This window comes from Oncorhynchus kisutch, linkage group LG23 (assembly GCF_002021735.2).
Source record: "Oncorhynchus kisutch isolate 150728-3 linkage group LG23, Okis_V2, whole genome shotgun sequence".
NCBI classification, from domain to species: Eukaryota; Metazoa; Chordata; class Actinopteri; order Salmoniformes; family Salmonidae; genus Oncorhynchus; species Oncorhynchus kisutch.
Window position 1 is genome coordinate 6,105,509 of NC_034196.2, and position 113,798 is coordinate 6,219,306.

General features: G+C 42.0%; 3 protein-coding genes and 1 pseudogene across 35 annotated transcripts in view; 2 read left to right on the plus strand and 2 right to left on the minus strand.

Moving 5' to 3' along the window:
* LOC109877861 (alpha-synuclein) overlaps positions 1-7,742 on the plus strand; it is a 13,966-nt gene extending 6,224 nt beyond the window's left edge. Inside the window, exons 5-6 of one of the 2 annotated variants that reach the window (XM_020470096.2) lie at positions 4,971-5,048; positions 7,178-7,737. In XM_020470096.2, the coding sequence (XP_020325685.1) occupies positions 4,971-5,048; positions 7,178-7,198 (99 nt within the window). In that variant the 3' untranslated portion in view covers positions 7,199-7,737. Of the gene's footprint in view, positions 1-4,970; positions 5,049-7,177 lie in introns of both variants that reach the window. The other variant, XM_020470095.2, reaches the window with a different exon arrangement.
* Positions 7,743-22,362: 14,620 nt separating this feature from the next.
* LOC109877829 (vimentin pseudogene) lies at positions 22,363-24,304 on the plus strand (annotated as a pseudogene).
* Positions 24,305-26,456: 2,152 nt separating this feature from the next.
* Positions 26,457-53,498, minus strand: nop14 (NOP14 nucleolar protein homolog (yeast)). 3 transcript variants are annotated; one of them, XM_020470066.2, is made up of 19 exons: positions 53,298-53,498; positions 52,951-53,133; positions 50,275-50,409; positions 49,486-49,627; positions 49,088-49,230; positions 48,642-48,779; positions 48,243-48,365; positions 47,885-48,016; positions 46,504-46,798; positions 46,100-46,230; positions 45,895-45,980; positions 45,655-45,790; positions 43,930-44,031; positions 40,998-41,151; positions 38,302-38,461; positions 34,043-34,190; positions 27,522-27,640; positions 26,911-27,066; positions 26,457-26,651 (listed from the first exon to the last, which is right to left on the minus strand). In XM_020470066.2, exons 2-19 carry the CDS (start codon positions 53,131-53,133, stop codon positions 26,549-26,551), a joined length of 2,586 nt encoding a protein of 861 aa, XP_020325655.1. In that variant the 5' UTR covers positions 53,298-53,498; the 3' UTR covers positions 26,457-26,548. The 3 variants fall into 3 exon arrangements, with proteins under 3 accessions (XP_020325655.1, XP_020325654.1, XP_020325657.1); XM_020470065.2 differs by having other exon boundaries at positions 52,951-53,150; XM_020470068.2 differs by having other exon boundaries at positions 26,458-26,651; positions 52,951-53,150; positions 53,382-53,399.
* Positions 53,499-57,664: 4,166 nt separating this feature from the next.
* On the minus strand, positions 57,665-106,728 carry LOC109877836 (alpha-adducin). Of its 30 annotated transcripts, none has more exons than XM_031802575.1 (19): positions 106,456-106,728; positions 87,318-87,530; positions 85,997-86,159; positions 84,366-84,398; positions 83,787-83,938; positions 82,105-82,185; positions 81,282-81,431; positions 80,882-81,025; positions 75,293-75,391; positions 74,860-75,027; positions 74,232-74,579; positions 71,616-71,711; positions 71,225-71,317; positions 70,057-70,140; positions 65,281-65,437; positions 64,571-64,960; positions 63,599-63,682; positions 62,346-62,383; positions 57,665-59,824 (listed from the first exon to the last, which is right to left on the minus strand). In XM_031802575.1, the coding sequence occupies exons 2-18, from the start codon at positions 87,510-87,512 to the stop codon at positions 62,349-62,351; spliced, it is 2,472 nt and encodes an 823-aa protein (XP_031658435.1). In that variant the 5' UTR covers positions 87,513-87,530; positions 106,456-106,728; the 3' UTR covers positions 57,665-59,824; positions 62,346-62,348. The 30 variants fall into 30 exon arrangements, with proteins under 30 accessions (XP_031658435.1, XP_031658430.1, XP_031658433.1 ...); XM_031802577.1 differs by having other exon boundaries at positions 59,711-59,824; positions 62,350-62,383; XM_031802570.1 differs by lacking the exon at positions 62,346-62,383.
* Between the last annotated feature and the right edge of the window lie 7,070 nt (positions 106,729-113,798).

Genomic DNA, 113,798 nt, shown 5'->3' on the forward strand with positions numbered 1-113,798 from the left:
CTGAGCTCAATTTCTATTTGCTCATAGCAAAGGGTCAGAATATTTATATAAATAAGTGTTTTTGCTTTGTCATTGTGGTGTATTGTGTGTAGATTGATGAGGGAAAAATAATAATTTGATCAATTTTAGAATAAGGCTGTAAAGTTACAAAATGTGCAAAAAGTCAAGGGGTCTGAATACTTTCCGAATGCACTGTAAGAGAGAAAACAGACGCAACCTTTGCTATTCATTTTAGTCTTGATACCGACATTTCATCAGAACCTATTGCCATCTGAATGCTGTCCTTTCCTTTCAGCACAGCATTTTTCAACCATTTTAAATGTGACAGCTAATTCACTTCTCTTTCCCCTCTGTCAAATGAAGCCTGACCTTGAGTCCTCTGGCTTGTTGCTTTTTCCTTTCTTATCCTCTTCCTCCGGCATTCTTAGTTCTCTGTCATAAAAAGCAGGATGGATTCTCACTTGTCTGTCTGAAGGTCTGTTTATATAAAGGCTGAGAAAGATCCAGACAGACAGACAATTTGCAGCCCTGATGGTCTCTGAAGATGAAAAATGGATTTTCTCTCTTTCAAAACAAAACTAAACAGAATCGTGGACATATTAAAGTAAAGCTTGCCTGCAATGCTGGCCTTGTAGTAGTAGTGATGATTCATCTTCAAACCAACAGCAAAGCAACACGGTTTCTTCAGTCTGCCCTTCCATGTTCTTCCAATTAATGGGACAATCTGCAATATGTACAGCTGTTCAAATGGTCAATTCAATGAATGACAAAACACCCATTGATTCTTGAGGGAAAAAAAACTTGCCTCAAGAGTTTAGTAGAACTGAACTCAATCTATGCATTTGAGAATGGTTGCATTTCTCCAGCCCCATCCCTCAGCTTTAAAGCAAAAGAAGTGGAGGGGCTGCCATTTGTATGAAAAACAAATGACAGATTGTTGCTTTAACAGTGTTAATCTGCCAAGTGAATTAGCCACCCCAAAGCACCCTGCTGACGTCACAGGTACTCAGCAATCATTGCATTCATTATCTGTATAGTGTCCTTACACACACACACACACACACACACACACACACACACACTGGCATTATTATTAGAAAAAAATCAACAACATCAATCAGAGAGAAAACCTCACTAATTAGGACAATAACTTCAGCTGCCTTCCTCCTTTGCCTGTGTTCGTTTATGACTAGATTAATAAATGGTTACATGACACACACACATCCGCACACACAGAGGTTAATAAAGTGTTAAATGGGACATAATTCTAGAGGGATTATACAATTAGGCTATGGTTATGCTACTGAGAGGAAGTTATAAACAAATAGAATCTCCCTGGGCAGAGAAGAGAACAGTGTACTGCTCAATTGAAGGTCTGTTGAGGAGCTCCTACTGTATGTAGATTTTAGAAGAGGACTGGCCACCCCTCATAGCCTTGTTCCTCTCTAGGTTTCTTCCTAGGTTTTGGCCTTTCTAGGGAGTTTTTCCTAGCCACTGTGCTTCTACACCTGCATTGCTTGCTGTTTGGGGTTTTAGGCTGGGTTATTGTACAGCACTTTGAGATATCAGCTGATGTACGAAGGGCTATATAAATACGTTTGATTTGATTTAGGATTTAGAATTTAATGACTGACTGTTAACGTAAATGTTAAACAAATTGAGTAGCTGGCCAGTGTTCACACAAGATTTGGTTCTGGGTTCCAAGATCAAGAACTTCAGAACAATAATTACCGACACACACCCAGAATTGCTACTGATGAATAAGATAAAAGTAGTGGAATTTTTTGCTGCTAAAGGAATAAATATTTTGGTCTGGACAGGAGGCAATGCCTTGGAACCACTCTGGTAATCCGAGTAATGTCTTCAGCATTATCTTTCAGCCAATTACAATATTTGTTTTTCTCTGTTAATCGCCTGTGTGTCGACACAATCCCCTGTCCATTTGATTTGTTTTTAAAGACGTTTGATTGTGGCATTTCCTGTGGCCATTGATTGGCTACCTAGCGGTTTATCTCCAAACCCTGTCTAATGCCTAATCGCATCCTCTGTGTAACACCTTAACGTGTCCTCCGAGTTTGACAGAAGAAACACAGAAATACAGAAACTACGTCCCAAATGGCACCCTAATTCCCTACATGGGTGCTGTTCAAAAGTAGTGCACTACATATGTAAGGAATAGGGTGCCATTCGGAACGAAGCCAGAGATGGTGCACAGAATTGGATTGATCTCATTTAGACAGAGCCTTAGTGCCTGTCTGTCCCTGCTTGAGTTCTGAGCCCCAGTCATTACAGTGTCATTGATATCGACCAAATTAAAAAGGAGCCCATCAAAGGAGCATCTCTGCCTAGGGGGCTCCGACCCAGGCGCAATCTCTCTTTACCTTTATCCCTCTATCCATACCTCCTTTCTAAAGCAAGCATGGAACAGCAGGTTAGGGAGCAGAGCGATCAATCTACTTTCATCTGGTTGTCCACAGCAGCCAGCCAACTCTCATCAGTTAGTTAGACAGTGTGAGAGATGGGGTGTCTGATGACGAGGGAGGAAGAGCGAGGCTGCTGCCTTTTTGTTTGTTTAATGGAACACCCACCCATCCACCCACACACAAACAACTAGCAGCGCTAGCAGCGATGCTCCGGCTGGTAAATGAATTTGGGCTGGTAAGACAGAACAGAGAACACACCTCACCAGCTCCCGTAGACCGACTCATTGCACTCATGTCACAGATGCTGTTCTGTTGTATGTTCGGTTGTTGAGCCACAAGACAAGAGGAACACAATCAAAATCTTGTTAATGTTTCATATGGGAAAGGCTCAATTAAAAGTGAAAGAATGTATGTATTACATAGTTACAAGTTAATACTTACCTGGATAAGATATTCCAGTTTTTATTTATAATTTGAAATACCTATAACATGGGGCTTCATGGGTTTGGGTTTATTAAAATTATTAGCAGAATAGAAAATAGCACAGTAGAGACAGTATTTATTGGCCACGGTGGGTGTTGAGAGACGCTGTGTGGTGTGCTTCTTTCTATGTGTGTGTGTGTGTGTGTGTGTGTGTGTGTGTGTGTGTGTGTGTGTGTGTGTGTGTGTGTGTGTGTTTCTGGCTGTGCTGCGTGAACAGATGGAGACGCAGTGGGCGGTGTTAAATGGAATGGCAGGAGGAGAGGGCACAAACACACACCTCCACATACAAGAGAAGAGGGCACAAAAACACACCTACACACACACACATACAGGAGGAGAGGGCACGGTAATTGCTCTAAGGTTGTGTCAGCTGGTAGCCATGTCACACACACACACTAGGAGATGAGTGGAGCTGTATGTGTCACCGGCCTGTGTCTTATTAAAGGTCACAACAATGACAAGCACCAATAAATGCCTTGTATTGTAGCACAGAACATGCACATGAGATCAAGAAGCAATTTAATGTAATAGGTTTGTTTCCCACAGCCTGCAATTGTTAGCACGCTTGTCTTGGAATACACTGAGTGTACAAAACATTAGGAACACCTTCCACCATCAGAACAGCCTCCGTTCGTCGAGGCATGGACACTACAAGGTATCGAAAGCTTTCCACAGGGATCCTGGTCCATGTTGAATCCAATGCTTCCCACAGTTATGTCAAGTTGGCTAAATGGCCATTGGGTGGTGGACCGTTCTTGATACACATGGGAAACTGTCCGTGAAAAACCCAGTAGCGATGCAGTTCTTGACACACTAAAACCGGTGAGTTTGATACCTACTACCATACCCCATTCAAAGGTACTTAAATATGTTGTCTTGCCCATTCACCCTCTGAATGGCACACATACACAATCCATGTCTCAACTGTCTCAAGGCTTAAAAAGCCTTCTTTAACCTCTACAGGATTTCCCAGGACATAGACATGTCTTATATGGGCAGAAAGCTTACATTCCTGTTAATCAACTGCAGTGTCCAATTTACAGAATCTATTACAGTTAAAAAATACCATGCTATTGTTTGAGGAGAGTACACAACAACAAATGGCAACTGGTTTGATACATTCACCTCTGAAGGTAAATAATGTACTTACATTCAGTAATCTTGCTCTGATTTGTCATCCTGAGGGTCCCAGAAAGAAAATGTAGCACAGTTTTGTTTAATAAAATCATTTTTTATATTCAAATGTAGGAACTGGGTTCTACAGTTTCGACCCCTGCTGTCTCTGACTCCACACCCACCCGCCCAGCCATCTAGATGTGTGAAAGTTAGTGTGTAAGCTACTGATCCATCATGTATGACATTCCTAGGAGTGTGTAAACTTACATTTTGCATTACCATATCATTGTTCTTTCTCTATAATTATTTACTTGAAAATGTATCAATTGACCAATTCGGTCATTTGGGCAGACTTCATACAAAATATTGTCCAGTATTGAAATGTGGCTCAATCTGAAATGTTGCACACACACTGCTCCCATCTAGTGGCCAAAGTCTAAATTGCACCTAAACTGCAATAATACACTATGGTCTTTGTCTTGATGGAACAAAAAGATGATGGAACAATTTTTTGGGGGAATTGTTTGTATTATCTTTTACCAGATCTAATGTGTCATATTCTCCTACATTAATTCCACATTTCCTCAAACTTCAGTGTTTCCTTTCAAATGGTATCAAGAATATGCATATCCTTGCTTCAGGTCCTGAGCTACAGGCAGATAAATTTGGGTATGTCATTTTAGGCAGGGAAAAAAAAGAAGAAAAAAAAAAGGTTCTGATCCTCACTTTCATCTACACTGACTGAAGTGGATTTAACAGGTGACATCAATAAGGGATACTAGCTTTCACCTGGATTCATCTGGTCAGTCTATGTCATGGAAAGAGCAGGTGTTTCTAATGTTTTGTGTATACAGCAACCAACTAACAAAAGTGGTCATTGTCTGCTGTGGATATTTCCAACACTTCCCCACTGTTGACCTGGTCAGTGAATGTGTGTTATTATTGCAGGATGAAGATGCTATGTCTAAAGACTCACCTATCAAGGAGTCACCAGTGGACCCAGAGGGTGGTGATACTGCTGCAGAGGTAGGATATTTACCTACTACTTACAACCTCTTCTAGAGCAGTCGTGGGTGAACAGGGAGTACAGGAGAGGGCTCAGAACGCACCCTTGTGGGGCCCCAGTGTTGAGGATCAGCGGGGTGGAGATGTTGTTGCCTACCCTCACCACCTGGGGGGCGGCCCGTCAGGAAGTCCAGTACCCAGTTGCACAGGGCAGGGTCGAGACCCAGGATCTCGAGCTTGATGACGAGCTTGGAGGGCACTATGGTGTTAAATGCCGAGCTGTAGTCGATGAACAGCATTCTCACATAGGTATTCCTCTTGTCCAGATGGGTTAGGGCAGTGTGCAGTGTGGTTGAGATTGCATCGTCTGTGGACCTAGCGAAAACAAACACTGATCCAATTATATTCATTTGGGGAGAGGTCAAAAAGCATTAAACGTTTATGGCAATTTAGCTAACTAGCTTACTGTTTCTAGCTAATTTGTCCTGGTGTACAAACATTGGGTTGCTCTTTTTACCTGAAATGCACAAGGTCCTCTACTCTGACAATTAATCCACAGATAAAACGGTTTATAAAATTGTAATGGCATTTCATGTTTCTGTCAGAACTGTCGTGACATTTTCACGAGTCAGGAAATTCATCCATATGAAATGGTTGGATTGAAGCATGGTTAGTGCATCAGCCGTTAATGGTTTACTCCTCATTATCCTGTAACGGCTCTCGTTGGTAGGAGACCAAGGCACAGCGTGGTAGGCGTACATCGTATCTTTATTGATGACACCAAACAAAATAACAAAGTCAAAAAATGAAAGCGCACAGTTCTGTCAGGATAAGACACTAAACAGAAAACAAGATCCCACAACCTAATGGTGGGAAAAAGGGCTGCCTAAGTATGATCCCCAATCAGAGACAACGATAGACAGCTGCCTCTGATTGGGAACCACACTCGGCCAAAAATAAAGAAACAGAAGACATAGAATTTCCCACCCGAGTCACACCCTGACCTAACCAAACATAGAGAATAATAAGGATCTCTAAGGTTAGGGCGTGACACATCCTCCCCTTTTTAGATAGTCATCCTTTTCCATGTTTCATTCATCAGATTGTTTTACATGGGTTTTTGTGTTAAATTGTGAGGTTCCCATTTCCTCACAAGAAGTCCTTTGGGGTTCCATCCACCATCATCATGATCCATCAGCACTATGTATGTATATGATATGATTTGTTAATTAATCTTATTTTTAACATTATGTACAAATAGGGTAATACTTTACCTTAAGTTACCCTAATACCTATGTAACTACACATTAGGTGACCCTTGTATTTCATTTTTGCATTGTCTCTATGCACACTCACAGGACTCTAAACACTCACGCACACTGACACTCACACGTTGTTTCCTGACTCTACAAACACGTACTGACATACAATCAAAATGGTCCACCACCCAAAGGACATCCAGCCAACTTGACACAACTGTGGGAAGTACTGGAGTCAACATGGGCTAGAATCCCTGTAAAGTGCTTGCGATACCTTGTAGAGGCCGTCATAGTAAATAAGAATTTGTTCTTAACTGACTTGCCTAGTTAAATAAAGGTTACTTTTTAAAAAAGAAATAGAGTCCATGCCCCGACACCTTGAGGCTGTTCTGAGGGCAAAAGGAAGTGCAACTCAATATTAATGTTTTTTACACTAATGTTTTGTACGCTGCTGTTGATCATATATCCTGATACCTAGTCACCTTACACCTATACATGTCTACCTCTATCACTTCAGTATTCCTGCACATTGTAAATATGGTATTGGAACTGACCCTGCATATAGCTTCTTACTTTCTGGTGCTCTTCTTATTTCTTATTTTTATTTCTAGTGTGTTTTTGTTCTACCTTGTGTTATTTTTAGTGCTACATTGATATTGATTACTGCATTGTTGTGTTTGGAGCTTGCAAGAAAGGCACTTCACTGTACTTGTGCACATGACATTAAAACTTGAAACGTGAAATATCTGTAGTGACATTGTATTAACATGTACTTACATAGTAACTGCTTTCTACATGGTAATAGAGTTTAGTGTTATCAGTTGTTACACAAGTGGGAAAATAATTTCATAATAATTCTAAAAGTAACCTCTCCCCCATCTGTACTTGCAGGAGGATTCCGATGGCTATTAGAAGTACAGCACTGTCAAGTGCCTCATCTCAGAACAATCCAGAACTACTGTAACAATCCAGAATCAACTATCAAAACATTCCATGTCACCCTGCCAAGTCCGGTTGTGCCTCGTTGTGTTCCTTAATGGAGTCTGTACCATGTGTGTGTGTATGACTCTGTGTGTGTGTGTAACGTGTGTCTTAATGCTTAGTGGGTGTACGCCAGTGTGTGTGTAACGTGTGTATGGGTGTGTCTTAATGCTTAGTGGGTGTACGCCAGTGTGTGGGTCAGTGTGTGTCCTGGAGTCTCCGCCAGTCAGTCCTGAGTGGGGTCTATACGCCCATCTTCAGTAACTCCCTCCCACTAAGGCAGCCACCTGGACACAGAAGGGACTACCTTTATGTTCTGTCTATCTGTCTGTGGACTTTGAAGTAAATACAAATACTGTATACAGGACGGTGTCCACCCACTCTGCTCCGAGGGTGGGAAAACGCATGCTTTTTTGGTGATGACATGTCACTTCCTTATGTTATAAAATAAATTAAACCAAGACAAATATGATTATTCATGTTTTGAATTGTTCAGTGGAGCCTTCCTCTAACATATCACTAATGATATCTGTCGTGGAAATGTCCTCTATTTACCAAATCATGAGAGCAAACCACACACAAATCAGAGTTAGTTATCACAAAGTCCATCTTTAATTATATGAGCTCTATCACAACCCTGTGACTCTCAGATCAATTCAGTGTCTATCAATGAATTCTCTGAGAGTCCCCTCCACATTTCAACTGAGATCCTTTATAGCAAAGACACACACAGGATAAGACAGCATCGGCATAATTCATCGTTCAGCTTTGTCTCCTAAACTATGTTCTTTTCTCAAACTCAGAACCATAAACAAATCCTCCATATCAACAGGCATATATCAAATCCATCCTATCTTGACAAGATCACAGAGACACACTGACTGGCACACAGACATTGTGGAGCCAAGAGATACACGCTTGACCTCTCTCCTCTCTCCGGCCCAAGCAACTTAGTCTTGACATAGAACAGATACTGCAACCCCGCCACAGTATTATACAAAAATAACATTCTGATGAGAAGTAACTTACAAACATATGATGAATATAAAACATCTTACCTATGTTACCAACTAATTCTGATTATTCCCCAACATTCCCCTCTCAAGGGACATTGTCCCTTCTAAAGAATCAGAATATTAATTACATACTCAATATTTAAAAATTAAATGTCAAATACCTTAGCTTATATGTAAGCTTTCTCCCTTCTGAAACTAAGTTTACAACCTTTATTCTACAAGACAAACTTGCACATGTTTAATAACACAGAATAATCCATTTGAGGAAAATAAAAACATAACATATTTAGAAATGCTCCCTAAGTTACATGAGAATCGGTGTCTAAACACAGGCCTCCTCACAACATATAGGACAGACATCCCTCTAAGTCCTCATGCTCAGAAATATACTCAGGAATAGAGAATAGGGCAGTGAAATCATTCATATTCCAAATCATAAGTAACAACCCAACTATTTATCCAACCAATATTTAGAATAGCATTCCTCAGTGATTCAAATTTGTCTTATCACTCAAAGTAAAAACCTCAATTTAACACACATCAATATTAGCAGATTTACTTACATTCAGTATAATTATCCCATAATTCTACTATTAATTTTTTAAATCATGATTATAATACAGATCAGTATCTCAATGCATTCTTAATCTAAATGACTACAATTTACATGGTGTAGACCTCTTCAATCAACCTGATACCACAAAAGTATAAACAATTTAATGGCACAGTTGACCAACCCCCCCCCCCCCCCCTCTCAGGCACTGCATCTTCTGGCGTCTCTTTCGTTTTTCTTCAGATAGCTTTACAGTTCAAAGTGGACGGCCCATGATAATGTCCCAATTTCAATGTCTCATCTTTACCACTCATGTCTTGTCCATTCGTCAACCAATATACCAGCATCATAAGAAAATGTTAGAACAATCTTTCTCCATGATCACTCCAAGTGGACTATCACAGTATGAGAGAAACATGAAAGAAAAGCAGTTGATAGCTTAGATCTGATACTGTACACCAATTTCTGGCTTGGTTCTTTTCTCTCGGTAGAAGTGGTTCGGAAAGCCTTCAACGCCTTTGTCACTCTTCTTCAGCCAGTTAGAGGGGGTTTTGAGGTACACACACCATTCGGTCCAATTATCTCTTCCATGCATTAAGATACCGTCTGTCACTTTTCATGATAACCTCGAAAGAACAGATCAGAACAACAGTTTAGTTCAGTTCATTAACTACATGATAAATGATTACTTTGACCAACTATTCTTAATACACATATCTAAACATATTTCACAGAGAATATCAAAACATTCTATTGAAACTATTCTTTCAAATTGGTTTATACTCCCCATCTCACTGTCAACTCCATCGTAGAGCCAAGGATCAAAAAGTTAGACCTATACCTCTCGGGAATAGAACAAAACAAACACAACAAATACAATACACTCAACAATACAATACACTCCTTCACATATCACTTAAGTTGTATAACTTAAATTCAAACCCTCAAAAAACGGAATCCTCCCCCATGTTTTACACACATCTCTCCGTATGAGAGTAATGTAAAACAAAACTGAAAAGAAATGTAAAACAAATTAAAATCACTAAACTGAAAAAAAAACTCCACAAAGAAAAATGATTTAACCCCTATGGTCATAGGAAAATAGACTTAAAGCAGCATATCCTTAGTTAAAAGCAATGCCCTCTCACTCTTCACAGTGATCCAAATTACAAATATGGCTAAGAAACATAATAACCAATTACACAAATTATTTTGAAAGCAGTGTTACAAATTACCATAAACTCATTATCCAAATGGCTTTCCAATGCGGGTGATCAAGCCACAACGGAAAGTCATCAGAAGGTCATAGGTCATCCAAAACCCTTCAAAGCAGTGTTTTTCACTATATTAAACAAATTGCAAACAATAATCAACTAGTTCCAACATTTTTGTATTTCCATGTTCCTAGAACATTCCTTTATCAAAAGAATTTGCGTGTGTAAAACAAAAAACTTCCAGGCCCCCTCCAATGTGGTAGTTTATGGCCTCAATTTCACTCACTCTCCCCAAGAGTATAGTCCCTGGAAACATTCCAGAGAGAGACAGTGAAATATCAATTTTCCCAGAGAAAACACAAAAACACTTAGTTAGTATTCATTACACTACATCGATTCAGAAACTCAAACGTGAACTATAAACCAAACCTAATGATAATTCCACTGTACCTCAAATCATTAATCATAAGTTTTAATCAACATCAATGTATATGTATGATGCAATGTTTAATTAAGTTAAATCAACTCCTAAAACAAACCTTAAGCAAATTAAAAAAACGTTAATCAGCAATCTAATAATTTCAACCTGTTGATATAAATTTAGTAAAAACGATCCTGATTTTTGTTTTTATTCGGCCCCCTTGAACTTTGTGAACTTTTGCCACATTTCAGGCTTCAAACATAAAGATATAAAACTGTATTTTTTTGTGAAGATTCAACAACAAGTGGGACACAATCATGAAGTGGAACGACATTTATTGGATATTTCAAACTTTTTTAAACAAATCAAAAACTGAAAAATTGGGCGTGCAAAATTATTCAGCCCCCTTAAGTTAATACTTTGTAGCGCCACCTTTTGCTGCGATTACAGCTGTAAGTCGCTTGGGGTATGTCTCTATCAGTTTTGCACATCGAGAGACTGAAATCTTTTCCCATTCCTCCTTGCAAAACAGCTTGAGCTCAGTGAGGTTGGATGGAGAGCATTTGTGAACAGCAGTTTTCAGTTCTTTCCACAGATTCTCGATTGGATTCAGGTCTGGACTTTGACTTGGCCATTCTAACACCTGGATATGTTTATTTTTTAACCATTCCATTGTAGATTTTGCTTTATGTTTTGGATCATTGTCTTGTTGGAAGACAAATCTCCGTCCCAGTCTCAGGTCTTTTGCAGACTCCATCAGGTTTTCTTCCAGAATGGTCCTGTATTTGGCTCCTTCCATCTTCCCATCAATTTTAACCATCTTCCCTGTCCCTGCTGAAGAAAAGCAGGCCCAAACCATGATGCTGCCACCACCATGTTTGACAGTGGGGATGGTGTGTTCAGGGTGATGAGCTGTGTTGCTTTTACGCCAAACATAACGTTTTGCATTGTTGCCAAAAAGTTCAATTTTGGTTTCATCTGACCAGAGCACCTTCTTCCACATGTTTGGTGTGTCTCCCAGGTGGCTTGTGGCAAACTTTAAACAACACTTTTTATGGATATCTTTAAGAAATGGCTTTCTTCTTGCCACTCTTCCATAAAGGCCAGATTTGTGCAATATACGACTGATTGTTGTCCTATGGACAGAGTCTCCCACCTCAGCTGTAGATCTCTGCAGTTCATCCAGAGTGATCATGGGCCTCTTGGCTGATCAGTCTTCTCCTTGTATGAGCTGAAAGTTTAGAGGGATGGCCAGGTCTTGGTAGATTTGCAGTGGTCTGATACTTCTTCCATTTCAATATTATCGCTTGCACAGTGCTCCTTGGGATGTTTAAAGTTTGGGAAATCTTTTTGTATCCAAATCCAGCTTTAAACTTCTTCACAACAGTATCTCGGACCTGCCTGGTGTGTTCCTTGTTCTTCATGATGCTCTCTGCGCTTTTAACGGACCTCTGAGACTATCACAGTGCAGGTGCATTTATACGGAGACTTGATTACACACAGGTGGATTGTATTTATCATCATTAGTCATTTAGTTCAACATTGGATCATTCAGAGATCCTCATTGAACTTCTGGAGAGAGTTTGCTGCACTGAAAGTAAAGGGGCTGAATAATTTGGCACGCCCAATTTTTCAGTTTTTGATTTGTTAAAAAGGTTTGAAATATCCAATAAATGTCGTTCCACTTCATGATTGTGTCCCACTTGTTGTTGATTCTTCACAAAAAAATACAGTTTTATATCTTTATGTTTGAAGCCTGAAATGTGGCAAAAGGTCGCAAAGTTCAAGGGGGCCGAATACTTTCGCAAGGCACTGTATATCAAATCCATCCTATCTTGACAAGATCGCAGAGACACACTGACTGGCACACAGACATTGTGGAGCTAAGAGATACACGCTTGACCTCTCCCCTCTCTCCGGCCCAAGCAACTTAGTCTTGACATAGAACAGATACTGCAACCCCGCCACAGTATTATACAAAAATAACATTCTGATGAGAAGTAACTTACAAACATATGATGAATATAAAACATCTTACCTATGTTACCAACTAATTCTGATTATTCCCCAACATATCCAAGAAGTCGGATTTCCTAACCTAATACAGCCAATAATAAGCACCGCACTCTGTTGACATAGCAAGTTTCTCGTAACAACTTGAGGATTTTACATTTTTTTGGTGGTCGTCCTAAAACTTGTTTTTTCTCAGGTTACAAAAAGCGAAATTAGCATGGCAAGCTGAATTAAACGTAAAAGGCTTTGAAAATAAAAAGCTTGGTATACGCTCAGTGCTCTGTTGACATTTCACAGATGTACATTTGTTTTTGTGGGAAATCCCCAAAAATTATAAAAGGAATTTTGAGTTAATATGAAGCGTACACTAAAATATGAAAACATGTCTCAAAATCAATATCCATCTTACCTTGATTGTTTTAAGTCCTGCGGATTCGAGAAGAATGACGACGAGTTCAACGGAAAAGTGAGCCTGTCAGCTAGCCAGTAGCCTTAATTCTTACACAAAATTCAACCTAGCTGATTTTGATGAAGTTTTCCCGATTTTCCCCGATTTTCTTTTTACCCCTTTTTTCTCTGGCCTCCACTGATTTAGTCACCTTAATTCTAGCCATCCTAGAAGGGTAATAACTCCAATAACTTTTGAACGGAGTATAATTGAGACATTTGGACCATCCTTCTATCTACACAATTAACATTATTTTTACCCATTGGTCAAAAGATGGGTTTTTGATTGGACACCCGAGATATAAACTCAGCAAAAAAAGAAACGTCCTCTCACTGTCAACTGCGTTTATTTTCAACAAACTTAACATGTGTAAATATTTGTATGAACATAAGATTCAACAACTGAGACATAAACTGAACAAGTTCCACAGACATGTTGTCACGATCGTCGTATTGAGTAGACCAAAGCGCAGCGTGAATGCATGATTTAATAAAAAGATGGAAAAAACACAAAGTACACTAAAACAAACAAACTAACAAGACGAACGTGACTGCTAAAGAAACACACTGCTAACAAGCAACAATAACCCACAAACTCAAACTGGAAAATGGCAACCTAAATAGGTTCCCCAATCAGAGACAACGATAAACAGATGCCTCTGATTGGGAACCAATCCAGGCCACCATAGACATACAATATGCCTAGACTAGACACACACCTAGACATACAAAACCCTAGATGAGACAAAAACACACATACCACCCTCGTCACACCCTGACCTAACCAAAATATATAAAGAAAACAAAGAATACTCAGGTCAGGGCGTGACACATGTGACTAACAGAAATTGAATAATGTGTCCCTGAACAAAGGGGGGGTCAAAATCAAAAGTAACAGTCAGGATCTGGTGTTGCCACCAGCTGCATTAAGTACTGCAGTGCATCTCCTCCTCATGGACTCTACCAGATTTGCCAGTTCTTGCTGTGATATGTTACCCCACTCTTCCAGAAAGGCACCTGCAAGTTCCCGGACATTTCTGGGGGGAATTGGCCCTATCCCTCACCCTCCGATTCAAGAGGTCCCAGACGTGCTCAATGGGATTGAGATCCGGGCTCTTTACTGGCCATGGCAGAACACTGACATTTCTGTCTTGCAAGAAATCATGCACAGAACGAGCAGTATGGCTGGTGGCATTGTCATGCTGGAGGGTCATGTCAGGATGAGCCTGCAGGAAGGGTACCACAGGAGGATGTCTCCCCTGTAACGCACAGCAGAGGATGTCTTCCCTGCAATGACAACAAGCTCAGTCCAATGATGCTGTGACTCAACGCCCCAGACCATGACGGACGCTCCACCTCCAAATCGATCCCGCTCCAGAGTACAGGCCTCTGTGTAACGCCATTCCTTTGACGATAAACGCGAATCCAACCATCACCCCATGTGAGACAAAACCACGACTCGTCAGTGAAGAACACTATTTGCCAGTCCTGTCTGGTCCAGAGACGGTGGGTTTGTGCCCATAGGCGCCGTTGTTGCCGGTGATGTCTGGTGAGGACCTGCCTTCCAACAGGTCTATAAGCCCTCAGTCCAGCCTTTCTCAGCCTATTGCGGAGAGTCTGAGCACTGATGGAGGGATTGTGCGTTCCTGGTGTAACTCGGGCAGTTGTTGTTGCCATCCTGTACCTGTCCCGCAGGTGTGATGTTCAGATTTACCGATCCTGTGCAGGTGTTGTTACACGTGGTCTGCCACTGTGAGGACAATCAGCTGTCCGTCCTGTCTCCCTGTAGCTCTGTCTTAGGCATCTCACAGTACGGACATTGCATTTATTGTCCTGGCCACATCTGCAGTCCTCATGCCTCCTTGAGCAGGGACCCTGCAACCTTTCTTTTGGTGTTTTTCAGAGTCAGTAGAAAGGCCTCTTTAGTGTCCTAACTTTTCAGAACTGTGACCTTATTTGCCTACTGTCTGTAAGCTGTTAGTGTCTTAACAACCGTTCCACAGGTGCATGTTCATTAATTGGAAACAGTCCATTACAAAAGATAGGGTCCTGAAAAAGGGACGTTTCTTTTTTTGCTGAGTTTAGTATACTGTGATAAACCTCTGACAGTCCTGCACAGATGCGATCACTATATGCGGAGTACACTGTATTACAATTTATAAAAAAGCACATAAGTGTCTATAACAATTAACTCTATGAATTTGTAAGGAAGTATACTTTATTTTTGTGTGTTCTTGCGCTGGACTACTGCTGTGCTATATGCGGCATTTGTGAATTTATAAACTTGTATTTTTATGTTCTCACTCTGCAGATTAGTAAAATACCAGGTGGTTTGAAACATACCAGCATGGAACCAAAACATTCAACTAACTGTGACAAGGAGTTTAGTTACATGTGTTAAATGTTGAATAAGGTATAAAATGTCTTTATTTCTTAGTTTGTCTTATTACATCTATTCACAACAGGTGTGTTTGCCTCAGAAATAGAATGCCTAGAAAGTAGTTAAATCCTCTCCACAAGGCTATGTGACTGGGAAATTCATGAGTACACTCAATATGGCTGATCTGTATTGAGGAATGCCATTCTAGGGATTCTATTGCTATGTTTTGCCTGCTTGCTCATTGTAAAAGTACAGTATTAGTATGTAACAGGAGAGCCAACTTCAGTTTTTTCCAACACCGACTCCACCCGACTGTCTCAGCAGGATTTTAAAAGAAAATTCCAAAACGCATCACAAGCATCATACTGTGACACTTTCTGTATTTTGAAAGTTCTATATCTTGAAAACTTGATTGCTGACATCCAAAACATTTTGGGACTGCATCAACAGTGGACTAATGAAGCAAACACCAAAATTACATTTTTGAGTGGTATTTTTCTTTAAAAATCAAATGCAGCTGTTTTTATCTCTATCAAAGCATTTCTCTGTAACAATTAAGTACCTTACTGTGATTGCTTTCAATTAAAATGGTCAACAATAAACCAAAATAGCTTCTTAGCAAAGAGAAATTTCCCAAGCAAGAATGTTGCTAGGACTTTTCTAGGAGTGGTCTTAAGTGGGGAGGAGAAAACTCGCTATTAATGGCATTGGTTTGGAACACTTATTGGTCTATTAACTAATTTATCACCTGGTGATGTCACCAGGCAGTCCAAAACTCCATCCCACCAAAACAGGCTGAAGTCTCAGGTGGTCTTTTCAAACAGCTGTAACACTAAAAGGGCATTAACACAATTTCACAGTTTTATTCCAACGATTGTAGAAATATACACTCAGTCTTGGGATGGTGATTTAGAAAAATATAAATACAACATGCAAAATGCAAGCAGAAATAAAAACATGGTCATAATAAAATAACACATTTATCAGTAATAAGGTTCTCAATCTGCTTTCTGAATTGCCCTAGAGCAGTTATTCCCAAACTGGGGTAACCCCGACAGGATTGCGCGTACTCCCAGGGGTATGCGAAATGCCGTCGGGGGTACGCCAAATAAAAATTGGTTTCACATTTAAATACATATATTCTTTTTTAAATTCTTAAAAAATAAATAAAAATAATAATAATTTCCCTTCACATTTTCAAACAGTCCATTTATATTTTCCAACAGGGCTATAAGTGTGGGTGAGGTGTTTTTCTTGCCTTAGTAGCCTCGTGTCACTGCCAAAAATAAAATGGAATAATCTAGTGTTCAGCAAAATAACAACACAATGTCAAATACAGGTAGCATAGTCAAATAATTAACATCCAATCACACTAACTGTTACTCTCTCGCGGGAATTCTAGCCAAACGTAGCTGCTGCTCATGTTTGTATCTGTACTGATGGCGCAAAAGCCATGACAGGGAGACATAGTGGAGTGGTAATGCACGCGTGTGCAAGCAGTTGCTACCGACGCCACTTGGGTACACAGCAGCATCCACCTAGAGGCTCTTGCTGCCAAGGGAATGCCTGACAGCTTGAAAGATGTTTTGGACATTACAGTGAAAATGGTTAACTTTGTTAAAGCAAGGCCCCTGAACTCTCGTGTATTTTCTGCATTATGCAATGACATAGGCGGCAACCATGCAATGCTTTTACAACATGCAGAAGTGCGTTGGTTATCAAGTATTGACACTTATGTGTTTTACATTGAGAGAAGAGCTTAAAGTTTACTGACCATAATTTTCACTTGTCTGACCGCTTGCATGATGACAAGTTGGGACATGATGTACGGGACAAAATTGAGGCTATGATTAAGAAGTTGGAGCTCTTTTCTGTCTGCATTAACAAGGACAACACACAAGTCTTTCCATCTAGAGTTAGCCATCCCCGAGACTGGGTGTGGTAACTAATATGTCTACAGTTTAGTAAAGATGCAGAGACCCACCTGTTTTGAGCCACAACATTTTTCAATTGGTTGGGGTTGCCTGTTTAACATGTTATTTTGGCATTAATACTTGTCACATATCAGTTTAAAAACAATGTAAAACAATTAAAATAAAAAAAGCTCTAATAAAAAATCATTGAGTTGCTGAAAAGAGCCCGTTGCTAAAAATCCGAGGGTGGATTGCACTTGGATTTGCACCTGAATGACACGTTTTAGCCTTTTTAAGATAGGTGTTAAATCCTCACAATAATCCTGTAAGAGTGGTTTTAGGAAAAGACATGACAAAACAATATGTACTTTCTGCCTGGGCCACTCAAGGACATTCAGAGACTTGTCCAGAAGCCACTCCTGAATTGTCTTGGCTGCTTGGCTGTGTGCTTAGGGTTGTTGTCCTGTTGGAAGGTGAACTTTCGTCCCAGTCTGAGGTCCTGATCGCCCTGGAGCAGGTTTTCATCAGGGTTCTCTCTGTACTTTGTTTCGTTCATCTTTCTCCCGATCCTGACGAGTCTCCCAGTCCCTGCTGCTGAAAAACATCCTCACAGCATGATGCTTCCACCACCATGCTTCACCGTAGGGATGGTGCCAAGTTTCCTTCAGACGTGACGCTTGGCATTCAGGCTAAAGAGTTCAATCTTGGTTTAATCAGAACAGAGAATCTTGTTTCTCATGGTCTGAGTCTTTAAGGTGCTTTTTTGGCAAACCCCAAGTGGGCTGTCATGTGCCTTTTACTGAGGGGGAGCTTCCGTCTGGCCATTCTACCATAAAGGCCCGTTTAGTGGAGTGCTCCAGAGATGGTTGTCCTTTTGGAAGGTTCTCCCAGAGGAACTCTGGAGCTCTGTCAGAGTGACCATCAGGTTCTTGGTCACCTCCCTGACCAAGACGCTTCTCCCCCTCTTGCTCAGTTTTGGGAAGAGTCTTGGTGGTTCCAAACTTCTTCCATTTAAGAATGATGGAGGTCACTGTGTTCTTGGGGACCTTCATTGCTGCAAAAATGTTTTGGTACCCTTCCCCAGATCTGTGCCTCGTCACAATCCTTTCTCTGAGCTCCATGGACAATTCCGCCGACCATATGGCTTGGTTTTTGCTCTGACATGCACTGTCAACTGTGGGACATTATGTAGATGGTTATGTGCCTTATCAAATCATGTCCAATCAATTGAATTTACCACAGGTGTACTCCAATCAAGTTGTAGAAACACCTCGAGGATGATGAATGGAAACAGGATGCACCTGAGCGCAACTTGGAGTCTCATAGCAAAGGGTCGGAATGCGTATGTAAATATGGTATGTTTTCTATTTTGAATAAATTTGCAAAATTGTCTCAAAAACCTGTTTTCGCTTTGTCATGATGAGATTTTGTGTGTAGATTGATGAGACATTTTTTTATTTAATAATAAGGCTGTAATGTAACAAAATTTAGACAAAGTCAAGGGGTAAGAATACTTTCCGAATGCACTGTATGTGATGTGCAAAAGACGCTGCTGAATGTGTTGGCCAGGTGGAACAACTCCTTCATTCTGCAGAACAGCAATGTTGGCCTTTACGCCTACAGGAGTGAGCTGTTGAGGATAGTGGCTTATTGGTGATTTTTGTCTACTCATTTGACATAGGTTATATTTGCCATTGCTAAAGCAACTTTAATTGTCCTAATGCTCCTCTCTGTGAAGTTATATATTTTTTTATTTGTACTGGTCAAGCGACAACTGAGCAAGCCAAATAAAAACCTTCAGGTTATACTCCATCTCTGACACTAACACCTCTATTCCAGTCTCGTAAAAGTTATTTTTCTTCGCTTTTATTGGTTGCGCCGTTGTAAGTAGAGCGTTGAAGATTCCCCAAGAGCTTTAAAGGGATGGTTTTGACCATATGAGCACTGAGGCTGAGTACAATTGGTATTTATCAATGGTTATCGCCTACCAGTGTGTGTATGATGCTTGTGTGATTGATTTATCCAACACACTTTTCTATGCGTACACCATTCTAAATTCCATTTGTAAGTACTATTATTGAATAGTTTCTATGCAATATTGATAAATGAGGCCCCTGGGATTTTCACACGACAGAGTCTAGGGATTACCGGTAATGGTGCGACAAAGGAGAATGGCAAGAATTGAGCAAGCTAACAGGCAGTCCACAAACAGGAAAATGACGGCACAGTACAACAGTGGTGTGCAGAACGACATCTTAGAATGAACAACTCGATTATCCTTGTCATGGATGGGCCAACCAGACAGGGTTCCACTCCTATCAGCTAAAAAGAAGAATAAGCGGCTCCAGTGAGAATGCGATCATCAACACTGGCCAATTGAGGAGGGGAAAAACATCCCCTGATCCGACGAATCCCGGTTCCTGTTGCGTCATGCTGAATGCTGTCAGGATTTGGAGTAAGCATCATGAGTCCATGGCCCCATTCTGCCTGATGTCAACAGCACAGGCTGGTGGGGGTGGTTTAATGGTGTGTGGAATGTTTTCCTGGCACACATTAGGTACCTTGATACCAATTGAGCAACCTTTCCATGCCTTGTGCCTAGTTAAATAAAGGTTAAATAAAATTAATTAATTAAATGTCCTGAAGAATTCAGGCTGTTCTGGAGCAAAAGGTGGGAGGGGGTCGACCCAGTACTAGATGGGTGTACATAATAAACTGGCCACTGAATTTATATAAAACACAGGAAAATCTAGTTTTTGACTTATCTGGGTCTTTAAGGCAACAAGTTATTTTCATTATATCAGATCCTCAGCGAGACAGGTGACATGGTCGTGGCTGAGAGATGGAAATAGGACTGAAGGCATTGATAGTCCCCATAGACACTACCTGTGGGTGTGTGTTAGCTGTGCGTGTAGTCATATCAGCTCTCTGTCGATGAGTGCCAAAGGCATCTTAAATCAGCAGTCACGGGCATGATAAATAAGGTTAGACAAGATGCTTTTTCTAGATTTTTTTATCTAGGAGAAACTCACACAAAGAAAAATGAACATGACTTGCTTGTCCACATAGTTTTTTTATTGACAAATATATAAAAATCATTACTAGGTCAAAGTAGTTTCCCTAAAATGTCAGTCTTATTGTGACCACAGATAGCAATGCACTGTTGTCACTGCATATTATCATATTGACACAGATTGCCATATCTAGAGACAAATGTTTTTTTCCACACCCTTCTGCCACTGTCACTTAAACCTGGAGTCAAAAGGGAAACAGAGCACTTCAACCACCTCTAAAAAAACACCCTCTAAAGTCACAGAAAACACAGTCAGACAATTATCAGTTTCCAGTGGAGGTTAGACCACAAACTTCCGTGACTTATTGTAAATCTGCAATGCGTTAAGTAGGCACACAATGTATCAGTAACCGCAAGGTGGTATTACCTGAACTCATCACTCCGCATGCCGTTTATGCTCATTTTGTTTTTTTAAAAATGTTCTCCTCCTCCCTACTTCATCATGACCCTGGACTCCATGCAGTATACTCTAGAGAAACCAAAAAGTGAACACTGTTGCTGGACATCCTAGTGCCACTCCCATATAGACTTTCGGCGGGGAGGAGTCAGTCGTCTGCATCCCAAATGGCACTCTATTCTCTTTATAGTGCACTTTTGTCCAGGGCCCGCAATGGGAAACCCATGGGTCTCTGGTCAAAAGTAGTGTACTACATATTGAATAGTATGTAGTAGTGCACACCACATAGGGAATAGTATGAAAGTGTTTGCACTCACTACTGTAAGTCGCTCTGGATAAGAGTGTCTGCTAAATTACTAAAAATGTCTCCATGACTCGTGTCACAGCAGAGGCCCAAGCCAATTAACAAGCACCCTAGAGATTGAACCTGCTCAACGCCAATGCCCACACAGGGGAACGAGGCTGACTGGGGCTGGAGGCATTAAAACAGATATTGTACAGAGATAGACCCACACACACAGCACACCAATGTTAGCAGCTAGCTAATCATGAATCCCTATTAAATATGTGGTACATTAAGGCATTACTTAAATCTTATATCCATGAATGTAGAGGCCTTAGCAGGGGAATGAGTCTGACCTGGGCCGGAGGAGTACAAATAGATACACCCACACAAAGCTAGATAGCAGTGATGATTGGCTATCTACTGAACATGCGGTATTTATTCACCCTCTCTCTGGTCAAGAGAAGACCAAAGATTGAGGCCTTCACAATGGAATGAGTATGGGGCTATAGGCATGGAGGCAGCATACAGATACACCCACATCACACTAATGCCAGCAGCAAGCTAATCCTGACTCACTACAAAACATGTGGTATATCAATGTATTAATTCCTAATTTGGTGAAGACATGTCATCTTATATCCATGACTGTAGAGCCCTCACAGGGGACTGACATCTTGGGCCGGAGGAATCACAGACACAGATAACACCCACAGACACAGCACACATCTAGCTATGTAGCTAATGTTAGCTAATACAAGAGTATTACTTCACCATTTGGCCAACTAAAGTAATCTCATGTCCATGAATGAAGAGATGAGTGAAAATGGCATGACAGGAGGGGTTGTAAAAGGGATTGCAATGTGATTTGAGTGTGCGAGCGAACTGTAAAAACTAAAGAAACCAAATTGTCTCATGAAATGCAGATTTCTATTTTTGACAGTTCAGATTACGACTTTTAAACATCTCCAAACATTTCAATAGTGCTCAGTTGCATGTGCTTTAGACCACTTTACTGACAAATAGTGGTTGTCCATAGTTCTAATATAAGTTTTTCTTAATGTGCACAGAGGCAACTGAATCTAAAATATCAAGGAATAGATTTACTATCATTATAACCCTATTTGTCATAACACATTATCCTGAGACTACATGGAGACTCAAATGAAGCATTACCCTAATGCTCTCCTTAACACCGTTCCCAGCATTAGGAAGACTCTTGTTATACTTGGAGAGGGTTAATTGTTCAAAGAATGTCTCCACTGCAATGGTGTCTGACATCTTGATTGTATGAGGGAGGCTACCGTGAAGCTATGTCGGAAAGTCTTACAGGAAAATCTGTTGCCAAAGCACAGTCACTTCGTCAGTGTTTCCCAATGTGCTAGATGGCGTCCATACCCTCCCGAGTCCCTAGTGGTGCCCTAAGTAAGAGTGAAAAATAGCGGGCATACATCCTCATATCACTATTTCACACGGAGGCGTGAGCCGCACAAACTCCACCCGTCACCGCTACTAACAACGCAATGCTAGCTAGCTAATGAAGACTGTTGTGCTGCAGGTCTTTGGAAGAGAGTGATGATCCACATTTAAAACATGTCAAAACCCTGCAAGAGTTTCAAGGGAGTCCGAGACATTCTTTGTGACCCTATAAAAGACACGGGTCGATCTGAGAGACTGTCAGTACAGTAATAAGGTGGGCCAGCCAGCAAAGAAAGAGAACACAAGAGGCCTTCAAATCCTTTTGGTGGAACTGGAACTATACTCAAGAAACAAAATCTGATTCTAGAACACATTTTGTAACACACTGAGAAGCAAACATGAGAGGAGCTTCCTATTCCCAGAAATCCCAGTCACTGCAGGTGAGCGGCTCTCGTAGCAGTATGCGGGTCCAGAGCCCCTCTCCCTCCCGGTGTCGCGGTTCCTCGTACAACAACAGTGGACGGTCCGGGTACCAGGGCGGCAATTTGTCATCCGCCGTGGAAATCGGCACAGAGATACACCAGCAGCATGCCAACGAGAAGGAGGAGATGCAGGAGCTGAACGTGAGGTTCGCCGGCTACATCGAGAAGGTTCAGGCCCTTGAACAGAGGAACGCCCAGCTGACTGCAGAGCTCGCCGCCCTACAGGGCCGCTTCAAGGGAGGCCCCACCGGCATCGGAGAAGAGTATGAACTCAAGTTCAAGGAGATGAGGGAGCTGATTGAAGCTTTGACCAATGAGAAGGGAGCTGCTGATATCGAGAGGGGATACATTGAGGAGGAGGTGGAGGTGTGGAGGCTGAAACTGGAAGAGGAGCTGGCACTGAAAGGTATGATACCAGTCCCACACTGATCACTGGCTGGGGAGATCTACTGATCTCGATCGTCTTCCATATTGACATTATTGTATGATGATATAAACCAAATTTCCATGAAGAACGCAGGATTTCTAGCTATAATTTTATTCCTTGAATAATCAAAACGCCAAATTTGACGACACAATGTTTCTAGACATACCATTGGTTGATTGAGATTGCTTGTACTCGTAGGGATGTATGATCAGCCAATGTTTTGTCTACATACACCAAGTGAACCTGATCGCAATACTATAATATCATTGTTGTTGTAATGTTTTAAAACATCTACTCACCTCCCCCATTTATCCATCTCCAGAGGAGGCAGAGATGATCCTGAGGGAGTTCCGTCAAGACGTAGACAATGCCACCCTGCAGAAGGCGGAGCTTGAAAAGCGTGTCGAACAGCTGGTGGCCGAGATCGAGTTCCTCAAGAAGCTTCACGACGAGGAAGTCGCCGACCTCATGAAGCAGATCGAGGACTCCAAGGTGACTGCGGAAATTGACGGTGACCGCCCAGACCTGGCCGCATATCTGCGCAACATGCGTGCCGAGATCGAGGCTGTGGCGGCCAAAAACGTACAGGAAGCCGAGAAGTGGTACAAGGGCAAGTTCGAAACCCTCAAAGAGGTTGCCGGCAAGAAAGAAGAGCAGATGAAGTCAATTAAAGAAGAGATCACCACTTTCCACAACCAGGTGACAGACCTCCAGAACCAGATTGATGGGCTGAGGGCACGCAACATGGCCCTGGAGCAGCAGCTGGAGGACATGGAGATGACCCACATGGATAAGGTCGGAGGCCTGGAGGGCATCATTGCCCAGCTGGAAAACCAACTCTGCGAGACCAAGCTGGAGATGGGCAAGTACCTGGCTGACTACCAGGAGCTGCTGCATATCAAGCTGAAGCTGGATGCTGAGATAGCCGTCTACAGGAAGCTGCTGGAGGGAGAAGAGAGCAGACTGGGGATCTCGGCAAGGAAAGAGCCAGAAGTTTAAGGTGGGTTGATCACCGATGGCTGGGTAACTGTAGTGTCCTCAAAGTCTAAGTGGTGCTTTGATGTAGAGAAAGAGTTACAGTGAAAGTTGTGTGACTGACTGGATGGCTTTATGGCTCATTGTGATGCTAAGGCTTAAAGGAAAATGTGTTGACATCAGAAAATGATTTGAATATTTACTTGCAACACTAAAGCACTCTTCACACTTTCAATACTGCATAACTGAAACATTTATTATATTTGTAGGTGTCCAAATATCATTCGAGACAGAGAACTTCAAATAAAAAAAGGTACCCACCTTATTTATAATTTCCACAGTCACTTTCAATTGTGCTGTGTACCACTCAGCCTACGTACACTGTTTACCACTCAGGCTATGTACCCTGATTCAATCCTCCATATTAAACCTACTTCTCCATGCAGGAGCGGTCAGAGAGAGGACCACCTCAGTGTGGAGACCCACACAGCTGCCAGAATGTCTGCCTGAGCACCCTACCGTATCTCCCACCCGTCAGCCCTCCCAGACTTAATTGTCCGTCAACTTATCCCTCCACTACCCCAGCTCTTCCTGTCCAACCCTTTCAACACTCAGACCCTCAGCACCCTACCTTCTCCCCAAATCCTACCCACCACAGCTTCCGCTCCGCTCCCCTGACCAGCCCTCGTCATCGGTCGCTCCCATTCCTGCCTGACCCTGTCAACCTCTCTCGAACATTGGAGCACCCTTCTCATGCCCTGCTACTGTATGGTTAACTCCTCAAACAAAAACATTCCCTTTATTTTAATTCAAACCTTGTGACTCACCCATTTTATGTAAGATAACTAAAGCTGTTTACATAAATGTATACCCACTACTACGTAATAAATAAAGCTTAACTTGAGTGCATACAACTGCTGTGTTTTGTTTCTGGTAATCATTTTTAATCTCCTAATAGTTTCCATCTAAAATTATGTCTGGGTTTGTCAGAGATGTAAGAGCTCCCAAACACTTTCTATTAGAATAACCAAAACCTGACTAGAAATTGTTACTGCACACTCTGAAATGTGGGGAAATACCAAAACCTTTCCACTCACACGAAATGAAAGCAACATAAATAAAGATGTTAATTACTTTGAACAAAAGCATATCTTTTTTTAAATGTACATGGTAAGATTAAAGTCAACCAGGATGGTCTGTCAGAACAGGAATTAAGAGTTAGAATACTCTTACTGCATCAAATGCTTGTTTTATGCAACAGAATATTTTTTTTTTTTAAAGAACACTCATCTGTGTTTGGACTGAAAGTGGGCCTCTGGGAGATTTAACACAGACAGAATATTTACATGGTCTTTGGGTGAAAAGCCTAACAAGACCGCATTCCATAGCATGAGTTCATGTTTCTGTACTGGGTACCAAGGGGAGAAAGCCAGAACCTGGTCTCTACATGATAAGTTTTTAAAGCCGATACGGTCTGCGGAGAATTATTAGTATCTTTCATATGAATCCTAACCTTGTGACACATTCCATACATCTGCTGTTTGTCATGAACTTCGCTATAAAACGCTCAAATCCGCATGTTGGGCTCTCAACGAATTACCTACAGGGGGGGGGGGGGGGGGGGGGGCTCGTTGACAAGCTCCATTTACTGCAGGAAATAAATAATAAAGTTGTTTTGAAATTTAAGTCTCTCCTTTTGATTAAAATAATTCCACGACAGGTCTCAGACTTAGACATAACATAGTAAACATATATCCGGGAAACTCAAATTATTTTTTAAATGTTACATTTGGTATAGTTGCACATAAGACAGAAGTTTACATAAAGCAACAAACTAAAAGTAGGGTGGTTGGTTGGGTGGGTGTATAACGCAAACATCTAGCTCCCCAAAGGTTGCATGTTTGAATCTAACCACAGACAACTTTAGCATTTTGCCAACTTTCAACTACTTTGCATGTTAGCTAACCCTTCCCCTTAACCTTACTCCAAACATTAACTCCAAGCCTAGCAAACATTAGCCACAACAAATGGGAATTTGTGACATGTTTTGTAAATTAACATATTGTACGTTTTGCAAATTTGAAACATTGTACATTTAGAAAATGACATATTGTACAAATAGTAATTCATAACATATGAAATGGATGATGATATCCACAAAGTAATACAAATCATGCACGTTGTTCTCAGCAATTTTATTTTGCAATGTTTAAAACAAAAGTATAATAGAAAGTTTGCAACTGACAATAAAAAGCCGTTTTGAATAGGTCAGTGTCTGCTGTTCTTCCTTCTCTTCAGAGCCTTCCACTCCCCCTCCTGGGTGGCCAGACTGCCAAACAGCTCCTTCACCTTCCTCTTCCTCTCCGCATCCCTACACACAGGAGGGAAGAAAAAAAACATCAGGTCATCTGCACATGAAAAAAGTCCATATATTTTCAAGTATTTAAAAAAAATTAAACAAAGATTAAGAGGGGGGTAGTACAAAGGTGAAGGGTACAGAAGAGAAAGTGGCCAAGGCGGGGCTCAAATACCCGTCACCAAGGGGTATGTAGTCAGGAGTTGGCAGCGCTACCACTAGACCAGACTCTGGCATGTGTTATAGTGATAAGTGTACGTAATGTCATACAGACCTGCCCATGACCTCGTTGAGTTTCTCTCGGGCCAGGAAGCGGGTGTCTTTACGGATCTCTCTCAGAGCTCCCTTGAACTCTTTCTTATACTTGTGGTTCAACCTTTCCTTCTCCCTCTCCTCCTTTGTGTTCCCTCGCTTTTTCCCATAGTCCAGCCTGGAATTGAGAGGTTTACAAAATGGAAGGTGAAACTAAAGGGGAACAGTTATTTTGTACTCCAATTTTCATAGGCATTTGTTATACATAAATTAATTTAGTCTCACACAATCTTTCTACAATATTTGATGGAAGCCAAATGGGTGCATGTGACACTACAAGGGAATACAATCCATCGCCATCTTAATCAGGGGTGGCAGGAAGCCTAGTGGTTAGAGCATTGGGCCAGTACCCGAAAGGTTGCTGGATTGAATCCCCGAGTTGACAAGGTGAAAATCTGTCATTCGGCCCCTGAACAAGGCAGTTAAACCCACTGTTCCCTGGTAGGCCATTGTTGTAAATAAGAATTTGTTCCTTAACTAACTTGCCTAGTTAAATAAAGGTTCAATAAAAAAATGACATCTTCAGCGGGGTAATGCTACGCAAATAACTGAATTAAGATGAGTCTCACTCACACTTCCACAATCTTTGGTGTGAACAGTTTGAGGGGAATGGGTTTCTTCTTCTGAAACACCAGGAGAGGACGTGACGTCAGTGAACCGGATATGGTCGCAAGGATTTCCCCATGAAGGTCCTGGGACAAGAAGATAAAAGTGCACAATATTAGAAAACCGGTCTAGTTACCCGGCCTAGAAGACTCATTTCAATAAGTCAAAATGTCAATAGTAAAAAACGCTCCTTTACAAAAACACCACGTGGTAGACAACTTGCAAGTAAACAAATCCTACATCAATTGGTAGGACAACTTGCAAGTAAACAAATCCTACATCAATTGGTAGGACAACTTGCAAGTAAACAAATCCTACATCAATTGGTAGGACAACTTGCAAGTAAACAAATCCTACATCAATTGGTAGGACAACTTGCAAGTAAACAAATCCTACATCAATTGGTAGGACAACTTGCAAGTAAACAAATCCTACATCAATTGGTAGGACAACTTGCAAGTAAACAAATCCTACATCAATTGGTAGGACAACTTGCAAGTAAACAAATCCTACATCAATTGGTAGGACAACTTGCAAGTAAACAAATCCTACATCAATTGGTAGGACAACTTGCAAGTAAACAAATCCTACATCAATTGCAACTAGTGGTGAAATAGTGAGCATTTCTATGAGGGTGAGCAGCTGAACTGTGACAATGCTCCATTGTAATAAGCATATTGCTAGCCTGTGTGAAGGTAAATGTATATACTGCTTTACCACTATTCCCATTCCAAGATGGATAAAACAAGGACTCACTATAATGAGGGGTAGTCCAAGTTGGGGGTCAATTCCATTTACAGTCAGTCAATTCAGGAAGTAAACTGAAATTCAAATTCTCCTTATGTACACTGTTATAGTTACTAGTTCACAGTTCAAAATTGTTAAATCAGTTAATCAGGTAATCTGATTACTTTGATCATTTTAGATAAAGGTAAAGTTAAGAGGCATTAGAACAGAGGTAATTTTGCCCTGGGGCCGCATTCGGTCTTTGAGTCCCAAAATAATAGTGAAGACATCAAAACTATGAAATAACACATATGGAATCATGTAGTAACCAAAAAAGTGTTATTTTATATTTGAGATTCTTCAAAGCAGCCACCCTTTGCCTTAATGGCAGCTTTGCACAAGCTTGGCATTCTCTCAACCAGCTTCATGAGGTGGTCACCTGGAACGCATTTCAATTAACAGGTGTGCCTTGTTAAAAGTTAATTTGTGGAATTTCTTTCCTTCTTTCCTATGGTTGGGTATACAGAAGACATATCAAATAGGGCTAAGACCAAGTCCATATTATGGCAAGAACAGCTAAGAAAAGGAGAAATGACAGTCCATTACTTGAAGACATGAGGGTCAGTCAATGCGGAACATCAAGAACTTTGAAAGTTTCTTCAAATGCAGTCGCAAACACCATCAAGCGCTATGACGAAATTGGCTCTGAGGACCGCCACAGGAAAGAAAGACCCAGAGTTACATCTGCTGCAGATGATAAGTTCATTAGATCAAACTGCACCTCAGATTGCAGCCCAAATAAATGCTTCAGAGTTCAAGTAACAGACACATCTCAACATCAACTGTTCAGAGGAGACTGTGTAAAATCAGGCCTTCATGGTGGAATTGCTGCAAAGAAACCACTACTAAAGGACACCAATAATAAGAAGAGACTTACTTGGGCCAAGAAACATGAGCAATGGACATTAGACCGGTGGAAATCTGTCATTTGGTCTGATGAGTCCAAATTTGAGATTTTTGGTTCCAACTGCCGTGTCTTTGTGAGACGCATAGTAGATGAACGGATGATCTCCGAATGGGTGGTTCCCACCGTGAAGCACGGAAGTGGTGGTGCTTTGCTGGTGACAGTCGGTGATTTATTTAGAATTCAAGGCAGACTGAACCAGCATGGCTACCACAGCATTCTGAAGCAATACACCAATCCATCTTGTTTGTGCTTATTGGGACTATCATTTATTTTTCAACAGGACAACGACCCAGCACACCTACCTCCAGGCTGTGTACGGGCTATTTGACCAAGGAGAGTGATGGAGTGCTGCACCAGATGACCTGGCCTCCACAATCACCAGACCTCAACCCAATTGTGATGGTTTGGGATGAGTTGGACCGCAGAGTGAAGGAAAAGCAGCCAACAAATGCTCAGCATGTGGGAACTAGTTATGCACCGGTATTACATTTTTGCACTATACGATATCCAATATTTTCCTTGCCAAAAAAACGATACTGGTAACAGATAGTCAAACTTTTAGCGGCCGTTTAAGCATTCTAGTACAGTTAAAAGGTTCACACACACAGCGGTCTAAGGCACTGCATCTCAGTGCAAGAGGTGTCACTACAGTCCCCGGTTCGAATCAAGGCTGTATCACGTCCGGCTGTGATTGGGAGTCGAATAGGGTGGCGCACAATTGGCCCAGCGTTGTCCGGGCCGTCATTGTAAAAAATTAATTCTAAACTGACTTGCCTAGTTAAATAAAAAAAAAAGGTTACACTTACACCAAAAAGTTATTTTGTTGGCATTTACACATGTCCCCGCTACCAGTAAGACATAATCAAAACCTATTTATTTCGCTGACTTGCGGTGCTGTTTCTTTGTTAATTTGTTCAGCTGTTTCATTCTCGACCAAAGATGCACGTGTTGTGAAGCTAGCCACAATAAGGATTAGGCATATTAGTGGAATTTGCAGTTCACCTTCAAAATAAGTCTAGCATAATTCTACTATTTTTGTTCATTTGCATCACTGTCAATATCATATCTTTATTTTGAAGGCAAACCGCAAATTCCATTATTGTGTGTAATCCTTATTGTGGCTAGCTTCACAACACATAACCAGGTCCGGTCGAGCCTCACTAGCCAGATGAAGTTAGGTGGCTGCTTATAACGTTAGCTTTGGGCAACAGTGTTAAGTAGCTGGTTGGCTATTTATTTTCATGATGTTCAATTTCAATAGGCGAACAACAATACTAACAAGGATTCCTAAATCATTGCTAAGAATAATGAAAATGACTGTAGTTTCTACTGGTCATTGTTTTCAGGCTGGTTGTGTTGGTGCTAGCTAGGTACCAAGCTAAAGCTAGCTACCACAGAAGATGCTTTATTACCAACGCGGTATTGTAAACACATTGTTCGTGGACGGTGTTTGCAAACTTTTTGGTACAGCTTTGACAGTGCTACTGTATCTTTGACACTCAAAAGACCCAAACAGCATTCCATAGTATGCATGTAGTGCAGCTAATAGCATTAATGTGTAACTCCGGTAGGGGAACATCTGAAAAATAGCACACTTGGTAGTGTGTACCGGTGCTCGACCAGTTGGTGAAAGCCAACATCGTCCATGACAGAGAACGGTTGATTGTCAAGGGCAATGAATTCCATTATCTTGACTTTAAATGGATTTCGCCTTTGAGTTGCTTTGCTGAAATGTTCTTGCTCTTTCAAATGACTGCTCGACTTCATGATCCACACACACACACACACATTGTGGGCTAGGTTAGGAATGCCATGTTGTACGTGTAGCGCCATTACGTCCTGAACCTACGTTATATAGGTACGCACGGTAGCTTTGACATCGGTTTTTAACATCGCCGTTAAACTAGACATTGGGCCGATACCAATGTCGGCATTTTTTAGCTTATTTCGTCCAATTCCGACATATCGTGCATACCTAGTGGGAACACCTTGTTGGAAAAGCATTCCAGGTGAAGCTGGTTGAGAGAATGCCAAGAGTGTGCAAAGCTGTCAAGGCAAAGGGTGGCTACTTTGAAGATTTGATTTGTTTAACACTTTTTTGGTTACTACATGATTTCATGTGTTATTTCATTCTACAATGTAGAAAATAGTTCTTTTTTTAAATTAAGAAAACCCCTGGAATGAGTAGGTGTCCCCAAACTTAACTGGTAGTTAAGTGTGTGTGTGTGTGTGTGTGTGTGTAGCATCTTTTCTGCATCTCACGAATGTTCTTTGTGATCCGAACTCCTCAAACTTAAGATTCGTCTGTCCATAACCCCCCCCCCCCCAATCTTCCTCTGTTCAGTCAGTGTCTGTTCTTTTGCACACCTTTTCTTTTTATTGGCCAGTCTGAGATATGGCTTTTTCTTTGCAACTCTGCCAAAATGGCCAGTATCCCAGATTCGCCTCTTCACTGTTGACATTCAGACTGGTGTTTTGCAGGTACTATTTAATGAAGCTGCCAGTTGAGGCGTCTGTTTCTCAAACTAGGCACTAATGTACTTGTTCTCTTGTTCAGTTGTGCACTGGGGCATCCCACTCTTTCTATTCTGGTTAGGGCCAGTTTGCTCTGTTCTGTAAAGTGAGTAGTACACAGCGTTGTACAAGATCTTCAGTTACTTGGCAATTTCTCACATGGAATAGCCTTCATTTCTCAGAAAAAGAATAGACTGACGAGTTTCAGAAGGAAGTTGTTTCTGGCCATTTTGAGCCTGCAATCGAACCCACAAATGCTGATGCTCCAGATACTCAACAGTATAAAGAAGGCCAGTTTAATTGCTTCTTTAATCAGAACAGTTTTCAGCTGTGCTAACATAATTGATAAAGAGTTTTCTAATGATCAATTAGCCTTTTAAAACGCTAAACTTTGATTAGCTAACACAATGTGCCATTGGTTGCTGATAATGGGCTTGTACACCTATGTAGACATTCCATAACAAATCTGCAGTTTCCGGCTACAAGTCATTTACAACATTAACTTCTCTAGGGTAGGGGGCAGCACGATCATTACACATATGCACCTTGTGCTGGGGGAACAATAATAGGCTACTCTAAAATTTGCAGTTGTGTCCCACAACACAATTCCACAGATGTCAAGTTGAGGGAGCGTGCAATTGGCATGCTGACTGCAGAAAAGTCCACTAGAGCTGTTGCCGGAGAATTTATTGTTAATTTCCATTACCATAAAGTTGTTTTAGAGAATTTGGCAGTATGTCCAACCGGTCTCACAACCGCAGAGCACGTGTAAGCACACCAGCCCAGGACCTCCACATCCAGCTTATTCACCTGCAGGATCGTCAGACCAGCCATCTGGACAGTTGATGAAACTGTCTCAGGGAAGCTCATCTGCATGCTCGTCGTCCTCACCAGGGTTTTGACCCGACGACAGTTCTGCTCAACTTCGATGGCCATTGGCACGGTGGAGAAGTGTCCTCTTTACGGATTAATCCTGTTTTCAACTGTACCAGGCAGATGGTAGAAAGTGTAAGGCGTTGTGTGGGCGAGCAGTTTGCTGTTGTCAACGTTGTGAACAGAGTGCTCCATGGTGGCAGTGGGGTTATGATATGGGCAGGTATGAGCTATGAAAATCCACAATTGCATTTGAACTATGGCAATGTTAATGCAGAGATACAGGGACGAGATCCTGAGGGCCATTGTCGTGACCTCCATCCGCCGCCATGCCCTCACGTTTCAGCATGATAATGCATGGACCCATGTGGCAAGGATCTGTAGACAATTCCTGGAAGCTGAAAATGTCCCAGTTCTTCCAAGGCCTGCATACACACCAGATATGTCAACCACGGAGCATGTTTGGGATGCTCTGGATCGACGTGTATGACTTTATTATTTCATTTTTTCTACTCAAACCACCCGCTGGCCAGATTGGACCCCCTGCATTATAATTAGACAAGGAGGATCCATCAAACATGGTCAGACTCGCTTAGGTGGAACAAACTTAAATTTGCAACTATTGGGCCGCCTGGGTGGCACAGTGGTCTCGGGCACTGCATCGCAGTGCTAGCTTTGCCACCAGAGACTCTGGGTTCGTGCCCAGGCTGTCTCGGCCGGGCCGCGACCGGGAGGTCCATGGGGCAACGCACAATTGGCCTAGCGTCGTCCGGGTTAGGGAGGGTTCGGCTGGTGGGGATATCCTTGTCTCATCGCGCACTAGCAACTCCTGTGGCGGGCCGGGAGCAGTGTACGCTAACCAGGTCGGCAGGTGCATGGTGTTTCCTCCGACACATTGGCTTCCGGATTGGATGCGCGCTGTGCTAAGAAGCAGTGTGGCTTGGTTGGGTTGTATTTTGGAGCTTTTGACCTACGGGAGTTGTAGCGATGAAACAAGATAGTAACTACTAACAATTGGATACCACGAAATTGGGGAGAAAAGGGGGTAAAACATTTTTTTTTTTAAGTGCAACTACTGATAAAACAAAAGGCTGGCAATGTTTTTTTTGCAAACACCCTGTCTGAATTTGAAAGTTACCCAAGAACTAATCTAGTTTTCAAAAGTATTCATATTTTTTCTGCTAACAACTGATTTGTTTTTTTTGGGGGGTAATCAATGTAAAAACATGCTCAACTATCCTCTTGGGGAAAAAAATGAATTAAAACAGTGCTTGATTGACTAATTTAACTAATCCCTGATTTGTAAACCACAACACTTTGTCATGGTCTTCAAATGTTTTACTGCAGCAACATTTGCCCAGGGCAGCCTAACTAAGTTGTCTTTGGATGACACTACAGTTCCACTCACCTGTAATGCTGCAGGATACGTTTTGATTGGAAGATGTTTGGAGAGCAGGGTTGTGATTGGCTGAAAGATGTGCGAGTAGGAAGTGAGTTCTCTGTAGAGTGAAGAGCAGTGTTTCAGCAGGTCCATACAGGTGGCCACAGCAGACAGTCTGGGGGGGGGGGGGGGGGGGGGGGGGGCATCATTAAGACAGAAGACACTGGTTAAATGACCACACTCATACCCACAGACACACATGCAAAAGCACACATGGACACACACTGACTGTTTATTATCTATGAAGTCATTTAAATAACTATACCTGCATGTAAATATTACCTCAATTAACCTGTGCCCAAAACCATCGACTCGGTACCCCCAGTATATAACCTCGCTACTGTTATTTTACTGCTGCTCTTTAATTATTTGGTATTTACATTTTTTACTTATCTATTTTTTACCTAACACTTACTTTTCTTAACTATTGTTAGTTAAGGGCTTGTAAGTAAGCATTTCACTGTAAGGTCTACACCTGTATTCAGCAAAGTGACATAACATTATATTTGACACAGCCACATACAATGACCCACTCATAGGGAATGTTGAGATTTCAGACACACACACCTATTCACTACCCAACATAAGGTTTCTATCTAGTCTCCATGCATGAAGCTGACACAGCGTTCTTACCTACCTTACCATGGCACCGAGACACTTTTCTCACACACACACCTGTCTTTGTAAGCCCCACAAGAATGTCTTCCTGTGAAGACCAGAAAGCTTTCTCAGCAATGACTTCATATGGGCAGTGGCTATGATGGGTGTAGATAGTTTGTGGTAGGGGTGGTATGTGTGTGTTATAAAGGAAACAAATCAACTGATTTAAAAACAGGGAGGTGGGTGCCAGTCTAATTACTGCTCAAATAAACTAACTAAACTTGAGCATCTCTGGAAAGACCTGAAAATAGCTGTGCAGCGACGCTCCCCAAGAATGGGAGAAACTCCCCAAATAGAGTTGTGCAAAGCTTGTACCGTCATATCCAAGAAGACTCAAGGTTGTAATCGCTGCCAAAGGTGCTTCAACAAAGTACTAGGTAAAGGGTCTGAATATTTGGGTAAGTGTGTTATTTCTTCTTGCAAAATAAATAAATAAACTGTTTATGCGTTGTCATTGTGTGTAGATTGATGAGGAAAAAAAAAAAAAAAAAGGCTGTGATGTAACAAAACGTGGAAAAAGTGAAGGGGTCTGAATACTTTCCGAATGCACTGTACAGCCTATTGGCGCACCTGATAACGCACGTCCAACTAGGACAGGAGAGGTGCTACTGAACTTGAAGCAGCGAATGATGTGTGAATAGTGCGACAGAGGTGCTTTTAATACAGTTGTTTGGCTAACGCATAGCCTACAAAACAGAAAGACGACCGTTTCCAAGTTGCCTAATAATGTTTTATCCCAAAGTTGCCTGTCTGCGCGTGCTAGTGATGCACGGATCTGCTGTTTGTTCACCCACACCCACAATTTCTAATTACCCATTCGCAACTGCCTGACGATATGTGATAGTGAAAATCTGAGCTCTGCACAGACCCTAAACTGCAAATATAGTAAATGTGTTGTACAGTCAGAGATGGCAGAACAATTTATAGTCTTTTTAGTTACGCCTGTTTTCGCTTATCATTTCCGACATTTAGGTAGGCAATTTGTTAGTCCACTTGTCTAGAATTAGATAGAAGAGAAGCAGCATATAGGCTGTCATTAATTGTTGCCCTAGAAGACAAAGCAATTGCTCACCAGAATGTCATAAATTGACTGAATAAATGCTGCAATCTAGTTGACATTGGTAAGGTTAGTTGTTTCTTTCATCTCTGCTTCTCTCGCCCAGCATTGACATTGAGAAAATGCTACAAAAACAAACAAAAAGAAAACGATTTCGCCAACATTTTGTAATGACATCAGCTTGACCAGTTAAGGATATTAAACTGTTAAAACAACCCAACATGTTTTTGATTTCAGTTTGGCTTGGATGCATATTTTGTGGTTGAAATACTATCAGCTTCTATGATGCTGATAAAGATAGCTCCTTTACAAACACACTCATTCTTTTAAGATGCAGAAATAATTTCTCCAGAGTAAAAATATACATTTGGTGTATGATTTTATTGTAAGAAAAATGCTTTATTCTGCAGGGGTTAATATTATATTAGGGTGTTATAGACCTATAGCCAGTGTCCAAAATGTCAGTTAACCTACTCAATTTAACCCATCTGAACAATATAGTTCCCTTGACATGCCATTCTGAAGTCCCCCATCGTGTAACTGTTGAATTTGTATAGCGGCTCAAACATATTTTTACCACGTCATCAAATCTTTCCCAAACAGACTACTGTTCTGGCCCTCCTACTTATTTTCAACTCTCCGTTTCGCAGCTTTTGTGTCTTATTGAATTAAACTCAGACATTGTCCTTTTTGCCTCAGTGGATCGAAGTTAACTCTTTCTGCCCAAGCTCCCAAAAACCATTTGGCAATTGGTGGGTATTTGGCACACGGCAGTTTGGCCCTAAAGCTTAGGCTACGCACACGGCACACGGCAGTTTGGCCCTAAAGCTTAGGCTACGCACTAACTTCAAATAAAAATAATGAAAGATATGAATTGCACAACAATTATACATTTAATGATTTTTTTATGAATCGTTCTCTTTATTCAACCCACAGCTACCTACCGGCCCTTCATCCACACAATACTTCATGACCCTAAACCCACTGTCCTGTGGAAATAAGTGCAGGGACTGTAGTGGAATGTGCTTTGTGGTTCCCGAACAGGCAAGTGAAATGTTGTCCCTTGTGTTCCATTTGTACATGTGCAACAAAAAAGAAAGCAAGCTTCAAATAGTTCTTCTCCCTAAATTCCCTTTCCCCTCCATGTCTCACTCAATTGCGTTCGACCACTCCCTCTACACACGTGTGCGCACACAAACTCCTGTAGGTCTACAGAAATACAATTCTATAAAAACCTTAGGTGTTAAACACGCTTACATTCCTTGCTTTTTATTTTACCCCCCTATTATGTGATATCCAATCGCGATCTTGTCTCATCGCTGCAACTCCCCAACGTGCTCGGGAGAGGCGAACGTCGAGTAATGCATTACTCCACGAGACATGAAGCGCCAAACCGCGCTCCTTATCACCCACCCCCTTAACCCGGAAGACAGCCACACCCATATGTTGGAGGAAACACCGCTCGTCTGACGATTGAAGCCAGCCTGCAGGCACCCGGCTTGCCACAAGGAGTCGCTAGAGCATAATGAGCCAAGTAAAGCCCAACTGGCCAAACCCTCCCCTAACCCAGACAAAGCTGGGCCAATTGTGCGCCGCCCTATGGGACAACCCGGTCACGGCTGGTTGTGACAGCCTGGGATTGAACCCGGGTCTTGTTGAAACAGTCCGGTTCCACATTGAAAATATGCAAAAACCTTTTGACAAAGGGATATTTTCATTACAATCATTAAGCCTCGGCCTATTCGACAAACAGATGTCGTGGTCATAATTCTTCACCGTAGTATTGTTAATCACTTTTAAAAAATTCTAAAGAACAGGCGGAATAAACTAAATCGAGCATATGTATCTAAAAAGATGAACAGAATTTGATTTTGTAACCCCTGAAGAAATTGTCTTTCAACTCACCAAATTGAGCCCGGTTTCAAATGATTACTGAGAATAAGTGACCAAGACACGAGATACACATCACTTCACACTGGCAACTTTTTTCATTAAGAAAAATATTCTGTTCTACTTTATATTCAGGGCCTGGATCTGTCTCAGGGTACAGAAATTAAAACACAAACATTGTTCAAGGAACAGAATCAGAAGCGGGAACAAAAGTGATCTATACTGTTCCAGAACAGAACCCTTTATTTTAAAAGCATGGGAATTGGTTAATTACTTTCTTTTACGTTCCAGGCATTTTTCCCAGCCCCACAAAAAAAAGGAGAGCAAAAAAGCACCTGCCAGCTGAATCTTTGCCAGTGTGTGTGTGTGCGTGTAGGGTACCTGACCCTTCTCAGCATAACTGTAGCCTACTGATGTTACAAGCATGATTCTGCATAAACAAGCTTGTTAGCTAGCTAGACAACTGTAGTTTCAAGACATTCTAAGTTCTTGCATAGAAGCTGCCCCTCTGTATGTATAATTCTGTGGGCTTAAATCAGATAATGCAAGTCATCACAAGACACCAAGCGCTTCAAGCCAAGCCTCCTCCTCTGTTTAAATTGGTGCTCTGCTATCTTACCTGTAGTGGTCTGTGTCCAGGTCAGTGGTCAGTGTGAGTGTCTGGGTGGCAGACAGAGGTAGGGTCTTCTTGCTCCATGTCTGGCTGGACTCTGGGTCTGACAGCACCAGCAGGTCACTAACCTTACCGTTCTGCCTGAAGGGTGGCACCACTGAGTAACCTGGCAGGAACACAACACATCAGCCAGTCATGATAGGGCCCTAGGTGTCACACTGTCTACATCAGTGGAGTCTGCTGAACAGCTCTTAGTAATGGCTGGAACGGAGCGAATGGAATGGCATTAAACACATGGAAACCACGTTTGATGTATTTGATACCATTCCACTAATTTGGCTACAGTTATTACCACGAGCCCATCCTCCCCAATTATGGAGCAACCAACCTCCTGTGGTCTACATTTACAATAAATACAGACAGGGCTCCAATCTTTTACATGACAAATAAACCCACTAGAACAACGAAGTGGAACAAGGCAAACAAAATATGCGTAACACTATGTGTGTAACAGCATGATTTATTTAAAATCCACTAAATCAAATCAGCATCAACGGGAGTTGAGATCTTGACACCTAGCAGAGGTTAGCTTTCATTCTGCCGATGACTTGGCATGGCGTTGAAACTATTTCACAGGGCGCCACTACTGGCATGGTGCCCTGAATGCACTCTACAGCACTGTGCAGTATCATACTGTAGCTGGCAGACACACCGAGGCAATCACAAACAGGTAGGTAGGCAGGCAAACGTTTTTGGTTATTTAGAAGTGTTCGGACCTCTGCCCACGTTTATTTGAATATCCGAACTGATATTAGTATTTAACATCAAATCAACATTTATTGGTTGTGTACACAGTTTAGAATATGTTAGCCCCTAACAATGCAGTGAAAATAATATATGTATATTATTATGTCAGAACAAATCCAATGAATAACCCAAATAGGACTGTAGCAAAGTATTTCAAACGCAATCTACACAAATATATACTGGATGAATTCACACAAGATATTCTTAGTATATGTACAGCAGTAGATATTAGAACGAGCTATGTCAAGAATCCAATATATAAATAAATGTGGTGAGTGTAAAATTTAACTAAAATCTACATTAAGTGGTAGAATGAACTCAGTTGAGAATACAGTATTTAAATACACAGTACAAAACCCCCATGGCAAAATTTATAAAATTGCAGGAAATTAGCATCCGGACCAGAGTCCGCAGCTCAGGTGGCTAAGGCCCTTGATCTTTCTGGCCTTCCTGTTACTCTGGGTAATGCAGATGTACTGGAGGGCAGGCAGTGTGCCCCCGATGATACTTTGGGCTGACCTCACCATCCTCTGGCGAGACCTGTGGTTGCTAGGAGTGGAATTTCTGTAACAGGCAGTAATACAGGATGCTCTCGATGGTGCATTTGTATTAGTTTGTGAGGGTCTTCGGGGGAACGCAAAATTTCTTCAGCCTCCTGAGTTTGAAGAGGCACCGTTGCACCTTCACCACACACAGGTCCTCTGGAACTTGAAGCTTTTGACTCTCTCCACTGCGGCCCTGTTGATGTGGATGGGGGCGTGCTCCCTCTGCTGTCTCCTAGAGTCCACGATCATATCCTTTTGTTGACGTTGAGGGAGAAGTTATTCTCCTGGCACCACTCTGCCAGGGCTTTCACCTCCTCTCTGTAAGTTGTCTCGTTGTTGTTGGTAATAGGGCTTACCACTGTTGTGTAGTCAGCAAACTTGATGATTGAGTTGGAGGTATGCATGGTCATATAGTCATGTGTGAACTCCAAGTGCAGGATGGGGCTGAGCACACATCCCTGCAAGGCCCACATGTTGAGGATTAGCGTAGCAGAGGTGTGTTGTGTTGCCTACCATCACCAGGTCAGCCCGTCAGGAAGTCTAGGACCCAGTTGCACAGGGAGGGGCTCAGACCCAGATCTTTGTAATAAGCTTTGATTACTTATTGAATATTCATTTTTGAGAAAGAAATGATATGCCTATTTTAACAATGAAAAGGCATTGCCTAAATTAAATGATCCATGTTACATACATAACTCATTTGCTTCCAGGGCCGAAACACATCTGGTTTATTTTTCTACCTGGTAGTTAATTGCACTCACCTGGTGTCCCGGGTCTAAATTAGTCCCAAAAAGAAGGAGAGGATGAAATCCAGAACGGTTTCAGCCCACCAAGCCCGGAATTGGGCAGCCCTGCTCTATACTGTAGTGGACGGGCAGGAAGTATGCCCACGGGTTTATTGGGATCAGGATCACTGGTCACTCGCTGACCAGTGATCCTCTCTCTCGCTTCGTCTCACCTGCAGTGGTTGCGGAGCGCAGTGGTTGCGGAGCGCAGTGGTTGCAGAGCGCAGTGGTTGCAGAGCGCAGTCGCTCCCTCGCGCAGCAAGTGCTCAGGTTAAAAACATAGCCAAATAATATTTGAACATATTTCGAACAGCCCCCCAAAAATCCTGACATTGGGTGTGGCTGCTTATGGTACTGTGCTGAATACCGTGAGAAGGCAGGGACTGAGCTGTATTGGGGTAAATTTCTTTTCAATTCAGGAAGTAGCCTCTAATTCCAATTATCCTCATAAGAACTGACTGAATTAAAATGGAAACAACCCCAACCCTAATGGAGAAAACTAATAACCAGTTAGGCCTAGTTGATGAGGAGATATGACAGTAGCCCATTAACAGAAAGGCCGTACCTGTAGAGGTCTTATCTTGCACGGCCAGGTGTAGTACTCCCAACAGGAAATTGATGAGCTCAGGACAGAACCTCTTGGAGAAGGAGACGTACTCCACCGCCAGACAGCACAGCACCAGGCCCGATGTCACATCCTCTAATGACATCACAGGACACTGATGACATCACACAAACACAGGGAAAATAGGTCAAATTTAGGCAGAAATCACCGCCTCAAAACTACTTTGCCTACAAAACATAGTACACATGCATTTACACACACTAAAAATATTGAGATGGGGACAATAATGTGCTTTCAATCCTTTTTCCTTCTCTATGACCTTGTGACACTTCTGTGCAGCCTCCGCTTTTTCAGAAACAAAGCCATTAGCTTCATCTAGCTAGCCAGTCTGCTTTCTTTTTCTAGTGTGTGTGTGTGTGTGTAAATGCATGTCTGCGCGCAAATCACATTGAGAAAGTAACTCAGAGGTTCTCTAGCCTGTTTTCACCATTCACAGAGCAACAAACTCATTGTTGGCGTGTAGATGTTACATAAGAATACAACTTCATATTTTCTCCTGGCAAGGTTTGCTTTGACATCACCACCATATTCAACACTAAGAAAGGACATGACTCCACAGGTCAAAAGCTTAGTGAAAATGCAGGCATGTAGCAACAGAAACAGTGTGTGTGTATGCATGAATGTTCCTTTCCATTGAGGAAAATCTGGAGCTGAGCTATCTACATAAACACCATGATTAAACAAAGGGTTGGTGGCAGGAAGGAAGGATAAAGCCCTCTTCTGCAGACCTGGGTTCAACTACTACTTGACATTTTTCAAATAGTTTGGAGCATTTGCTCTAACCTGCCTGGAGTGCCAGATGGGCAGGGTTAGCAGCTTTGGGAATATTCTAATGATCCGTTAAGACAGCCAAGCTGTCGGGATGAGTTGAACCGCAGAGTGAAGGAAAAGCAACCAACAAGTGCTCAGCATATGCGGGACCTCCATCGAGACTGTTGGAAAAGCATTCCAGGTGAATGCTGGTTGAGAGAATGCCAAGAGTGTGCAAAGCCATCAAGGCAAAGGGTGGCTATTTGTTATAAAATATATTCTGACTTGTTTAAAGCTTTTTTGGTTAAAACATGATTCCATGTGTGTTATTTCATAGTTTTGATGTCTTCACTATTCTACAACGTAGAAAATAGTCAAATAAAGAAAAACCCTTGAATGAGTGGATGTTATAAAACTTTTGACCGGTAGTGAGTGAGTACACACACACACAGCATTTAGAAAGTATTCAGATCAGATTCAGATTCCTTGACTTTTCCACATTGTTATTCTAAAATTGATTTCCCCCCTCTCAATCTACACACACTACCACATAATGACAAAAAATTGTTTGCAAATGTATTAAATATGAAAACCTGAAATACCACATTTAGATAAGAATTCAGATCCATTACTCAGCACTTGTCGAAGCACCTTTGGCAGTGATTAGACTCTAGTCTTATTACATGTATTTGGGAACTTTCTCTCATTCTTCTCTGCAGATCCTCTCAAGCTCTGGCAGGTTAGATGGGGAGCATCGCTGCACAGCTATTTTCAGATCTCTCCAGAGATCAATCGGGTTCAAGTCTGGGGTCTGGCTCAAGGACATTCAGAGACTACACTGTCTTGCCTGTGTGCTTAGGGTCATTGTCCTGTTGGATGGTGAACTTTTGCTTAAGTCTGAGGTCCTAAGCACTCTGGAGCAGGTGTTCATCAAGGATCTCAGTACTTTGCTCCGTTCATCTTTCCCTCGATACGGACTAGTTTCCCAGTTCCTGCCGCTGAAAAACATCCTCACAGCACGAGTCTGCCACCACCATGCTTCACCGTAGGGATGGTGCCAGGTTTCCTCCAGACGTGACGCTTGGCATTCAGGGCAAAGAGTTCAATCTTGGTTTCATCATACCAGAGAATCTTGCTTCTCCTGGTCAGTCCTTTAGGTTCCTTTTGGCAAACTCAAAGTGGCTGTCATGTGCCTTTTACTGAGGAGTGGCTTGCGTCTGGTCACTACCATAAAGGCCTGATTGGTGGAGTGCTGCAGAGATGGTTCTCCCATATCCACAGAGGATCTCTGGAGCTCTGTCTGAGTGACCTTTGGGTTCTCGGTCACCACCCTGACCAAGGCCCTTCTCCGATTGCTCAGTTTGGCCTGGCAGCCAGCTCCAGGAAAAGTCTTGGTGGATCCAAACTTCTTCCATTTAAGAATGATGTAGGCCATCATTAAGTTCTTGGGGACCTTTAATGCTGCAGACAATTTTAGCTACCCTTCCCCAGATCTGTGCTGACACAATCTCGTCTCGGAGCTCTATGGACAATTCCGTCGAGCTCGTGGCTTGGTTTTTGCTCTGAAATGCACTGTCGACTGTGGGACCTTATCTAGACAGGTGTGTGCCTTTCCAAATAATGTCCAATCAATTGAACTTACCACAGGTGGACTCCAATCAAGTTGTAGAAACATCTCAAGAATGATCAATGGAAACAGGATGCACCTGAGCTCAATTTTGAGTCTCATAGCAAAGGGTCTGAATACTTATGTAAATAAGGTATCCATTTTTTATTTTGAATACATTTACAAAAATGTCTAAAACCTGTTTTCGCTTCGTCATTATGGGGTATTGTGTGCAGATTGAGGAGGAAACATTTTTATTTAATCCATTTTAGAATACGGTTGTTACGTAACAAAATGTGGAAAAAGTCAAGGGGTCTTAATACTTTCCGAATGCACTATTTATTAACTGCCAGACTAAAACAATCTACCAAACAATCAACCAGTCGACTAATTACGGTCAGTCCCATTGTGAGGGAAGACCATTTTTATCCAGACAACTTGACACAAGCTCTTCACACACACACAATCTGTCAGTCATACACAGACACAGGCTCAAACACACGGTGGGATAATTACCTTGGTGAGGGCCTGGCTTATGTACAGTAGGGCTGGGGTGGTGACAGGGTGGCGGAAGTCTGAGGTGGGGAACAGCAATGCTGTTATCTTCAGGTAAATGAGCTGAGAAAAAAAAAGTTGAGAGATGGCGAGAGAGAGACGTCATCAACACGTCAACTTGACAGAACACTGTCATAGAAATCAATTTACGGACAAGCTTGGTGCTCACTGTTAGGGCTAGTAATTGCCAGGGACCTCACGATACGAAATTAGCCCGATACAATATGTATTGCAATTCTCACTCAATATGTCTGCTGCAGAGAGACGAGAGCGTGAGAAAATTTGCATTGATCAGTCATGGAAATAAAAGTGCTGAAAAAATGTTGGCTCACTATTTACAAAGAAGATTGAGAACAAGCTATAGGATGAAACATACCAGAGATTTTGCGCAGGTACAGCGGACTAGCACTAGCTACGGCTGACTAGGAATTAATTTAAGAAAAATTGGGAGTCAAGTATCGATATAATATCGTCAAAACTAAATTTGCAATATGTAATTGTATCGATTCTCCCCCCATCACTTCTTTGTATTAAAATGCTTTATTTCACCTTTCTTTAACCAGGTAGGATGGTTGAGAACAAGTTCTCATTCACAACTGTGACCTGGCCAAGATAAAGTAAAGCAGTGTGACAAACAGAGTTACACATGGAATAAACAAAACGTACAGCCAATAACACAATAGAATGGGCTATATACAGTGTGTGCAAATGAAAGAAGATTAGGGAGCCAAGGCATTAAATAGACCATAATGGCGAAATAATTACAATTTAGCATTAGTGGAGTGATAGATGAGCAGAAGATGAATGTGCAAGTAGAGATACTGGTGTTCAAAGGAGCAAAAAAAATGAATAACAATATGGGGATGAGGTAGTTGGGTGGGCTATTTACAGATGGGCTGTGTATAGGTGCTCAGACAGCTAATGCTTAAAGTTAGTGAGGGAGATATAGGTGTCCAGCTTCAGTGATTTTTGCAATTTGTTCCAGTCATTGGATGCAGAGAACTGGAAGGAAAGGTGGCCAAAAGAGGAGTTGCTTTGGGGATGACCAGTGACATATTCCTGCTGGAGCGCGTGCTGTCTATCACAGTGCCATCTGTTTTGTCACCAAAGCCTCATATACTACCCACTACTGCGACATGTATGCTCTCGTTGAGCATACATGGTGCTGCTATGGTGACCAGTGAGCTGAGATAAGGTGGGGCTTTACCTAGCAGACTTATAGATGACCTGGAGCCAGTCGTTTTGGCGTGAATATGAAGTGAGGGCCAGTCAACGAGAGCATACATGTCGCAGTAGTGGGTAGTATATGAGGCTTTGGTGACAAAACAGATGGCACTGTGATAGACTACATTCAGTTTACTGAATAGTGTTCGATGCTATTTTGTAAATGACATCGCCGAAGTCAAGGATCGGATAGTCAGTTTTACGAGGGTATATTTGGGGGCATGAGTAAAGGAGGCTTTGTTGCGAAATAGGATGCCGATTCTAGATATAATTTTGGATTGGACTTCTCACTGTCAGAGAACAAATGGAACAGGATCAACAGATGTCAGAAGGGTATTTCCCTGGCTTTTTCGTGACTTGACATGTAGAGCAGTGTTTCACGCAGAAAAAGATAACAGTCCATGGCAATAACGTAACAGAGAAGTGGGAAGCAAAACCATTTGAGAGGAAAGTCAAAAGTACCATGTCTAGTTGTGGGAAGGCTGCCCGACCCTTGACCTCTAGTACGTCCTCCATCCTGTGTGCGCTGTCAACCAGAGTCGTCTGCATCGCCTTGGAAGCAGCTTCAGGGAACAACTGGCATAGACCATACAGCTGCCTGGAGAGCAGCAGGGAGAGACAGAACAAACCAGCACTATCACAATCAATACACCTGGCACAGTCAAATCCTAAAGCATATCAAAACTAGAGAGCGTTACTCACGTTATCATTTTGTCTATTGTGGAAAGTTCCGGTGGACTCCTGGAAGCCAACTCGCCCACATACTCCAGCAAAAAGCCAAATAATTTCTGAAAGAGGAAGTGAGAAATCCACAGCAGTTGAATCAAATAACTATTTTGATCCCTAGCAAAACATCTGCATATCAGTTAACAATTCCATCTTGTGATTCAGGCTGAACACTACTGACTTGTAGTTTGAGTTTATTCCCCACAGCCAGACTGGGATGGTTACACTTCTGTGTCCTGGCAAGGATGATACACTGGTGGTCAGCAGGATGACCCTGCAGTAGGCCCTTCAGGTCACTGTAGCTCTCTGGAGCTGGGAGGGGCAAGGGGGAGAGAAGGACATTGGACATGGGTAGAGAAGGCAGACAAGACAATGATGGTGTTGTGTCAGGGCATGACCACCAGGGAGAGTCATGTTTTGTTTTGCTGGATGACTGGAGAGCAGTCAATGTTAGCTTTCAATTGAAACATAATAAATCATTTTAGATCAATCCATCAATTATTTTTCCTATATACCAATATATTCCAAAAACTATCACCTACTGAAAATGATGTCCAGTTAGATCATATAAAACAGGGGTCTTACCTTTGAAAGTGTATGGTAGTTCTGCTTTAGCTGCCTCTGCTTGGGCCTTCCTCTCCTCCTCACTCAGCTGAGATTTGGTTGCAGGCACTTCATCCTTCTCCCCCTCTTCCTCTTCCTCCTCCTCTCCTCCCTCACTCTCCTGCTCAGAGTCCAGGTCTGAGTGGCTATCCTCGCCACTGCCCTCCTCTTCCTCCTCTCCACCAGATTCCTCCTCACCACTCTCTCCTTCACCACCCTCCTCGTCGTCATCCCCCTCTATCTTTGCTCCTTCCTCATTTATGTTCCATTTCCCATCCTATAGAGAGAGAACGAGAAAAAAGAATTTTGTTATGTGCTCTTCTTTCAGTGAATGCTGAAAGAAACACTTGATTGTGTCACACACTCCCCTATGTATTTATTTGGACAGTGAAGCTTAAATATTTATTTTGGCTATATACTCTAGCATTTTGGATTTGAGATCAAATGTTCCATATGAGGGGAGAGTACAGAATGGCACCTTTTATTTGAGGATATTTTCATACATATCAGTTGGGCACAACAAAAACAAACTGCAAATGCAGTCATTGGAATATCGGATCAAATACACGTTTTACAAAAAATTATAGAATTTGTCCAAACACCTATGACACCTTCAAATGGGTGAACTAGATACATGGCACTTTTATTTCTAAACGGTAAAACAGATATGTCTGAAAATACCCTCAAATAAAAGGTGACGTAGGTAAGCATTTCACAGGAAGGTCTACACCTGCTGTATTTGGCGCTTGTGACAAATACAATTTTATTTGATTTAGATTTTAGACTGTCGCCTAATATGAAACATTTGATCTCAAATAAAAATTGAATATTAGAGCCAAATTAAACGTTTTAGCGTCACTGTCCAAATAAATGTGTGTGACCCTTCCTACTACTCCCTTCCCCGAGACAAGGCAGAGCCTGCTTGGTCCCTTCCCCGAGACAAGGCAGAGCCTGCTTGGTCCCTTCCCCGAGACAAGGCAGAGCCTGCTTGGTCCCTTCCCCGAGACAAGGCAGAGCCTGCTTGGTCCCTTCCCCGAGACAAGGCAGAGCCTGCTTGGTCCCTTCCCCGAGACAAGGCAGAGCCTGCTTGGTCCCTTCCCCGAGACAAGGCAGAGCCTGCTTGGTCCCTTCCCCGAGACAAGGCAGAGCCTGCTTGGTCCCTTCCCCGAGACAAGGCAGAGCCTGCTTGGTCCCTTCCCCGAGACAAGGCAGAGCCTGCTTGGTCCCTTCCCCGAGACAAGGCAGAGCCTGCTTGGTCCCTTCCCCGAGACAAGGCAGAGCCTGCTTGGTCCCTTCCCCGAGACAAGGCAGAGCCTGCTTGGTCCCTTCCCCGAGACAAGGCAGAGCCTGCTTGGTCCCTTACCTGATAGGCCAGAGTCGGTTTTTCGTCACCGTCTAGGATGAAGCCGTCGTTGAGGTCGTCAGCTGACATGTGAGCCTGGGTCTTGGTGCAGTCTTCTACTACATCTCCCATCATCCTCCTCAGCCTGTCAGCCTGGGGCAAGGGTCAAACCACAATAAGGAAACAGCCTCAGTACAGTAGACAAGTCAAACCACAGAGGGACAAACTGTGTCAGTGTATCAATAGTTAACATCCTTCCCTTGCTCAAGTCCTTTTCGCTATGATCACTGTCTGACAGGTCAGGTGAAAGCAGACCCATTAGCCATCAATGGTCATAAAGAAAAAATGACAAGTAAATGCTGTTGAGACACATCCATACCTCTAGTTTCTGCAGGCGTTCCCTTTCCTCCCTGGCCACTTCCTCTGGAGTCTTCATCTTTTCAGATGGTTGAGCCTTCATCTCAAAGCCCAGCTCTCGCACCATCATGTCATACTCATCCAGCTGGAACATACAAGGGAAGAGACAAAGATGAATATGTGTTTGTGACCAATAAAATTTGATTTGAGATGAGACAAAGGGTTTTTTCCTTGGGCACAATCATTTTACTTATCCGGGTTCATCTCACTGAGATAAGGTCTCCTGGAAACCTTTTAATTTAACTTTGATGTATACAGGTTAGACTCAATAAGATACTAATTATATTTTGTATGAGGGACATGTTTGACTTAGTGGAAAATCAACTCAAAGTTCCATTGGAAGCATGTCCTGTTCTTTTACCTTGGGTTTGTCTTCCTCCTCCAGTCTGTCAGCCTTGGGGGCATTCTTGTGAGCCAGCAGCCCCTGAATGCTTTTCCAGTCCTGGTCCAGCTTCTCTGTCAGCACCTGGGACTCCTCCTTCTGGTTCTGCCTCTCCCTCTGAGGACAACCAACAGACCTGTCAGGCATCTGATCTCACCTCAAGACACCCGTAGCGCTATTGCTAGTACTGGAAAAGTTCATCAAATATCTGGTGGACCACACTACACAACCAAGTCAAGACGAAGGGTATTAAACCCCTCCTAAAAAGGAAGAAAATGCAGCACACTGATTACCTTGGGATGCTCCCCAAACAATTGAATGGACCTCCCACCAGCGTTTCAGGGAATAAACATTGATACCATTCCTAATGTGTCTTAAGACGTTAAGGCACATGCTAGAATGAGACTAGAGGGATTGACACTCACCTTCTCTTGTTTCGACTTGAGGATGAGCTCCTCTATGAGTTCCTGTCTGGACTTGGCTCTCTGGTTCCCCCCGTTATCCTTCTCCCCTTGGGTCTTCCTCCTCAGCAGACCGCCTCCCCCGAAGTGGGATGCAGTCAGCTCAGCTGGAGGAAAGATGGATGAGAAAATATTGTCCTTGTTATGGTCACTACTTCAACAGGTGTCACCAATAGTGACGCCTTATTTCTTTTACAGACAAATACTTAGCCAATGTACATCTTTATGTTCTCTCGCCACCACCTGCTGGCTTTCCCTCCTCCCCTTTATCTTTCTCTCACTTCCCCCCCCACCCCTTCTCTCCCTCTCCCCAGTCTACAGCTCCCCCGGATTCTGTGAAGACTGGGGCCGTTGTGTCTCACCTGAGAGCACTCCTTTCTCATCTGCATCATCGTCGCTGTCCACCATGTCGTTGAGCTTCTCCATCTCAGACAGAGACTGGCCATAGTGGGTCAACTCCTCCTCCTCATTCAGGTTATACATGTCCTTCTTGTCTTGGGTACGCTGAAGGGGGAAAACATCAAGAGAGGACCATGTTAAGTTATGGACTACGGTACATCTTTATACAATACACATGTATTTGTCCAAATGTTACATTGGAAATGAGTCTTCTCCTCTGGTCTCAACCCCCCCCACATAACACAGATTTGAGAGGAGCACAGGGCCAGGCAAAGTGCAGCTCCCCAGCCTCTAGTTTAATGAATAATTTTATATTGGACATGCTGTAAATCGACAATGGTAGGGCTGGGGTGGGCAAACGTCTTGGCTCAAAGGCCACGTCTGGATTTCGAAAATCAACAAAGGGACGCACAGATTTGTTAAAAAAATATGTCCAATTTGCGTATAATATAATATATAAATCCATTATAATTACAACATTTGGGGGGGGGGGGGGTTACTTTTAAAATTAACAGTGTGTCCCATTGAGACCAAGGTTTCTTTTGCAAGGGAGCCCTGCTCCCTATACATTCTATCTCATTTTAGAAATTCAAGTGTGGCCTGGAGTGTTTAACAACCCAAATAATCACATTAAAAAAAGAAGAAGAAGATGCCGGCCACAGACCTTAGTTTGCCCACTCCCGTAGAAGGTGTTTCATGCAGTGACAGTGGGGTGAAGAGAGATACTGTATGTCTGTCCGTATTGATCTCACCTGTCTTTCCATCGAAAACCTCTGAAGGATTTTCTCCTCTGGGTCCATCTTGGTGTCATATTCACCAAAACGTTTGTCTATGAACTTATTGGCCTTGTCCTTTGTCTTATATTCCTTCAGCAGGGTCTCTTTTCGCTGGGGGAAGAAAGGAATATTTTATAAGCATACGATCCACACTGGCACAATAATAAATAGAATCAGAGAAACATGGTAACACACGTTGCAAACCACTAGCTGTGATTTGAGATATTGTAAAGCTTACCGTATGCTTCCCAGTCAACACAGTTCACACATACATTACTACATTTAGTTGATATAGGCTGCTAACAGGAATGACTTTCAGCTAAAAAAAAACTGGTGTAAAATGCTGTTAATTTCTGTATCATGCATTTTGAAAATGCATCACTGTTTATGGCTGTAATGGCAGGCTACACTTGCACAGCGATTGTGCACGTGCATTCTCCCTGGTATGTGCATGCGCAGGGGGTGTAAGCTTGGAACCACTCCTTTTTGGATCTGCCATTCTGCCCCTGAACAGGCAGTTAACCCACTGTTCCTAGGCCGTCATTGAAAATAGGAATTTGTTCTTAACTGACTTGCCTAGTTAAAAAAAATGTAAAATTAAAAACCACTGGTAACTGAAGAAAACGAGCTTGGACAGGTAAAAATTGATATGTCATCCACCTGGGGAACTCGGGCCTCTTTCAAGAGCTTTAACTTTCCGACCTGAAGATCACTTTCGTCATAATTTTTCAGAGTTCCCAGTTGTTTTGAACGCGGCATTATAATGTACGACTTGGACATGACTCGAGACCGATCGATTAATCGGAATGGCCGATTAATTAGGGGCGATTTCCGAGTATTAAAAAAAATAATGTTTATACCTTTTATTTAACTAGGCAAGTCAGTTAACAACACATTCTTATTTTCAATGACTGCCTAGGAACTGTGGGTTAACTGCCTTGTTCAGGGGCAGAACGACAGATTTTCACCTTGTCAGCTCAGGGGTTCCAATCTTGCAACCGCACAGTTAACTAGTCCAACGCTCTAACCATTGCACTCCACGAGTATCCTGCCTGTTACGCGAATGTAGTAGAAGCTAAGGTAAATTGCTAGCTAGCATTAAACTTATCTTATAAAAAACAATCAATCATAATCACTAGTTATAACTACTGATCCAGTTTAGCAGGCAATATTAATAACTAGGTGAATTTGTGTCATTTCTCTTGCGTTCATTGCACGCAGAGTCAGGGTATATGCAACAGTTTGGGCTGCCTGGCTCATTGCGAACTAATTTGCCAGACTTTTACGTAATTATGACATACATTGAAGGTTGTGAAAATGTAACAAGAATATTTACACTTAGGGATGCCACCCGTTAGATAAAACACAGAACGGTTCCGTATTTCACAGAAATAATAAACTTTTTGTTTTCAAAATGATAGTTTCCGGATTTGATCATATTAATGACCAAAGGCTCGTATTTCTGTGTGTTATGTTATAATTAAGTCTGATTTGATAGAGCAGTCTGACTGAGCAGCAGCAGGCCCGTAATCATTCATTCAAACAGCACTTTTGTGCGTTTTGCCAGCAGCTCTTCGCAAGCACAGCGCTGTTTATGACTTCAAGCCTATCAGCCTAATGGCTGGTGTAACCAATGTGAAATGGCTAGCTAGTTAGCTGGGTGGGCGCTGTTACTGTTTCAAATGTCACTCCCTTTTAGATTTGCAGTAGTTATTCCCCTTGCTCTGCAAGGGCCGCGGCTTTTGTAGAGCGATGGGTAACGATGCTTCGAGTGTGGCTGTTGTCAATGTGTTCCTGGTTCGAGCCCAGGTAGGGGTCAAGGAGGGGGACAGAATCTATACTGTTACACTGGCAATACTATAGTGCCTATAAGAACATCCAATAGTCAAAGGTATATGAAATTCAAATGGTATAGAGAGAAATAGTCCTATAATACTATATTAACTACAACCTAAAACCTCTTACCTTGGAATATTTAAGTCGCATGTTAAAAGGAACCACCAACTTTCATATGTTCTCCTGTTCTGAGCAAGGAACTTAAATGTTAGCTTTTTTATTACTTTCTTCTCCAACACTTTGTTTTTGCATTATTTAAACCAAAGTGAACATGTTTCATTATTTATTTGAGGCTAAATTGATTTTATTGATGCTATATATTAAGTTAAAATAAGTGTTAATTCAGTATTGTTGTAATTGTCATTACAAAAAAAAAAAAAGCCGATTAGTCGGGATCGATTTTTTTGGTCTTCCAATAATCGGTATCAGCGTTGGAAAATCATAATGGTCGACCTCTACTCTAGACGTTCTACTTGGGACTCGGACCTTCGAATAATAGTGACTTTTTGGTCAATTTCAATGAAAAAATGTTGCAGCAACTATTGCTGGCAATCAGTTCCCTTCGCCAAGACGAGTTTTTGCTTGGAGCAAACGTTAGTTAGTCTACTACGGGCGTCTTTAGGATCCATCTAGCCTGGTCCCAGATCTTTTTACGCTGTCTTGTTAACTCCTATGGTCAATTTATATGGACAACGACCATAGGAAGTTGGTAAGAGAGTACAAATCTGAAGCCAGGCTAGATACTTTACATCCATCTCAGCATATGTTATCTTCAAAGCCCCATGTGTACATAAACACTTCATTACAACCACCTACCTTGTTGATGGCTTTAGATCTGGATACACCTGGCAGACCGACGTCGTGCTTGCTTTTTCGCCCGAGGATGTCAAACTTTTTCCGGTTGATTTTCACCTCGAATGGGTTGTTTTTGATCTCGGTGGAAGTTTTGGTCTTGCGAACCTTATCAGCAAGGTTCTTCTTTTTTGGCGGTTTCCCCATCTAGACAAAATAGGTAGCTAGGTGAAGGAAATATGGATGAGAACCTCCTTGCTAATATAACAACCATGTAAAGAAAGTATTGAAATCCATTAGCTAGTGTGATAACTGGCTAGCTAACGTTGGACACGTTCTCAAGGCAAACATCATAAATTGTAATGGCATACCTTATAGATTGGATATGGTTAACGCGTTCAAGTAAAACACCTCATATGTATTTTCAAGTTAAAATATAACGTTAAATCATCTACTTTGCATTATCCACGTTGTTCCACAGCAGAAAATCCGCGTGCCAGCACGAGGTCAAAGTTCATCATGAGGCGACTCCTCGTCAGTTAACATGGTAAGTAATATTCTGCAGCGTCGCCATCTGGTAAACACTCAGCATTGCACTTAAAGGAAAGCGAAAAAGGATGAGATGTGAAATAGGTGCTCGTCAGGGCCCCACCTGTTAGCTTTTTTGTGTGTGCATGTTGTGCATGTTATTTTGGCATTACTATGTGACACATATCAGTTATGTAAAAAATATGGTGGTGAAGCAGCCAGCGTAGGGGTGCCAATGTTCTCTAGTTGCGTCGTGATTGGCTCAGTGTTCTGTCACTCATGGGGACAAAGTCTACGAGGTGCTTGAAAAATCATGCCCCTCGGGTGCTGCCATAGTTACATTATAAGTGCCCATCCAAGAAGGCTCAAGGTCATTGGCCACAGATACAATGTTTTCAAATCGTGTTATATCTACTGTAGCGTTGAATGGACTGATCATGTCAACATTATACTTTCAATATCGTAGCTAACAAACTAGCAGTCATCATCATGAATCAAGTCGACAATCTACTGGAAAATCGTTTTTAATCCTTGTCATATGAAGAGAGATTAGAGATAAAAACGTAGGTGCTCATCGGCCATAAACATTACGAAAATACAACGAGTGGTTTGGAAGGAATCAGTGGCTAACTGTAAGCATTGCAAAGCAATCACCAGCTGCTATTCAGTGGACTGGGTGTGTGGTCCAGGTCTGGGTTTAAGGGTCTCTATTCCAAGTTTAAAAGGATAAACATTCAACATTCGCCATGCTGTCAATCCAGCGTAATTTCTACCGCGTTCAAAACAACTGGAAACTCAGAACTGGGAAATCTCAAATTTCAGTGAGTTCAAGACAACTGGGAACTCTGAAAAATATGTTTTGAACGGTCATCCAACCCGGAAATCCAAGTCGGGAACTCAGGCCACATTCTGAGCTCCAACCTGAAGATCACTGACGTCATGAATCAACCTTGTTTTTTCCAGAGTTCCCAGTTGTCTTGAAGTACCATAAATGTGTCAGAGGAAGGCCCTAAAAATTGTCAAAGATTCCAGCCACCCTAGTCATAGACTGTTCTCTCTACTACCGCACAGCAAGCGGTACCGGAGCGCCAAGTCTAGGTCCAAGAGGCTCGTAAATAGCTTCTACCCCCAAGCCATAAGACTCCTGAACAGCTAATCACATGGCTACCCAGACTGCTGCTACTCTATGTTATATCTATGCATAGTCACTTTAATAACTCTACCTACATGTACATATTACCTCAATTACCTTGACACCGGTGACCTCGCACATTGACTCTGTACCGGTACCCCCTGTGTATAGCCTTGCTATTGTTATTTACTGCTGCTCTTTAATCATTTGTTATTCTTATCTCATACTTTTTAAAGGTATTTTCTTAAAACTGCATTGTTGGTTAAGGGCTTGTAAGTAAGCATTTCACTGTTGTATTTGGCGCATGTGACAAATACAGTGGGGCAAAAAAGTATTTAGTCAGCCACCAATTGTGCAAGTTCTCCCACTTAAAAAGATGAGAGAGGCCTGTAATTTCATTTCATCTGACCATATGACATTCTCCCAATCTTCTTCTGGATCATCCAAATGCTCTCTAGCAAACTTCAGACGGGCCTGGACATGTACTGGCTTAAGCAGGGGGACACGTCTGGCACTGCAGGATTTGAGTCCCTGGTGGCGTAGTGTGTTACTGATGGTAGGCTTTGTTACTTTGGTCCCAGCTCTCTGCAGGTCATTCACTAGGTCCCCCCGTGTGGTTCTGGGATTTTTGCTCACAGCTCTTTGGTCTTGGCCATAGTGGAGTTTGGAGTGTGACTGTTGGAGGTTGTGGACAGGTGTCTTTTATACTGATAACAAGTTCAAACAGGTGCCATTAATACAAGTAACGAGTGGAGGACAGAGGAGCCTCTTAAAGAAGAAGTTACAGGTCTGTGAGAGCCAGAAATCTTGCTTGTTTGTAGGTGACCAAATACTTATTTTCCACCATCATTTGCAAATAAATTCATTAAAAATCCTACAATGTGATTTTTCTGATTTTTTTTTCTCATTTTGTCTGTCATAGTTGAAGTGTACCTATGATGAAAATTATAGGCCTCTCTCATCTTTTTAAGTGGGAGAACTTGCACAATTGGTGGCTGACTAAATACTTTTTTTCCCCACTGTACATTTTTATTTGATTTTAATTGAAATTCAGAGAATGCCAGACTTTAATGACAAAGTTTGATGACAAAGTTTACCCACGAAGGACCGCCATGCTACCTTCCTGTTCAAGTGAGCACAACAAGGTGAGTCCAAAAATGTATGCTGCTGCATAAATTATGTAATATGCCAGGGAGATATGTATACGATAGCTAAGAAAGTAATACTAAGTGAATGTTGTATAGTAAGCTGTTAGTAGGCCATGTGCCTCACCCTAATAATTTGGTCCCTTTTCCCCTCATACCTTAGCCTACTGTTTTAACTTGGTGGTGCAGTTAGCCTATAGCCTGTTTTAGTGAAATGTCATCATCGAATATGGTAAGAGCTTTCATTGTCTGCTTATATACCATCTTTATTTATCCTACGGTTCTGACTTGGTGTACAGGGAAAATACTGTAAGAATGGCCCATGTTCTGAATTCTGTTGCGGTACATTTCAAAGTGCTGAATAAATAGTTGACTACGTCCATCTGTCCTAATTCACTCATTAATGTCTTAATCGAAGTTAGACTGCCTCTTAGCCACTCGTCGTCCCCTTATGCCAGAGGTTGTACATCTCAATTGTCCGTAGAAACCACATATGTTTAAGTAAATCAGCCATATCAGCAATGTTTTTTAAAAAGGCAGTAAATGAATTTACTGTTTTGCTGCCAGAAAAGGCTCCGCTGATAGCCAGGTGTAGCAGTGGTAAGGTGTTAGGACTGCTGTTGGGACTCTGCTTTTGGGACAGCTTTATGTAGGCCCTAACAGTTCATGGGCACCGTTATAGTGCAATTAATGTATTGTTTAGTGTTGTGGCATTGCTGGCATGCATCAAAAAGTTACAGTTCATATAAGGAAATCAGTCAATTGAAATACATTCATTAAGCCCTAATCTATGGATTTCACATGACTGGGAATACAGATATGCATCTGTTGGTCACAGATACCGTAAAAAATAGGTAGGTGCGGGGATCAGAAAACAAGTCAGTATCTGATGTGACCACCATTTGCCTCATGCAGCGCGACACATCTCCTTCGGATAGAGTTGGTCAGGCTGTTGATTGTGGCCTGTGGAATGTTGTCCCATACCTCTTCAATGGTTGTGCGAAGTTGCTGGATATTGGCAGGAACTGGAACAAGCTGTTGTATACGTCGATCCACAATATCCCAATCATTCTCAATGGGTGACATGTCTGGTGAGTATGCAGGCCATGGAAGAACTGGACACTTTTAGCTTCCAGGAATTGTGTACAGATCCTTGCGACATGGGGCTGTGCGTTATCATGCTGAAACATGAGATGTGGCGGCAGATGAATGGTTCAACAATGGGCCTCAGGATCTCGTCACAGTATCTCTGTGCATTCAAATTGCCATCGACAAAATGCAATTGTGTTCGTTTTCAGTAGCTTATGCCTGCCCATACCACCCCCACCATGGTGCACACTGTTCACAACGTTGACATCAGAAAACCGCTCGCCCACATAACGCCATACATGTGGTCTGCAGTTGTGAGGCCGGATGGACATACTGCCAAATTCTCTAAAACGACGTTGGAGGTGGCTTATGGTAGGCAAATTAACATTCTATTCTCTGCAGTCTCTGCACACATTCCTGCAGTCAGCATGCCAATTGCACGCTCCCTCCAAACTTGAGACATCTGTGGCATTGTTGTGACAAAACCACACATTTTAGTGGCCGGGTGTCCCCAGCACAAGGTGCACCTGTGTAATCACCACACTGTTTAATCAGCTTCTTGATATGCCACACCTGTCCGTTGATGGATTATCTTGGCAATTGAGAAATGCTCACTAACAGGTATGTAAACAAATGTGTACAAAATTCAAGAGAAATAAGCTTTTTTTTTGTGCATAGGTTACATTTCTGGGTTATTTTTTCAGCTCATGAAACACTTAACATGTTGCGGTTCTATTTTTGTTCAGTGTAGTACTAATATCAGCGAGTAATACCATAAGTATTGTTCTGCTGATGAAACGTCAACTCAAGATTTACAAGTCTTGGCAAAAATGATCATTTGGAATTGTTTGAAGGAAGGATTTTTATTAATGATTGAACAAAAATAAACAGTACAGTGAAAAAGATGGTAGTCTATAAATGGTATAATTACACATTTGTGTAATGGGGGAACAGCTTAGCTGCAAGTTTAAAACAATTCTAAGTGACTTAAAGTGAAGAAATGACTAAGGACTTTGCTATTATTGTGCTAATAATACTAACAATAAGTAAAAGGGAGTTATTAACAATAAGTAAAAGGGAGTTACAGTCATAATGTAGAGACAACAAACAATACAAGGCCTTAGTTTAATGCCATGCGGTTCTTCAGGGAACAGGCTAATGTCCTCAGCTTGCATCAATCATGTAATATACCAGGTTAATAGTAGCCTGGTCATAGATCCATTTGTGCCATCTTGCCAACACCTATGGTCCTTTATGCCATTGGTAAAGACAGCACTAACAGAATTGGGACCAGGCTAGGTTTTGATAGTGGTCTAAAACCAAGCTTCACAGGCAAGTGGGATTCATTCATGACATTGGTCCGGTATCAATGCCCCTCTGCCCGACAACTTTTTTTAAAAAAGCCAAGGTGTAAGATCGCTAGCCTTGTCCCAGATGTGTCATTTCGTCCATTCCTATTGCCATTGTTTGGTGTGACAGCACAAATAGATCTGGGACCAGGCTGTAAGATCACACCAACAGATAGATTACATGAACTCCAGTATCTTGAATGCAACTTGAAAGCGAGATGTTTTCTTGAGACAGTTATTTCATTTCAGAGGGGGTTCAGAGAGTAGTCCATTGCAGTGTGGTCACTGATCATGCATGCAGTGTTAAAATGGTGCGATGTGGCTTCAAAACAACTGTATTCCAACATTCCCTATATACTTATCGGTAGCCTGAATCCAGACTGAATTGTTCTTTTTGACTTTCAGTTTGGATCCAGGCTGACCTACTGTTTCCTCTAAAAGCAACGGTTATAAAAACAGCAGTCCAGGCTGTGGTGCTTCAGTTCACAGTGCTCTCACAGCAAGTGAAAATGGCTAAATGAAGATTTTTTTTTGAATAACAAAATATATTGACTATAGCTATATCATTAACTATATAAAATACATTTGTATTCTCTGTCTAGTACTGTATCTGTCCTCTTAGGTCCCGTTTGTTTGTCTCTTTGTGATTGGAGCAGCAGTCCTCCCTCTCACCAGGTGCCACTAAACCCTGGTTGATGGAAGAGGTACGGGAATGACAGAATGTCAAATTCAGATTAAGAGTTGTTATGCTATTCTTGACATGATTTGAGTTCTTGGCCAAGAGAAACCTAACTTGGACCCCATGTTTGAGTGAACAGATTTCACGCTAATGTTAGAAATCAGAAATTAGCACCATGCAGTTCATTTGTAGTTATACATTTTGAATCGGTTACCACCAGTTAAATGACAGAGTAAAAGCTTATTTTCATATTTTTTTTGGGGGGGGGGGACTTTGATACAATCCCAAAACATTGTAGTGGTTAATCGAGTTTCAGTAAGTATTAAAAAATAAGAATAATTTGAAAATAAAAATGCACTGCTCACTCCAAGTAGTGGGCCTAAATAGACAGCATGCGTAACAAGCCACACTGAACCAGACTTAATGCACAGTCATTCACCAATGAAAGCGACTTATTAAAACTTCGTAAGTGATTTTGACCCTTTTTTTATAGAAAATTAGCACACACTTGGAGGTGCCCACAAAGTTGTAATGCCAGACAAACAAATTATAAAAAGCATCAACATCAAATGATGTGGGTTGTGGCTCGCTCAAGGGGAAGCAAAGGGTTACAAAGCGTGAGAGGGGTGTGCAGGCGGAGGTCTCATCTAGGGTTCCTTTGCTTTTTGTTCCTTTTCTTCCATCTTCTTTTTGTTTTTCTTGAGGAAGGAGGGAGTGCGGAACGTCTTCTTCTTCTTGGAAGGTGATTTGCTGGGATATTCGTCACCGTCCTGTTCACAGTCTTGGTTGCCGGCGGCGGAAGCGTCAGCAGGCCCCTCTCCCTCAGTGGTGGCGGGAGGGACAGGAGTGGGGTCTTTGGCGGGGAGGGTGGGGGCTGGGGTGGCGGAGGGTTCGTCGTCTTGGGTCAGGTCAGGGAGGGTCTGTCTCAGTGGAGCCTGGTCACTCTCATACTTATAGGTGTGCTCCGGCTGGGGCTCTGTGGGGGAGGGAGGGCGGAGAAGATCTAATTAGATAGGAGGAAACGGTTCATTTACAGGACCTGCAAAGCAGCTGCAATACAGATGAGACCACGTGTCAAGGCAGATATGAGATCAGCTTTTAAAATCTGCTATTCAACTATTTACATGAGCCATTTCCCATTACTCTCACTTGGGCTACAGATTAACCCACAACAGCGATATATCCAATTTTCTTCTGCCATCATTCAGTCTTTATTCTGTCGCCCAGCTAGTCGCGAACACATATCTATATCAACCATGAAAACAGTCTACGCCTGCAGAGCAGAATCTTCAGGCATCAATAAGACATGCTCCTCAGCTGCGGAATAACACCATCAGCTCAACTGGCCATCACCACCGCCTAGCTAGACATTGAAGACTCGGACCACAAAAGCTTTACATTGAAGACTCAGAGAAGAACGCTGACCATTTCACAAAGCAAAGCTCAACAGCTCTTTTACTTCTGCTTAAAATAACATCCAGGTAAGGGTAAGGCCCTTACAGCTTTTATACAGTAGATGCGATTTAATAGTTTTTCCCCCAACATCAATCTACACACAATACCCCATAATGACAAAGCAAAAACAGGTTTTTAGAAATGTTTGCAAATCTATTAAAAAACAACAACTGAAATATCACATTTACATATTCAGACCCTTTACTCAGTACTTTGTTGAAGCACAGTTGGCAGGGACGACAGCCTCAAATCTTCTTGTATAACGCTACAAGCTTGGTACACCTGTATTTGGGGAGTTTCTCCCATTCTTCTCTGCAGATCCTCTCAACCTCTGTCAGGTTGGATGGGCAGCTATTTTCAGGTCTCTCCAGAGATGTTGGATCGAGTTTAAGTACAGGCTCTGGCTGGGCTACTCAATGACATTCAGAGACTTGTCCCGAAGCCGCTCCTGCGTTGTCTTGGCTGTGTGCTTAGGGTCGTTGTCCTGTTTGGCAAACTCCAAGCGGGCTGTCATGTGCCTTTTACTGAAGAGTGGCTTTCGTCTGGCCACTAACATAAAGGCCTGATTGGTTGAGTACTGCAGAGATGGCAGAACCTTCCAGAAGGACAACCATCTCCACAGAGGAACTCTGGAGCTCTGTCAGAGTGACCATTGGGTTCTTGGTCACCTCCCTGACTAAGGCCCTTCTCCCCTGATTGCTCAGTCTGGCCGGGTGGCCAGCTCTAGAAAGAGTCTTGGTGGAGCCAAACTTCTTCCATTTAAAGAATGGAGACACAATCCCATCTCTGAGCTCTACGGACTATTCCTTCGACCTCGTGGCCTGGTTTTTGCTCTGGGATGCACTGTCAACTGTGGGACCTTACAAAGACAGGCGTGTGCATTTCCAAATAATGTCCAATCAATTGAATTTACCACAGATGGTCTCCAATCAAGTTGTAGAAACATCTCAAGGATGATCAATGGAAACAGGATGCGAGTCAATATATTTGCAAAAATGTCTAAACTTGTTTTTTCGCTGTGTCATTGCGGGATATTGTGTGTAGATTGATGAGGAAAACAAAATGTGGAAAAAGTCAAAGGGTCTGAATACTTTCTGAATGCACTGTATATCAAATGCATGTGCATATAAACTATACAGTGCAGTGGGATTAAGTACAGTTCATCTTTATGCTTCTGTATAAACTGTGCAGTCAATGTAGCACAAGACAGCCACTGTCCGCTGTTTGTCCGAGTTCCTCACCATGCATACAATATACTGTATTTCTAACTCATATTACTAGCAGGTACACACAACAGACTGATTATCCATTTAACCCCTGAAGATCCTCTGAATATTGATGAGGGGTAAACACAGCACTAACATAAACAAATAATTGATATAGGAAGCCGTTCATGTTACTGCTAAGCCAACAGAAAACAAGGCTCACACTTAGCGAAATGAAAAAAAGCATGTATTCTACTACAGCCACACTAAAAAACAGGAGAGCTGTATTTTCCAGAGGTTGGTCTCATCTGGAACAAAAACATTCAATACATTAGAATAGCAATATACATGACCTGTTTCATGTATTTTATTAATGGAAATTCTAATGCAGGTACTTGTGACTTCATATAGTTTTAAAATAAGATGTTCCCTTGTAAGACTCAAAAAGGTTAAGTTCACAATAGGTCAACTCCGGGAAGGAAGAGATTACCTAAAAAAAGAGATTTGTTGCTGGGTCTATCTCAGATCTCTCCACTGTCGCTGGCTAGGAACATAGACTGTATAGGAAGTGGTGTTAACATCAATCTCATCATTTAAGAGATACTGTCATTTCAGACAGGGAGGACCTCTGAAATAGCACCTGGCAACAAAAGGAAATAAGAGGGAAAGAACAGGAAATCAAGGACCAAAGTGAGGAGGAATAGATACTCAACCCCAGCGGGCCACAGAGACAGAGAGAACGAGGAAGAGTCGGATGAGTGAATCCATGCAAAGAACGGTGGGGTTAATAGTTTGAACACAAGCCATGGGTCGGTGGTGAGTTGGAACAATACGTACTTACTATGGCAACAGGTACTCTCTAGCATTTCCATCTCCTGATAGTAACGCAGCCACAAAGAAGAAGCACAGGTAGAAACAAATGTCTATAGATGCAAGTCAATCACAGCCACCACAGTGTTAAAATTATAACAGAAAAATCCAAATGAAATTAGGAGAAACACCAGGAGAAATTAAATAAAATAACAAACAAACAAAAATCCATATTCTTAACAAGACTCCAAAAGAAGGAGAATGGAGAAGTGAATGGGTATTGTAAGATATTTAACCATCTTTGATTAGATTACACCTGTGATTGGTCTAGTAGACAATCACCTTCTACTTCCCTTCTATACATCCTACAGAACACACACTTGTTATGGTTTATACTGGGAGATGCTAGAAGAAGCACAGTAATTGGCTTCAGAAAATCAGAGGAAGGATAACTATGTCCCTCGCAGGCCTCCATAGATCTTGATGCATTAATTCTTTATTATTGTATAATCCATGGCAAAGAAGTGTCTGGGAAATAATGTACTTTATGGTTTTTACAACCAGTAGTGTCATTATACTGTAGTGGGCATTCTCCTGCTGACTTTAAAATATGTAATCCAACAGTAATAAAGACCAAGAGGTAGAATAAAACAAAATACTTTCTTAAAATGATCAGAATGCACTTCAATCTTAATCTCATGTAACAAAAATTCACTCCGCTCTAAAAGTCATGGCTATCTTTGGTACATTACCCATTTGTAGCGCTCTGTTGATCTTGAGGAATCATAATCTAAGAGGATATTCCTTGGACAAAAATGTCAACCCTGAATTACACTGAACTTTCCACTACATGAGGGTTATACTACAAATCAGGATCCATAATTTAGCCAGTTAACTTTGATGAACAACCAGAAATAACAATAGATGTTCTGTTTCATTAAGAAAGATAAACATAGATATGTGTTTTTGTTGTTGAGTTAATGTGATGTTCATTTCAAGTGCATCTGAAATGTAATGTTATTGCAGAACATTTAGCCAAGATAGCTACTTTGTAGTATACCCCTCTGATCTTACAGTTTGTTTCCCATATAACTCAATTAGTCTCAAACCTCTTGGCCTGTTATTACACATTAAACATCACATTCAAAAGCAACTACAGTTATGTTAAAGACCCCATCAAAGAAAAACAGACAGGAACCCTTGAATTCCTTGTTTTTGACACTTAACCATGGTGCCTCACACCCAGTAGTAGCCCAGGAGAAGCCCCTAGGCCAACTAACCTTCCTCTGCTCTGACAGGGGTGCTGGGGGGCGTACAGGTCTGACTCTGACCCTTCACCTCTTCCTCAGGCTCCAGTAACGCATCTAGGGAGGAAATCGAATCAAACTTAATTTAAAGTCCACTTCACAAACAAAAAGACGAAGGTTGTCAATTGGTCAGATTAGAGCAATGCATTCATTGATTTTGATTGAGGATTGTCAGTTACAGGGTTCATTCAAAACAACACACAACAAACCCAGAGAAATTGGTGTAATACATTACTACCCTTACACCACCACATACAGTATATAAAAACAGCACACAGAACATAGGAGAAAAGGACACAGGCATTGATTATTATTATAGGATATTGCACACGACACTGCATAAGTAATAAAGCCCACAATGGCAACAAGACCCATGTAAGTCCACCTTCACCCCAGATAAGGAACCTCTTCCATTGGAGACGCCAATCAGATGATTAGTAGTAAACCTTTACAAACCCCAAAAGGAAAACAGGTCCATGTTAGGAGGAGGAGGAAGAGTCTCTTGCCCAGGACTGATGAAAGAGATCATTCATGTTCATTTGGGGAAGGCTTCCTCAGACAGCAAACAATCAGCAATTGGATTCCATTGGTTAAACAGAGATGAGTCAGATCAGATGGTAGGAGGAGGGTTGCAAAATTCTGGAAACTTTCCCCAAATTCCAAGGTTTTCCAGAAATCCTGGTGGGATGTTTCCCAGTTCAAGGATTTCCTCCCTGCTGATTCCTGGAATCCTCCAACCTGGATTTATGGAAAACCTGGACATTTTGCAACCTTCATCATGAAGAAGTGGGCATAGGCAGAGGACAGACAAGGTTTGAGGATTGGAGGGGGCTAAGTAGTGGGTAGGACGGGAACATGATCAATCCCGGAGAGACAGAAAAGGGACTCCAGTGTCAGAATACAGAACAGAGGGCAGGCCAGAATCACTCTGCAGTCAGTCAGTACCTGGAGCCTCAAGGAGGGTGAGGGCAGCCAGTTCTGTGTTGGTGGTTCTGAGAGCCTTCAGCACGGCACAGTGAAAATCCTTGTGAGGAGACTCCGGGCGGGAATCTCCCCCGTAGGCCCTGGGCCCCGACCCTGTGGACGTCCCAGGGCTCTCCTGACCATCCCCCGACTGTGTCAGGGTGTCTCGGCTGGGGAAAGAGGTGGTGGTGGTAGGGGTGGCCGTGGAGGCTGTGGGGGGGGTCTCTGAAACATCCAGTCCCTTCTCTGGGACACAGCAGGGCTTTGGCTTCAGTGCAGGCTTCTGTGGGGAGGTAGAGGGGGACAGGCCTCCCTCCCCAGGCCCAGGTGAAGGGAGCTCTGTCCTGGCTGTGGAGGACCCTTCGCCCTGTACTGGATGAATGATGCAACAACAATTTGGATCTCTGTGATGGGTTGTGGGCTCCAGGAGCTTTTTGAAGAACTACCTCATACCCCACATATTGTGATTCTGTATCTTTCTGCCACTGTCATTTCTTTCTTAAAACTGTATATTGCAAACCAATTTCCCGTCTGGAACTGCTGCTACTGCTCCTACTACTACTACTGCTGCTGCTACTACTACTAGAAGTTAATGGAGAAAAGAGGGTTTAATGATGAATAAACAGTGCAGTTTGTTCTTCTCTGAGTTGGTATAACGTGACCCAAGAGGTGATCTAGGAGACAGGTCTTACCATCGGGTCCTTTCTGTTTGAGTTCCACCTCCTTGCGGTATTCCTCCAGCTCCTGGTCGAACTGCTTGTTGAAGGGGTTGGGGCCTTTCTGGTTGATGATGACTCTGGGCTGGTACTCCTTCTCTATGATGGCCTTAGACGCTGTCACCAGCTCTCCCTAGTGGTTCAGACAGGAAGGGACACATTGTTGCTAAAAAACAGGCCTGTTGTGCGTCACAAAATTAATATTGTCAGACAATTTTTTTAAATCAATGCCAACACTGAGAATTTCTAAGTATGTTAATACTAGTATTTGGCAGGTCAAACCTGTTTAGGTGATTTCTGGTATATCATCAAAATAAATCAATTGCACCACATTTGACTTTTTTACCTGGTTAAGTACAATAACATTGGAAATTAATGTTGAAAGATCAAATTTATATTCCTAAAACTTAAGTTGAAAATGATGTGGTCGCTGCTTCCCCCTTTTTTTGTGGCCCCTATCTTGACAGCGGACAGAAAAACATACTTTTGAAGTACATTTTCTGCAGTTCTATGCATTCGGCATTGGGGAAGAGACAATTTTTCAATTTTATAACAAATGTCATTCAATTCTACTAATTTTGCCATGGGGCAGAGATTTTTTTTGCAGTTTTAAAGCTAATTTCCTACAATTCTACACATTTTGCCATGTTAATGATCTGAGTGAGAGTGAGTAACAAAATCAATGGGGGACCCCTGGATGTCCGGGCCCCTGGGAACGTGCCCAACAAGTTTAGGTATCTGGCTAGACTAATTTACAAAATCAAAAAATTGTTAGCTGATGCTGCTAACTGAGTGACTGTCAATGACTGACAAAACAAGAGAAAAGCTACTGATGCACAACCAAATCTCGAACTTGCACTTTGTGTATTCTACTTAAAAAAAAAAAAAAGATTTTACCTTAATTTAACCAGGTAGGCTAGTTGAGGATAAGTTCTCATTTACAACTGCGACCTGGCCAGTCTAGCCAGACACCTAGGTATTTGTAGTTGTCCACATATTCTAAGTCAGAACCATCCAGAGAAGTGATGCTGGTCGGGCGGGCGGGCGGCCGCGGGCACCGAACGGTTGAAAAGCATGCATTTGGTTTTACTAGCGTTTAAGAGCAGTTGGAAGCCATGGAAGGAGTGTTGTATGGCATTGAAGCTCTTTTGGAGATTAGTTAACAGTGTCCAAAGAAGGGCCAGATGTATACAGAATGGTGTCGTCTGTGTAGAGGTGGATCAGGGAATTACCTGCAGCAAGAGCGACATCATTGATATATACAGAGAAAAAAGTCGGTCCGAGAATCGTACCCTGTGGTACCCAAAAAGACTGCCAGAGGTCCAGACAATAGGCCCTCCGATTTGACACGCTGAACTCTATCTGAGAAGTAGTTGGTGAACCAGGCGAGGCAGTCATTTGAGATGTTGAGTCTGCCGATAAGAATGAGTCGTTTGACAGTGTCGAAAGCCTTGGCCAGGTCGATGAAGACAGCTGCATAGTACTGTCTTTTATCAATGGCGGTTAAGATATAATTTAGTACCTTGAGCGTGGCTGAGATGCACCCATGACCAGCTCAGAAACCGGATAGCACAGCAGAGAAGGTGGTCAGTGATATGTTTATTAACTTAGCTTTCGAAGAATTTAGAAAGGCAGGGCAGGATGGATATAGGTCTATAACAGTTTGGGTCTAGAGTGTCCCCCCTTTGAAGAGGGGATGACCGCAGCAGCTTTCCAAACTTTAGGGATCTCGATACGAAAGAGAGGTTGGACAGACTGGTAATAGGGGTTGCAACAATGGCAGCGGATAATTTTAGAAAGAATAGTAATCATATACTTGTATACGAGAACCATATAAACTGCACACGCACCAACAAACGTTTTGAAAAGTGCCAATAAAATCACTCATACCAATTAGGGGGGAATATCAGGTTGTATGCGCTGTTGAAACTAACACAACGACAAAAAACGCATGAAAACTGGAGATATTTTTTACATCACTGATTAGAGAACAACCTGCAGTAGACAGTCTGCTTGCATTTCGGAGTGATGCATTTTTATTTGAAAGTCGCCAAAACGGAAAGAGAAACGCGACGCTTAATCTCATATCGGTATCACGTTGAAATCATTTGCGCGAGAGGGAGAGATTGCACGTCCTGTTCAAACTAACAGCTCAAAAAAAATCATACGGAATCTGGGAATGTGTACATCACTGGTTAGAGGACATTTTAAGTGTTGCACTTTGATTTTGGAATGGCGGTTGTTGATTTCGGGAGGCTGCCATCACGGAAAAAGGAACAGACCACTTTTTCTGTTAGTTAACGTAAATGAATCACGACGCAGCATAGGATATCAACAATGACAATGGTTAGCTGCTATTTAAGTGATAGTTTGACTGTCAAATCCATGCATTGGTGTGGCCAGCGACCTCAACTCTGCATTGCATGTCCTGCTCAACCCAGCCCATGACAAAATCAACAGTACAAAACCAATGATATTGATCGGTTTTAAGCAATACATTTCGTCATTGTGATGACTATAAACTTTTATATTAACATCACCAATCGGAGGTAAAAAAGGATGTGTAATGTGAAGGATGTGAAAATGCAAGCTTGTGTAAGGTAGTAATAAACTGTCCACATTGTATATTGCGCTAATATCCCTAATCACTATAAATAGGTGCAATATGCAGAAATTGGTCCGCCATGTCCTGGTTTCTGAAATATTAATAGTTAGCCTAATTTCAGTTTGTGACAAAACAAGCAAGTTTTGAGTGTGTGGAGAATCAGTTTACCATCCAAACTGCTGTGAAATATATTTTCCATAACCCAAAATGTTTTATTTTCAGCTGGTGTACAAAGCCGAAAGTAAGATGCAAAAACTAAATTTAAGAACGGGATGCATAGAACTAATACGGCTTTTTAAGCTTGCTTTCAATAAGAATGACAGATCTATAACTAATTTCTATGTGAATTTGATCAGATCGCCCAAAAAGTTACACATTGGCGCTTTAATATGGCAAAATAATTAAACATGTCAATTTAAGAGGATATACAGTTGAAGTCGTAAGTTTACATACACTTAGGTTGGAGTCATTAAAACTAGTTTTTCAACCACTCCACAAATGTCTTGTTAACAAACTATAGTTTTGCAAGTCGGTAAGGACATCTACTTTGTGCATGACACAAGTAATTTTTCCAACAATTGTTTACAGACAGATTATTTAACTTATAATTCACTGTATCACAATTCCAGTGGGTAAGAAGTTTACATACACTAAGTTGACTTTGCCCTTAAACAGCTTGGAAAATTCCAGAAAATTATGTCATGGCTTTAGGAAACTTCTGATAGACCAATTGACATCATTTGAGTCAATTGGAGGTGTACCTGTGGATGTATTTTAAGGCCTACCTTCAAACTCAATGCCTCTTTGCTTGACATCATGGGAAAATCTAAAGAAGACCTCATAAAAAATTTGTACAGGTACAAAAGTATCTATATCCATAGTAAAACAAGTCCTATATCGACATAACCTGAAAGGCTGCTCAGCAAGGAAGAAGCCACTGCTCCAAAACCGCCATAAAAAAGCTAGACTATGGTTTGCAACTGCACATGGGGACAAAGATCATACTTTTTGGAGAAATGTCCTCTGGTCTGATGAAACAAAAATAGAACTGTTTGTCCACAATGACCATCGTTATGTTTGGAGGAAAAAGGGGGAGGCTTGCAAGCTGAAGAACACCCTCCCAACCGTGAAGCATGGGGGTGGCAGCATCATGAGGTGGGGGTGCTTTGCTGCAGGAGGGACTGGTGCACTTCACAAAATAGATGGCATCATGAGGATTGAAAATTACGTGGCTATATTGAAGCAACATCTCAAGGCATCAGTCAGGAAGAGTGAAGCTTGGTCGCAAATTAGTCTTCCAAATGGACAATGACACCAAGCGTACTTCCAAAGTGGTGGCAAAATGGCTAAAGGACAACAAAGTCAAGGTATTGGAGTGGCCATCACAAAGTCCAGACCTCAATCCTTTAGAAAATTTATGGGCAGAACTGAAAAGCTTGACCCAAGTTGAACAATTTAAAGGCAATTCTACCAAATACTAATTGAGTGTATGTAAACTTCTGACCGACTGGGAATGTGATGAAAGAAATAAAAGCTTAAATAAATCATTCTCTCTACTATTATTCTGACATTTCACATTCTTAAAATGAAGTGGTGTTCCTAACTGACCTAAGACAGGGAACTTTTACGAGGATTAAATGTCAGGAATTGTGAAAAACTGAGTTTAAGTTTATTTGGCTGAGGTGTATGTAAACCTCTGACTTCAACTGTACATACATTGCCCACACAAACTATTGCAACCATGACATTATCTCACTCATTTAACCAAATCTAGTTTAAAAAAATGTTCCAAAACACAATTTAACGGGGCGCCTGAACGTTTGACGTCACTACTAGTATGGAGCATTTCAAAGCAGTCTGGAAAATAGGGCCTATTCAATTTGTCTTAAATGTTTGTACCGCACCTTGGAGTCCTATATATGGGGCGATGAACAGGGCCGCATTCAACAGGGTACAACATTGTGGAACATTGAGATAGAAATATATAAATAATGTTGAATAAATTGGCTTTCTCTGACATGTGACTTGAAGGAATCACATCAACTCTATTTCTAGCTGCAATGTTCCACAACGGTTGCCTAACATGCTCCAGATATCACACAGAAAAACAGAAGAGAGGTGAGAGGTCATGGAAGGTCAGGAAGTACCTTTCTAAAAGACTTAGCAGGACTATTGGCCTCTGACAGATCGAGGCTGGCAATAGTGTCCGTACAGTCAGACAGAGGGGCGTCCTGCAATAGTAAACTGAGTGAGGGGGGCAGAACCCAGTCCGAGAACACACATTTGTTACAATACGCATAGTCACACACACACACGCAGCGTTTGTTTCAGGGAGGTGAATTGGGCAGTCTCGAGCATGATCATGATTAAAACAAATGGCTATGGATCATGCATTGCAACACACCACAGGAGTGTGTGCAAGTCAAACTACAGAGACAAACACCCAATACAATGCATAAGGCTAGATTTAACGCTATCAAATTACGCAAAACCAAAACGTTACAACTAACAGTGAAGAAAGGTTAAGAGAAAACCAACAGCTCTTTCTCAATTCAGTACTTCTAAAGACCTTCAATAGTAAAATCTGATCACATAATGCACATTACATTGGTCAGCAGACAAACACTTCAACAATGGCCTCAGCAGTCCTCCCAAAAATCAGTCAAATGAAACTAGCAAAACCTCAATAACAAATTATGAATGGGATCTGCCAGAGGTCAAAGGAAGGCAAACCAACAACATGCAAACTCAACTCTGAAGTCATATGAAAGCATTCCGACAGACTTGAAGGCCACCAGTGCTGAAGGCCACCAGTGCTGAAGGCCACCAGTGCTGAAGGCCACCAGTGCTGAAGGCTACCAGTGCTGAAGGCCACCAGTGCTGAAGGCTAACAGCATGTTGGGGTTAGTCATCAAAAGGAGGAAAATCTAACATCAACCAAAGGGGATGGACACAACCCGTCCTGAGACGCAGCAGGAAGTTTACAGAACTTCTGTGATTAAATAATAACCAAGTTAACTTAAAATGTCAGGGGGGGGGGGGGGGGGGGGGGGGGTGATCAAATCAGACCTGGGTTCAAATACTAGAAATTGGAAATCATTCAAATATTTCTAGCCTTTGCTTTGAGCGCAGGGTTTGCAGTTCTGCAACTATTATATTTGTTCCATTGCTCCAGGCAAACTCAATAAAACCAAGCTTAAGAATTTGAAATGTGGTCCGGCTCGGGGTTAAGCATTTAGGGCAGCACACATATCGCTATTTTTGCAGGGTTTGTCTGGCGGCTGTGAGGTGGGGCAGGGCACAGGAGGGACTCACCTGGACAAAGGAGCGGTCCACTATGCTTCCAGCACACAGCACCTGGGACTCAGGCCCTGCAGTCTTGATGTCCTTAAGGTTCTGCTCTCGGATCTAGAGGGTGGTAGCAGACAGAAAGAGGGCTTGGATACGGAGGCACAGACATGCATTGAATAACACAAAGACAGAAATCCTGATTCTCTACCATTCTTACGAAGTGTGCACTACCACTCATGGATTACATTTTTTTTTTTTGAAAAATCGCTCCAGCCAACACTTACACCAACCTAATGCTTTAAATCCATGATGAACAGTGTATAAGTACACACTACAGGAGTAGGGCAGAGAGTTGGGACCCAAATCAACCCATGTTGAAATAATCGACAGAGTCCATGTTAAAATGATATCCTACCTTGTTCCTCATCTCCAGCACCTCCTTGGGGTTTGTGTTGAGCGGGACAAACTGATTGGCTACTGCAGCCTGTCGCATTCCTTCCTCATTCGTCCACTGTAATTACCAAAGCAACAATTCAAATAAACTGCCTAAAACGATACAGCCAAAATAACATGAAAAAACAGCCGCAAAAGATTTAAATATACAGACTACGCAGGCTTTTTCAGGACAATAATAATAGGTCATGCTTTTCAAACTGAAAAAATTGAGAAGGTATGACTAACGGAATTTTAAAAAAATAACAAACACCTGGAAGCAGTAAACCAATGATCATACATATTTTGGCAGGATGGCTCTGTAATTCATAGTTCGAGAAAGTACACACTGAACAGTCCTTTTCAGTATTAAGGTATTTTTATGTAATTATCTAACCCCCTAACAGGCATCGGTTATTGAATGTTTCCTCAAAAGATGCACTATCATCATCCTCATCATTGATACTCTGGCTGTTACTCGTAGACTTCAAAAACTGAGAAAAGTAAAAAAACACAAAAAAAGAGCAACTGAAGACATCACAAGAAGATGAGACCGTGGAAGGGGAGGGGGTGAGGACGTGGAAGGGTGAGGCGATGATGGCGCTGGCTTACAGTACAGTAGAAGCTATGTACTGCATGTCGACCAGCGAGCTAGCAGCAATGTGTTGAGGCGTGAGAGAGTGGGCATCACCAAGTCATTTCCCAGGCTAACATACAGTACAGTAACAGAACAACAGGGATAAAGAGAAAAACACACCGACAGACGAGACACTCGTCCACCATTCACTGACTGACAGAATAACTCATTGGAAAAAAACGCCAACTTAGTGTTACCCCCAAGAATTTAATTTTATACAAGTTAAATGGTCCTTAGTTTACGTTTAGTTAAAAGGGGCTGCCATTATGCAATGGTATTTTGATCTACTACTGAACAACTTTCTTATGACAGCTGTGGAGAAAAAAACCTCTGGAGCTGTCATGAAGGTAATGGAGTGTTCTGGGAGTTCTTGACAGAGGTGTTTAAACAGAAACGATGGGAAAGCTCAGGCCAGGATGGAAAGAAAAAGATTGAGCTTTTCATTTGATTTTTTATAGATGTGATTAAATGAGCAGCCGCTGAATCTACTTTTAGCCTTCATGCAAATATTAATATTTTTTCCACCTTTTTTGATGCACTTAGTGGAAAGCATGTTACTATGCAATTTGCCGTGGAGTAGCATAAGCTATGGGTTCTTTTCTGTTTAAGAGATGTTTCAGCTGGGCTGTTAAAGCTGTTAGGTGCCAAACCAAAAACTAGATGAGGAAGAGGCAAAGGGCATCTGGGATGTAGTTAGGAAACATGGGATGGACATGTAAACATGATATACTCACTGATTATGTACCGAGTCTCACAACACAACACTTTCTCCTACTTCCCAGAGGAGGTCATTGTTTCAAAAGTAAAAAACGGGTTAAATGTCTTGTTTAAAAATTTAAATGTTACTAAACATATTCGCTCATGCAGGGGAACACAAATTAAATGTCATATTATCAGCCCTGGAGAGTTGGGAGGTGGTTCGGGATTCAATAGAGGGGGCAGAGTCACAAAAAAAGCAGGCTATGACTCATGATATTCTGATTCCAATTCCGTATCAAAAGCAGGACTGTTCACTCTTGTCTGTGGATTTAACTGTGACGTAATTGGCTGTCTGGCTGAAGGACCAGCTACAAGAGATAGAGGTAACTTCCTCAGTTTCAAAGGTCAAACAGTGCTCAAAATAAAGAGAGACATGCTAGCTTTGAAGTGCATCTACAAAAGGGGGACACTGTCTATCTATAATTTAGTGTATGGTTCTATTACATTAGCTAGTAATTAGTAATACATTGTCACTGTCATATCAACTGTGGTACAAAATTGTGTGCAACACCGTAGAAAGGTATGAGGGTTTGCTTTAGTAAAATGCATCTTACGTTTTGCTTGAGTTTAATACTGCACTAACTTCCCTGGGTGTACAGTTATAAAAGCTACAGACCAGACACACAACACCAGACAGAAAGGAACGAGAATACATCTGTAAAGCAACAGTAGTGGTTGGTTAGCAACATCATCGAGCCACGCCCACTCTGGGCTCATGCAACACCCCTGTCGCCCCTCCTCCCGGAGAGCACCTACAATGCATCTGACTACTCATGCAACCAGCATGCACTGGGCTGCTGGGGTGGCACCCTAAAGCCTGAGGGAACAAAGGAAGGAAAGGGGAGGGACTAAGATGAGGAATAGAGGGAGGGACCAACCGCTTAAGAGAGTGGTTCGTAGGGAAAACAACTTCTTTAGAACAAAGAAGTGCATTTAAGGAAACTGCTCTTAAGCGGTTATTAAAAGTCTGGTCTTTGGACTGGCTAGAGAGAGGAAAATATAGCAAAACTACCACAATGGGAATTAGTTAAATACTGGTCAGAGAGGGTGGTTAGATACATCCAAACACTGGAGCTGTCTGGAGAAGTAGCTATATCACAGGGTCTAAATAGATCACATGATCCATTTCACCCCAACCTTAGAGTGCCAACCAGCTGCCCTGTCATCAACTATGTAACTATGAGCAATAAGGTAGGCACAGACCAAGCAGTTGGTAATACAGCTTGGCACGCAGACACCGGACGAGAGAGACTGCAGCAAGGGTTTGACGTGATCGTGTGTAATGTTCGTCCACACCTTAGTCTTCGACTTGGGGCTGCCACCGTCGGGCCCTTCCTCGTAGGCCTCTTCCGGCCGGCCCGAGTTGGGCCAGCGGGTCTTGTCACGCTGCTGCCTCTGAAAGCTGTGCTTGAGAGGGGAGCGAGCGCCCGAATCACTGTCCTCGGCATAGGAATAGCCCGTGGCCGAGGGAGCGATCTCTATGTCGCTGCTGAACTTTTTAGCTTTGTCTCGCAGGGCAGGGCACCTGTAAGGGTAGCCTGTCCTGTAACCCTAGAGAAAGAGTTTTTTTTTATGAAAGGGGATAAAGCAAGGCATATCAAATATTGTTGATAGTAGTCTACAGTATTAATAATTATATTTCACATGAAAACCTGTCAACTGTAAGAAAATGTTATCCTGGTAGTCTCATATCTGTTTGTACTGTCTTACCAACTCCTACGGTCAAACAACATTTGGCAATGACCATAGGAGTTGGCAAGACAACAAACAGATCTGGGACCAGTCGATGAAAAGGTATCATTACTCTCAAGACTAATAGATGAATTCCTACCAGGTTATCCAGCATCCTCATGTAAGCCTCAAACTCCTGCTCCCCGACCAGCCACTTCGGGTGTGTGGAGCCCTCGACATGCACAGAGCACCGTGGCCGGGATTTGTACTTAGCAGGGTCCAGCATCACCAGGTTACCAGGTCCTCCAGCACTGGCTAGGGTGCGCACCTGGACACACACACACACACACAAACATAGTCCCACACAAAGTAATTCAGTCACAATCATGTCACATGCAGAAGGAAGTATTGTGTTTGGTATATGTTGTGCTTAGATTTCAAATGCTCAAAGAGTTGGCATCTTGCCTGAGAGTAACAATATAACCTCCTCTTTGTAATAATACAATATGATGTATTGATCAAGACCGGCCGCAGAGAAGAGGCCCTGGAGAAGATTCTCACAGAAATCAAGTTTGGTCTGAAAACTGTCCTACCTGGATCTCACATGCAGTGACCAGGTTGTGGATATAGTAGAAGGCTTCCTCCACAGTCTCCCCAACAGACACCAAACCATGGTTTCTCAGGATCAGAACCTAGAGGACAAATAACATCCAAACAACTCAGTGTACCCACAAACGCTGTCCACTCACACAGACATGCCGGGCCAGTTTCCAGACAGATTAAGCCATGTTGTGACTGCCCTGAATTTGTCTGAACCGTCCCAGTGCTTCTCCTGCCGATGGGGTGCTTCCGCTTTAATTCCCTATTAAATAGCCAGCATCAGCCGTGCAAAAGTGGGTTGGTGATATTGGGCGAGAGAGGAAGTGTTCAACACTCAGCTTGGAAAGTCGTTTGTTTTGTTGTATTTCAAAGTTTGTACTGTAGCTGTGTCGCAAGATCAACCAGTATCGGATCTACTTCTGTCCATTGTTGGACTACCAATCTACGTTGGTCTCGGCTGTTCTCCTTGACCTTTGACCCATTTGTTTTGGGGTGATTTATACCGTGTTGGTTTATGTATTCAGTTGAAGACTGCTGAGATTTGATACTCTTTATTATGTGTGAAACTGGAGTTTATTGCAATCTGATTGTATGAAGGAGATGGGTTTCACGCATCATTTTATGGAAGGACAATTGTGTGACTGAGGTCACTCGGGTTCACTGCACTCCTTTACCTGGGCTGGACTTTTTAAAATGTATGCCCGAGGTAATGGACATTTACCAGTGAACCAAGGTTGTTATTGTTTTGTGACTTAAATTGACTGTGATCATTTACTTTGGTAATACAACCAACGCAAAGGAACAGTTGTTTTGAAGTTATGACTAAACTAAATAAAAATAAACCATACTATGAAACAAAAATATATATAAAGAATGATAGTATAAAGCTTTGGGGCACCTTAAATGAAATTTTGGGTGAAAAAGCCAACTCGGCTCCATCATTCATTGAATCAGATGGCTCATTCATCAAAGGCAACTGATATTGCCAACTACTTAATGACTTGTTCCATTGGCGAGATAAGCAAACTTAGGGACGACATGCCAGCAGCAAACGCTGACACTACACATCCAAGTATATTGGACCAAATTATGAGACAAGAATTGTACTTTTGAATTCCGTAAAGTCAGTGTGGAGGAGGTGAAACTAATAATTGTTGTCTATCAACAATGACAAGCCACCAGGGTCTGACAATCTGGATGGAAAAATACTGTTTTTTCCACATCTTCAATTTAAGCCAACTAGAAAGTGTGTGATCTCAGGCCTGTAGGAAAGCTAGTCATTCCCATACCCAAGAATAGTAAAGTCCCATTTACTGGCTCCAATAGCCAACCAATCAGCCCGTTACCAACCCTTAGTAAACTTCTGGAAGAAATTGTGTTTGACCAGATTCACAGTAAACAAATTAACACCAGAATATCAGCATACTTATAGGGAAGGACACTCAACAAGCACAGCACTTACACAAATGACTGATGATTGGCTGAGAGAAATTGATGATACAATTATTGTGGGGGCTGTCTTGTTAGACTTCAGTGCAGTTTTTGACATTATCGATCATAGTCTGCTGCTGGAAAAACTTGTGTGTTATAGCTTTACACCCACTGCTATAATGTGGATAAAGAGTTACCTGTCTAACAGAACACAAAGGGTGTTCTTTAATGGAAGCCTCTCAAATGTAATCCAGGTAGAAGCAGGAATTCCCCAGGGTAGCTGTTTATTTTTTACTAACAACATGCCGCTGACTTTGAGCAAAATCAGAGTGTATTCGGATGACTCAACACTATACACGTCAGCTACTGCAGCAACTGAAATGACTGCAACACTTAAAGAGCTGCAGTTAGAGAGAGTGTTTCAGAGTGGGTGGCAAGGAATAAGTTAGCCCTAAATATTTCTAAAACTAAAAGCATTGTATTTGGAACAAAAAAAACTCACTGCACACCAAACATCAACTAAATATTGTAATAATTAATGTGGAAATTGAGCAAGTTGAGATGACTAAACTGCATGGAGTACCCTAGAATGTAAATGGTCATGATCAAAAAACATATTGATAAAATAGTAGCTAAGATGGGGAGAAGTATAGTTGAAGTCAGAGGTTTACATACACCTTAGCCAAATACATTTAAACTCAGTTTTTTTTTTTTACAATTCCTGACATTAGATCCGTGTAAAAAATTCCCTGTCTTAGGTCAGTTAGGATCTCCACTTTATTTTAAGAATGTGAAATGTCAGAATAATAGCAGAGAGAAGGATTTATTTCAGCTTTTATTTCTTTTATCACATTCCCACTGGTTCAGAAGTTTACCTAACCTCAATTAATAGTTGGTAGCATTGCCCTTAAATTGTTTAACTTGGGTCAAACGTTTTGGGTAGCCTTCAACAAGCTTCCCACAATAAGTTGATAGAGCTGGTGTAACCGAGTCAGGTTTGTAGGCCTCCTTGCTTGCACACGCTTTTTCAGTTCTGCCCACACTTTTCTATGGGATTGAGGTCAGGGCTTTGTGATGGCCACTCCAATACCTGGACTTTGTTGTCCTTAAGCCATTTTGCCACAACTTTGGAAGTATTCTTGGGGTCATTGACCATTTGGAAGACCCATTTGCAACCAAGCTTTAACTTCCTGACTGATGTCTTGAGATGTTGCTTCAATATATCCACATAATTTTCCTGCCTCGTGATGCCATCTATTTTGTGAAGTGCAGCAGTCCCTCCTACAGCAAAGCACCCCCACAACATGATGCTGCCACCCCCGTGCTTCACGGTTGGGATGGTGTTCTTCGGCTTGCAAGCATCCCCCTTTTTCCTCAGAACAAAACGATGGTCATAATGGCCAAACAGTTCTATTTTTGTTTCATCAGACCAGAGGACATTTCTCCAAAAAGTACAATCTTTGTTCCCATGTGCAGTTGCAAACCATAGTCTGGCTTTTTTATGGCGGTTTTGGAGCAGTGGCTTCTTCCTTGCTGAGTGGCCTTTCAGGTTGTCGATATAGGACTCGCTTTACTGTGGATATAGATACTTTTGTACCGGTTTCCTCCAGCATCTTCACAAGGTCCTTTGCTGTTGTTCTGCGATTGTTTTGCACTTTTCACACCAAAGTATGTTCATCTCTAGGAGACAGAACACGTCTCCTTCCTGAAAAGGTATGACGGCTGCATGGTCCAATGGTGTTTATACTTGCGTACTGTTTGTCCAGATGAACGTGGTAGCTTCAGACTAGAGGTCGACCGATTATGATTTTAACGCCGATACCGATAATTGGAGGACCAAAAAAGCCACGAGCAATTAAATCAGACAATTTTTATTTATTTGTAATAATGACAATTACAACAATACTGAATGAACACTTATTTTAACATAATATAATACATACAAATCAATTTAGCCTTAAATAAATGAAACATGTTCAATTTGGTTTAAATAATGCAAAAACAGAGTTTTTTTCCCCGAAATGGCAAGGACTATATAGGATGGTGTAGCAAATGGGTCCTCTGAACTACTGAGAGCTGAAAGAGGACATGTCTCACGCCTTACGGCCAGTTTCCCCTCTGCTGAGGAATTGGAGGAGATTGATGGCTACAAGGTCCTGGATATGGCTGTGATTAAACTTTCTCAGACGAAGAAGTCTCATGCCTTAACTTCTTGGCGCACCCATCCCGTTAACAGGATCATTTTCGTCAACATCTGCTGAATTGCAGAGCGCCAAATTCAAATTCCTAAAAATATTTCATATTCATGAAATCACAAGTGCAATATAGCAAAACACAGCTTAGCTTGTTGTTAATCCACCTGGCGTGTCAGATTTAAAAAAAGCTTGACAGCAAAAGCTATCCAAGCGTTTGTTAGGACATCTCTCTCAGCAGACAAAACATTACAAACAACTAGCAGCAAAGTAAATTGGTCACGAAAGTCAGAAAAGCAATAAAATGAATCGCTTACCTTTGATCTTCGGATGTTTGCAGTCACGAGACTCCCAGTTACACAATGAATGTTCCTTTTGTTTGATAAAGATTATTTTTATATCCAAAAACCTCCATTTGGTTGGCGTGTTATGTTCAGAAATCCACAGGCTCGAGCGGTCACAACATCGCAGACAAAAATTGCAAATGCAAAATAAGTTATTTCCACATTTTTAAGGATTTATGAAAAGTGTATTTCCATACGGACTTTTACATGAGTCCTTTGTACTGGTGTCGACTTGACAGACCGGACTCATTCCCTCACAAACAAAATGGAGAAATCAATATTTTCTCTGGTAGGCACAACCTACCTGGCACCCTGAACAAACAATAACCTCAAGTCAAAACCATTAATGTGCGCACACACGCACACTTGCAAACAACATCTCCACTCCGCTGATCCTCAACACTGGGCCCCACATGTTCTGAGCCCTCTCCTGTACTCCCTTTTCACCCACGACTGCGTGGCCATGCACGCCTCCAACTCAATAATCAAGTTTGCGGACGACACTACAGTGGTAGGTTTGAATACCAACAACGATGAGACGGCCTATAGGGAGGAGGTGAGGGCCCTCGGAGTGTGGTGTCAGGAAAATAACCTCACACTCAACGTCAACAAAACAAAGGAGATGATTGTGGACTTCAGGAAACAGCAGAGGGAGCACCCCCCTATCCACATCGATGGGACAGTAGTGGAGAGGGTAGTAAGTTTTAAGCTCCTCGGCGTACACATAACGGATAAACTGAATTGGTCCACCCACACAGACAGCGTTGTGAAGAAGGCGCTGCTCAGGAGGCTGAAGAAATTTGGCTTGTCACCAAAAGCACTCAAACACTTCTACAGATACACGATCGAGAGCATCCTGTCGGGCTGTATCACCGCCTGGTACGGAAACTGCTCTGCCCACAACCATAAGGCTCTCCAGAGGGTAGTGAGGTGTGCACAACGCATCACCGGGGGCAAACTACCTGCCCTCCAGGACACCTACACCACCCGATGTCACAGGAAGGCCATAAAGATCATCAAGGACAACAACCACTCGAGCCACTGCCTGTTCACCCCGCTATCATCCAGAAGGCGAGGTCAGTACTGGTGCATCAAAGCTGGGACCGAGAGACTGAAAAACAGCTTCTATCTCACGGCCATCAGACTGTTAAACAGCCACCACTAACATTGAGTGGCTGCTGCCAACATACTGACTCAACTCTAGCCACTTTAATAATGGAAATTGATGTGAAAATGTATCACTAGCCACTTTAAACAATGCCACTTAATATAATGTTTACATACCCTACATTACACATCTCATATGTATATACTGTACTCGATACCATCTACTGCATCTTGCCTATGCCGTTCTGTACCATCACTCATTCATATATCTTTATGTACATATTCTTTATCCCCTTACACTTGTGTGTGTATAAGGTAGTAGTTGTGGAATTGTTAGGTTACTCGTTGGTTATTACTGCATTGTCGGAACTAGAAGCACAAGCATTTTGCTACACTCGCATTAACATCTGCTAACCATGTGTATGTGACAAATACAATTTTATTTGAAAATGTATTCTCAAACCCTCCCTAGCCTGGCCCCCATACTTTTGAACCCTTCTTCTGGTACCTTGCTGGTTGGCCCCAGGTTCTTCTGTATGAGGACGTTCTCCTCTTTGTCTATGATGATGCCGTGATAGTCATGGTAAGCCACCTCCCCCAGGGTCAGGGCCTCTGGAGAGATGGGTAACAGGCCACACTTCATGGCCGACACCTGAAATACAACACAAGTTATTTACCAATAGGGACAGGGCCTCTGGAGAGATGGGCAGCAGATATAATTTCATGGCCGACACCTGAAACACAACACACAGAGACTGTAATTACACCACAACAGCTGACTTGGTAGCAGCAGTATTTCACAATTTTTCACATTCGCTTCATGTACCGGGTGGGCAGAATTTTCACCAATGGAATGATGAGCTAAAATAGATGTACCTAATACTTTAAAGGGGGGGCTTATTTCTTACTGCAGCTCCTGCCGGTGTGTGGACGTGCACAATGCACTTAACGTCTGGCCGGGCTGCATAGATGGCTGAGTGGAGAGTGAAGCCAGCCTGGTTGACCCCTAGATTGGTGCTCCCCCGGTCCACAATCTCCCCTTGCATATTAATCTTCACCTAGGACGGGACACAGAATTAAATAGACAGGATATATTATTACATAGCTCTATGGGATAGGACCAGACAGGCAGCGGTGAGTCAATGCCTTATGACTGAAAGCCTATAGAAATGAACAATCTAAAAGTTAACTAAAAATACATCTGGGATCATTCAGTTAAACAAGTGAGTCGATGCCCTTATCTTACGATGCTAGCCTGAGTCCCAGATCTATTTGTTCGGTCTTGCAAACTCTAGCCAAACTTGATTTAAGAGTTGGCAAGACAGCACAAATGGCACTCAGGCTACAGTGACACTGCCTGTCAGTGAAATTAACAATGTAAAAAGATGAAACAGGCAGAGGGAAAAGGTTTGGCGGCAGCTTCGGCCTTGAAGGATCTATGAGTCATTATATAACAAAACAAGTGTTATACTCCAGATTACAGTATACACTAGCCAGAGATGGAACAACCTTAATGTCTCTAATACGATTGGAAGATGATAAACGTAATGCATTCAGAATCCCAAAGCCAGATATTATATTAAAATAGGCAGGTAAAATGACAAATCACTTATTTAAAATGCATGTAATACAACATAAGATGTAAAAAAAAAATATATTAGTTCACAGCGTTATTATACATTATGCAGGCAGCTCGGTTAAGAGTGAGAGGCACTGGGGGAAGAACCTTACCAGACTGGAGGCGGAGACTTCACTGTACAGAAGCCCAAAAGGGACAATAATGAACCTCTCCTGATCTGAATTCACCCTGACCTGGAAGAGTACAGATGGTGGTCTTAACAAGTTATTCAGTACAAAACAAACAAGCCTAAGGAATTACCCCAAATGGCTCACACACATACAGGGGATGTCAGAATTTACATACACTTAGGTTGGAGTCATTAAAACTCGTTTGTCAACCATTCCACACATTTCTTGTTAACAAACTATAGTTTTGGCAAGTCGGTTAGGACATCTACTTTGTGCATGACACAAGTCATTTCTCCAACAATTGTTTACAGACAGATTATTTCACTGTATCACAATTCCAGTGGGTCAGAAGTTTACATACACTAAGTTGACTGTGCCTTTAACAGCTTGGAAAATTCCAGAAAATGGATGTCATGGCTGTAGAAGCTTCTGATAGGCTAATTGACATAATTTGAGTCAATTGGAGGTGTACCTGTGGATGTTTTTCAAGGTCTACCTTCAAACTCAGAAAATATAAACAAATATAAACACCATGGGACCATGCAGAGACCACGCAGATGTCACAACGCTCAGGAAGGAGAAGCGTTCTGTCTCCTAGAGATGAACATACTTTGGTGCGAAAAGTGCAAAATCAATCCCAGAACAGCAGCAAAAGGACCTTGTGAAGATGCTGGAGGAGACAGGTACAAAAGTTTCCACAGTAAAACGAGTCCTATATCGACATAACCTGAAAGGCCGCTCAGCAAGGAAGAAGCCACTGCTCCAAAACCGCCATAAAAAAAGCCAGACTACGGTTTGCAACTACACATGCGGACAAAGATGGTACTTTTTGGAGAAATGTCCTCTGGTCTGATGAAACAAAAATAGAACTGTTTGGCCATAATGACCATTGTTTTGTTTGGAGCAAAAGGGGGGAGGCTTCCAAGCCGAAGAACACTATCCCAACCGTGAAGCACGGGGGTGGCAGCATCATGTTATGGGTGTGCTTTGCTGCAGGAAGGACTGGTGCACTTCACAAAATACATGGCATCACGAGGCAGGAAAATGATGTGGATATATTGAAGCAACATCTCCGGACATCAGTCAGGAAGTTAAAGCTTGGTCGCAAATGGGTCTTCCAAATGGACAATGACCCTAAGCATACTTCCAAAGTTGTGGCAAAATGGCTTAACAAAGTCAAGGTACTGGAGTACCCATCACAAAGCCCTGACCTCAATCCAATAGAACATTTGTGGGCAGAACTGAAAAAGCTTGTGCGAGCAAGGAGACCTACAAACCTGACTCAGTTAAACCAGCTCTGTCAGGAGGAATGGGCCAAAATTCATCTAACTTATTCTGGAAAGCTTGTTGAAGGCTACCTGAAGCATTTGACCCAGGTTAAACAATTTAAAGGCAATGCTACCAAACACTCAATTAGTATATGTCAACTTCTGACTCACTGGGAATGTGATGAAAGAAATAAAAAGCGGAAATAAATCCTTCGCTCTACTATTATTCTGACATTTCACATGTGCTAAGCAAGCACTACATTATACTGCAGTGGGGGAAAAAAAGATCCTGTCCTTATATACCACTTCAGGTGTTTCCTACTGACTACAAAACAGCTTCAGTGATATACAGTATTACTAGAGGGGTAAGATGCCTACAGTATAAGGTTCTCTTACGGTTAAGTGGTTGTAGATGAGCTGGGACCAGCCAAAGAGGTCTGTCAGGCGGTAGAAGGCAGCTAGCTTACAACGAAGCAGTTTCTCTCCTTTCTCATAGGAGATAGAGTCAGATCCACGCAGGTCATTCACTGGAGTTACCATACCCAGACCTAGAGAGGGAGAGAGGGAGACACTTTGGCAATATGTACATTGTTACATCATTCCAATAAAACAAATTGAATTGAGAAAGAGACAGAGGAACAATTTCACTAACAAAGAATAATGTGTTTATTTGGCATAAACAAAGTGTTTGTAATTACCAAAGCTTCTATAATTACAAAGCCTGAAGTTTCCCTCTACTACAACACTACTACCAACCTCTGATCTCAGTGGAGGCCATCTTGGACTGAGGGGACCTACTAATCTGGTCACATGACTATCAGTGGAAGTGCTAGACAACATATGCGTAAGGTTTAAACACATCTACACAGCATGTAAGTTGAGGGTAACAGACAATGGATGGGGTATACAGTATGTAACAGACCAGTGCACTGCTAGCTAACTAGTGATTCTACATATGTTAGCTACATTACTTACTCATGTTGAGGGCAGTCATGGCTCCCTGGGGTGCTGCAAGGTACATGCATCACATATAGCGCCATATAAACTCAGTAAAAAAAAATAAACTGCCAACTGAGCTTATTTTCAGCAAACTTAACATGTATAAATATTTGTATGAACATAAGATTCAACAACAGACATAAACTGAACAAGTTCCACAGAAATGTGACAAACAGAAATTGAATAATGTGTCTCTGAAAAAAGGAGGTGGGGGGGATCAAAATCTAAAGTAACAGCCAGTATCTGGTGTGGCCACCAGCTGCATTAAGTGCTGCAGTGCATCTCCTCCTCATGGACTGCACCAGATATGCCAGTTCTTGCTGTGAGATGTTACCCCACTCTTCCACCAAGGCACCTGCAAATTCCCAGACATTTATGTGGGAATGGCCCTAGCGCTCACCCTCCGATCCAACAAGTCCAAGACATGCACAATGGGATTGAGATCCGGGTTCTTCGCTGGCCATGGCAGAACACTGACATTCCTGTCTTGCAGGAAATCACGCACAGAACGAGCAGTATGGCTGGTGGCATTGTCATGCCGGAGGGTCATGTCAGGATGAGCCTGCAGGAAGGGTACCACGAGGCAGGAGGATGTCTTCCCTGTAACACACAGCGTTGAGATAGCCTGCAATGACAACAAGCTCAGTCTGATGATGCTGTGACACACCGCCCCAGACCATGACGGACACTCCACCTCCAAATCGATGTAACGGTCATTCCTTCGACGATAAACACGACTCGTCAGTGAAGAGCACTTTTTGCCAGTCCTGTCCGGTCCAGCGATGGTGGGTTTGTGCAACGTTGTTGCCGGTGATGTAAGGCAAGTCCTCACCAGACAACAGGCCTACAAGCCCTCAGTCCAGCCTCTCTCAGCCTATTGCAGACAGTCTGAGCACTGATGCAGGGATTGTGCATTCCTGGTGTAACTCGGGCAGTTGCTGTTGCCATCCTGTACCTGTCCCGCAGGTGTGATGTTCGGATGTACCAATCCTGTGCAGGTGTTGTTACACATGGTCTGCCACTGTGAGGATGATCAGCTCTCCATCCTGTCTCCCTGTAGCGCTGCCTTAGGCGTCTCACAGTTCAGACATCGCAATTTAGTACCCTGGCCACATCTGCAGTCCTCATGCCTCCTTGCAGCATGCCTAAGGCACGTTCACGCACATGAGCAGGGACCCTGGGAACTTTCTTTTGGTGTTTTTCAGAGTCAGTAGAATGGCCTTTTTAGTGGCCTAAGTTTTCATAACTGTGACCTTAATTGCCTACAGTCTGTAAGCTTTTTGTGTCTTAACGACCGTTCCGCAGGTGCATGTTCAATAATTGTTTATGGTTCATTGAACAAGCATGGGAAACAGTGTTTAAACCCTTTACAATGAAGATTTGTGAAGTTATTTGTATTTTTACGAATGATCTTTGATAGACAGGGTCCCGAAAAAGGGCTGTTTCTTTTTTTGTAGTTTTTTGCTGAGTTTACATTCGATTAAAAAGTATCCCAAACCTCTCCTCGAGTACCCCCAGACAGTCTACTTACTTCAAAAGTATTTAAAAAGGAATCATTGTGGTAAGAACTGAAGACACAGGACAGGATTCTACTCTATATTACTCACTCATGTTGAGTGCAGCCATGCCTCCCTGTGGCGCTGCAGGGTACATGGTGGGGATAGTGGTGGTCATGAAATCAGCTATCTGCTGCAGGGCCAACAGGCTGGTGGGGGTCTTTCCCCTCTTCAGCTGGTCATGGATCATTGTATCCAGCTCATCACAAAACGCCTGGGGAGTAAAGTAGACAGTAACACAGTCAGTAACAGACAGAAAGACAGAGACAGACACACAGTCAGAGAGCCACATAGTCGGAGACAGACATTGAAGGGTCAGGACGCGTCACTACACACATATGGGCCAATACACTACAACCGTCGCAGAGTTGACATTCACACAGACAGATGAAGGGTCAGGGCAGGACAGAACGCGCCAATACACTGTCGCATTCGCTGATGCATTCTAATACTGTCACTGGATGGCTATTGTTAGTTTATCTATTACAGGATCCATGGTTACTCTTAAATCAAGAGTGATCTGAATTAAAAAAGGGCCTCTACATTATGTCTGCCCGTGTCCTCTCACTGTCGATGCTTGACAATGTCACAAGTAAGTCTGAAGTGCCTGTTGACTGCCGCATTGCAAAGAGGAGACAGAGAGGCTCCAAACTGAAACAATGTTCGTAGGAATAGCGTAGTATATTACAGAAGCGCTGACTAGCAATTACTGTACTAAACATTCCCCCTGTCCCAACAGCAGCTATGAGAGAACTAAAAAAATGATCTGCTCCTCACACTGGTCCTGTATATTTCATACTGTCCCTGACATGACGAGAACCCAGGGGAGAATTTCATGAACTCTACCCTTGTGTTACCCTCTCAGCTGCTGTCGGTGTGTGCACACTTTGTGCATGTGTGTATGTGCGTGTGTCATTGCTGCCCTGAAAGAGCTCATCTCCTCTCTGACCCATATAAACTCATTCGGACTAGAGTAAGGAGGCCTTATGGCTCTCCGCCTATCCCTAGACCCTGATCCATCCACACTGCACTGTCTTTTTTCCAGCTCTATAAGGGCTGATGTATAAATATTTCGTTTTTATACGTATATACTGGGCTTAAACTGAGCGTTGAGGGAACAGTAGTGTGTTCGAGAGAGACAGATGAACTGTTGATCAATGTTAAGTGGTTATACCATGTGATAGTGGAGAGGGTGATACAGCCCTACACAAAAAGGCTATTCAATTTGAAGTAACAAAAGGTGTTCTTATATTCTTATGTTGGTGACATTACATTAAGACATAAGATAGAAAAGGAGTAGCACTTCCTACTGAGTGTGTGTGGGTTTGTGAGAATGTGCATTTGCATGCGTGTGTATGATAGCCAGTCCTACCGGGCTCTGCAGGATCATGGAGACCCTCTTCCTCTGCTCCATCATGTTGAAATCCTGTCTGAGGTCTGGAGCCATGTTTCTCTCACGCCGGTACTCTAGGCTGCTTTCATCCACACGGTCAAAGTAGCGCTCCTTGTGGGGGGCGGTGGTGGGCGGGAGGGCAGTCACCACCCCAGCACCTGAGTCACCGTTCATCACCAGGTCTGTTGGCTCCTGAAGATGCCAGGGAGAAAAGGTCAGATGTTACAACATGGGTCATGTTCAGGGGCGACCCGTCATTCAGGGCAGGCGGGGATGTTATTTGGGCATTAGTAAGTGTCACATCAGTTTGCAAACAATGTAAAAAATATATATATATATGAGTTAATAAAGCCGCATGCATACAAAACATGGTCACTTTTTTTTGCTTTCTTGAGTAAGGCAGCGCCAAATGCAGGTGTTTCGGCCCAGTTCAGTGATTTCTGTGGTGGTGGGGTAGCCAGCGGAAAATATGGAGCGTAGGGGGTTTGTAATGTTCTCTAGTTGCGTCATGATTGGCTCAGTGTTCTGTCACTCATGGGGACACTACGACAAAATGTATCAGTGATCGGCCACTGGACAAACATTACACAACAAGTTGGAAATCGCAAATTCAACAATGAGTGGTTTGAGGGAATCAGTGGCTAACTGCAAGCATTGCAAAGCAATTACTAGCCTGCTATTCAGTGGACTGGGTGTGTGGTCCAAGTCTGGGTTTAAGGGTCTCTTTTCCAAGCTTAAAAGGATAAACATTCAACATTGGCCATGCTGTCAATCCAGCATGACTTCTGCCACGCTCAAAACAACTTCCGGTTCAAGTGAACACAGCAAGGTGAGTCCAAAAATGTATACCAACGAGATATGTATACTGTAGCTGAGAAAGTAATACTAAGTGTATGTCAGCTGTTAGTAGCCCATATGCCTCACCCTAATCTTTTGGTCCCCTTTCCCCTCATAATTCAGCCTACTGCTGACTTGGTGGTGCACATGTAGCCTATAGCCTGTTTTAGAGAAATGTAATCATTGACTATTGTAAGAGTTTTCATTGTCTGCTTATACACCACTTTCTCCCTTGGTGTACAGGGATAATACTGTAAGAATGGCAACAGAATAGGTCTGTTGCTGTACATTTCAAAAGTGCTGAACAAATAGTTATTGACTACGTCCGTCCTAGCTCTCTCATTAATGTCTTAATGTAAATTACAGATTGCCTCTTATCTTTTTGTAGGCCCTAACAGGTTTGTGGGCACTGTTTGTCACTGTTACAGTGCAATTCATGTATTGTTAAGTGTTGTGGCTTTGCTGGCATCGATTTTTATTTTATTTTACCTTTATTTAACTAGGCAAGTCAGTTATAAGAACAAATTCTTATTTTCAATGACGGCCTAGGAACAGTGGGTTAACTGCCTGTTCAGGGGCAGAACGACAGATTTGTACCTTGTCAGCTCGGGGGTTTGAACTTGCAACCTTCCTGTTACTAGTCCAACGCTCTAACCACTGCCGCCTACCCTGCTGATCTAAAACATGTACTTCTTTAGTTTGCCCCACCAAGATTTACATGCTAAAATCTCCACTGGTCATGTTTATTAAGGTACGCTTGTAGAAAAACATTTTCAAATGTAAGATGAAAATGAGCATTTCTTATTAGACAAGTCCAAGGTAGTAGTCTCTCCCTGTCAGTTCTTACATTTGGTACCTAATGAACACACTCCTGGTTTCATCGAAGTAATCCGTTTAGTATCACAGTCACACCAGACTACTGGGTGTATGCCACTGCCTCAGAATTTAAAATGTGCACGTCACACTTGCTGTCCCAAACATTCAGTCACGTTGCATGGCTTTATGCCATCACCTATGCTGCTTCCTGTTTGGTCATGTGACTACACACCCCATGGCTTATTGATTTCCTGTCCACTTTCCCTGGCTCAGTCATTCAAAACAAAACCCAATAATAAAATAGCAAGTCCCTTGCGATTGTTATTATTGGGTTTTGTTTTGAATGACTGAGCCAGGGAAAAATGGACAGGAAATCAATATTTTACCCAACACTAGCATGCCAAATACAGGCAATCATTGTGTTTGATGGCTACACAGTGAGTACAGGAAGGAGGGACCACAGTATTGCTTGCACCGCCACCTCCAATTTAGACAGAACATCATTGACGATCAGAGAGAGATGGGTGCAATTCCATTTTAACGGGGTTTTCCATGCGTGTATTTATTTACTGTGTAAATTGTTAAAAAAGTAGTCATTGCATAGAGTTGTATGGTTTGTTAAGCGTTGAAAACAATGTTTTTTTTGGCAGCGAGTCTTTCAAGTCTTTAAAGCGAGTCTCAGCATAATTGTGTTGCCTTGGAATTGCTGATGGGAGATAGATGGAGCGAAAATAGATGGAGCGAAAATAGATGGCGGGATGAGAGAAAGGAGGGACAGTAGTCTCACTCTGCCAGACATGGCACGGATTTCCATTCAAGACTCAACCTAGAGCGGCTGGAGTCGAAACTAGAGGGACCGAAATTATTTGCAATTGATCTTGTCTCATTTCTGTCAAGGCTGTCTGAGGGGATAATGTTCTCTCAGATAAAGTACATTAGCAGCCTGTAGACGGAGACCTACCCCCCCAGAGGACAAAGACAGGCAGCATAAGAGGATTAGAGTAAGGCTAGTGGGCCTCTATGGGCTGGCAGACACCACTGTAAACCATTTGCCCTTCTCAGTTCTCAGCAGTTACAGCAGCTTTCAGGCAGCCAAAACTGGACACAAGGATGCTATGACAACTACTAGCCAGGCCCAAACCATCCAGCCCTCACAGCAGACATTGGTCCAATCGGTTTAGTGCCGATTGGTGATGCATCCTTTATCAAGTCAAAATGTATATGCAATGTTTCCACACTGTTTTAGTGTGAGTATTGAAGCAAGGATCTCACTTCTGACCGGAGGGATTCTTGTGATTGGTGTAATTTACACCCACAGAATAGAGAACAACTAGCTTAGAATCCAAACTGACATGCTCTGTTTTACAGCTTGGATTCCAGGCTACCAAATAACATGAACAGAAAAGTAGCAATTAGGCATAAGTCTTGCTGTTCCAAACTCATCAGGACAAAAAAGTCCTCAAATCTCTGGTTTTGTAAGACGAAATTCCATTTATTGTCCAACAGAACAGTGGATAATGCTGCACTGTCTCTGTCTGGTGGAGAGAATGTAGATGTGTATGCCTCCCAAATGGCAACCTATTCCCTATATACAGTACCAGTCAATAGTTTTCATACACCTACTCATTCAAGGGTTTTACTGAATATTTTACTATTTTCTACATTGTAGAATAATAGTGAAGACATCAAAACTATTGTGATTGGTGTAATTTACACCCACAGAATAGAGAACAACTAGCTTAGAATCCAAACTGACATGCTCTGTTTTACAGCTTGGATTCCAGGCTACCAAATAACATGAACAGAAAAGTAGCAATTAGGCATAAGTCTTGCTGTTCCAAACTCATCAGGACAAAAAAGTCCTCAAATCTCTGGTTTTGTAAGACGAAATTCCATTTATTGTCCAACAGAACAGTGGATAATGCTGCACTGTCTCTGTCTGGTGGAGAGAATGTAGATGTGTATGCCTCCCAAATGGCAACCTATTCCCTATATACAGTACCAGTCAATAGTTTTCATACACCTACTCATTCAAGGGTTTTACTGAATATTTTACTATTTTCTACATTGTAGAATAATAGTGAAGACATCAAAACTATGAAATAACACATTGAATCATGTAGTAACCAAAAGTGTTAAAACAATTTATATTTTATATTTGAGATTCTGCAAATTTGTATTTATTTTTACCTTTATTTATTCTGCAAATAGCCAACATTTGCCTTAATGACAGCTTTGCACACGCTTGACATTCTCCCAACCAGCTTCATGAGGTAGTCACCTGGAATGCATTTCAATTAACAGGTGTGCCTTGTTAAAAGTTAATTTGTTTAATTTCTTTCCTTAACGCGTTTGAGCTGTTGTGAAAAGGTAGGGATGGTATACAGAAGACCAAGTCCATATTATGGCAAGAACAGATCAAATAAGCAAAGAGAAAGGACAGTCCATCATTAATTTAAGCCAAAGGTCAGTCAATGCGGAACATTTCAAGAACTTTGAAAGTTTCTTCAAATGCAGACACAAAAACCATCAAGCACTATGACGGCACTGGCTCTCATGAGGACCAACACAGGAAAGGAAGACCCAAAGTTACCTCTGCTGAAGAGGATAAGTTCATTAGTTAACTGCACCTCAGATAGCAGCCCAAATAAATGCTTCACAGAGTTCAAGTAACAGACATCTCAGCATCAACAGTTCAGAGGATACTCCATGAATCAGGCCTTCAGGGTTGAATTGCTGCAAAGAAACCACTACTAAAGGACACCAATAATAAGAAGAGACTTGCTTGGGCCAAGAAACACGAGCAATGTACATTAGACTGTGGAAATCTGTCTTTTGGTCTGACGAGTCCAAATTTAAGATGTTTGGTTCTCAACTGCCATGTCTTTGTGAGACGCAGAGTAGGTGCATGGATTATCTCCGCACGTGTGGTTCCCACCGTGAAACACGGAGGTGGTGGTGAGATGGTGTGGGGGTGCTTTGCTGGTGACACATAAAAAGCATGGCTAACACAGCATTCTGCAGCGATACTCTATCCCATTTGGTTTGCAGAGTGAAGAAAAAGCAGCCAACAAGTGCTTAGCATATGCGGAAACTCCTTCAAGACTGTTGGAAAAGCAATCCTCATTTTTTATTTTTTATTTTACCTTTATTTAACCAACCATTTTGCACGCCCAATTTTTCAGTTTTTGATTTGTTAAAAAAGTTTGAAATATCCAATAAATGTCGTTCCACTTCATGATTGTGTCCCACTTGTTGTTGATTCTTCACAAGAAAATACAGTTTTCTATCTTTATGTTTGAAGCCTGAAATGTGGCAAAAGGTCGCAAAGTTCAAGGGGGCCGAATACTTTCGCAAGGCACTGTATATATATATTTTTAAATGTGATCAGAGGACAATATTCTGAAAGTATTTAAAATCCCACACAAAGTTGGCCACTTGATTGACAACGATTCTTACTTCTGTAACAATGTAAACAACTATTCAGAGACCCTTTCAAAATGTAGATAACCTCTCTCAATAAGATTTAGTACAGACCAGGCCTGTCAAATGTAGAAATAGTAGATTACTTTGACAACAATTCAGTGAAGGCAACAAGTATTAGATAGATAGAGAGAAGACTATTTTAAAAAGTACACAATTTCCCTACAATATTCATGTCACACGGTCACTGAAGTTTTTGCATTTAGCCTACAACGTGCCATGACACTTCTTGAAACAAGGACCCATCCTACAAAGTGGCACAAAATGTACAAATAGTACTTAAGAGTATTAGATCAAGAAAAAATCAAAATGCACCCACACAAAGTAGGCAATTTTATTGACGAAGGTTCTTACTTCTGTAACAACGTAAAAATGCAAACAACTGATTTCATACAGACTAGGCTTTACACAATGTAGAAATAGTAGCCTACTCTGACAATTCTGTGAATTGGATGTGGTGGCGGACAGGTTGGCGTTTAAAAAAAAGCTGATTAAGTGTAAAACATTTTAAAAGTCAGAGTCCTACAACTTTTTAAAACAACTCCAAAATCCCTGCTGCTGTCACTTTAGGCCCAGGCTGTGGTCTGACTTGGGGCAGACACTCTATGGAAACATAACACACCTGAGAGGGAGCCTCTCCCTCTTCCTCCTACCCCACATCTCTATCCCTGCTATCATCTCGAACTCATCTTCCTCCTTGCCTTCTGCTGTTGAGCCCTGAGTTTTTACATCACTTCCCTCGCTTTCACTGACCTAGAGGAACAGACTAACAGAGGGAGAGCAGAGCAACAAAACGGATACTATTGTGTCCGGGAACATCATCTCCCTTTCTCAACCATACACATACTCTCTTCCTAATAAATCTCATTTTAGAGGTTTCCATAATAAATTGTGTGATACAGTTACAGTTACAGTTACACACACACACACACACACACACACACACACACACACACACACACACACACACGATGCTATACAGCACTTTCAAATCAATCCAAATGATTTTACGAAGACCTTGGTGGCCAGATTGTTTCTCAATTCATGTTGTACATATGCATGTCAGACAGGATATAGAGTACAAAAAAAGACATTCATGAATATGTTCATAGATGGGTCAGATTATAACCACAAAGGCTATATAGGGTACAACCACTTCAAGACCCATGTTCAGATTACTTTTCATAGATGGTAAGAAGTCAAAGTATGTGGCACAATGGTTTACAGATTCAACACATCAACTACTGTTTATTTAGGATGTTGAAAGTAAAAGATTACAAAGATGACAAAGTACAATTTAGCCAAACAGGTTTAGAATAATTCTTAATCTATTTTGATGGTCATAGCTGGTTGTCTTTGTAGAGAGGAAGTGAGACTATCAAGTAAGTGACAGTGTCGAGCAAAGCACAATGTTGCCTCCAACTCGTTTTCTTGCCTGACAGACCGACTACGAAGTTAGCTGATTAATTACAAAGCTGGGACAGTTTCCAAATGAATTGCGTCGGTAGAAAAAGGACAAAACTATCCACTTGTTAGCTGGCTATGTAAACAAATGTCACTGCAACTCAATATCATATGCGCTCCACTGCGTGGGCATCTACCCTCACACGGCAGCTAAGCTGTCAAATAATAGGAAAATTAGGCAATGTACTACTATAGCCTATGAATATCTGTAGCTACATAGAAAACATGACAAACCATGACCTAAAATGTTCCCTTTTTAATTTATGGGATTCATATCATCTTCAAAAAATATAGTACCTATTTGGACTGGTATTGACAGTTTCTAAACACCATCCTGTGGCCATTTCCAAATACCCCAGTATGTGGTATACCGTCCAAGCCTAGATTCCACATGTCTTACTCATTGTTAGGAAGACTTACGGTGTTATTAGATGTTAATAAGTACTATATCTATTGAAGATTATATGAATCCTATAAAAAAACATTTTTTTAAAGGGACAATATGGGTGCAATCAAGTAGAGATTAAATTATAACTCCAGAAACGATTTCATCACAATTTCAGATGGTGGGTGTTGAAATCCTCATGCTTTTTGGGAGATGGAATGATCCAAAAGGATGTCAAGAGACTACATGCTGCTCAGTGCTTACCATGTCATTTGATACAGTACAGTATAATCATGAAGCTGAACAAACACAAAAACACTCCCCTTTCAAGCACACAATGCTGATGTTGTTGCTGACTACCGTCACCACAGATCTACTGTGCCCATTCTGCCACACTGAAGCATCCAACCATCCCCAAGCTCAGTGGAAACATCATGGCCTTTCCCATCCATCCGTCCATTTCTACAAGGAATATCAGCTCAACGTTTTACATACATATCTTATACTTAAAATCACGCTTCCAGGATAGAGAACTGTGCAGCTACTGATAAAAGCTGCAATCGTAGCATCAGGCCCAGAGTTGTACATTTCACACCTGGCTGATTCATCTGCATTATGTACTAACCCCACATCACACAGGTTCCCCCTTCCCACTATTACTCAACAACTGGTGCACATCAGAAATGTGCAGGGGTGTAGCATTGACTGTGGTCACTATGGAAACAAAGCACATTACCATGGAAACTGGGAATAGCCTTTTAAACTTATGTAATAGTATAGCAATCTATCATTACAGTACACACCAACTCTACTCCAAATGAAATGTGTTATTAACACGTTCCAGACTTGCTACAGAGAACTAGGAATAGAAATCTCATTCATGACAGATTGCACTAGGTAGTAGTAGGGATACAGGTTGCAACACCATTGTCATCTTTGAACCCAAAATGAGCCTATGTCCTTCGGACTAAAGATTTGGTTCAAAATGCACTCTAAATCTCTCACTGATGCATGCATACCTAAATAATTTACAATGTATAACCTTACAATATAATTAAAGGAATTAATCAATCTGGGTCACATTCCAACACAATGCCTTGGGGGAAACTAACCTAAAGAGTAGTATTGATTAGAGTAAGACGGCTTTGGAGAAATTCTGCAACAGTCCAGATGCTGTCCATAACTTTTCTGTCCTTTCCCAGCCTGCATCCTGACATGAGGCAATGATGAATGCATTAGGAGAGCGAGAGATGGCGACTAATTGTTAGTACTACAATAACTTCAGTCAAAAAGCTGTTAGCTAGCGAGCAAGAGAGAAGATAGATGTTAAGTTTCAGCTCTGCAGATGGACCAGAGTTACTGTAGGGAGGGTAGGGGAAGGGTCCATTGAGATGAACATGTGTTCTTGACTTTTGATCTCCAATAACCTCTGCCGAGTCCCCAACAACCAGATGTTGCAGTTCAGGGGAAATGGGAAGAGAGGCTGATGCTTCTTCTGATTTTGGACGTTAACGAGGAGACACTCAATCTTAACTCCTCCTCCACATTTACTGGCTAGGTTTTACAGTGCAGAAAACAACCCCCCGACAGTTTCTCGTCATCAAGACCAGTATGTAGGTGGATCTACTTTCAGGCATTTCTTTTACACCTGCTAGATCTCCAATAACAGTAGAGAATGTAATGAAAAATAACATTTCAGTTAGCTTATTTCAACATCATAGATAATGAAAATGAAAAACATTTGAATTATTTGAGACACCATTTGGCTGTGTAATGTTATGTAACCCCACTCTACACCCCTTTAGTCATTATGTTGGAGGGAAAACCTATTTAAAATTGGCTTGTCGGACTGTGCAAACATTTAAAATTACGTTTTTTTTCATTACATGCACAAGTACAGCGAAATACCTTTCTTGCAAGCGCTTTCCCAGTAGTACTATAAAATAAAGCAGAACAAAAATACACAAGAAATAAGATCATTTTACCAAAGTGCTTTCAATCAGAGCAGGAAGTTCCGTTGAAAAGACCTTTCCATCAAACCTAGTTCATAGAATGTTTTTCTTTTTTTTCTTAAACACCAGGATAAAAAGACCACTTGCGTTAGCTCCAAAAATATGCCAGTCAAGTCATTTTGTGAAAGGATTTTGCGAGGAGAGGAAACTGAAGTTTTGGTCTCAAACTCACTTCCTGTGTTTGTGCCTCCATATCTGGATGGGTCAGTGATACATGGCGAAGTCCACTATGCTTCCAAACAATGAGTGCAGTCTAACTCCAGAGTGAATGCCGGTCATAGATGGAATCCATAATAATGCTTCTTTGGGATGTAGGAATCCACTGCCTGACAACTGTTGCCTGTGCCTCAGATAACTAGTTCCCCTAACTCATAACAGAAGAACACATTATAGCCATGGCCCTTTTCACTCATGTAAATGAGATGCTATGAGCATTGAACAGTGTGTTCTGTGTGTCTGTTGCAGTGTTTACATGGCAAAGCCCTGATAACCATCCTCAAGCATCCAATTTGTAGCCCAATGTGATAAAACTTCTATACTCATGAATGTTGAAGATGGAAATACTTCTGTGTGTTTCTGGCTATTAAAATACTATTCTGATTTCACAAAAATGCTCTCTTACAGCTGGGGGACGAGTGGTTATCGACTGCGTAATGTCATTATTGAATCAGACTTCAAGTGACGCTTTATAATCCAAAGTAATGTAAAATTTCATCACGTCTGGAGGGAACCAAGCACCACTCATCATCTGGCCAATAGCATCCCTACAGTGAAGCATGGTGGTGGCAGCAACATGCTGTGGGGATGGTTTTGAGTGGCAGGGATTGTGAGACTAGTCAGGATCGAGGGAAATGAACAGAGCAAAGTACAGAAAGATCCTTGATGAAGTCCTGAGTGCTCTGGAGCAGGTTCTCAGACTGGGGCAAAGGTTCATCTTCCAACAGGACAAAGGACCGAAGCCAGAGGCTGGACTTGAACATCTCTGGAGAGACCTGGAAATAGCTGCGCAGCAATGCTCCCCATCCAACCTGACAGAGCTTGAGAGGGTCTGCAGAGAAGAATGGGAGAAACTCCGCAAATACAGGTGTGCCAAGCTTGTAGCGTCATACCGAAGAAGACTTGAGGCTCTAATTACTGCCAAAGGTGCTTCAACAAAGTACTGAGTAAAGGGTCACTTTTGTAAATGTGAAATTTCACTTTATTTTTAATACATTTGCAAAAGTTTCTAAAAACCTGTTTTTGCTTGGTCAATATTGGATTTTCGGCAGGGACCTGCAACCTAATTTTGGCCAAAATGAACTGGAGGGATTACTTCTACCAAGGTTCTCTTTTGCCAAGCTATACAGAGGGTGCTCTAGCAAACAAACAGCAGACCTGAGGACACCATCCAACCTGGAACTGAGTGAGTAGTGTTTGGTCTGATACTATTTTGAAAGCCAAGAAGAAAAATGCAAATAAAAGTACATTAGAATGATATATTTTACTTTATGGATTAGAGGTCGACCGATTATGATTTTTCACCGCCGATACCGATTATTGGAGGACCAAAAAAGCCAATACCGATTTTTTAAAAAATGTATTAGTAATAATGACAATTACAACAATACTGAATGAACACTTATTTTAACTTAATATAATACATCAATAAAATCAATTTAGCCTCAAGTAGATAATGAAACATGTTCAATTTGGTTTAAATAATGCAAAAACGCACTAACTAGCCAGCCATTTCACTTCAGTCACACCAGCCTAATCCCGGGAGTTGATAGGTTTGAAGTCATAAACAGCTCAATGCTTGACGCACAACGAAGAGCTGCTGGCAAAACGCACGAAAGTGCTGTTTGAATGAATGTTTCCGCGCCTGCTTCTGCCTACCACCGCTCAGTCAGATACTTAGATACTTGTATGTTTGTATGCACAGTCAGATTATATGCGACATAGGACACGCTAGATAATATCTAGCAATATCATCAACCATGTGTAGTTAACTAGTGATTATGATTGTTTTTTTACAAGATTAGTGTAATGGTAGCTAGCAACTTACCTTGGCTTACTGTATTTGCGTAACAGGCAGTCTCCTTGTGGAATGCAACGAGAGAGAGGCAAGTCGTTATTGCGTTGGACTAGTTAACTGTAAGGTTGCAAGATTGGATCCCCGAAACTGACAATGTGAAAATCTGTCTTTCTGCCCCTGAACGAGGCAGTTAACCCAACGTTCCTAGGCAGTCATTGAAAATAATAATGTGTTCTTAACTGACTTGCCTAGTTAAATAAAGATTAAATAAAAAAGCGTAAAAATAAATAAATATATATATTTTTTTTCAAATCGGCACCCAAAAATACCGATTTCCGATTGTTATGAAAACTTGAAATCGGTCCTAATTAAATCGGCCATTCCGATGAATCGGTCGACCTCTATTATGGATACTGAATGCTGAGTTAAGGCTGCCAGGCTTGCTAGGACAAACAAGATACAACTTCAATTAGCACTGAGGTGTGACGTGAGAGGTGTCGAGGCCTTTGGGCCCAACAAGTGGCAGGAGTCTTTGAAGCCCTCGCTCACTGTTCAAAGACCACCCACTGGCATGTTCAACAAGACATCTGCCTCCAGAAATAAAAGCTTATCCCAAGTGGGTGTGACACCTACCCCAGTTGCCTGCTGCACTGCTGCTTGGATTCCACCTGGCGATCTGTTCACCGTCTGCCCTGGCCTGTCTCCCCCTGTCTGGTACAGGTAACTCCACCACACACACACTCACTGTTGGGGCGAGTGACTCTGAACTTACAATGGCTTGCCCAAAGTCATTATATATTAAAAATTGTTCTTGTGCATTTTGCTATTTGCCTCATGCATGCTTTGTTGACTACGAACTTTCTTTACCCAACCGTGGGACAGACTGTTTTTTCCCACACTCGGGACTCTGACTTTCTATTGGTTATACAGACTTTTGGCCTCCCGTCCTATTCTAACCACCAACAAGCTTTCTCCACCCTTAACCTTGTTCTGAACACCTCCAAAACAAAGGTCATGTGGTTTGGAACGAAGTATGCCCCTCTTCCCAGGGGTGTTATTACTACCACTGAGGGTTTAGAGCTTGAAGTAGTCATCTTGTAACCAAGAGGTTGCAAGATCGAATCCCCAAGCAGACAAGATAAAAATCTGTCGTTCTGCCCCTGAACAAGGCAGTTAACATACTGTTCCTAGGCCGTCATTGAAAATAAGAATTTGTTCTTAACTGACTTGACTAGTTAAAGTAAAATAAAACAAACATATAGATTGGCAGGTAAGAGTGCTCTCGAGCAGCTAGATGTTCTTTACCATTTGGCCATCAGATTTGCCACCAATACCAATGCTCCTTATAGGACACATCACTGATCTCTATATTCATCTGTAAACTGATAATCTCTGTGTACCCGTCGCAAAATCCACGGGTTCATTCTTATTTATAAAACCCTCTTAGGCCTCACTCCCCCCTATCTGAGATATCTACTGCAGCCCTCATCCTCCACATACAACACCCATTCTGCCAGTCACATTCTGTTAAAGGTCCCCAAAGCACACACATCCCTGGGCCGCTCCTCTTTTCAGTTCTCTGCAGCTAGCGACTGGAACGAGCTGCAACAAACACTCAAATTGGACAATTTTATCTCAATCTCTTCATTCAAAAACTCAATCATGTCGAGTTGTCGCTGCTTTGCGTGATGTTTTGTTGTCTACCTTCTTGCCCTTTGTGCTGTTGTCTGTGCCCAATAATGTGTGTGTACCATGTTGTTGTCATGTTGTCATGTGTTGCTGCCTGTCTCTCTTTATGTAGTGTTGTCTCTTGATGTGTGTTTTGTTTTATATTTTTTGTTTTTAATCCCAGCCCCCGTCCTCGCAGGAGGCCTTTTGGTAGGCCGTCATTATAAACAAGAATTTGTTTTTAATCCCAGCCCCCGTCCTCGCAGGAGGCCTTTTGGTAGGCCGTCATTATAAACAAGAATTTGTTTTTAATCCCAGCCCCCGTCCTCGCAGGAGGCCTTTTGGTAGGCCGTCATTATAAACAAGAATTTGTTTTTAATCCCAGCCCCCGTCCTCGCAGGAGGCCTTTTGGTAGGCCGTCATTATAAACAAGAATTTGTTTTTAATCCCAGCCCCCGTCCTCGCAGGAGGCCTTTTGGTAGGCCGTCATTATAAACAAGAATTTGTTTTTAACCGACTTGCCTAGTTAAATAAAAAGGTTCAATATTATTATAATTTTTTTAAATATAGGAGACAATCTTGTTCATTCCAACTTTGCCTGACTCAGGTTGGCCGAGTAGAGTGAAAAGCATACTAGTGTCTTCAAATTTGGACCTGCTGCCGACTGCTCAGCACATGTGAGGGTGGTGCCTGGGTTAAACAGATGGTGCTGTGTTATTATGCACGAGCAAAAGCAGGAGGGACAGTGAATGTGTGTAGCTAGCGGATAGCTAAATTAGCATCAAGACATTCTGCATTAATATGGCCCCAAATTCTTCCTAAAGTTTAATTCCTGAAATCTAAATCCATTTAAAAAAAAGTTATTTAAAAGGGTGGAAAGATGTTTGGCATATATTTGGCATTTGCACAGAAAATGATTATTGAGAAATATTGTGGCCTTACACAGTCCTCCTTAAAACTAGTCTAAAGGTCAAGCCTGTTAGCATGGACATGTTATCTGCCTCAAAGGAGAAAGGAGGGTATTTAAGAAAATATCTTACTTCACAGTACCCACATGCACTCCCACACTCATAATCTCTTTTTAATAACATCTACGCTGAAGCCAACCCTGTTAACATGGAAATGTTGTTATCTGCTCCATGCTGCAGAGTGTAGAGCGTTGTGTTGAGGGGGCAGTGACCGTGCTTGGCGAGGGTTCTCTCAATGCTTTATGTGGCAGTCAGATGTCACATGTAAGAGAGAGTGGTGGGAGATCGGTGTCTGAAGGGAGATTGGTTTGGAAAATGGCACACTATGAAATTCCATTTTAACCAAATGGACAATAAAAGTAGAGTATTGTAATGATCTCGATATATCATGAATAAAAGATTGTCCAGGACAGTGGATCACATTCTCATATCAAACTGTTTATTATACAAATCAAATTGTATGACTACACTAAGTAAATTGTTATATACCAAATCATTATCCCTGATGGCTCTCTCACTGATACAGGATGTAAGAGAGAGAGAGAACCATTAAGCATGCCAATATAACAGAACCTGTTGTGCCCAGCCCCCCACTGTTCCACCAACCACAATGAGTCCTGGCACCGAAACATTCCAGGCATTCCTTTGATTGGCAGACAGCAGGGAGACTGGCCTGCTGGACCCCACGAAAGCCTGAGTGACCGGTAAACGTGCCGTGATAACCACACAACAACAGAATGTCAGAACACAGGCACACAACTGTCCACAGGGGTCACTACATACAGTATCTATTCCATAGAAATGTAATCAATGGCATAATTGGTGGACTGGCAGCCATTGAGTGTATCCACGCCTAGGTTGAAGATGTAATAATTACATGCAGAAGCGTTCGAACAGAGATGTATGAAAAATATATATATAATATATATATATATATTTTAAATTATAAATCTTGTTACCAGTGCTGTTGCTTGATTTTATAGGATCAGCATTGAAAACAAAACCAGCAGGCTGGGGAATCCAATAATAAAGTGAATGTAGATTATTTTTTACATGTTTTTTAAAACTAAATTAATATAATGACAGTAAAGCACTTATGCTATGTATTCGCTGAAATTCACTACGGGTTGTGTTCATTTTTTTGAGGGTGCAGTAGCCCGTTAATTAAATTGCGCACCTCGCAAGAGACTGTTTTGCTAGTGGTGTTTCTGTACATGTCCTACATGTGATGGCAGAGTTTGCTAAACAAATGCCCCTGATTGATACAAATCATCATGGTATCATTCTGCCAGGGTAGGCCTACTTTGCAGTCAACATTTAATTGAGAAGGTTTTTGGGGGAAGCCTTTAGAAATCGATGTGCTAAAAAGCGCATGATGACTGAATTGCGCATCGCAAAGATTCAACCAAGACTTCGTACCCAATCGTTTTCAATACATTGTTTACATGTCCATTGTTGCCTTAGCATATACTGGTAGATAAAAGTTTAAACTTATTTTCTACCTACCTTTCCTTAGTGGCTACAGATGTTTTTCTGTAAGTTGCAACAACCAGTTGAGTGCTGCACTCTCTTGATGCCTGCTGAAACTGTGTGGCGCGCATCTGAACATAGATTATTTCACAGGCTTTGCATTTGTGTAAATTACATGATTTCTCTATTGTACGACAACTACATAATTGATAGGGTGAAATACCTCCACCACACCACTTTGATATGCATCAGTGGGGATTAAGAAGTGAGTATACGCAATACCCACTGAACAAAAAGTGGGTATACGGCATATATCTGCATATAGCATCCACTACACCACTGAGTGCCACTGGGCTGAATCAACCTGTTTTTCTTGAAACATTGTAAAATATTAACCTAGGTATTCAAATATTTCATGACATCCGAAAACATTGTTTCTTGAGTCCAACACAAGACCCCACCCCCTTTGCTACAGTGCACTGACAAATCTTGCATTCTACACAATGAAACCCAGCCAAACGTTTGCACTTGGAGAAAGGAAGAAAAGAGAGCGAGAGAGAGGGGGAAACAAACTTGAAAAGAGGAACACATTTTAAATCATCATCTACACTGGGGTCAAGGGTGTGGGTTGGTGCACTAAAACAACCTCGAGGTCGACCGATTGATCGGCATGACCGATTAATTATAACAAATCGGTAATCTGCATTTTTGGACTCCGATTACATTGCATTCCACGAGGAAACTGCGTGGCAGGCTGACCACCTGTTACGCGAGTGCAGCAAGGAGCCAAGGTAAGTTGCTAGCTAGCATTAAACTGCTCTTATAAAAAACAATCAATCAATCTTCACATAATCACTAGTTAACTACACATGGCTGATGATATTACTAGTCCTGTGTCGCATATAATCAATGTTAATTTATCATCGAATCACAGCCTACTTCACCAAACAGGAGATGATTTAACAGAAGCGCATTTGCGAAAAAAAGCACAATATACAGAAGTATATATTTTTTTTAAACCTGCATATTTAGTTAAAAGAAATTCATGTTAGCAGGCAATATTAACTAGGGGAAATTGTGTCACTTCTCTTGCGTTCATTGCATGCAGAATCAGGGTATATGTAACAGTTTGGGCCGCCTAGCTTGTTGCCAGAATTGTACATAATTATGACATAACATTGAGGGTTGTGCAATGTAACAGCAATATTTAGACTTAGGGTTGCCACCCATTTGATAAAATACAGAACGGTTTGGTATTCATCGTTTCTGGATTTGACCATATTAATGGTCCAAGGCTCGTATTTCTGTGTTTATTATATAATAATTAAGTCTATGATTTGATAGAGCAGTCTGACTGAGCGGTGGTAGGCAGCAGCAGGCTCGTAAGTACTCATTCAAACTTTACTGCGTTTGCCAGCAGCTCTTAGCAATGCTTGACTCACAGCGCTGTTTATGACAAGCCTATCAACTCCTGAGATTAGGCTGGCAATACTAAAGTGCCTATTAGAACATCCAATAGTCAAAGGTATATGAAATACAAATGGTATAGAGAAATAGTCCTATAATAACTACAACCTAAAACTTCTTAACTGGGAATATTGAACCACCAGCTTTCATATGTTCTAATGTTCTGAGCAAGGAACTTCAATGTTAGCTTTTTTTACATTGCACTTGTACTTTCTTCTCCAACACTGTGTTTTTGCATTATTTAAACCAAACTGAGCATGTTTCATTATTTATTTGAGACTAAATAGATGTTATGATATCAGCAGGTCAAAGACAGGGTGATGGCACACATTCATTCGCCAGGTCAGCACAGAGCCTAAGACATCCCTGTTCATCCTCTGAACAACCCTCAACACTCTTACCAAGCCTTTCACTGCCTGGCTGCATGACAATTACCTGATGGGATAACACTGTACAGAGAAGGACAAAGTATTAATCTCAAGGCTTTTTTCATAGAAATCCATAATGCTTCCTTATTCTTTGAGTTGTTGACATGTGTACTGTAGCCTAGGCAAGGCTGGATTGTCATCAATAGGAAAGAGTAATCAAACATCTCTTGGGAGATTGGAAGCTTATTGGATGATTGTCTATTTGAACAAAGAAAAACACAGGATGTTCAAAATTCAACATGAAATACTTCATCATTGTTACAGTGCACTGGGAAAAAACACATGCATGGTTGAATTAGGCCTACAATAACACACACCAGCACAGATAAACTCAACAAAAAAAGAAAAGTCCCTTTTTCAGGACCCTGTCTCTCAAAGATAATTCATAAAAATCCAAATAACTTCACCAAAAGTAAGATGCACAGGGTCCCTGCTCATCTGCATGAACATGCCTTAGGCATGCTGGAAGGAGGCTTGAGGACTGCAGATGTGGCCAAGGCGAACATCACACCTGCGGGACAGGTACAGGATGGCAACAACAACTGCCAGAGTTATACCAGGAATGCACAATCCCTCCATCAGTGCTCAGGCTGAGAGAGGCTGGACTGAGGGCTTGTAGGCCTGTTGTAAGGCAGGTCCTCACCAGACATCACCGGCAACAATGTCGCCTATGGGCACAAACCCACTGTCGCTAGACCAGACAGGACCGGCAAAAAGTGCTCTTCACTGACGAGTAGCAGTTTTGTCTCACCAGGGGTGATGGTCGGATTCGTGTTTATTGTTGAAGGAATGAGGGTTACACCGAGGCCTGTACTCTGGAGCGGGATCGAGGTGGAGGGTCCGTCATGGTCTGGGGCGGTGTGTCACAGCGTCATCGTACTGAGCTTATTGTCATTGCAGGCAATCTCAACGCTGTGCGTTACAGGGAAGACATCTTCCTCCCTCATATGGTACCCCTGACATGACCCTCCAGCATGACAATGCCACCAGCCATACTGTTTGTTCTGTGCATGATTTCCTGCAAGACCGGAATGTCAGTGTTCTGCCATGGCCAGCGAAGAGCCCGGATCTCAATCCCATTGAGCACGTCTGGGACCTGTTGGATCGGAGGATGAGGGCTAGGGCCATTCCCCCCAGAAATGCCCAGAAAATTGCAGATGCCTTGGTGGAAGAGTGGGGTAACATGTCACAGCAAGAACTGGCAAATCTGGTGCAGTCCATGAGGAGGAGATGCACTGCAATACTTAATGCAGCTGGTGGCCACACCAGATACTGACTGTTACTTTTGATATTTACCCCCCTTTGTTCAGGGACACATTATTCAATTTCTGTTAGTCACATTTCTGTGGAACTTGTTCAGTTTATGTCTCAGTTGTTGAATCTTATGTTCATACAAATATTAACACGTTAAGTTTGCTGAAAATAAACGCAGTTGACAGTGAGAGGACGTTTCTTTTTTTGCTGAGTTTAGGTGTTCAAATAACATCTGGCTATTAGCAATTACTGACTCAAAGGTTTGAAGGTCTCCTACTTCCTTTCCTGTCCCATTCATTATTCAGGCCTACTGTAAACCGTAAAATACTATCCAATTAGGGACCACATACAGTTCTCTAACAACATTGCATAATGCTGCACTCGATATTGCATAATGCTATGATAAATATCATAAATATCATAATAAAACACACCAATGCACTTGTTTAACCGCGTCCTGTCCCGTGTAGGCTATGCAACATTCTCAGACAACAGCCTACTAGAACGTGTGGCTTTAGGAGCCTAGACCCACTCCTGCGTTTGAATTAGACTAGGTGGGTGATGGGATTAGTAGTAGCCTACAGAGCCACTGTTGTTACGAACCATACCAGTAGGCCAACACAACTATTCAGTGTATAATTCACTATTGCTTCAGTTACAACAACAAAAAAGGTCCACACGCCCCTCTGCAAAGTCCATTGGCGACGCGTAGGCAACGTTGTAGCGACGCTACTAGCAAGTTCGCTACATATTATACAAAGAGAAATGAAAATAACACTTCCATAATTTACATGATCTCGCACCGACTGGATCGCACTACTATTGAAATAACATTATCTGTTGCAACTTACCCTCGTTTATTCGAAATATGGTTGGAAAGACAGCACCTTCTTCTAGATAGCGAGCCTGCTATTTTCACAATTTCTATCCGCTGTGCTTTCAAAGGGGTCAGGTTCTGCTTGTAGTTACTGCGACGCTCCGCCCAACTACCGCCCTCTCACTTGGGTTAGTTCTTTCTGGAATCCTTGGGACGTCCCTAACATTACCTTACCACAACCGTAACCCTAAACCTAACCATTTTACACGTCAACTTCAATAGGGCAACGTCAGAGTTGTGACGTACCAAGGATTCCGGAAAGCATGGACCCTCTCACGTGGGTGCGGTGAATGCCTGGCACGTATGTATAATTGGTTGTGCTCATAATCCATTGCTGCAAAGGCACAGGCCTTCGATTTATAGGAATGTATGGAGCAACACAATGTTTAAAAAATATGTTTTTTTTCCATCCCAAAATACATATAACAGTGCAGCCTATTTAACATGACTGTGTATAAAAAGCTAAACCTGATAATATATCACAGAAGATTAGCCTATACTGTAGGTATCCGAATGCCTCACGTTTCTCTAAGTTGGGGCATTTATGCTTTAGGCATTGTGTATATAGATAATTCATTTAATTAATTGCAGGACTTCTTTGAAAGACAATAACATTTAGTTGAGAACTCCCCCCTTTAATGTGTCCATTACATTAAATAGATAGAAATCATGTAGCCGACACACTCACGTCACCTTGTGGCATTGTAAGGAAATACAGGCTTTCCCTTCAAAAGTTAAAAAAGTCAACCACTCAATACTATTCATGTTTTATACAATAGTTTACCCCCTGTAGTAGACCTCGAGATTAGAAATAAACCACATCTGCGACCATCTGCGTGCGTGTCTCTTTGCTTTGAACGGTGTTGCAAAAATAAATATTGTTACAAGCTGCGAAATGTTATTGTTGCTACTGTACAGCACGAACCAATCATCTGGTTTCCACTAGATAGCACAGCCACAAAGTCTAAATAGGCTATATCAAAACAAAATGTAGCTTTTTGGTCTTCATTCAAGGTTAGTTTAGCAGTGTTGTTAGGTTTAAAATCACATTTTAGGAAGATAAATTCCAGAAATAGAAACTAGTACCGATCATTCTTTGGCGAATCCGGAAATTACGTCCTTTCAGAAATTACGTAAATTTAGTCTGCGTAACATCAATGCACTTCAATGCACAAACGTAACATCAATGCACGATAGTAAGATGTACATTCGCTTTTATCCAAGAGTATAAAATAATCATATTTTCTGATTTAGGTAAGCGTCAAAAGCTGGTTAAATAACGGCAGCTAGCTAGTCAGAATGTTTCTATAGATATCAAACAGATAACGTTATATTAATGTACTTATTGCCAATTTCATTAACCATATTAGGAGGATAATATTTTTTTAAACGCAGCTAATTTACAGGACTTTGCTACAAAAATTGCAGCTTTCATTGATGTGCAGCTAAAGTGTCTGCCATACTACGGTTTGGCAGGGCAAAACGTTTTGGTGATTTCTGGTAGGCCAATAATATATACACAATTAACATTTATGCCTAAAGCATAAATGCCCCAATTTAGAGAAACGTGAGGCATTCGGATACCTACAGTATAGGCTAATCTTCTGTGATATATTATCAGGTTTAGCTTTTTATACACAGTCATGTTAAATAGGCTGCACTGTTATATGTATTTTGGGATGGAAAAAAAACATATTTTTTAAACATTGTGTTGCTCCATACATTCCTATAAATCGAAGGCCTGTGCCTTTGCAGCAATGGATTATGAGCACAACCAATTATACATACGTGCCAGGCATTCACCGCACCCACGTGAGAGGGTCCATGCTTTCCGGAATCCTTGGTACGTCACAACTCTGACGTTGCCCTATTGAAGTTGACGTGTAAAATGGTTAGGTTTAGGGTTACGGTTGTGGTAAGGTAATGTTAGGGACGTCCCAAGGATTCCAGAAAGAACTAACCCAAGTGAGAGGGCGGTAGTTGGGCGGAGCGTCGCAGTAACTACATTCGGATACCTACAGTATAGGCTAATCTTCTGTGATATATTATCAGGTTTGGCTTTTTATGCACAGTCATGTTAAATAAGCTGCACTGTTATATGTCTTTTATATTTTTTAAACATTGTGTTGCTCCATACATTTCCAATACTCTACTCAGCAAACTGGATGCAGTTTATGCCTCCAGGTCATCTAAAAGTCCATGCTAGGTAAAGCTCTGCCTTATCTCAGTTCACGATGGCAACACCCACCCGTAGCACGAGCTCCAGCAGGTGTATCTCACTGATCATCCCTAAAGCTAACACCTCATTTGGCCGCCTTTCCTTCCAGCCTGTGACTGGAACGAATTGCAAAAATCGCTGAAGTTGGAGACTTTTATCTCCCTCACCAACTTCAGACATCTGCTATCTGGGCAGCTAACCGATCGCTGCAGCTGTACATAGTCCATCGGTAAATAGCCCACCCAATTTACCTACCTCATCCCCATACTGTTTTTATTTATTTACTTTTCTGCTCTTTTGCACACCAGGGGCCTGTTGCACAAAAGTAGAATTAAGACATCCGGGATAAATGACTCAGCTGAGCTCAATGAAGCCAAAACATGTGCGTCCAGGCTTAATTGGTTGCACAAAGACCAAGCCAGGATGAGCAGACACGGATTCATTAAGCCAGGTGAAACCAATCCTGGATAGGTGCGCGCTCACGGCTCACTCAAATAGACCCCGCCACAGATCACAGATTAACTGATTTACCATGGCAACTAGAGCCGCGTACTTTTCCCCGTCGGAAGCACAAATCCTCATGGAGGCATACGAGGAGGTAAAAGATATAATTAAGAAGAAAGGCAACACCGCCACAGTGATAAAGCAAAGAGAAAAAGCGTGGCAAAGTATTGCAGACCGCCTGAATGCGTAAGTAGTGCACAATTACACACTCACCGCTCCGCTGAAACATCACAATTACAATTCAAATATTTAATTCACATCTCCAAAAATGCAGTTGTACTGTAATTATGAAACGGTTAAATTTTTTATTGAAATGCACTGCAGATATGAGTGAAATTGTGTAAAGTAACTCCATCACACTGTATAAAGCTATGATAAATTTTTTGATATTTTTACTGAAAACAAGACAAAAATACCAAGTAATTTTTTGCAGTGTGACTCCATTAAGTGTGTGTGTGTGTGTGTGTGTGTGTGTGTGTGTGTAGATTAAACATGAACGGGCCAAAACGGACATGGCAGCAGGTCAAAATCAAATACAAGAACATTCTGCAGAATGGTATGGTCCCTGACTAATATTTAACAAAGCACAAGCATATATTGTACCCAGAAGGTGCCTGCTCACACATTGTCTGTACTGTTTTAGCAGTGAAAAAGAATACCCACAGACAAGGCACGGGTGGTGGGTCACCAAAGGCTGACCTTACCCCAGCAGAGGACATGGCCTTGGAGCTAAATAAAGGCAGGCCCGTCTTAGAGGGGATCCCTGGGGGGAAAGAGACGAGCATAGGTTCCTCCCAAGATGCCACCCGCTTCATTCAAGGTATGTCCTTCCATCTCTACATGGGATACAACCACATTCATATTGAATCAATTTGGACTGTCTGACTTTGGTTTACCTATTGCCTTGCAGTGTCTGGCAGCACTGTGTTCCTGTTAGAGCCACCAGCACAAGCACCAGACGATGCTGATCCAGTGAGTACTCCATCAAAGGCATACTGTAGGCCTGGCATGTCTTGTCTACTAGCTTCAATATGAATCCGATTAAATGTGATAGGGTGAAGGCCCCAGTGCAGCAGCAACAGCACATGATGGAGACGATGATGAGGAGGAGACCATCTCTCTGGATTCCAGAAGGCATGAGGTATCATGTTAAGACTGTGAAAGTACTATTTACTCTACAATGGTGAGGAGTCCTCATCAAAATCAAAAAATCTAATTTCTTTTACAGGACCCAGATGCTATACAGTGGGAAAACCAGCCTGGCAACATAGTGCGTATTAATAAAAGGACACCACATCCTGCCAAATTCCAGCTGCGCTAATTGTATTGTGTTCACAGAGCTCACAAGCTATCAGAAAGTTGTATGGCAACCACCTCCGGCGCCAAATAGAACTGGCAGACATAGACATTCAGTACAAGAAGAAAAAGATGGAAAATCTTGCACTGGAGTTCGAAATAAAAAAGAGGACAATTAGGAAACTGGACCTTGAAATAAAAAAACTTGAGAGGGAGGTGAGATATGCCTTCAATGTACACTGTATGCTAACTGTAACACAAATGTATTAATCATTATTTTTCTTTCCTCCCCCAGCTCCAAGAAGATGACACAGCTCAAAATAAAAATTTGGTATATTCTCGTAAAGTCAAGTGAGCCATGACATATGAGCTCTTATTGTGAGCACACAGGACGGTGGCATCTTTCTAAGTTTTTTTTTATTTTCCCAGCAATCAGTACAACCAAGTCATCGTTATAAGGCATCGCCCTCTTTTGCCCACCCCCCCAGCACCAGGTGTGGCCACTAGCCTATATGAAGGCCCAAAATTGTGTGTTCCTTTCTGCTCTGACAATGGCATGCCCATTCGTGCGAGATGTGGTGGATGAAGAAGCACTTGTGCTGAGGAGAGCCTTCAGGCGAGAAAGGGTCTTCAGGGACCGGTTGGACCCACTGGCCTTCCCTGATGACCATCTATATGAAAGATACAGGTTTTCTGCAGATGGCATCAGGTATCTATGCAGACTACTGGGTCCCAGGATTAAGCACCGCACTGCACGGAGCCATGCACTGAGTGTGGAGCAAATGGTTTGTGTGGCCTTGCGCTTTTTTGCTAGTGGAGCCTTCCTGTACTCAGTGGGGGATGCAGAACAGCTGAACAAGGCCACAATTTGCCGCACAATAAGGAGTGTGTGTCTGGCTATCAAAGCATTAGCAGATGTCTTCATCTCCTTCCCTGGCCACAGAAGACTCTGTGACATCAAAGAGGAGTTCTATAGGATTGCAGGTAAGAGGATCTACAAATTACAGGACAACTGTTAACACATAGTAGGATACTCATTACTTTGTGTGACAGGTTTCCCCAATGTCATTGGTGCAGTGGACTGCACACACATAAGGATAAAAGCCCCCTCAGGTGCCCATGAGGCCGATTTTGTGAATAGGAAATCCTTTCACAGCATTAATGTTCAGGTGAACATAACTTTTTGATATTGTCCATTGACGAACACTCTGCATTGCCAGTGATGTGCATTGATTGGTGTAATATTCCTCATCTTATGATTTCAGATGGTCTGCAATGCTGACTGTGTGATCAGCAATGTTGTGGCAAAATGGCCTGGCTCAGTCCATGACTCCAGAATCTTTCGGGCCTCTGAAATCTATCAGTGCCTATCACAAGGTAAGCCACACAACCCCTATTTATAACCATCATGGCTGTGTCAAGAATATCACTGTGTTTATGAGGTAGTAATGATGAGATTTTGTGTTGACAGGTGAATTCTCTGGTGTGTTGCTGGGAGACAGGGGGTATGGCTGCCAGCCTTTTCTCCTGACACCTTTCACAGACCCCCAGGAAGCACAGCAGGCCTACAACCATGCCTATGCCAGGACCAGGGCCAGAGTTGAAATGACCTTTGGCCTCCTGAAGGCACGCTTTCACTGCCTTCACAAATTAAGGGTCAGCCCTGTTAGGGCATGTGATATTACTGTGGCTTGTGCTGTCTTCCACAATGTGGCCTGCCTGAGGAAGGAGAGGGCCCCCAGAGTGCCACCAGCCATGGACTGGGACAATCCGGCAATCTTCCCTGATGACGACAGTGGTCGGCTGCTGAGGGACCAATATGTGTTGAATTATTTTAGTTAGTATGTGTGCTTTCAATTTTGGTTAAATATGTCCTGCGGTGGCAGAGGAATTTGGGTTTTTTTGGGTTCGTTTTTTGACGAATTTGGCCTCTTATGATGTTTGTGCGGTATACTGTGTGTAATACAAGGCTGCAGGGAGGCTACTGCATCCATTCATTTGTCTGTTCAGTTGATGTGTATGGATTTGTCCTGCATTTATTTTAGTGTGCAGACATGCAGGGTGTGTTATATACAGACCTTTGAATGTGTATGTATCATTTTGTATAATATGCTTGGATTCTGTGCTTTCCATCTTGTAGAGTCACTGACTTCAGTTTCGAAAGGAGCTGATGGTTTACCTGCTTTGTTTTGTCCTTATTCAATAAAGGAACATAATGTTACACATTGTGTTTTTATATTCATATGGAATGTGTATTTGTTTATATGACAGAGTACTAGGGCCACACTGAAGAAAAAGGATAAAGTCATAAATTTGAGGCTGGTTCTTTCTGCAGAAAAGCTACATTGTTTTTACAGTTTTGATACTTATGACAATGTGATACTTAATATTCTGGCACATCAGCATGTCTTTGTTTATGAAACCATACTGAAGTACAATTTCACGAAATGCCCCACATCTGTCATTTTAACAACTGTCCTTTAAAACAACTGGTTACAATATTATGACTTGTGTTTTTTCCCCTCTGTGGCCCTAATATTCTATCATTTTATATATAGCCTTATAGTCTATGGGAAACTGTAAATTATCTAATGATAGCAACATCTAAAAATCATTTTTTATCCAAAATCATTGATATTAATGATCACAAACGTTTAAATAACAGTGGGTCTAGTTATGTGATAACAATGTATAGTGAGCAGTGAAATAACTATTGGTTTCCATTTGTGGTGACTGCTGACTGACATTAGGGATGAGATTAAATAGATCCTGGAATTTAGCCTGGTCTGGAGCAGGCTAGCTCCACAGAATAGATCTCCATGGTAATTTATACCATAACATATCCTCCTGCTCCCTATCCATCTTTAGTGCAACCGGATTACGGATCAATTGAGCCAGGATCACCAAGATATCCTGGCTTAATCCCTTATCCTAGTTTTGTGCAACAGGCCCCAGTATCTCTACCTGCACATGACCATCTGATTATTTATCACTCCAGTGTTAATCTGCTTAATTATTCGCCTACCTCCTCATGCCTCTTGCACACAATGTATATAGACGATTTTTTTTATTTTGTGCTATTGACTTGTTTATGTAATGGATGTGAAGCGGCTAGCTTAGTTAGCGGTGCGCGCTAAATAGCGTTTCAATCGGTGACGTCACTTGCTCTGAGACCTTGAAGTAGTGGTTCCCCTGGCTCTGCAAGGGCCGCGGTTTTTGTGGAGAGATTGGTAACGATGCTTCGTGGGTGACTGTTGTTGATGTGTGCAGAGGGTCCCTGGTTCGCGCCCGGGTATGAG

Bases quoted from the DNA above. Each gene is read 5' to 3' on its own strand.
- nop14 (XM_020470066.2), bottom strand. From the start codon at position 53,133: ATGGGGAAACCGCCAAAAAAGAAGAACCTTGCTGATAAGGTTCGCAAG. The intron at 27,641-34,042 runs GTGAGTGGAACT...TTCTTGTCCCAG, and splicing joins CGTATCCTGCAGCATTACAG to GACCTTCATGGGGAAATCCT. The intron at 26,652-26,910 runs GTCTGTATGACA...TCCTGTGTGTAG, and splicing joins CTCAACGAGGTCATGGGCAG to GGATGCGGAGAGGAAGAGGA.
- LOC109877836 (XM_031802570.1), bottom strand. From the start codon at position 87,512: ATGAACGGTGACTCAGGTGCTGGGGTGGTGACTGCCCTCCCGCCCACC. The intron at 86,160-87,317 runs GTAGGACTGGCT...TTTACTCCCCAG, and splicing joins CCATGATCCTGCAGAGCCCG to GCGTTTTGTGATGAGCTGGA. The intron at 71,318-71,615 runs GTAGGATATCAT...ACCACCCTCTAG, and splicing joins TGCTGGAGATGAGGAACAAG to ATCCGAGAGCAGAACCTTAA.